The sequence below is a fragment of the Esox lucius genome, chromosome 19 (genome assembly GCF_011004845.1).
Source record: "Esox lucius isolate fEsoLuc1 chromosome 19, fEsoLuc1.pri, whole genome shotgun sequence".
NCBI lineage: Eukaryota > Metazoa > Chordata > Actinopteri > Esociformes > Esocidae > Esox > Esox lucius.
The window spans coordinates 29,723,595-29,838,113 of record NC_047587.1 but is presented as its reverse complement, the minus strand read 5'-3'; the positions used below and the strand labels follow the sequence as shown (position 1 = coordinate 29,838,113).

The following is a 114,519-nucleotide window of genomic DNA, read 5'->3' as shown; positions in this document are numbered from 1 at the left end:
CCCTTTAAATAGCCAAGATCATTTATTTGCTTATTTTTCTATTTTGTTATTCATATGACTGTATATTTATTATACTGTAAATTCCTTGCAATGTTTTAACACTTATTTTCTTAAGTGCAAAGCATGAGTCTAGATTTTGTACATATTATTATTATTAGGTGTGCTTGCTATTACCCAATAATTACACAACTTTGTTTTATACTATTAGATGTGCTTGCCATAATCTATTTATCTACTATGTACGCATCTATGTATGTAAGTATTTATATCTATCTATATCTATTTACAGTGTCTATATATGTATATCTGTCTATCAATCATCTATCATCTATCTGCATCATTAGTGCATTCACAAGAGAGCTGTCAATTACTAGTCATAATTCCAGGGTTTGCATTTGCATTTGGAGTCAGTATCTGGGCCAAAGAAGTATCAATTCAAGCAAGCAAGCAAGTTTATTTATATAGCACCATTCATACATCGTAGCAATTCAATTCCATCCATCCATCCATCCATCTTCTTCCGCTTATCCGGGGCCAGGTCACTGGGGCAGCAGTCTAAGAAGAGATGCCCAGACTTCCCTCTCCCTAGACACTTGGGCATCTGTTCCGGATGCCTCCTGGATGCCTTCCCGGGAGGAGACCCCGGGGAAGACCTAGGACACGCTGGAGGGACTATGTCTCCCGGCTGGCCTGGGAACGCCTCTGTGTCCCCCCGGAAGAGCTAGAGGAAGTGTCTAGGGAGAGGGAAGTCTAGGCAATTCAATTCAAAATACTCAAATGAAAACATCAAAAAAAATGAAAACATCATAATAAGAAAAAATACAATAAGAAAACATATAAAGATTAAAAATGGGATAGAAACATAGGAAGATATAAGTGCTAAACGCAGCTTCTCCATGTTTAGTTTGGACTCTGGGCTCTACAGGCTGACTTGTGTTCATAGATCTTAGAGCCCTGCTCGGTTTATATTCTTCAAACATATCAGAAATGTATTTGGGTCCTAAACCATTCAGAGATTTATAAACTAAAAGCACCACTTTGAGATCTATTCTGTAACAGACTGGAAGCCAATGCAAAGATTTAAAAACCGGAGTGATGTGCTCTGTTCTCTTGGTCCTGGGTAACATTCTAGCAGCAGCATGCTGAATGACCTGCAGGTGTTTTACAGTATTTTTCGGGAGTCCAGTTAAGAGGCCATTACAGTAGTCATCCCTACTAGAGATAAAAGCATGGATGAGCTTCTCTTGGCCTTTTTGGGACACCAAGCCTTTGATTCTGGCTATATATTTTAGATGATAGAATGCTGTTTTAGTGACCGCTTTGATATGAGTGTTAAATGTGAGGTCTGAGTCTATCAGAACACCAAGATTACGCACTTGATCCCTGGTTTTAAGGGCCAGAGAATCCAGCTCTTTACAAATATTTGTTCTTTTATTTTTGTTGCCAAAATCAATAATCTCAAATTTTGGTTCATCCAGGTTTTTATGTGCTCTATAGAGTGACACAGAGAGTCTGTTGAGCTGTTGTCATATGGTTCGAGAGCCATATATATTTGAGTATCATCGGCACAGCTGTGGTAGTTAATGTTGTTGTTCTGTAGAATTTGGCCCAGAGGTAGCATATAGAGATTGATCCGAGAACTGATCCCTGTGGAACTCTGCATGTCATAGCCTCCCTATCAGATTCATGATTACCAATGGTGACAAAGTAACTCCAGTCATCTAGATAAGATCTGAACCAATCAAGGACTGTCCCGGAGAGTCCTACCCAATTTTCCAGCCTATCTATAAGTGTTCTATGATCTGCAGTGTCAAATGCTGCACTGCGATCTAAAAGAGCCAGAACTGTTATTTTATCAGAATCAGTATTTAGGCGTATATCATTTAAAACTTTAATCAGGGCCGTTTCAGTACTGTGGTGAGGTCGGAAACCTGAAATTTTTCTAAGAGACTGCTTGAGGTCACACAATTGCTGAGTTGATTGAAGACAACCTTCTTAATGATCTTGGCTATAAAAGGGAGATTTGATACAGGTCTATAGTTGTTCATTTTAGATGCATCCAGTGTTCTATTTTTTAATAGGGGCTTAATGGCAGCTGTTTTTAGAGACGTTGGGAAAATGCCTGATTGCAGAGAGCTTTTAACTATTTGCTGTAGGTTCATTGTTATAGAGTTAAAAAAAAAAAACATCTGATGGCAGTGTGTTGATGATTCCTGACAAATGTTGCTGTCTGGCCCTGCGTAACTCATTGTTGAAGCTACCAAGGCATTGTTTATAGATGTCATAGTGAATTTGAAGTTTAGTTTTCCTCCACTTACATTCCGCTTTCCTACATTCTCTTTCAGGGCACTTACCATCATGGTGGTTCTCCATGGTGTTTTCTGTTTGCTCATAGTTTTCTTTACCTTTACCGGTGCAACACGATCCATGACATTCAATATTTTAGCATAAAAATTATCCAGGAGTACATCAACTGACTCAGCACTTATTGTTGGAGAGATAGCTATGGCTTCCATAAACTGAAAATATCAAGACTTTTAGAGATGTATGTACACTCTTTCACATGTTGAATGAGATCAAAAGTGTCAAGTAGTGCAAAAGGTTATTTGGCATTATTGTCCATACTACTGTCTACATGGATGTTAAAATCCCCTGTAATAATAAACATGTTATAATCAACTGATATAACAGAGAGTATTTCAGCAAAATCATCAATAAAATGTGCAGAATATCGTGGAGGTCTGTAAATAGTTAAAAACAACATTTGGGGGAGTACCCTTCAAGTCACTCAGTTTAACATAGTGCAGACTGCAGATAGATTCAACTAATCAGAGACATATCTAAAACATTAGTAGTCTTAGAAGGAACATTCCAGAGGCAGCTGGGAGCGCCAGCCGCATCCATACACACCTGCCTCTTGCGATTTGCAAGCAAATAGGCTACAAAGGAGCTGGCTAGAGATGCCTGGGGTTAAAAGGATCAAATTAAAAGTAATAACGGCTGTTTTGTGAATACTCCACAGACTGTGTGGTCAATAAACTAAGACAACTCTGACACCAGAATCCATCCTTCCTCTGTCCTGCCACACATGGTAGACCACGGGAAGACGTCTACAATGGCCAAATCCAAAACCATAATGACAAACAGAACAATAAGAAATCCGTCCGAAAGGTCAGGAACAATCTCAAAGAGGCAGGGAGTGGATGTGTCATCTACTATCATTTACAGAAAGCTTCAGCTACTACTACAAACGCTGGACTGCAAAGTGCAAAAACACTGGTTAGCCACAAAAATAGGATGCCCTAGAATACCAAAAGAGCCTAAAGAGTTCTGGAAATAGTTATCGTGGACAAATGACACAAATATCAGTATGGACCAGACCGAAGAGGAAAGTGTGAAGAATAACAAAGAACTGGCATACTTATCTGTGAAACATGATGGAGGAGTGTTATGTTATGGGCATTATGGAGGGGTGTTATGTTTTGGGCATGCATGACTGCCAGTGGAACAGGCTTATTTATCTTTGCTGATGATGTAATTGCTGAATGCGGCATTAGGTTGAAGTGGTTAGGGTTAGGGTACGTTGTAGAGTACAGAAACATCTTACCTGCTCAGACACAACCAGATGCCTCAAAACATGTACAACATGGACAACACTTCACCTTGCTGCAGCACGACTATCCCAAACATACTTCTAGAGCAACCATGGAGTTTTTCCAAGGCCAAGAAGTGGAATGTTCTCAATTGACCAAGTCAATCACCTGAACTGAATTCAACTGAGCATGCGCTTAATTTGCTGCATAGAAGACTGAAAACAAAAATGCCCCAAAACATACATACTGCTGCAGTACAGGCTTGGCAGAGCATCACCAGGGAAGATGCAAACTTCAGGCAGGGCTGCCAGACAGACAAAGAACAACAGAACTATTGTCACTGTCCAAATACTAATGGTCTGTGCAGTATGTATGTATGTATGTATGTAGGTGTGTATATAAGATTAGATTAAATTCAACTTTATTGTCATTTGAACAGTACAAGTAGAATACAACGAAATGCAGTTAGCATCTAACCAGAAATGCAAATACATTTTACAAGTATACAGGGCAGACATTTTACAAGTATTTCCAAGTATATGTATGTTACCAGTGCAATGTGTAGATGAGCAATACAACATTTGCAATAAGGCAATAGAGGGCAGAAATTAAGTATTAGGTATAGTGTATGTTACAACTGGGATAATTGTTCAGGTACAAATGACAATTTCAAAATGGCATTCAAGATGTGCAAACGAGGCAAATTAATGTGTGATGTATTAAGGTAGCATTTGCACCCGAGATGCAGCGATAGCAGCAATGAGGCCCCGAGGTTCAGTTGGAACAGACAACATACCTAACGTTGAAACTGAGAAATTGTATTGTTTCTGGAAAAATACATGCCCATTTAGAATTGGACAGGGGCATGTTTACCACTGCATCACCTCTTCTTTTAACATCACTCTGTAAGCATTTAGAAACTGAGGAGACCTATTGCTGTAGTTTTGTAAGTCAAATGCATTCTCATTCTTGCTTGATATAGGATTTCAGCTGCCCAACAAATGTGGTTTGGCCTTTTCTTGCTGAAATAAGCAAGGCCTTCCCAGAAAAGACATCACCTGGATGGCAGCATATATTGCTCCAAAACCTGTTTATATTGTCCAGCATTAATGATGCCTTTACAGATGTGCAAGTCACCCGTGCCATGTGCATTAAGGCACCTTTAAAACATCACGGATGCTGGCTTTTGAACTGCGGGCTGATAAAAAGCCAATTTTGATTTGTCAGACCACAAGACAGTTTTCCACTTTGCAAATGAGCTTGGGCCCAGAGAAGGTGGCCGCTTTGCCGGATCTTGTTTATGGTTGGTTGTGACGGTGTGGTGACGGAGAGCCACATCATCTCCCGCTTTCCCCGGTTAACTTTTCATTCACGAACACTTGTCTCTGATTATCACCCACACCTGGTCCCAATCCGGTCGTTAGTATGTGTTTCTCCTATGCTCCCCTCATTTGTCGGTCATTGTTGCTTGTCTACGTTTGTTCATGTGTGTGGTGAGAGTTCCGTTTTGGTTCATCAATTTTGTTTTGTATGTTTTCGGTGCTCAGTGTTATTTTTCATTAAAAAACACATCATGGACTGCCACTCTGCCTGCGTCTGGTTCCTTCCTCTCCACCCCTACGCCAACTGTGACAGAATGACCGACCTTAAAAAAGTGAACCAGTAGGCTATGAAGGAGCCTGAGCCCATGCACTGATGTCCACTACAAAATCGTGTCTGTTTTTAATGCAATGCCGCCTGAGGGCCCGAAAAGTATGGCCATCCACTATTGGTGTTCAGCTTTGACCCTTGCGTACATACACTGAACAAAATTATAAACGCAACACTTTTGTTTTGCCCCCCTTTATCATGAGCTGAACTCAAAGATATAAGACTTTCTCTATGTACACAAAAGGCTCTCAAATATTGTTCACAAATCTGTCTAAATCTATGTTAGTGAGCACTTCTCCTTTACCGAGATAATCCATCCACCTCACAGGTGTGGAATATCAAGATGCTGATTAGACAGCATGATTATTGCACAGGTGTGCCATAGGCTGGCCACAATAAAAGGCCACTTTAAAATGTGCAGTTCCATTACACAACACAATGCCACAGATGTTGCAAGTTTTGAGGGAGCGTGCATTGGGATGCTGACAGCAGGAATGTCCACCAGAGCTGTTGCCCGTGAATTGAATGTTAATTTCTCTACCATAAGCCGTCTCCAAAGGTGTTTCAGAGAATTTGGCAGTACATCCAACTAGCCTCACAACCGCAGACCACATGTAACCACACCAGCCCAGGACCTCCACATCCAGCATCTTCACCTCCAAGATCGTCTGGATCTTGCCACCCGGACAGCTGCTGCAACAATTGGTTTGCATAACCAAAGAATTTCTGCACAAACTGTCAGAAACCGTCACAGGGAAGCTCATCGGCATGCTCATCGTCTTCATCGGGATCTCGACCTGACTGTAGTTCATCGTTGTAACCGACTTGGCGTCTGGCACTTTGGAGAAATCCCAGTTTTCACTGAACAGGGCAGATGGCAGACAGCGTGTATGGGGTCGTGTGGGTGAGCGGTTTGGTGATGTCACGGTTGTGGATCAAGTGGCCCATGGTGGCGGTGGGGTTATGGTATGGGCAGGCGTGTGTTATGGACAAGGAACACAGGTGCATTTTATTGATGACATTTTGAATGCACAGAGATACTGTGACGAGATCCAGTGGCCCATTGTTGTGCCATTCATCCACGACCATCACCTCATATTGCAGCATGATAATCCACGCCCCCATGTTGCAAGGATCTGTACACAATTCCTGGAAGCTGAAAACATCCCAATTCTTGCAAGGCCAGCATACTCACCGGACATGTCACCCATTGAGCATGTTTGGGATGCTCTGGATCAGCATATACAACAGCGTGTTCCAGGTCCTGCCAATAATTAGCAACTTCACACAGCCATTGCAGAGGAGTGGACCAACATTCCACAGGCCACAATCAACAACCTGATCAAGTCTATGCGAAGGAGATGTGTTGCACTGCGTGAGGCAAATGGAGGTCACACCAGATACTGACTGGTTTTTGGACCCCCCAGACTTTTAGAGTGGCCTTATATTGTGGCCAGCCTAAAGCACACCTGTGCAATAATCATGCTTTCTAATCAGCATCTTGATATGCCACACCTGTGAGGTGGATGGATTATCTCGGCAAAGGAGAAGTGCTCACTAACACAGATTTGTGAACAATATTTGAGAGAAATAGGCCTTTTGTGTACATAGAGAAAGTCTTATATCTTTGAGTTCAGCTCATGATAAATGGGGGCAAAAACAAGTGTTGCGTTTATAATTTTGTTCAGTGTAGATTTCTCTGGATTCTCTGAATCTTTTAATGATATTACGTAGCGTAGATGATGAGATCCCCAAACTCTTTGCAATTTAACATTGACACACATTATTCTTTTTTTTTAATTAAATTGTTTAATTGTTTTTGCCCACAAGACGCATGGATCAACCTAATTAGTTGTGAGATGTTCCACCTGGTTTATTTTTTAGCATTACACAACTATTCCAGTCTTTTGTTGTACCTGTCCCAGCTATTTTGAATACATTTTGAAACATGTTACTGGCATCAAATTTAAAGTGGGCACATATTTTTCAAGAAACAATAATATTTCTCAGGTTCAACATTTGACATGTTGTCTTTGTACAATTTTCTATTGAGCTTAGGGTTTAAATGATTTGCTGATCATTGCATTGTTTTTCTTTACATTTTACACAGCTTCACAACTTTTTTGGAAACTGGGTTGTATGTCATATGTAGTATCTATATCTATCTATTGATCTACTGTATCTGTGTATTTGTTTCTGTCTATGTGTTTGTTTCTATGGCTCTATTTGAATTTCTGTCTAAACACTTGCAATATCTCCATGTTTTCTACCTATATGGTTAACTCTATTTATTCCGCTTAGATTTTTATTAATTTATAATTATCATTCTATATTGTTGTTATTACTATACATTTCTATTTTTGTATTTCAGTAATTATTTCTATTAACATCTCAATTATTCTACATGTGTACATTTTTATCTATCTAATCATTGATAAAGATTCATTACTATATAGATAACTATTAATAGTCATATACATTTAGAAGAATATACAAATTCAGATTCCTTAGCGGTACACAGCTCCGAAAACATTAAGAGACCACTGCCCTTTTTCTTTCCTTTACAAAAAAGTCTAAAAGGAAGGTTTTGAGTGAGGATCAGAAGGGTTAAAATGAAGAGACCACTGCCCTTTTTCTTTCCTTTTCAAAAAAGTCTAAAAGGAAGGTTTTGAGTGAGGATCAGAAGGGTTAAAATTAAGAGACCACTGCACTTTTTCTTTCCTTTTCAAAAAGGTCTAAAAGGAAGGTTTTGAGTGAGGATCAGAAGGGTTAAAATGAAGAGACCACTGCACTTTTTCTTTCCTTTTCAAAAAGGTCTAAAAGGAAGGTTTTGAGTGAGGATCAGAAGGGTTAAAATTAAGAGACCACTGCAAATTGAACGCTTCTGTTCCTCACTCCAAACTTTCCTTTTCAACCTTTTTGGAAATGAAAGAAAAAGGTGCAGTGGTCTCTTAATTTTGTATATACATTTGTATATGTACATGCAGACAGACAAAAATATATTGATAAATTCAGTACATTTTAGTAGAGTTGGAATAAACAAATCATAGATATAGGTAACATTTCATACATAGATATAGATATATTCAAATTCAGGGAGGTAAATATAAATACAGAGATATACATAGGGGTTCAAGGTCAGTGAGTTTGCATAATTAGCTTTCTTTAACTCACAAATGGTATCACTTCAACAAATGAAGCTAGATACACCAAACCAAATCATTATCCAATCTAGGCAACATTTAGGCAATCTCAATTTATTTATTTTTTTAAAGGGCCCATACATATTTCACTATTAGAATCCATCTGTTGTTTATGAAGCATGTGACAAATAAACATTTGTCATGCAGATTTTCTATGGGAACCATAAGGATCAAGAAAAGACATAAGATCACTTCTGTCAGCACATGTATTTTCAATTAATCTAAAAATAGTGTTGTAAGATTGAAAATTAAATAAATCTATATCAGCTTAATGTTTTTCCAGTGTGTACATCCATGTTGTGATATATCCCTACCCAAAGAATAAAGGCTCTCTGGCTGCATGCAGTTCATACATACATAATTGACCAGTATTGACATCACGATACACACTGGATGCTACAGGCCAGGCCGGTGTACTGTATGTCATGCATGATTACATAGTAGAGATTGAAGCAGTCATTTTTCATATTTTATGAAGAATGGGTGGGCATTCTACACCACTCACCTTCACTGCTAAGCTAAAGAATGTACAGCAGTATCAGGAAATGTTTGAGGCACACATCTTATCTTTGAATTTGGTTTTGGATGTGCAATTAGATAGAAATACTGAAACAGGGGCAATTTATTCTGGTTTCCATTTCATTACCATGTTATTTTCCCTTTGTTCTGTAATGTGCTGTGAAAATTGGTTCTGGTAGTTGTGCTTACTGCAGTATTGCAGAAACAACAAACGATCAGATTCATTGTTCTTGGGTAGATCACTTGAATACAATATTATGTGGAAAGCAAAACATACATTGTTGTTTTTAATTGGTCCTTTATTTAGGCATTCAAATAAAGCTCATTTCACAGATGAAAACAACAGTAACTGTTTTTTAATTGCTATGACAACAGTGCCCTCTATGATGTCCCAATAAGTACTACAGGTCAAACAGATAAGATACACATATGCCATCTTTATTTGTCAATCATGGGTACGTACTCTATCCAAGAGGTTACATATAAAAAATTAAGGGAACACTTAAATCACACATTGGGTCTCAACGAACAAAATACATTAAAGATCACACTGAAATTAAAAGGAAACAAGTGAAATTACAGGCTGTTTCAACTTGCATGAATTTCATCACAGCAATTCATAATGTGTCTCAGTCGTGCGTATGGCCCCCACGTGCCTGTATGCACTCCTGACAACGTCTGGGCATTTTCCTGATGAGACTGCGGATGGTGTCCTGGGAGATCTCCTCCCAGACCTGGAGCAGGGCATCAGTGAGCTCCTGGACAGTTTGTGGTGATACTTGGTGGCTTCGGATGCACCGATACATAACGTCCCAGAGGTTCTCACTTGGATTAAGATCTGCGGAATGTGAGGGCCAGTCAATGGAAACCCAGGGCCCAATGCACCAGCGTTAGGTCTGACGAGGGGTCTGAGGATTTTATCCCGGTACCTATCAGCAGTCAGGGTATCATTGGCTAACACGTGAATCTCTGTGTGACCTTCCAAGGATATCCATCCCCAGACCATCACTGACCCGCTACCAAACCGGTCATGCTGGATGATGTTGCAGGCAGCATAACATTCACTACGACTTCTCCAGACACTTTCACGTCCTCACACAAAGGAGCAGATATCGGTCCTCCTGCTGGGTTGATGCCCTTCTTCAGCCCTGTCCAGCTCTCCTTGTATAACCACCCCCCTTAAGGTTAAGAGAAGAGCACTTTTCTGTGGCCTCCACCTGCAAAACCATTCCCTTTCTGGAAGGTGTCTTGTTGTTGCCTCTCCAGTGCACCTGTTGTCACTTTCATTTGCACCAAAATAGGTGACATTGATTCACAATTGCTTATGCTTACTAACTGGACAGATTGATATTCCTGATTATGTGTTCCCTTAATTGTTTTGAGCAGTGTATTATGGACCACTCTGGCGCGCCACTACTGCAAATATTGTTCTTTGTTTATTTAGCTACATTGACACTTTGCTAGGAGCTTGTTGGAATTTGTGGTGAAAAGCACATTATCATGGATGAGGGTTATATTATTTGTAAAACAAATATAACTTCATGATTTTTAACACGGGTAATATCAACGTAAATGTCTTCAATTTAGTAACTGAACAGCTCAACTACAGCCTATTATACTGATTGGATAACACACAATCTATCTGTTTTACTTGAAATGGCAACTATGATCAAGCTAGCTGAAGCATGCACACAAGCTAGCTCAAATTTACTTATTATGATATGCAACCAAAAGTAAATACTCACGAGATGATCCGGTGAGTCTTAAAGAAATTGCATGCCAAGCAATATCCTTCCTTGGTAGGGCACACTGAATATTTTCTGTGGTACATATCAGCTAATTTCAGACGATTGACTAGGGGAGGACTGACGATTGACTAGGGGAGGACTGACGATTGACTAGGGGAGGACTGACGATTGACTAGGGGAGGACTGACGATTGACTAGGGGAGGACTGACGATTGACTAGGGGAGGACTGACGATTGACCAGGGGAGGACTGACGATTGACTAGGGGAGGACTGACGATTGACCAGGGGAGGACTGACGATTGACAAGGGGAGGACTGACGATTGACAAGGGGAGGACTGACGATTGACAAGGGGAGGACTGACGATTGACTAGGGGAGGACTGACGATTGACAAGGGGAGGACTGACGATTGACAAGGGGAGGACTGACGATTGACAAGGGGAGGACTGACGATTGACAAGGGGAGGACTGACGATTGACAAGGGGAGGACTGACGATTGACTAGGGGAGGACTGACGATTGACAAGGGGAGGACTGACGATTGACTAGGGGAGGACTGACGATTGACCAGGGGAGGACTGACGATTGACTAGGGGAGGACTGACGATTGACCAGGGGAGGACTGACGATTGACAAGGGGAGGACTGACGATTGACTAGGGGAGGACTGACGATTGACAAGGGGAGGACTGAAGATTGACAAGGGGAGGACTGACGATTGACTAGGGGAGGACTGACGATTGACAAGGGGAGGACTGACGATTGACTAGGGGAGGACTGACGATTGACAAGGGGAGGACTGACGATTGACAAGGGGAGGACTGACGATTGACCAGGGGAGGGCTGACGATTGACCAGGGGAGGACTAAAGCTTAAACGGGGTGATGTTTGACAAGGCGAGAGCGGATACTTGACCAAGGGAGGGGTGACGTTTGACCGGGGGAGGGGTGATGACTGAGTAGTCATCACCCCTCATCACTTGTGTCCTCCCAGTTGTTTCCACTGTCCTAAAACATTACAGATTGAGGCAACTAAAATCAAAATTAGGTTTTGCTCGATGTAACAAGGGGGCAACATGTATTGTCTATTCAGCAGTTGGATGCATAAATGTAATGTTATGTATTTTTCACAGACTTAAGTGACGTCACCTGGTAAGTGATTGAGTGCAAGAGGCTGCAAGAGCTCTAAATCCTATAAATAGTAATGGGACAGCACTTTGCTACTTTGTTATGTTACATTGACGACGCTGAAACATGTGGCACACTTGTGGGTTTGGGACTTTTTATTTAAAATGTTTTACCTTTTTCACGGCCAAGGCACTTATAGACCGACTACTTGATTTATGTTGTATGTCTTGCAGGCTCTTGCCCTACAAAGTGGACAAGAGGTAATTATCAATAACAATCTATATTTGTCAATAATCAATGTACTATTATTGTTAAAAACAGCATTGTTAAGCAAAAACTAAAATAAATAGTTGAATATACTGGGTGTGTAATAAGGTGATTACATTCCTCTGATTTCCATCTGATGTGTTAATGTACCGTTCTTCTCTTATAAAGTGGGTTTGCCGGTATTTTTCTCTCGTATCCGGACTTCCCCGGTAACCCTGTGTGTCACTTCAAAACCCAATGAAGTGTGGGCAATTTCCTCAGGCAAAGTCTGCAAAAAATGCTGACTTACGAAAAGGGTGCACAAAGGCCTCAAAATGTTTGCCAATGAGCCCTTTCGCACTTGACGATTTGACAGTGGGACAGCCCTAAACCCTCACAGACTTACCGAGAATGAGTCTGTGAGTGTGGACATTGAGATTGGGCTTGTAGGTCTGATCGAGGCTTGATCGAGGCTTTACGCTAACGCTGAACGATTCACCAAGAAGTATCATGGGTATATCCAGTGATGCCAACTTTCGCGAGACAAAAAAGCAACCGCAGCTTCAAAAACAAGCCCAATATTGTTATATTATGCTTGTTTTCTCTTATAAACTGTAATAATAGATTCTGCTTTGCAGTATCTGCACAGTGCTTTGTGTCATCACCGACCACTTGATGTACACAGTCTTTGTTGTACTTTTTGCCATACTTAGACCACTTTGTTGGCGGCATCGTTTGTGGAAATGTATCTAGTGCTATGTCATCTAATGTCTTCAATGATTACTCATCACTGCTGTACTAAGTGTCTATAATATTCAATACTTAATTACATAGAGTTCATACTCCCCATCCTACTCTTTCAAAAATGAATACTTGTTTACATTGTTATGTATATTATTGCCATACTTGCCATATACCATACCATACCATCTTCTTCCGCTTATCCAGGGCCGGGTCGCGGGGGCAGCAGTCTAAGCAGGGATGCCCAGACTTCCCTCTCCCCAGACACTTCCTCCAGCTCTTCCGGGGGGACACCGAGGCGTTCCCAGGCCAGCCGGGAGACATAGTCCCTCCAGCGTGTCCTAGGTCTTCCCCGGGGTCTCCTCCCGGTGGGACGGGACCGGAACACCTTCCCAGGAAGGCGTTCCGGAGGCATCCGAAAAAGATGCCCAAGCCACCTCAGCTGACCCCTCTCGATGTGGAGGAGCAGCGGCTCTACTCTGAGCTCCTCCCGGGTGACCGAGCTTCTCACCCTATCTCTAAGGGATCGCCCGGCCACCCTGCGGAGAAAGCTCATTTCGGCCGCCTGTATCCGGGATCTTGTCCTTTCGGTCATGACCCAAAGCTCATGACCATAGGTGAGAGTAGGAACGTAGATTGACTGGTAAATCGAGAGCTTCGCCTTGCGGCTCAGCTCTTTCTTCACCACGACAGACAGATACATCGACTGCATTACTGCAGAAGCTGCACCGATCCGTCTGTCAATCTCCCGTTCCATCCTTCCCTCACTCGTGAACAAGACCCCTAGATACTTAAACTCCTCCACTTGAGGCAGGCACTCTCCACCAACCTGAAGTGGGCAAGCCACCCTTTTCCGACTGAGGACCATGGCCTCGGATTTGGAGGTACTGATTTTCATCCCCACCGCTTCACACTCGGCTGCAAACCGTCCCAGTGCATGCTGAAGGTCCTGGTTAGAAGGGGCCAACACGACAACATCATCTGCAAAGAGCAGAGACGAAATTGTGTGGTCCCCAAACCTGACACCCTCCGGCCCCTGGCTGCGCCTAGAAATTCTGTCCATAAAAATTACGAACAGAACCGGTCGAATGCCTTCTCCAAATCCACAAAACACATGTGGATTGGTTGGGCAAACTCCCATGAACCCTCCAACACCCTGTAGAGGGTATAGAGCTGGTCCAGTGTTCCACGGCCCGGACGAAAACCACACTGTTCCTCCTGAATCCGAGGTTCTACTATCGGCCGTATTCTCCTCTCCAGAACCCTGGCATAGACTTTCCCGGGGAGGCTGAGAAGTGTGATCCCCCTATAGTTGGAACACACCCTCCGGTCCCCCTTCTTAAAAAGAGGGACCACCACCCCGGTCTGCCATCCCAGAGGCACTGTCCCCGACCGCCACGCGATGTTGCACAGGCGTGTCAACCAAGACAGCCCCACAACATCCAGAGACTTGAGGTACTCAGGGCGGATCTCATCCACCCCCGGTGCCTTGACACCGAGGAGTTTCTTGACCACCTCGGTGACTTCAGCCCGGGTGATGGACGAGTCCACCTCTGATACCTCATCCTCTGCTTCCTCAATGGAAGAAGTGACAGCGGGATTGAGGAGATCCTCGAAGTACTCCTTCCACCGCCCGACGACATCCTCAGTTGAGGTCAACAGCTGCCCACCTCTACTGTAAACAGCGTTGGTAGGGCACTGTTTCCCTCTCCTGAGGCGCCGGATGGTTTGCCAGAATCTCTTCGAGGCCAGCCGATAGTCCTTCTCCATGGCCTCACCGAACTCCTCCCAGGCCCGAGTTTTTGCCTCCACAACCACCCGGGCTGCAGCCCGCTTGGCCTGTCGGTACCCGTCAGCTGCGTCAGGAGTCCCACAAGCCAACCAGGCCTGATAGGATTCCTTCTTCAGCTTGACGGCATCCCTTACTTCCGGTGTCCACCACCGGGTTCGGGGATTGCCGCCTCGACAGGCACCGGAGACTTTGCGGCCACAGCTCCGAGCGGCCGCTTCGACAATGGCGGTGGAGAACATGGTCCACTCGGACTCAATATCTCCAGCCTCCCTCGGGATCCAGTCGAAGCTCTGCCGGAGGTGGGAGTTGAAGATCTCTCTGACAGGAGACTCGGCCAGACGTTCCCAGCAGACCCTTACAGTACGCTTGGGCCTGCCGAGTCTGTCCAGCTTCTTCCCCCGCCATCGGATCCAACTCACCACCAGGTGGTGATCAGTTGACAGCTCCGCCCCTCTCTTCAACCGAGTGTCCAAGACATACGACCGCAGGTCAGATGAGACGACAACAAAGTCGATCATCGACCTGCGGCCTAGGGTGTCCTGGTGCCACGTGCACTGATGGACACCCTTATGCTTGAACATGGTGTTCGTTATGGACAAACTGTGACTAGCACAGAAGTCCAATAACTGAACACCACTCGGGTTCAGATCAGGGGGGCCGTTCCTCCCAATCACGCCCCTCCAGGTGTCACTGTCGTTGCCCACGTGGGCGTTGAAGTCCCCCAGTAGAACAATAGAGTCCCCAGTCGGAGCACTTTCCAGCACCCCTCCCAGAGACTCCAAGAAGGTCGGGTACTCTGCACTGCCGTTCGGCCCGTAGGCACAAACAACAGTGAGAGACCTATCCCTGACCCGTAGGCGCAGGGAAACGACCCTCTCGTTCACCGGGGTAAACTCCAACACATGGCGGCAGAGCTGGGGAGCTATAAGCAAACCCACACCAGCCCGCCGCCTCTCACCATGGGCAACTCCAGAGTGGTGAAGAGTCCATCCTCTCTCAAGGAGTGTGGTTCCAGAGCCCAAGCCGTGCGTAGAGGTGATCCCGACTACCTCTAATCGGAACCTCTCAACCTCACGCACTAACTCAGGCTCCTTCCCCGCCAGCGAGGTGACATTCCACGTCCCTAGAGCTAGTTTCCGTGTCCAGAGATCGGGTTGTCTAGGCCCCTGCCTTCGACTGCCGCCCGATCCTCTTCGCACCGGCCCCTTATGGTCCCTCCTGTGGGTGGTGAGCCCACGGGAGGGCGGCCCCACGTCGCCCGTTCGGGCTGAGCCCGGCCGGGCCCCATGGGGGAAGGCCCGGCCACCAGGCGCTCGCATACGAGCCCCAACACCGGGCCTGGCTCCAGGGTGGGGCCCCGGCTGCGCCATACCGGGCGACGTCACGGTACACATAATTTGCCATATATATAATTTCAATACCACTACCAATTGCTGCTAGTTTGCAGTACTCTCTCTAAACTGCTGCTAGTGTACAGTGTTATGTATATTATTGCTTTCTCTTCTTGCTATACATTTGCTGTGTATATATTATCTTCTTAATTCTCGCTATGTAGTTGTAGTGTGCTATGTCACCATTCATAAGCGTATTGCACTCATATGTATCTATAATATTCAATAATTCTATCAAATTCCTGCTAGTGTACATTGTTACAGTATATATATATATATATATAACTGCCATACTTGCCATATCCATAATGTTCTATAATTATTTGCTATATTTTTACAGTACACCCTTTTGAACTGTTGCTAATGTACAGTGTTATGTATAGTGCTGCTTTATTTTTTGTCTGGCTATATTTTTGATTATATATTCTTCTTAACTATTAATATGTAGTTGTAGGGTGCCATGTCACAATAATTTAATTGTTCAAGATGACGCTGTGTTTTTTGGTGCATTTGACAAATACATGTTGAAACTTGAAACATCGTTTGGAATTCTAACTTGATTTTTCGCCAATGGGAGGGAGGAGGGTGTGTGATAGAACCATGTGGGGATTTGTAGTAGAGCGAATTACACTACAGCACTAATATTATTGTGAGGCTGTGAGCAGTGTCAATCAATACATTTAGGGAAAATAGCGACCATAAATGTAAAATTGTTCAATTTTCCTAAAAATCTAACCATATTTTTTAAAACAAGCCCAAAAACCGCAACCCGGTGACCTGTGATTATTTCAAGCGACCTAAAAAAATAAGCACAAAGTCGCGTATAAGCGGGTTTTCGTAGTACAGTCATAAATTGCTTAGTAGAAATTGCATATGAAAATACATCACCTTTCAAAATGTCCTTCTTTTTTAAAGAATGGCTATTTTTTGTCCATTAAAATAACATTACATTGATTAGAAATACAGTGTAGACATTGTTAATGTTGCAAATGACTATTGTAGCTGGAAACGGCAGATTTTTTATGGAATATCTACATAGGCATACAGAGTCAAATAATCAGCAACCATCAGTCCTGTGCACAGTCCCATCAACTGTCCAGGTGGCTGGACTCAGACAGTGAAGAAGCCAGTCGTGGAGGTTAGAACAGTTTTTCTATATTAACTTAAACACCAGAACTCATAATGAAAAATCTTCTAAATGCATACGAAAAAAGTGTCCATGAATACATCTTGTGTAAAACAATGTCGCAATTTGACTATGTAGCCCAATGAGAATAGGCTGACAGGCAAAGAGAGAGATGAATGCTAAAAAGATCCTGTCCAGACTTAACTGCAATGCATAGCAAATGCACAGTATATACACTAGTCTATCTGATATTTTGTTTTTGTTTATATGGGCAGTAAGTGTTAGCTCATAAAATGACTATAATGAATAACATAAGGAATGGATATAAATATAAAAATAAATAAAATGTAAAGTAAAAATAGAAGGAAGGAAATCCAATGACGTGCTTGCACTGAATCTGGCAGAGTCATCTGGCACCAAAGAACAATCAATCAATCAAATTTATTTATAAAGCCCTTTTTACAACAGCAGTTGTCACAAAGTGCTTTACAGAGACACCCGGCCTTAAACCCCAAGGAGCAAACAACAGTAGTGTTGAATTTCAGTGGCTAGGAAAAACTCCCTTCAACCTAGAGAAAGAAGTCCATTCTTGCAGAAAGGCAACACTCTTTATTTAAATTATTGAATTATCAAAGAGCAGTTATGACCGTTTAAAGTGTACAGGGAGAACTACAAACCTGTTTCAGAGTTGCTAACCAGCATCTTAATTACCCGTTACTGTGGTTGGTTGGGAAGGGATGTTACACTGAATGTGGATTTGGTTGTCTCTATCAACTCCATTACAACCATGTTAGCAGACATTGCCGCTGCCAGTGATTGCGTAAATTGCCAGTAAAGTCCAAATGTCATACAAATATTTTGGGAAAATGTGGTGTAGAAAGAGAGACACTCACCATCTTTGTCACATGTATGCACTCACACAAACACACTATTTGAAAAACTGTATTGCTTAATTTCCTGTTCCACTAGTAGCAAATGTTGTTGCAACCAAACCCATACTGTGTGATGACCAACCCCATGATAGGGCTGGTTGTTATCAGTGGACAGATGATGTTAACAACTCATGTTGGACACAAAGGGTCCCCATTTCATTTCAACTGAGACCTTGGGCTTTCTATTAATGTTAAAAATACCCCTGGAAGACTGACTGGTGCTTCAAAATGAAAACAAGAATAGCACACATCCCAACCTATCCAGTCTCCCTCACCGTATTAACACATGATTGAAAGCTACAAGTCGTGTTTATAATTTATTTAACAATACTCTGTAAGCATTTGGGAACTGAGGAGACCAATTGCTGTAGTTTTGAAAGTGAAATGTATTCCCATGCTTGCTTGATATAGGATTTCAGCTGCTCAACAATTTGGGTTCTCCTTTGTCGTATAATTTGTTTCATAATACGCCAAATTTTTTCAGTGGGTTACAGGTCTCTTTTACAACAGAGCCATGCTGTTTAAATATGTGCCGCGCCCGCAAGGTCCCCCTGCTCAAGAAAGCACATGTACAGGCCTCTCTGAAGTTTGCCAATGAACATCTGAATGTCAAACATGGAGGTGGAAACATTTTGCTTTGGGGGTGTTTTTCTGCTAAGGGAACAGGACAACTTCACCACATCAAAAAGGATGAAGGACAGGACGATGTACCGTAAATCTTGGGTGAGAATCTCCTTCCCTCAGCCAGGGCATTGAAAATGGGTCGTGGATGGGTATTCCAGCATTGCAATGACCCAAAACACACGGCCAAGGCAACAAAGGAGTGGCTTTGTATATGTTGTTCAGCATTAATGGTACCTTCACAGATGTGCAAGTCACCCATGCCATGTGCACGAATGCACCCCCATACAATCATGGATGCCAGAATTTGAACTGTGCGTTGATAAGAAGCCGGATGGTCTCTCTCCTCATTAGACTGGAGGATGCGGTGTCCATGATTCCAGGATTCCCTTTGTCAGACCACAGGATAGTTTTCCACATCTTAAATGACTTTGGACCCAGAGATAGCGGCGGCAATTCTAGGTCTTGTTTAAATATGGTTTCTTCTTTTCATGAGTTATAATTTGCATTTGTGGATGCAGTGACGTACTGTGATCACAGATAATGGTTTTCAGAAAGGTTCCTGAACCCATGCATAGATGACCGATACAGAATCGTGTCGGTTTTTAATACACTGCCTCCTGAGGGCCCGAAGATCATGGCCATCCAGTACTGGTTTTCGGCCTTGTCCCTTGCAAACAGAGATTTTTTATGACTTTTAATGAAATGATGTACCATAGATGATGAGATCCCCAAACTCTTTGCAATTTTATGTTGAGAAACCTTTTCCTTAAATTGTTGCACTACTTGCGTGCGCAGCCTTTCAGAGTGGTGAACCCCTCCCCATCTTTACTTCTGAAAGGCTCATCCTCTCTGGGATGCTTTCTTTATACCCAATCATGCTACTGACCAACTTGCCAATTAACCTAATTAGTTGTGAGATGTTTTTTATTAGCATTACACAGCTTTTCCAGTCTTTTGTTGCCCCTGTCCCAGCTTTTTTGAAGCGTGTTGCCAGCATGAAATTCAAAGTGGGCATATATCTTTCAAGAAACTATAACATTTCTCAGTTTCAACATTTGATATGTTGCATTTGTACTATTTCCTATTGAATATAGGTTTTTGCACATCATTGCATTCTGTTTTTCTTTACATTTCAAACAGTTTCCCAACTGTTTTGGAAATGGAGTTGTATGACAAGATGTAATCAAACCCAAAATGACTGCCGCAGTAACAAAGAATCGACTTGGTGCTTGTGTCGTAAAGGGTCAGTGGTCATCCATGTACAGTCTATCCATCCACCCTGTCAGGCAGCCTACAGTAGCAGTATCCCCACAGCACCACCGCTGACATTCCCCCTATGCACCTTCTGGTGCAGCCCTGGACAAATGTGTTTCAAAGCAGCCCAGCGTGACAGAAACCCGAGCAGCTTCTCCTCGCGCCCAGCCTCTTATTTATCTAACCTCCGGATTGTTCATTGAAGAACCAAGCGAAAGAGAGAAAAGACACAGCAGTGCATTCTCAGCCTAGAAAAACACCAAAGTTCTTTAAAGCACAGCCACACGTAATGGCCATGAAACCAGAATGGACTCCAGGGACCCTGCTCTCATTTTTGGAGGGATAGAAAATAGGGTGGAAAAGCAGGAATGAGGAAGAGTTTCGAAAAATTGTCACTTAGGACAGGATCAAGAAGACTCATGCAAATTACCCTCATATGAAAGATTCAGGCTTACCAGTCCCTTCACTTGAACTTTAATTCATGATGTATAACATATTGCTGCAGCTTTCAAACAGACTCCCAAGGCCACTTTTACCCTACCCACTGAGAACCCTACCAACACGGATTACCCTACCCACTGAGAACCCTACAGTACAAACACCCTTTACCCTACCCACTGAGGACCCTACAGTACAAACACCCTTTACCCTACCCACTGAGAACCCTACCAACACCAGTTACCCTACCCACTGAGAACCCTAGTAACACTGATTATCCTACCCACTGAGAACCCTAGTAACACTGATTATCCTACCCACTGAGAACCCTACAGTACAAACACCATTTACCCTACCCACTGAGAACCCTAGTAACACTGATTATCCTACCCACTGAGAACCCTTCCAGCACGGAATTCCCATCCACTGAGAACCCTACCAACACCAAATATCCAACCCTCTGAGAACCCTACCAACATTCAATAACCTACCCACTGAGAACCCTAATCACATTGATGACCATATACACTGAGAACCATATCAAAACTGATTACCTTACCCACTGAGAACCCTAACAATACTCAGTACCCTACCCACTGAGAACCCTACCAACACTCATTACCCTACCCACTGAGAACCCTACCAACACTCATTACCCTACCCGCTCTGTTCCCTCCTCTCTCTGAGTACCCTACCCACTCAGTTCCCTCCTCTCTCTGAGTACCCTACCCACTCATTTCCCTCCTCTCTCTGAGTACCCTACCCACTCATTTCCCTCCTCTCTCTGAGTACCCTACCCACTCAGTTCCCTCCTCTCTCTGAGTACCCTACCCACTCAGTTCCCTCCTCTCTCTGAGTACCCTACCCACTCATTTCTCTCCTCTCTCTGAGTACCCTACCCACTCAGTTCCCTCCTCTCTCTGAGTACCCTACCCACTCATTTCTCTCCTCTCTCTGAGTACCATACCCACTGATTATCCTAACATTTTAACTTACATATAATATGCATCACTGCTAAACAATTAAGGATGCATGATCCAAGTCAAGCAAGGTGTTTTTGGGTGTATGAACAGATTACAGGAGAACAAAATAACTCACAAAAGCCACACACCATATACATGTACTTGTAGAATATCATTATTATGGCTATGTCTTGTTGCACTCCTGCTGTGTTGGAAATTACTCTACATTGGGAGGGATGTTCCTAGGATCAGATATCTTTTTGAGGAGGGACCAGATGGAGGGGCCGGTGGTCCTGGAAAGTGGCCTCAGTTGCCTGTTTCCTTACAGTCCGACACAATTCCTGAGGAAATCAATTCTGGGAATGTATTCTCAGCAGGACCACAAACACTTGATCCACAACTACTGGGATGGATGAACTGTGTCTCATCGTGTACAAGAGGATTTAAGTGAATGTCAGTGTGTGTGTGTGTGTGTGTGTGTGTGTGTGTGTGTGTGTCTGTTGGGAACAAAATCCATGCAAGGAAAAAAAGGAAGGGGGCAGTGATCAAGGGTTGAGTTAGGTTTAGGAGATAAAACTAATGTAAGGTTTTTGGGATAGGGTAGTTAAGGGTTAGAGGTTACACTTAAAGTAAGGTTTTTGGGATAGGGTAGTTAAGGGTTAGAGGTTACACTTAAAGTAAGGTTTTTGGGATAGGGTAGTTTAAGGTTTAGGGGTTACACTTAAAGTAAGGTTTTTGGGATAGGGTAGTTACGGGTTAGGGGGTTACACTTAAAGTAAGGTTTTTGGGATAGGGTAGTTTAAGGGTTAGGGGTTACACTTAAAGTAAGGTTTTTGGGATAGGGTAGTTTAAGGGTTAGGGGTTACACTTAAAGTAAGGTTTTTGGGATAGGGTAGTTTAAGGGTTAGAGGTTACACTTAAAGTAAGGTTTTTGGGATAGGGTAGTTTAAGGGTTAGAGGTTACACTTAAAGTAAGGTTTTTGGGATAGGGTAGTTTAAGGGTTAGAGGTTACACTTAAAGTAAGGTTTTTGGGATAGGGTAGTTTAAGGGTTAGGAGTTACACTTAAAGTAAGGTTTTTGGGATAGGGTAGTTTAAGGGTTAGATATTACACTTAAAGTAAGGTTTTTGGGATAGGGTAGTTAAGGGTTAGGGGTTACATACATAACACATGTATTTTGAGAATCACCACAATGATAGTAAAATGTAAAATGTTTCCAGACTGTTTCCAGATAAGCTCAGTTGTTTACACTAACTATTACTTAATAAACAGCTCTTTTAGATAAAACTAGTTTACTTAGAGCTGATTTTAACATTTACATTTAGTCCCAAACGTAGACCAATTTAAAATGTCTTTGTACTTTCAACTGGAAATTATTATTTGGGTGTCTTAACAAGTCATGAATTTGATCACTATCTCCAAAAAAAACCCGTACATTTTAATTTAGCAGAGAATCTTATCAAGTGCAACTTACACTGGTGAGGTATAACAACTTCATACATTTTTTTTTTACTTGCCAAGATGGCAATTAGCCTAATAACCCTGGAATTTACAAGTTCCGTGCTTTTACCACGATGAGCTACAACAGAATTATTTTGTGGCAAGGCCAAACTGGCATTCTGAATTCATACATACTATATCTGTGACCTCACGTCGCAGATTCAAACCAACGTTGCAGCAGTACAATATACTCTTGCGTGCAGTTTCGACTGCTGCACCACTGATCCGAAGTCGCAATTTACATTTCCCTTCAAACAGCCACTAGAGGTCGACCTTATCAAGATTTACATTTGCAGCATTGTTACCTAATACAATGTTTTATTTTTTCTTGAACCCTAATGCTTTACTGTTAAAAACATAGCTGCAAAACGTATGAATATGAAAATGACATGTTGACAATTTAATATACAGTTGCTTTGTAACTTGTAATGTATCCACGAAAAAAAAACAGCGACCATAGACTATACAGAAATAGCCAACAAACCCCATTTATTTCGGGGAAAACAATATGAATACATATATCTTAGAGAAGTGAATGAGTGACAGCTAGTTGCAACGCTGAAATAAGACAATCGAACATATTTCCAACTAAAAACTTGGTCTCCGGAGAGACAGTGTAGCCCGCCCTCTAAGGCATGCTTCGTGGACTGAGTCAGAAAGAAGAATAGAGTTTTTGGCGTGAGCAGTAAGTGGGCGCTCTGCGAGGTATCTAGTAGTAGGCCTACTGTATTTAGTACTAGCGGTCATTCATTACACAGACGAAGGGCGCTATAAAGATTAGGTGTATTATTCTGGACTTCTCTCTGCAGATCAATGAGTATACATGGCACGAAATATTTGCGTATTGTGTCCTGATAATTTGTGTTAGACCGGAGGGGGGAATGCTTCGGAAAGAAGAACGCACGCACTAAACACCCAAAAGTTCGAGGTAAGAGTCGTTTTGGGAAAATCACGAGCTGAGAAAAAAGTAGGGTTGACTTTGTCAACTGCGAGTTAACTGCTTAACTGTAGACAGTGTTGAAACAAATTGGTATATTTTCTTTTTACAAAATACAGTGTCGGATTAGAAATTGCACATATTAGCCGGTTGATGTAGCGTCTACGGATCTAGCCCGTGATTTTAACAATGTAACACATGTCGTGATAATGATACTGAGGTGGACTAGAATCCAAAGAATCAAAGCTATCCTGAAAATAATATTGCTGCAGAACCCATCCCATGTATAACCCCCTCCTGAATTCAAACATAAATCCTGTCTTTCGATCAAAAAAACATGGGGCATTGCACGCGAGGATTGAGCAACTAAAACGTTCACATTTGTGAATTCTCTGAACAGAATGTTCAAATTTATGTCATGCACTGTTGGTAACACGCATATTTGCCCGCTGTAATTACATGTTGTCGGATTGTTAATGTCATTGCGTGTGCCTGTTATACACGCAACTCGCTAGTTAAGATATAAAGCACACATCCTCATGAATCAGCTGTGATGTTAATGTAAAACGGATTACCAAGCCATTCCATTACTGCTGTGATAATACAACTGCTTGCACAGAAAACAAAGTAAAAGTCCCTAGTTGTAATCTTCAACATATTATAGTTATTAATTCAAAGCTATAGAACAATATTTAACAGTTTGCTTGTATACAACTTTTCACTTAGAGCTTTAATATTCTGAAGCTTATAGTGCAGTTATAATTTTCTAAATCATTTTTATCATTTTTGAAAGCCAATTAGATCATTAGAAAAACCTTTTGCAATCATGTTAGCACAGCTGAAAACTGTTGTGCTAATTAAAGAAGCAGTAAAACTGGCCTTCTTTAGATGAGTTGAATATCTGCAGCATCAGCAATTGTGGGTTTGATTACAATCTCAAAAGGGCCAGAAACAAAGATCTTTATTCTGAAACACATTATTCTATTCTTGTTCTGAGTAATGAAGGCTATATTCCTTTTGAAAAACTGCTAAAAAACTGAAGGTCTCATACAACGCTGTGTACTACTCCCTTCAAAGAACAGGGCAAAATGGCTCTAACCAGAATAGAAAGAGGAGTGGGAGTCCCCGATGCTCCATAATTCTGTTTTGCAATGCCATGCCCTTTGGACAGCACTTGATTGCAGCTAATTTCCTCCAACAGGACAATGACCCAAAGCACAGCTACAAAATATGGAGGAACTATTTAGGGAAGCAGTCAGCTGGTATTCTGTCTATAATGGAGTGGTCAGCACAGTCACTGGATCTCAACCCTATTGAGCTGTTGTGGGAGCAGCTTGACCGTATGGTACATAAGAAGTGCCCATCAAGCCAATTCAAACTTGTGGGAGGTGCTTCAGGAAGCATGGGGTGAAATCTCTTAACAAATTGACCACTAGATTGCCACAGGTTTGCAAGGCTGTAATTGCTGCAAATGGAGAATTATTTGACGAAAGCTACTTTAAAGGACACAATTATTATTTCAATTGTCAGTGACTTTATTTCCTATTCATTTTTTCTATATTTCCTGCTTGTTTCATGGAAAACAAGGACATTTCTAAGTGACCCCAAACATTTGAATGGCAGTGTGTATATATATAAATATATACATAGCTATGAACTTTGCTAGACTAAGCCTTTTCTGAAAGGTCAAACATTTTAGTGTCAGATTTGAGTGAGAAAAAAGATATAGAATACCACTTTTGCAACAAACTATCAAAATGAAGACCAGAATGTTTCCCTAATCCCAAAACATGGTTTTGGTTTTACCTGAAAGGGGATTTTTTTTTTGTGTGATTGTTAGACTGACTATGGCATTGAATAACCAATCATCACAAAACTTTTACGAGACTTCCCACTGTTGAAATGCATAAATGCTCTAGTCCATTGCCGTAAAATAGGGGTGCAACTGTGTGCCTAAACCGGTTTGAGGGGCACAGTTTGCCACCGTTTCGGTACATTGCAAAATGTATTGTCAACAGTTACAGAAGATCTGTTTTTTTGTCTTTTGCGAAAGTCACTAATCCTGGAAGAATGTATATTGGCTCATGAGACCACCATTTACAATAAAGTGCAATATGTAAACATGGCACCAACATTGTCTTAGAGTAATATAGTGTGGTACTCTCTGTTTGCTGAAATTAATAGAAGAGGTGCTGAAATCATCTATCCTAAAACATAGATTATCCGTGCATATCCGTGGCTATACACACACACACATTGCTATTTCTTAAGCCTGATTAAACTGATGCTAAGGGGTGTTTGAATGGTTTGGAGAGACTTAGTTGTGTTGTTTATTTGTGATTCTGTGTTGCTCTGGGAATAGTGATACTGGGGTGATGTTCGTGAAAATGTGTCAACATGTAAGAGGTGTTAAAAACTGAGCAAGGTATCTTAGTCATAGTGACAACATACAATTAACGTTTCATCAACACCGCTCTGACCATCACAGTTGTAGTCTACTGGAATGCCAAAGTGCTGCCAAACTGGAAATTAAAATATGCTGGAGGATTCTACAATGTTGGTTTATCAATACCACCACCATGGCAAATGAACAGTTGGAAAAGTGCTAACAATTATTATAATTTCAATAATGGCGTATGTTTTTGTATGTTTTTCACCCCACCTAAATACGATTTATTCAAGAGGCATTCAACAGAGCCATTTATTTTGAAAACGGTTTTCAGGTCCATCAGCAAACCTTAAAGGACCCCTTACCATATAGTGTGGTTACAAATAGATGTACCGATACAGCACCAATGTAAATGTTTTAGGAATATGCAACACTGACTTAACATTAATATAATTTGTGTCTAAAGGTACTTCACCCAGTACCAGGACATTTTGTCTTAAACCCGGTTGCATCTGCCAGAAGTCTTACATCAATATCAAATCACATTTTCACATAGGATTGCATAATTCTTCCTGAAAAATAATTTGCTTATGTTTATATGGACCATTTTTGTGCAGAATGTTTTTTTTATCCCATTCTTGCCAGCATGTAAATTTTATATAGCCATAGCTGTATAGGATTTTAAAATGGAGGAGGAGTTTATCATGGTCTTCGGGTTAATGTAATAATCCAGCTTGATTATTATATTATAAATTAGCACTGTAGCTTTTTCCATACGTTTGGTGTTGAATATTAAGTAGTTATGTTTTCAGGAAGCAAGCATCATAAAAATACAGGCTAACATTATGGTCATTGAGTTGTGCCGCTGCATGGATCATAAGCTAATAGGGACTTGAAGCCTCAGCATTAGCTTAGTTGTGTTAGCTACTTGTACTCTGTAGTGTGGGCTGTAATTTTGTTAATGTATTTCACCATTTCACATTGGCTATTAAGTTTACTTAACTAACCAGCTGTGCAAACAGACAGTCGGTCAAACATGTTTTTATGGAGCTACAGTCTAACTTTAGCTTGTAAGCATAGGTTTTTTTGTTGTTCTGGGCTTGTATTATTACACAGTTTGATGTTAGCTAATAACTTGAACCTGAGCAATGATTATTGAATTCTCACATTCCAGGAACATTTCTAGCTGGAAGTACATCATCTCTGTGAAACTTTGTGTTTCCTCGACCCAGATGAGTGTCTTGCATCAACAATTTAAAGTCCCAGCATGTAAGAGTGTAGGGCGTGAAAATGCCTACTCAGCAATTTGGTAATGTTTATACTTTTCAGAAATCATCACATGGTTTGTTCACTAAAACCAAATTTGTTGCCGACTTGCCTTTTAGATACTTTTTAAATTTCAAATTCACAACTTTTAATATGAGCGTGGTATAACAGTACAGTTTTGAAGAGCCTAATTGTGTTGAGCACTTTCACATAAAATTAGACAGAAACTGAGAAATCTTCCAATACTTGTGTACTGTTTCCACTACTTTCACAAACAAATATTGTAAAGTCAAAGCAAGCCCCCGGAATGTGATTTTTCAAGTTAAAATCTAGTCGTCTTTGGTCTACATGTTTTTTATTAGCATTTTAAGCCATCTTTGTGTTTAGAAAAATATGTTTATACTAACCCAGCTGCTGTTACGGTAGCAATAGTTATTAACATACTGTACATTCCCTGAAGATACTACTATTTTGCCATAATTTTAGGCAGCCTACTGTGACTTCTCCAAGAGAGCTTGTGATTGGTAAAACATCCCAAGGCATGGGATCTAGCCTGCAGTACATCTTAATGGAGACTCATGGATTTCCTGTCTTTAGTGAATTATTGTTCTGGATCTTTCTTTACTGTAACCCCCCCTCTGATTATACACTGTAGCCTTCAGTTTGTTGTTGTTAAGACTAGAAGCAGTGGAATTCCCAACGTATGTTGGGTGTTGGGTCTCTGTTTCCCACTGTTGGCCAACATTACAGCAGACAAACACACACACACACAATTAGATTGGCATAAATGCAATGTTTTATGTTTTTCCTTCAGGGCTCTTTATCATTTGCAATAAAGTATTTTCCATGGCCTTTGCCAAATTCAGGTTAGCTATTATACAGTATCATGCCTGAAAGTGCTAATTCTATTATAATTTGCCTGGCATGTTTTTGTATGGGACTTAATCATTGTGGTCCATGAAGGCTGATGATGTACTTGGATAATAGATGCCTATAACCATTACTTGCTTTGAATTCTGAACATTGTGCGGCAAGGATCTTGAAAATGAAGTTGAAGTAATCACAAAAAATGAGTAAATCAGCCTAAATGTGTTTTGCAGCTCTGAGAATAGAACTGTCAAACAGGAGAAAGTGGTGGCTTACATTCCTTACAGTGGAATTCTCTGTCTAATGAAACTCCAGAGGGTCTGTCTGCCACTCACTGCCTGGGTTTGAGTTTCAACCCCTTATGAGAGTGGTTCCTCACTGACCACAAGGCCTACAAAGATTGACCTGAAAGTACTTACACATTTTACTGGGGTTACACATTGGGGTATAGGTAATTATTCTGTCTGACTTAAAATTCTGCAATATATCTGTTTCTTGCCTGTTAAATCACAAACCACTGATCAAAACATTACCTTTGCTTATTCAAGTGTGACTTTACGGATGTCAGTGTCAAAGGAATAGCATTCTGGCATCTCTTCAGCAACATTCTGCTCCGTAAATATGCTACATAGACGTTGAGTTTAGACATTCAACTCAAATTCATGGGAGGTCTTTGCATGTATTGGCCGATTGAAGAAAGCATTTACTGCCCAAGTTTCCTCCATTCTCAATGTGACATGACAAGACTAAAGACGCTCTATGTACATAATAGTGGGCCTCACGGGATCTTGTGACTAAACACCCATGACACACCAGCTGGGTACCCTGGTAGAGAGCGGAGCAGTGAAACAGGGAAGGGACATACCACACTTGTGAATCATCACTACCTCTGGGGATCTGTACGATTTTTTGTTCAGTTTTTCAATCATTGAACTTTCCGCTGCTCCTGTAGCTGCTGAAATGTCCCATAGATCCGCTGGGTGAATTGTCCAGCCTGTTAATCTGTTGTCTCGTTACTCCCTTTATATGCCTGTGGTTTTGCTTCTTTGTAAGCATGGTCACAATTCCAGTCATTCCTACATTTCTGGTTATGACACCAGTCTATTACTTGAGAAGTGGTTTTCCTGTGCCACACTGTCTCTGTGTTGTGAAGCATGTCTGTCTTACTGCTAACTCAAAACAGTGCCTGCACCCAAAATTAGTACCGGTGCCTATTTCAATCCAATTACTTCACTGAACATATCTATTCATATTACTGATTCAAAAGTGTCGATTTTATTAACCAGGTTAGTATTTTGTGTGTGTTTGTGTTGATGTTAGGTCATAATGTCACACATTTACCATCTGTTGTTGTGGCAGACACTGATTGTGAACCAAAGTTCTAGGCTTATGTGTGACTTTATTTTTTCATCAAATACAGATGCATTTCAGGATTTTTAGCACCACTAACTTTAATGACCTGTTTTATTAATTTGGTTTATACAGTGGATACAGTGGATTTTTGTGATGTAAAATAATGAGACAAAAATAAATCATGTCAGAACTTTTTCCACTTATAATGTGACCTATAATGTGAACAATTCAATTGAAAAACAAACTGAAATCTTCGAGGGGGAAAATGAAAAATAAAAATTGTACAATAACCTGGTTGCATAAGTGTGCACACCCTCTTATTACTGGGTATGTGGCTGTGTTTAACCAATCATATTCAAACTCATGTTGAATAGAAGTCATTACACACCTGCCATCATTTAAAGTGAGTCTGATTAATCACAAATAAAGTTCAGCTTTTCTAGTAGGATTTTCCTGACATTTTCTTAGTTGCATCTCAGAGCAAAAGCCATGGTCCGCAGAAAGCTTTCAAAGCATCAGAGGGATCTCATTGTTGAAAGATATCAGTCAGGAGAAGGGTACAAAATAATTTCCAAAGCATTAGAAACAGTGGGGAGAACAAGTATTTGATACACTGCCGATTTTGCAGATTTTCCTACTTACAAAGCATGTAGAGGTTTGTCATTTTTATCATAGGTACACTTCAATTGTGAGTGACGGAATCTAAAACAAAAATCCAGAAAATCACATTGTATGATTTTTAAATAATTAATTTGCATTTTATTGCATGACGTAAGTATTTGATCACCTACCAATCAGTAAGAATTCCGGCCCTTACAGACCTGTTAGTTTTTCTTTAAGAAGCCCTCCATTTCTCCACTCATTATTTGTAGTAACTGCACCTGTTTGAACTCGTTACCTATGTTAAAGTCACCTTTCCACACACTCCATCAAACAGACTCCAACCTCTCCACAATGGCCAAGACCAGAGAGCTGTGTAAGGACATCAGGGATAACATTTTAGACCTGCACAAGGCTGGGATGGGCTACAAGACAATAGGCAAGCAGCATGGTGAGAAGGCAACAACTGTTGGCGCAATTATTAGAAAATGGAAGAAGTTCAAGATGACGGTCAATCTCCCTCGGTCTGGGGCTCCATGCAAGATCTCACCTCGTGGGACATCAATGATCATGAGGAAGGTGAGATATCAGCTCAGAACTACACGGCAGGACCTGTTCAATGACCTGAAGAGAGCTGGGACCACAGTCTCAAAGAAAACCATTAGTAACACACTATGCCGTCATGGATTAAAATCCTGCAGCACACTCAAGGTCCCCCTGCTCAAGCCAGCGCATGTCCAGGCCCGTCTGAAGTTTGCCAATGACCATCTGGATGATCAAGAGGAGGAATGGGAGAAGGTCATGTGATCTGATGAGACAAAAATAGAGCTTTCTGGTATAAACTCCACTCGCCGTGTTTGGAGGAAGAAGAAGGATGAGTACAACCCCAAGAACACCATCCCAACCGTGAAGCATGGAGGTGGAAACATCCTTCTTTGGGGATGCTTTTCTGCAAAGGGGACAGGATGACTGCACCGTATTGAGGGGAGGATGGATGGGGCCATGTATCGCGAGATCTTGGCCAACAACCTCCTTCCCTCAGTAAGAGCATTGAAGATGGGTCATGGCTGGGTCTTTCAGCATGACAACGACCCGAAACACACAGCCAGGGCAACTAAGGAGTGGCTCCGTAAGAAGCATCTCAAGGTCCTGGAGTGGCCTAGCCAGTTTCCAGACCTGAACCCAATAGAAAATCTTTGGAGGAAGCTGAAAGTCTGTATTGCCCAGCGACTGCCCCGAAAGCTGAAGGATCTGGAGACGGTCTGTATGGAGGAGTGGGCCAAAATCCCTGCTGCAGTGTGTGCAAACCTGGTCAAGAACTACAGGAAACGTATGATCTCTGTAATTGCAAACAAAGGTTTATGTACCAAATATTAAGTTCTGTTTCTCTGATGTATCAAATACGTATGTCATGCAATAAAATGCTAAGTAATTACTTAAAAATCATACAATGTGATTTTCTGGATTTTTACAGTTGAAAAATGACAGACTTTTACATGCTTTTTAAGTAGGAAAACTTGCAAAATCGGCAGTGTATCAAATAGATTCTCTGTTCCAAACATTAGTTTCTATTATTCTTTGTACAGATGATTTTCTAGAAGTGCATTATAAGTGTGGTTCATTATGAGTTTGGCAGCCAATAATACACAACAACCGCAGTGGGCAGAGATGTAATTTCAAAATGTAGTTTTGATTTACATTTGATTTAGTTGCCCACTAATGGTAAATTGACATCGATTTAGGGGATTCTTTTCTGGAAATCAGGTGCAACCAGTGAACCTGTTTTTGCCCTGTTAGTTGCCTGTGGCCTGGCTGATTCCCCTTCCTCCCCTTTGTAACATCACAGCTTGTATCTCCCCCTCACCACCTTCTCCATATTTAGCCCTTTGTAATCAAAGTGTGTCCACACCAGCCTGGCACTTTCAGGCTCCTCTGGAGTCACCACCTGATCCAAACACTAACTTCTTTTCTTTGATAGCCTGTTTCATAGGGGACGTGGTAGTACATTCTGCATTCAGTAGGTGTATCTCAAATACTGTGTTTCTGTTTAAATTAATGGAAAGAGGATCTTTTACAGATCTTAGTGATGACTGTTTGGAAAATCGACTTATGTCAAGCAATCTGCCAGAGGCCAGAGATGCTGTCAAAGCATTGCCATGGACTTTGTTGACCTTTAGTAAACTCTGAGAAGAAAGGCTCTTCGTTATCCTTTCCAACTTGTCCTCCTTTGTGTGAGTGGAGCCCACATCTGCACTTTTAATGATGATGTGCTGGTGTCTGGACAGCTTCCTGTGAGCAGTGCAGCAGTGTGTTGCCTGGGCCTATGCAATCAAGATACACTACACTGCTGTAGATCCTTCTGGTTATCCTCTATCTGCACTTGTTTTGCATTGTTGTGGTAGCAGTGCTAGTGGTAGACGTCTGTAGCTAAGATGCTACGACTTTGTCCTCCTGTAATCATGGCAAACATAATATTTCTTCATGAGTCATGGACTGTGGCTATTTTGTTAACAGTTGCTTATCCCGTTTGTAGCCAGTGTGCAGTGAACATTAAGTGTGCTGTGTTATCTGGAAAAACGCTCATATTTCTACTTTTCTTAAAGGTGAGGTCAGTGAGGGAGGTAGGTTGTGTCAATAATCCTCTATGGCCACTTTGACCTCTGGCTATCCCCTGCTTCATCATTTCATGTTTCAAGAGGACATCAAAATTATTTCTCATCTTTTTCTTCCCCCACTATTTTTGAGTGTGGGGATGGGCTTGCCAAGATATTTCAGATTATTCGTCTCACAGGAAGTGGCTATGTGTTGATAATTACTTTTAATGAGCACTATTTCATGGTCCACTATACTTCATATCAGAAGTTTGGAGTTTGGAGTCATTTCCTTCTGGGAAGTCAAATGTTTCATTAAAGTGACCTTAAGATATCCCCTTAACAGCAGTGGAATTATTCACTAACTTGGGCTGTACGTTTATGTGTAAGCCTTTGCTAACTAGTATTCATTATCCTGATTCTTTTGTTAAAACAGTGGCACAGGATGGTAAAATAGGCCTTTTCAGAGACTGAATGAGTGTAGATTAGACAAACCACCAGCTGGTGATAAAAACATCCTATTCTCCACCTACACATCTGTTTAGATGTTAGACTGATATGTTAGACTGAACTTTACCTGGCATGCAGGTAATATATTCTCAGTTAGGACCTGGAATAGAACATTGCATATAAATAGGGTGAATCCCTCCCTCTCCCATGTCATAAAACCATGTCAGTCAGGTGGCCGGGCGGGTCTTACACCTGTATTATCAACTAAACACTCTTTTTCTGGACCAATGTTTTGTTTTTATCTCAGACTGATGACAGTTTATAAAAGTGGATACAGCTTGCATGTCTGTGCCTGTGTGTCTGTCGGTCTGTGTGCTAATGAGCTGCAGCTCTCTGTCTCCCTGCCAGAGAGAAGCCTATGGGGCAGCCTAGTTGCCTGGGCCTGATGGGGGCGGTGGGGGGGGGGTCTCATTGTGTTATCAGACGGGGTTTGTTTACAGACAAAAGATGACTAAGCCCGGTCTCTAAACCCTGGCCACTCACACTCCAGGTCGGCCCATTGTGCATATTTAGACGTTTTTAATTGGACTTCTAGTTGTTGTTCTGCAGGGTGGCGTTAAGGTGTTACTGTCTAGTTATGGACAACAGATCAGCTATGGCCCTCCTCCTATGAGAAACATTGATTATATCCATCCTGCTAGAGAGTAGCTGTTTGTGAGCTATTATGGGGCAGGATTTCATTCCTTTGTCGAAAGTGGTTCTGAAGTTCTGAGCTTATACCTGGCTTAGCCCTGACTAGCACTGACTAGGCCAGGCAAAACAGTATGCATACTTCTTATGTATACATTTGAGGTGTTAGATCTAGGATTTATGCAAATTCAGAGCTTTGTTTTTGTCACAAACACATATTCTGTTTTAGTTCAGTGCTTCTTCTCAATGGGCCAGTCAAGCTGCCTGGCTACAGTATGTTTGTGGGCTGTCTAGGCTAAATGTATCACTCTCCGTCAGGACAGGATTTTTCTCTGTTTGTCAGAGCAAAATGGTTGCTATGAGAAAGGCTTGAGTTAAAGCTTAGTCGTTTAATTTCGGGGGGGAAAATGTGTCTCTTCCTATGGCCCAGTGTCCAAACTTTTCTCATTGCCACACATTTTTTATTTCCTGCTGTGGATAAAGACTCCTGATGGTGGTTTGTCTTGTGCAGACTGCAGAGAAATGCTTTCCATAACTGCTAATTAAAAAAGCCTTGTTGCTTATATCTTTGGGCCCATTCAGACTACAAGAATTGTCATGATAACAGTTACATTTAAATAACATTTACATAATATTTAAATAACATTTTGGGTTCAGGTTCACACTTCATTTACCAAACGTTAAGTTGAAACATGCCCAGAGTATCGCTTTGCCCTGTCAAAATATTGTCTTTATTATATTCACTACAAGTGAATATAGTGACATGGATTCTAATCAATCCGAAGAATTTCGAAAATGACTGTAGTTTCATTTTTTCAGGCTGGTACCAAGCAACACGAGCTATCCCACCATCTAAATACATATTTATATGTTATTTGTCATTTGTCGTTATAATTCATGTTACCTATTTGTCATGTCACCTAGCTTTATTGGACACAGATCAAAACAAAGGTTTTGTAGAACAATATTTTGTAGACCAACTGGCTGAATTTCTTAAGTTCGACAATCATGGAAGTGGCATGCTAACAGTGTAGCTTAGCCAGCCTGTCCAACATAATCTTAAACCAAAGGGGATATGTTTGGGGATAACCAGGACAGCACACATAACTTTGAATATGTACCTTGGAAGGTGATATGAAGCAATTCACATGTTTACAATTCACATGTTTATAATATTTTAAATAACCAATGCAAATATTGTCTTGTTTATCTAAATAAAAGTATAGTAGTGTAAAAATTGCATTTGTTTGTTCATGATACATATCCTGATCTATTAAGCAAGGCAGCTTGTTCATTTCAACCAACCTCTGTTGCTCCTTTACCCTCCCTGAGCACTGTGGGCAAAATAGCTACATTTGGATTATTGTAACTGCAGTTTAAATTAAGAGCTGATCCTTGTCTTAACCCCCTACCCCCAAGCATCCCTTCTGTGCTCAAGAGCTCGTTCACATGAAAAGCTCTCAGCAAGCTCTTAGCAATCACTGTATTTGGGCAAGGCCATCGGCAGTGCCAAGCTGTTATCAGGCTCCTTTAGATGCTCTGTGTTTTTTTGAGTGTTCTCCATCCTTGGTATGCATTCCACCACAACTCTTCACTTCTTGAGAGCAGCCCCTCAGAAGCCAAACTTTTTAAAGAATAATCATGTTTACTTTTTTTTCTTCATTTTTTCACCGCTTCATTTCATTTAAAGTTTATCTAAATGTGTGTTACACCGAAGCTGAAGTTTAAAGAAGTTGACCATTTGTTTCCTTGTAGATCCCCTCCCCGCTGGCTAGTGGGCGGCCATTTGCTCCTGGAGTGACCTGTGGAGGAGGAGCATTTAGCAGCCCTCTGGTTAAACTTCAACTCCATTAAACCCCCATTCTCCAGTCCTCCTGACCTGAACATATGCCCCCCCCCCGCCACAGAACACACACAGTCACACTGAGCCTTGTTTACCGCTCCATGCTTTTACAACACTACAAACAGATTTAGACACAGCAAGTGTAGTGCTTTTTCTGCCCGACTCTTATCTCCGAGGTAACATGCTTTCCAGAGTTTCACCAGGCTATTGGTTTAAAGACTGATTTAGGAAAAGCAGTGAGATTGTAATTTTGTAGACATTAACTGTATTTGTGATCACTCTTTGCCTTTTTATACCACAATCCTATCCCAGCTGTAACCGTTCTGTTTCTTTGCCAGAAGTTCAGTTTTTTTTACCCCCATAAAGGCTTGAACTTCAATTGCAAATCTTTTGGATTGACTTGCAGCAGGGATCTCCTAAGCTGTTTTTGTTTGTCTGTCGACATGGAGACTTCAACAGCGAGACAGCTTATTGGTTGAGCTTCAGGGCAGGAAGCTAAAACCACAAGTGTGACTGAAGTGAAATTATTGCATTATATTCAACGTGTTAAAAATATATAAATTATGTTACCTGGTTCACTGTGGTGCCAATGGTATTAGATGGTGTCTGATTGCAGAACATGTAGAAGAGGTTGATTGGGAACTATCAGTATCTACTAGCATGTCAATGACTAGTAAACAATTCTAAAAGAACTGTACATTTTTAAGTGTATCATTGCAAAATGTCTGCAAATCTCAGTGCAGCCTTAACATTATCCTACCTGTTTAGCCATTATTTTCTTGAAATATTTTCTTTTGGGTTGAAATAAATACTTTAATATGCTAAATCAAAGTAGAGTTAACTGATGAATAGGGAGAGGAAGAATATTATTAGTATATACTATTTATTACTGATGCAAAGTAAACCATAAAATAAGCATCAAATGTGCAGACCCATTGCTAGACCATTGCTGGAACGGCACATTTGCTTCTTGCTAAATTTTTGCAGGCCATCTTTAACTCACAATGCAAAACTCTGTAGTATACTTTCCCTGGAATACGTATTGCCTCATAAGCTTGTAGCTAGTTGTTTTTATTATGAGCCTGGGAGGCGATTTGTTAACTGTTTCAGAAAATGGTTAATCGAGGGGGACTTAGGCTGTTTTTCGGGAATAAACGTGTTTTAGAAAGGAAATAAAGTTGAAAAGCAAGAGAGACTGGTGTTGTACAGAGAGGTTTCTTTATTTGATACAATTTACATTTCTTAGGGTTTAACACGTCCAGCCTTTTTTGTTGTTGATGTTGGTGTGCTCTCCTCCCTCCCCCCACTGCTGGAAAAAAAGTGGGGGAAACACTGCATGAGATATTTTAGTCCTTTATAAATTGCTACTCATTTATGTGAAAATGTGTTTTCCTTTTTTCATTTGGGGGTGTTTAGATACATGGCAAACAATATAATCAGTTAAAATTTAGTCTATAACACAATACCTGGAAAAAGTGATGGGATATGAATACTTTCCAAATACACTAAAGTTATTTAAACTCTGGACATTCACCTTGAAGAAACAACTCAGGACATTATTTGGGAAACATCTTTACATAATATTTTGGGTCCCAATTACAGGTCTTTAATTACCCCTCCTTTAGGGTAAAATTACTGAAAAGATATTACAGTAATTTGGCTTGTACACATTGATCTGTGGAAGTTGCAAGGGAGATGTTCAAAAGAGTTGGAAATCCCTTGTATTTACGTTTGGCTGCTTGAGTTGCTCTTTTAGTAATTGACGCTTGTCTGTAGCCTCCTGGAATCCATCCGGTCTGTGGTCAACAAGTGTGATGGATAAGTTAATTCATAAAAAAGGATATGCCAATTTTGGAAACCTGTCATAGGAAAGTAGTTAATTTGGAGAGTTTATTTTCCTAGTGATTGATGAAAGTTGCCATTACATAGGAGTTTGTTCACTCCGCATCACACCACATCACTCTGCATTAAAGCACATCACTCTGCATCACACCACATAACTCTGCATCACACCACATAACTCTGCATCACTCTGCATTATACCGCATCACACCACATTATAGCACATCACTCTGCATTATAGCACATCCCTCTGCATTATACCACATCACTCTGCATTATATCACATCACTCTGCATCACACCTCATCACTCTGCATTATAACACATCACTTTGCATTATAGCACATCACTCTGCATTATACCACATCACTCCGCATCACACCACATCACTCTGCATTATACCACATCACTCTGCATTATATCACATCACTCTGCATTATAGCACATCACTCCGTATTATACCACATGACTCCGCATTATACCACATCACTCCGCATTATACCACATCACTCCGCATTATACCACATCACTCCGCATTATACCACATCACTCCGCATCACACCACATCACTCTGCATTATACCACATCACTCTGCATTATACCACATCACTCTGCATCATACCACATCACTCTGCATCATACCACATCACTCTGCATCATACCACATCACTCTGCATCATACCACATCACTCTGCATCACACCACATCACTCTGCATTATACCACATCACTCTGCATTATACCACATCACTCTGCATTATACCACATCACTCTGCATTATACCACATCACTCTGCATCACACCACATCACTCTGCATCACACCACATCACTCTGCGTTATAGCACATCACTCTGCGTTATACCACATCACTCTGCATTGCACCACATCACTCTGCATCGCACCACATCACTCCGCATCACACCACATCACTCTGCATTATAGCACATCACTCTGCATTATACCACATCACTCTGCATTATAGCACATCACTCTGCATTATACCACATTACTCTGCATCACACCACATCACTCTGCATTATAGCACATCACTCTGCATTATAGCACATCACTCAGCATTATAGCACATCACTCTGCATTATACCACATCACTCCGCATCACACCACATCACTCCGCATCACACCACATCATCCTGCATTATACCACATCACTCTGCATCACTCTGCATTATAGCATATCACTCTGCATTATACCACATCACTCTGCATCACACCACATCACTCTGCATCACACCACATCACTCTGCATCACACCACATCACTCTGCGTTATAGCACATCACTCTGCATTGCACCACATCACTCTGCATCGCACTACATCACTCCGCATCACACCACATCACTCTGCATTATAGCACATCACTCTGCATTATAGCACATCACTCTGCATTATAGCACATCACTCTGCATTATACCACATTACTCTGCATCACACCACATCACTCTGCATTATAGCACATCACTCTGCATTATAGCACATCACTCAGCATTATAGCACATCACTCTGCATTATACCACATCACTCCGCATCACACCACATCACTCCGCATCACACCACATCATTCTGCATTATACCACATCACTCTGCATCACTCTGCATTATAGCATATCACTCTGCATTATACCACATCACTCTGCATCACACCACATCACTCTGCATCACACCACATCACTCTGCGTTATAGCACATCACTCTGCGTTATACCACATCACTCTGCATTGCACCACATCACTCTGCATCGCACCACATCACTCCGCATCACACCACATCACTCTGCATTATAGCACATCACTCTGCATTATAGCACATCACTCTGCATTATAGCACATCCCTCTGCATTATACCACATTACTCTGCATCACACCACATCACTCTGCATTATAGCACATCACTCTGCATCACTCTGCATTATAGCATATCACTCTGCATTATACCACATCACTCTGCATCACTCTGCATCACTCCGCATCACACTGCATCACTCCACATCACACCACATCACTCTGCATTATACCACATCACTCTGCATCGCACCACATCACTCTGCATCGCACCACATCACTCCGCATCGCACCACATCACACCACATCACTCCGCATCACACCACATCACTCCGCATCACACCACATCACTCCGCATTATAGCACATCACTCTGCATTATAGCACATCACTCTGCATTACACCACATCACTCTGCATTACACCACATCACTCTGCATTACACCACATCACTCCACATCACACCACATCACTCCGCATCACACCACATCACTCTGCATCACATCACTCTGCATCACACCACATCACTCTGCATCACACCACATCACACCGCATTACCGTTTGGACCTAGTTAGAGAGACAGATTTTCAATTAGTATATAGACTTTCAAATAGCTTATAGCTTTGTGCCTGTTGTGCCATGACGTTTGACATTCTAGAGGGCCTAACTGCCCACTGTACAAAGGCTTTTCAGTTTTTAACTGGGAAATCCTGAGGAGAGGGACACATGCTACATTCTGTTGCAGTCGTGTGTGTGTGTGTGTGTGTGTGTGTGTGTGTGTGTGTGTGTGTGTGTGTGTGTGTGTGTGTGTGTGTGTGTGTGTGTGTGTGTGTGTGAGAAACCTGAAAGGTATAAGAATTCACAAACACCCCAACCCATGGACACAGCACTGTGAAGGGGACATCTAAATGATTTGTGCCGGCCCTTGTGAATGAGACAGAGGCATGCACATATAACAGCAGGAGTCTTCAGCAAGGCTTCAGCCACGCTCTAATATTAAGGTACCATAGTAGCAATGCTTTTCTCATAATCACTAATTGTGTTGTATTGAAAGACAAATCCCTGTCATCCATTCGATGTTTTCTCTGCTAGGTTGTATTGTGCAGATGACTGAGGGTTAAAGCTAACTAAATGTAATGTAATGAATGGGTGAGCGTTAGCCAGCTGATCCGTAATCACCTAATCCTATTTCAGGCTTCATGTCACTCATGGTGCAGTCTCAGCATCATCCACGGTCACACAATTACCTCTCTCTGTAGTCATTGTGTAGCGGCTGACCAATAGGCTTGAACGACTGTACGTGAATACTGTCTCCCACTACTACCTCGCCTGTGATTGGTTTGCAGTTAGTGGTTAGCATGTTAGTTGGGTAGCAAAACCCTTAATTGTACTACAATTTCAATAAGAGAACAACACAGTTTATGTGCAGTTATTTCTCTACTAAAAGAGACCAGAGAGCTGACATTTCGTCCCCTAACAGAAAACAGAGAGCTGATGATTTCATGGAATTACTAAACAAACAGCTGTCTGGGTCTGGTTTCAGAGTTCTTCACACAATGTTGGATTGACCGTTCATGTTTGTTTTGGTGGAAATCTACTTCTGAAGGTTCCTAAACTGACAGACTTCTACCTGTGTTGTCGGCCTGAATTTGAACGCATGGCTAAATCAGTTTAAACTCTCTGACCTTCTACTTCCCTTCCCATCACATTGTGTCACAAAGTCTCTGTTTACTGATAACCCGTCCTGTCCACCACCACCACAGCCCATACAATTTCAGCTCCTGTGAAGGCACTGAGGCTGTGGTTGCAGAGAAATTCTGCTCCACACAAACTGACTAATACTGACAGACTACGACAAGCCAAGGATGTACTCGAACACAGAGCTAATATGTAAGTTGTGTTGCGGTTTTTCACACAGCACACATCATAACTATGTAGAGCCATTGTTGTCATCATCACCCATAAACACTTCCTGGCATTTTACTGAAATGAACAAGTCATTGGTTATTTTTTTTCAAGACTTAAGTTATATTTGGGATGAAAATGCAAAGCCAAAAATTACAACCGTGATTGTTATGTGGACAAAAACATTACTCGCAAAACTGTAGAAGCCTCGTTTTATTTGTGAACCGTCGGCCTCTTCTATGTTCTGTGGTCAGTTGTGCAATACGTTCAGCCCAGCAGTCAGCCAGCCATTTTCTCCCTTTGAACATTAGAGGTCATTATATAGGTCAATAACTGGTATTTTTCTGGATGTATGGAATAATCCCTCGGCAGTGCTCCGTCATGCACTGCAGGTTGCCCAGCCTGTTGTTGGGGATCAATCTGACGACCTACGGTGACCCCAAGGGTTCATATACCTCTTGCTTGACACATTTCACATTGTTTCCTGTTAATGTGGAAATCAAATTTGATATACTATACAATAATAGTGTCATAGGATGTAATTCACCTTTTATTCTAGCTATGCTTTAGAGTTTGTGTCTTCAAAGGACACTGTAATGGTATGTGTAACTTTACAGATGTATTCTGCATGGTAGAGATGGAGATAGATATTCTGAAAGACAGTCTTGCCAGCATTTTCTCTCCGATTTGAAAGCCAGGGGATGTGGTCGTGCCAAGTTAACATAGCCATAAAGTCCTAAACCCTGCATATTTGCTAAGATGTCTCTTCTTAATTAATCAGATTTGAAACATAACCCTAACCGTAACCACACTGACGAATGTATGCCTAAATACTAACTTTACAAGACCCAAAAAATGAATTTCTGTTTTTATGAATGCTTTGGCTATGTCAGATTTTGACTTGGTTCTGGTATTTAGTGGAAGTCATGGGATTTCCTCATGCTTTACAGATCAGTGTTAAAGTCCATCTGTGGAAGTCAGTCAGTCAGTAGTCAGTAAGATGCCTGTTGTGGCCATCTGTGTGTCTCTCCGTCGGTCTGTCTGTCTGTACCACTGTTCGTCCATCTGTCCATCTGTCCCCCTGTCTGCCTGTTCCACTGTTGGTCCATCTGTCTGTCTGTCCCCCTGTCTGCCTGTTCCACTGTTGGTCCATCTGTCTGTCTGTCCCCCTGTCTGTCTGTACCACAGTTAGTCCATCTGTCTGTCTGTCCCCCTGTCTGTCTGTACCACGGTTGGTCCATCTGTCTGTCTGTCCCCCTGTCTGTCTGTACCACTGTTCATCCATCTGTCCGTCTGTCTGTCTGTACAACTGTTGGTCCATCTGTCTGTCTGTCTGTACCACGGTTGGTCCATCTGTCAGTCTGTCCCCCTGTCTGTCTGTCCCCCAGTCTGTCTATCCCCCTGTTGGTCTGCAGGACTGGACTGTTAGGGCTTAGGTCATCACAATGACATAATTTGTTATAACTAGAGGCAGCTAATTATCCAGCCGTTCTTTCTGTGTCTCCAACAGTAGCCCATTACGGTGTAAAGAGTTAGAAACTGTCTCAGGAATAAGGAGCATGACCTGCCCAATGCTGGATGCCCCTCCACTCCTCCTGTCTAATTCATGATGCAAAGAGGAGCTCACTCTGAGTAGCCTGTAGTCCGTGCCCCCAATCTGGAACCTTGCTTCCTGTCCTGTCCTGTCCTCTCTCCCTCTGGAATAGTGGGCTTTTTGTGGGCTTTTGGAGCACACCAAATGTACAGGTCGAATTTCAGCGGTGCCATAGTGCTAGCCAAGTCACACAAACAACAGCCCCCCCTCCCTCCCCTCCATTTTTAATGCCTTTAGACGTAGATATGGTTTTTGAAAACCACAGCCGTACTGCTGATTCTGCAACCCGCTGCTGCTGTCGCTCTCCTGGCCCATCCTAGAGTGTTTTTCTTCTTAAGGGAACCACTTTTGTTTGTTTTAGCATTTATTTTCCTTCGTCATTGGCAATCTCCCTTCTGTACAGCCGCACACTGTTAAGTTCTTCGCAAAGCAATAGTTTTCTTGACAGACTATCCCTGCCTCTTCCTGCTGCTGACAGACTGAGGTGTTCCTTGCTGGAGGTAATCAATACGTTGCTGCTCAGCGTGTGTATGGAGAAGCTGATTATATATTTGCTTTAAGGTCCATGTTAAATCAACACCTGTTGAGTGAGTGGGAATCCTGCAGCAGCTAGCCATGCAGTCTGGTTTTCTTTCAGTGGGAAGGTTGGGGGCCATTTCACATTAATAAGAGATATCGGAACAGCATTTAAATAATATATAGATGAACATCTATTCAAATTTGCATCTGTAACAATCGCGCTGGCAGAGCTTGATAATAGGTGCAACCGATACGTGTGTAGCTCCTTTCCAAAATAAGATCTTCAATCAGCATTAGTCTCAGAATTAGTGTCCAGTTCCACTACATCAAAAAAGACTACAATTATTGGACTACAAAATTACTGTGATAAAATAGTGATAGTGTGACGTTTAGCAGCTACGCTGTCTAGATATGATGTTCTGTTGGCCAATGGGCAGCATTTAAGTTTGGCCTTCGTAAGGACAGAGACTGATAATTGCTTGTTTTTTTGGGGCAGTATTTTCATCATAAATCAAGCTAAGCAAGCTGTATGTGTCAGAAGAGGTAGCTTTAGCTAGCTAGCTAGTTACGTCATGTTAGTACCAAAGGACATCAATTTAGATTCTCACAGTTTTACAATATTGAAGATAAATGTATTGCTGACACAATAGTCTTGCCTCAATGGAACTATCATATTGTGAATAGACCAGTTGACTTGGGATTTGGGTAGAGTGGGGCTGAGGCCCGAACGACTGCCCTGGCTTATAGAGTGGGGGTTGGAAAGGGTTATGGTCTGGTGGTGTTAAGGGGAATTATAACCAGGAGTTGGACATCACAATGCGGGATTAGTGTGCTCCTCTATGTGAATGACCGACACCTACAAGACTGCAATTCCTAACCCCCCCCCCCCCCCCCCCCCACAAAAACGTTTTCAATTTTGTTGGTTTGTACTTGGTACACCATGTGCCTTGGGATTTAATAATCAGATTGGCGCTTTGAACCACCCCCTGCAGAATGTTACTTGAGGCTGATTAGGAAACAATAGTGGGGGGTGGATTAACATCTTAAATAGACAGAAGGGGTACCAGATCAAACAGAAGGGGTACCAGATCAAAATAGGAAGGCTTTTCCATTACTTTGCTTTCAGCTGCCTTCAAAAGGATGCTGTAATGGTTTCACACTTGGTTGGCAATACACAGTGAAATTGGAGAGCACATCACTGACACACACACACGCGCAGACAGTCTCAGACCTACTCTGTTATCTCAAAGCTGAGGTGAGTTGCGAGTCACAGTGTGGACTCATGCACTGATCAGATAAATAACTGGTGCAGGTTCGAAGCCAGTTCAAAGTACGTGAGGAAATAAACTCAGAAAGGAAGTAGCTTCTGCGTTTAGAAAAACAGGAAGTGGCCTCTGTTTAGAGGCACGATGCTACTGTTGCTTTAAAAGTCACCATTGCTCACTGCTGTGCAACATGCTGTGTCCAGTGGCCCCGCCCGCCCGCCTGTGCCGATATAGGGGTTTCTACTTGCCATGCAAAGTCATGTGTTTGGGATGAATGGCAGGGCTGGTGCCAGCCAGGCCTGTTAGGCTTCTCTGTTCACTCCTCAGTGGAGACACTTCCTGCTGCTGAAGAACAGAGCCACATCACACGGACCTACTGATATGGGATCATCCTCATTTTCATGGGGCGTGCATAGATAAAGCTGATGATCTTCCATGTTTTGATTTTAGAATTCAAGTTTATAATAAACCGATGCTGCACACTCAACTGCTCAAAGGAGTCCAGCTCCACCACATCTTCAGTCAGCACAGAAAATACTAAACTATTTAGACCTTAATCATCAACAACAAAAAGTCCAAACCACAGGAATGGTCTCTCTCCATCTGTGGGATTCTACACAGTCAAAAGAAAGCCGCTAAAATCCTTAGTTTAGCAGAAAGAGATAATCGGCTATGTTACTGTAAAGTGCTCAAAATGATAATAATTTGAACTGATTTCTATATTTGAAATGCCTTGTCTCGAAACAAGCACAGTGTTTCTGCAGCTAACATGCCACCTGACTCCGGTTATTGCTGATACAGGAAAGTGTGAGGCTCCGTAGCTCATGCTGTGCCCTGTTTTTGGCTTACTACATTAACACTGGTGTTCTCCCTTCTCCCCACAGTGTCCAGTGTCATGAAACTAAATCCACAGCAAGCTCCGCTTTATGTAAGTACACCACTTTCATCTTAACTCCTGCTTCTGTCTGTGCTGCATCTGGGAAACGGATTCAATACATCGCAGTGTATCACGGCTTTCAGACTGTTTTCGTTTGCTAATTTGACATTCTGTTTTGGTGACATGTTAACTACATAGTGTCGTTGCATGTTTCGATTAAAGCGACCCAAAAATAAAAGCAAGAAATGTGATAATATAGATGCTACCTAGGATGTGTGTGTACACAACGTCATGTTGAGGGAGGGATGGATGGAGTGAGAACACTGGGTGTGTTTTCACTGCTGTGACTACAGGCCAGTGGGGCAGGTTGTACGTCTGCTCTAGGTAATTGCATGTTAGTGCTGTGTTTGGGTTAGTGCATGTTTAATTAGATTTACCCAGGGCATGAGCTGCCCACGTGACACAAAGGTGGCCAGCCTCAAGACCAAACAGGGTTATTAGATTATGTGTCAAACGTGTTATAGTATGTTAAAACAAGCAGGCACTAGCTGTTGTTAAAGCTGGTAATAGGTACAATACCAGTCAAATGTTTTCACAGACTTACCCATTCACTTGACTTGAATGGGTGAGTGTCCAAATTCTGAGTGGTACTGTGTGTGGCTGGTCAGCCTGCCCTGTTTTGGACCTGGCTGTCTGGTCTGACTGACCTTTCATCCGGGTCTGTCTGTCTGTCCTGGTGGTGTGGACCTAACTCGTTGAGCTCGAACTCAACCCTGGACCTCGAAGCCAATTCCAAACTGTTTGGTCATCGCAAACCTCTGGTCAGGGACTGATTTAGACCCGGAACACCAAGTGGGTGCAGTCAATGATGAGGTAGTTTAGAAAACCAGCAGGCCTTGGACCTCGTTGGGTAAGAGTTGAGTACCCCTGTTCTTTAGTATCGGTCAAGTCTGAAGATGGTTTAGTGTTGTCAGTGTTGTAGGATGTCCGCAAGAACCCTCCCCCCTTGAAAAAAACATGTGGATTCATCCAGGCGAGGTGTTAAATGTGTCATGAACGTTTAGCCAACTCTGTAAAGTATCTTTTAAATCAATGGGTAATATTATCTGTCTGGCAATCTTAAATCTGTGTGTTACCATTGAGAGATCAGTGTGACCAATGAGAGATCAGTGTGACCAATGAGAGATCAGTGTGACCAATGAGAGATCAGTGTGACCAATGAGAGGCCTGTGTTACCAAAGAGAGGCCTGTGTGAAGAAAGGATCACTGTTGCCTATTGTTGGTGTGTATCATGGGTTTGCTGTAGAGGCCCGTGGCTGGGCGTGTAGGCGGGGCGTGGAATGGGACCCCGGCTCCCTGGTTACCATTCGGATCCCTGAGCAGAGCTCTCAGCACGGCTGTGGAGCGGTAGAGGGAAGAAGGAGAGCGGAGAAGAGGGGGTTGTTGTTGTGTGATGCGTGGCCCGGCAGTGTCGGATTTCAGGGAGCAGCCACACGAAGAAGGGGATCAGCTGGGCTCAGTGCACACTGGGCCTGAGCCCTCCTCCCCTCCGGACACTTCCCTCTGAGCATGCTCAGTACCCAAAGAGGAAGCGGTGCCTTCAGGCCCTAGGTTGACACTGCCCTCTGTGTAGCCAATGTAAAAATGACGGCCACATTGAATAGAATAGTGGCTGCGGATCTGTATTTTGTCAGACCTTCGAAGAATTAGTGACCTCCTATCATGTTTCATGCGTGCTGCTCTGATTTCACCGTCCTAAAAAGTCACATCCTATTTCTGAACATCAGAGATTAAACTAAGAAAGGAAAATAGTTCCTGCTATTTAAATGAACATTACAAAAACACACATGTACATCTATATGGTTTAAATACAAAGGCAGGCCTTTCGAAGTAGTGTTCTTTAACTCATGCAGCAATGACAAATAGCAGTAGACAGTCTAATCAGTAGGCTAAGGTTATTTCTAGCATCAGTACGTTTGATGGGGCTGGATTGTTATGATGTGATTGTTACTCCCACTCAAAAAGCAGTGATACAACTTTCCTTTAATCTGGTATGCAAGCATTATAATGTCAAAATACAGTGGAAACTTGCATATGGCTGAGCAATGACAAGTTATATTGCCGCTTTGCATTGAGTGTACACAAATAGGTCCATAATATGCACAAGCAACCATAAATGTCTTGCCTGGAAAGAGTGTTATTTGTATATTCTCCACCTCCGCTCCACGTTTCCTTCTTTAACCCTATTGGAGGGGAGTGTCAGAGGTGAGGGGCCTCTTGCTTTCTCCTCGATGAGAAAGAGACGAGGAGGGTCCGTCGGCCCAGGTGATGAACTCTGCCGTTTGCACCACCCTCTGAAGTGCCTTGTGATCGAAAGCAGTGTTGTTGTCAGGTGTTGGGGCAGTATGACTGTATGTGGATCGGATCATGACAAATCTTTTCAGCTTCCTGGTCTCTTACGTGCAGCCTCACGGCTCTGCGTGTGTGGAGCGTGTTTACGTCTCAGTGATGTGTGCTCCGAGGAACATGAAGCTTTGGACCTGCTCCACTTGCATTAAGACATGAAACTGGATTTCTTTTTTTCATTAATTTTCAACGGTATTGCCAATTTTGGCTTTGTGGCGGTAGCAGCTAGAGATGACCCAGACAGAGCCGGCTCCAGTCTTCATTCTCTGTGTCTGACAACCAGGCTATATCGAAGCAGCACTTAAGATGTGGTTTAGAAAAGAGACGCCGTCGGACGGTATTTTTGAGGGTGCTGATTCACCCCATTAACGGGGAGGAAAGAAAACTGAACCTGATAACTCTGAAGAAGTGATCCCAGCCCTGTTTTTCCTCTATCAGACATGAGCTATTCAAACTGTCATTATATAGATGTACATAAAAGACAGTCCTTAGCTCTCCTCAGACTTACAGTATGAATCAAATGAAAAAGCAAAAAATTTAATACAAATTCCTGTACATTTTCTGGAACATTAGACCATTATATTGTGTTGAATAACTTTTATTTTGTACTGAAATGGTCTCTTTAAAAACATAATCTTTGTGATGATAACAAAATATACGTTCCTGTTATTCATTCTCCCTGTAGCCACAACCCGCTGCTGGAATATGGATGTAGAAATCCCCACGAATAGTCAGTTGACATGATAAAAATAAAATAAAATAGAGACATCCTTCATGATTGCCAGGAATTGCTTTTTATCTATTTACAGTCTCATACGTCAGTTTGTGAATCATCTGTATCCAGGTTTGCATCCAGTAATGGGCTTCCTTCGTCTGCCCTCTGGCACAGCAAACAACGACATCTTAAAACATGGCAGGCACTGGTTTATTACATTTTTTTTAATTCCAATGGATTAGGGAATTTTGGGTTTGGTAACAAGTGTCTTGTTAGAAACTTATCAGACAGGCTTCTCTATGGGAATGCTCTTTCTGGGCCATACTGTATGTCAGTAACTGCAGTCTTGGTGGCAGATTGTCAGTGTAGCTTGAAGTAAGCTTCCAGACTGGAACTCTGGCTTCTTTGATTGACACCCATTCAAATGGAGACAATTTTGCCTTGTTAACATTTTTTCATTCCCATAAATAAATGCCATTATTGTTTTCACAATAGCTGGGAATGTTGTTTGAAATGTTGGTAATCAACCTACAGCGTTACCTTTGCAAGTTATGCGATCAGCATGCTAACCCTAATTAAGATAGCTAGAATAGTTAGCATATCTACAAAATCGCTAGCATTAACTGGTTGAAGTAACTGGTTGAAGTGTAATTGACTTGACTGGTGACTATGACATATCATGGATGGCATTTTGAGGGGAGCTTTAAGATCTTAATGTCTTGAAAATGCAGGCGTGGCTGCACTGCCTTCAGTAGGAACAGATTGCTTCTGTACCCCACTCTTGCACACGTAAATTCCGAACTTTACTTTCCCTTACGGACCAATTGATCTTTGATCAGTCTTCTGGTGCTCTTTGAGAGAGCACATTTTCCTCAACATTAATTTTGGCAAAAGTTTACACAATATGGAAATCACTGATCCCAGCCATGAAGGAAGCCAGGGAGCAAGGAAATCAACTGCTATGACAGGCTCATAGTTGGCCTTCCCCTTCTAAAAGCCTGGTAGGGAATAATGAACCAAATGAGAGGTCCTCTTCTTAATGCCAAATGTTTTCCTGCCTAGTTATTTACTTTTCAAAGCATCTCTAACAGACTGTGCAGAAAATATAAATAAATAAAAAATGTATATATGCAGTCATTTTATCACACCCATAATATCTAAATCATATGCTGAAATAAGACTTGGACAAACATCTGTGTCGGTAAAGAAATGGATTGCTGATGTGTTATTATTGCATTATCATTTGATATGTGATCATATTCTATGGTAATATAAAACTAATATAATACTACTATACATGTAGTATAATGTTAATGAATGTCTTATCATTTGAAATTATTGTATTTTCAGTTTTTAATGTGATATCGTTGTATTATCATTTCAAATGTAATGTAATTGTATTATCATTGTGATATCATTAAAATGTGATATTGTAATATAATCTGAAATGTGACATAATTGTATTATGATTATATTATCATTTGAAATATGATGTCATTTTATTATCATACACTCACCTAAAGGATTATTAGGAACACCTGTTCAATTTCTCATTAATGCAATTATCTAATCAACCAATCACATGGCAGTTGCTTCAATGCATTTAGGGGTGTGGTCCTGGTCAAGACAATCTCCTGAACTCCAAACTGAATGTCAGAATGGGAAAGAAAGGTGATTTAAGCAATTTTGAGCGTGGCATGGTTGTTGGTGCCAGATGGGCCGGTCTGAGTATTTCACAATCTGCTCAGTTACTGGGATTTTCACGCGCAACCATTTCTAGGGTTTACAATGAATGGTGTGAAAAGGGAAAAACATCCAGTATGCGGCAGTCCTGTGGGCGAAAATGCCTTGTTGATGCTAGAGGTCAGAGGAGAATGGGCCGACTGATTCAAGCTGATAGAAGAGCAACTTTGACTGAAATAACCACTCGTTACAACCGAGGTATGCAGCAAAGCATTTGTGAAGCCACAAAACGCACAACCTTGAGGCGGATGGGCTACAACAGCAGAAGACCCCACCGGGTACCACTCATCTCCACTACAAATAGGAAAAAGAGGCTACAATTTGCACAAGCTCACCAAAATTGGACAGTTGAAGACTGGAAGAATGTAGCCTGGTCTGATTAGTCTCGATTTCTGTTGAGACATTCAGATGGTAGAGTCAGAATTTGGCGTAAACAGAATGAGAACATGGATCCATCATGCCTTGTTACCACTGTGCAGGCTGCTGGTGGTGGTGTAATGGTGTGGGGGATGTTTTCTTGGCATACTTTAGGCCCCTTAGTGCCAATTGGGCATTGCTTAAATGCCACAGCCTACCTGAGCATTGTTTCTGACCATGTCCATCCCTTTATGATCACCATGTACTCATCCTCTGATGGCTACTTCCAGCAGGATAATGCACCATGTCACAAAGCTCGAATAATTTCAAATTGGTTTCTTGAACATGACAATGAGTTCACTGTACTGAAATGGCCCCCACAGTCACCAGATCTCAACCCAATAGAGCATCTTTGGGATGTGGTGGAACGGGATCTTCGTGCCCTGGAAGTGCATCACACAAATCTCCATCAACTGCAAGATGCTATCCTATCAATATGGGCCAACATTTCTAAAGAATGCTTTCAGCACCTTGTTGAATCAATGCCACGTAGAATTAAGGCAGTTCTGAAGGCGAAAGGGGGTCAAACACAGTATTAGTATGGTGTTCCTAATTATCCTTTAGGTGAGTGTATGTATTATGTTGTTCTGTCATCAGACTTTACTACTGTGGGATGGTCTATAAGTCGTTGGACCCAGGAAGAATAGCTGCTGCAGTTTAGTTGCTACTGGGGATCTTAATAAAGGGCACACATAAAATGTAAATACATGGTTGACAAACTTAAGGAGTTTTAACTACACTGGTTTATGAATGTTAAATGTTGTTACAGGTATCCACTATAGGAATATATTCATGTGTTGCTAATATGTTAATATGCTAATAGTAAGAACCTTTAAACTGGCTAGAAGTTAGAACTTTTCACTGTAGTTATGGTGTAACCATGACACTAACAGATCTGCACTTGCTTTTCTCTCAAGGGCATTCATAAACAATGGCACTGCAAAGCCTACAACCATTTTTTTTCTCTCTCTCACTCAAGTAGACCCGCCTAACAGAACACATTAGAAGTGAGGTGAAGCAAGAAGAGTTGACACGCTTTGAAACACATGGCTGGTTAGTTTCTGCTGCCCCACCCTGAGGGCTGCAGAAGCAGGAAGAACAGGGAGGAGCTACTGCAAATGGAGAAGTGAAGTCTGTTGGTTGTCCCGTCTCTCTCTGCCTTCTCAGGGTGTCTTGGGATGGTGGTCCCCTGGTGCTGGGTGGTGTGATCACAGGGTCAGGAATGTAACACAGCCTGGGCAAACCACAGCATTCGTGACAATGACTCATTCACATGTGCACCAGAGAGTGGCTGTTCTTGGGCTGGCTTGTGCAGTTGTCTGTTTTGAAAACCATTTCAGCACGGGATATCAAGCATTCAAATTCAAGAAGATCCTTATTAGTGTTGGAGAACTTATTTCTGACTGTAGAGGTGTTTGTGAAAACCAATTTGTCTGAGGCCTTGGTTAAGCGCCTTGTGGGTTTTTTAATCAGTTGTCTGGCTCTCTGCTAATTTCATTGAATTCTTGGAGCCAGACATGTAGGAACAGAGAACATTATCTGTGTCCTGTCTTTCTAGAAAACCTTGGAGTATGTTGTTGTGTTCATGCCCTTTGACCAGTGGAGTGCCCTTGAAGTTATACAGCTGTCTCTGAATGAAGCATACACACAGTTAAAATAGCTCGTTTATTCTACGCATCACCATTCTAATGTTTATGTTAAACTCACGTATTGTTAGTAATACCATTAGGGTTGAAATATTTCATGTTTAAACTAAATCAAATGGGCTGGAAATATCCTAAGATCCTGAAAACTAAAATTAATTGTTAACATTTTGAATTGACCCCAACACACATACACAGAGCCACCCTGTTTTTGGTCTGAGTGATGTCCGTCAGCCTGTCATTAGAAGTACACCTGGAGGATGTAGCAGGCAGTTGGGAGCTTTACTTGGGCTCCTCTGGGTTTATTTCCAGGCAGCAGTTAGGCATACGTCTGATGGAGATCTCTGGAACAACATCACAAACAGCCCAAGAATGCCTAACAACATACTTGACCTGAGGCAGTCAACTTAGGCCCTAAAATTACAGCAGTGGAATGGTTGGAACCTTATTGAAATGGTAGGAACCTTAGTAAAATTGGTTGGAATCCTAGTACAATTGGTTGGAACCCAGGTGGAATGGTTGGAACCGTAGTAAAAATGGTTGGAACCCCGGTGGAATGGTTTGAGCTTTAGTAAGAATGGTTGGAACCCGAGTGGAATGGTTGGAACCTTAGTAAAAATGGTTGGAACCTTATTAAAAATGTTTGGAACCCCAGTGGAATGGTTGGAACCATAGTAAAAATGGTTAGAACCCTAGTGGAATGGTTGGATGATCTTTTTCAAACTTCTGGTACTTGAAATTGAACTCATCTTGTTTACAAATAACTACATCTCCCAAACCTACAGGGTGGTCTGCTTTCTCATGACTTTGGTGGGTTATCTTTTTCATCTGGCTCTGTTTCTCTGCTCCAACACCTGTTGTCCATATTAGGTTTTAAGAGTCTTGTGGTGGCCCAAGGCCCAGTTTACCATTAGTATGCTTGCTCATGCTCTTGGACAGAAATTCTTTACACTGAGGCTAGTCACACTCTATCCTGTGATTGAATCTTGTCAGGCTATTCTGTTTGGTGTCTGGATGCTTGTGTCATTGTTAAAAAGAACTTGTGTTGCTTGGATGTGTTTCAGACTCTGACCCTCGCTACTTTTGATTGCTTGAAAGAAACGGGCGTCGTTTGTCCTCAGATGCTCTCAGATTGACTTCCTATGATTATGACAGGTCTGAAGCCTTTAGAAAACAAGCCATACTGACCGCTCAAACTTTTTAATACATTATTGTCACATAATATTTTATCATTTGATCCCAGTCTGAAACCTTTCTAACTCCCTGGTCACTATTACATAATGGAAAAAATCTTTGACAGTTTCATTGAAGATAACATTTATTTTATTCGGCTTCTTTCTCCCTCATCCTAACCAAATATAATGCGTTCCATTCAGCATCTCTGAAGGATAGCCTTTGTTCTTATGTCTACAATCTCCATGGTTCCAGCCAGCCGTCTGTCTAGAACCATAGGGCCTCAAGGCCACAGCCGCCAGTGTTGGACACACCAACGCGTGGAGTAGGGTTGTTGTCTCCGTCAATCAAAGATGAGCATGACACATGATATGCCAGGGGTAGGGAGGTTAGAAGGAGGGGTAGAAAGGTACGTCTCTTCTCTTTGAATTCCTCTGTGCCATTCATGTAGGAAGTGTCTGATACAACCTGAGCATGGAGATAACATTGCTCATCTGTGACCGTATAATTAGGGCTTTTCTCTCCGATGGTTTGTTGTCTCGGCCTGTTAAAGATACGTACAAGAGTCCAAGGCCATTATTGTTCTTCACAGGTACAGGACGTAGGATGACTGGGTGTGATCTTTCCTCTTCCAGTCCACTGTATGTTACTACCGTTTTATCTTATATAAAGAGGGAAACGTACATATTGACTTCTCTTCTAGCTACTTGTTATCCACCAGAGAGACCAGCTGCCTGCTTCTTATCAACCTTAGTAACTAGCTGACTGGTATTCATTAACCAGAGGGACCAGCTTACTGCTTCTTATCAACTCTAGTAACCAGCCGACTGATTTTCCTTAACCACAGAGACCAGCTGACTGCTTCTTATCAACCCTAGTAACCAGCTGACTGGTTTTCATTAGAGAGACCAGATGACTGCTTCTTATCAACCCTAGTAACTAGCTGACTGGTTTTCCTTAACCAGAGAGACCAACTGACTGCTTCTTATCATCCCTAGTGACCAGCTGACTGGTTTTCATTAGCCAGAGAGACCGGCTGACTGCTTCTTATCAACCCTAGTAACCAACTGACTGCGTGTCCTTAACCGACGAGAAAAGCTGACTTATTGTCATCAAATAAATAACTGCTTATGTCAACCAGAGAGTCAAGTTGACTGGTGGTTATCAACTAGAGAGACCAGTTGACTAGCATTCAGAGCTGACGGTTATGGCTTCAGCCCTCTGTCCAATATCAACAGTCCTGTCCACATACTTGGGACTTGTTGTGTGTAATCACCGACTATGCTATGATTCTTTTCATCCATGAAACGTGGGTTTTGGATGTTGAATTTTTTTTCTGCTTGACATTTCATGACTATCGATTTTGTGTTTCTTTCTATTTGTTTATGTCATCAGTGAAGGGAGTGTGACATTACTTTGTCAAATGCTGCCCCATGCATGTCTGTCTGAACAGCCGTTAACCCCCACTACGATAATGTGTGTCTGTGGAAACAACAGAGGGCAGTCAGCCTGATCTAGCAGTGCTGCGGTTTGGACAGGCCCACAGATAACCTATAAATAAAAGCAAATCCTGACAGGAAACATAGCCCTGCTCCAGCTTTATCTACTTCCTGTCAGGCTGATGCTCAGCTCACTTTGTGAGGCTGCTTGTCACATTGGACCGTAATGCTGTGTGACAAACTTGCTATATAAATCTGACGGTTCTGAAGGATCCACAGGTAGTGCAGCGTTTACACTGGGCCTATAAATATCTCAGACCTGTCTGAGGCCAGCACGTAGCCAGGCTTAACACAGAATGTAAGTCCCAATATACTAAGGCTGTCAATGGAAGCGTGTTGCTATTAGCTCGTTGTTTGTAAAACCAAAGATGTCTTTAAAGAAACCTACAGACAGACTTAGGCAATACAATGTCATTAAATAAGGCATGGTAATGGTGGTTTTATATGTACAATACAACAGAGTATTCCACCCTACATTTCTGCTAAATTAATAAAACTCTAGACTGTAAGTGGCCTTGTTTGTCTTTCTGTAATTGACATCTCTAGATTAACATCCTTGCTCTTTCTTCCATACTAGACAGCTGTAGAACAAAATCCTGTCTCTTCTTTCAGCAATAGACAGCTGTAGAATAAAACCCTGTCTCTTTCTTCAGTAATAGACAACTGTAGAATTAAAGCCTGGGTCTTCCATCAGTACTAGACTGCTGTTGAACAATACCTGTCCTCGTTATGTGTCAAACAGATCTGGTAGATGTGTTTGAGTTTGCCACACAGCTCCAAGCTACGTTGGACCTACACAAATCAACAAATGTGGATAGAATATGCGAGTTGAGTTCTGTTCACTTTTGTTCCAGGGTGATTGTCTTCTGACGGTGCAGCTGGGTGATGAAGAGCGTCTGGAGGATGAGGAGGATGTGGAGTTTTACCTGCTGTTTGCCGGCACCTCCCAGCGGCACCTGACCAGCACTTTGAGGATCAGCCATGTTACGCTGCAGGCCGTGTGCCCAGGTACGTCCCGCATCGCATCACCGGCCTTCAGGTCCCAGCATTCCGTTCAGCACCTAGAGTTGTGTCTTGTCTGTCACCACACGGGGTTTCTCAAGCTCCCGGTCCCAAACACCCCCAGTGAACCGTCAGCCGTGACACCATATCGTCCTAGGGGTCTAGATAACGACAGGGGCATTAGGACCATATGTTGAAGTGTTCCAGAACAAAACCAATGATTCGTACACTCACCAAAACACACAGCCGGAAGAGAGAACAGCCTTTAATGGCTGTAGAGGTTTGGGGACATTCAGCGTTCATTTGACGGACGTCAGACGACGAGTGAAACCTGACGAGACTAAACAGAGATTCAACTCCTGACAGACCTGCCCTGAGCTTGTGTGTCTGTGTGTTTGTCTTCTTTACCCTAGCTACGTGTATAAGTACATGTCCTCGGACGCCTTTCCATGTTAACTAAATAGCATTACTCAATCCCTAATCTATGAATTAGCTTTACCCTAGTTGTAAATACACCATGGCCAAATATAGCTGTGGTGTACTAGCCATGCCATCATCAGTTAGCCAGGCGATATGTGTGTGCTCATTCAAGTTAGGTATTTTCACCTCCGGTATTGTGATGATTTCATACGCGGCCAACTGTATACATTACGCCGGCTTTGAAGTGCTATGTAAGGTAGAACTAAATATGCGGCGGACTCTTTAAAGGATTCACTGTGTCCTTCTGAGTGATTTTATGACTACGCTATGCACATCGTGCGGCATTACCTCACGATGTAGCTATGGTACATTTCATCCTGTGGAAAGTGCGCAGTGACAGCAATCGTAATATCTTTGACTTACCGATGTAGACTGAACTTCAAGGCTCAGAGGGGTGGCTAACCAGGCCAGGGTTCAGGAGAGGGTCTCTGACCGGAGCGGGACAGTAGAGTGGTGGTGGGGGGGGGGGGTCCCAAATGGAACCCTATTTCCCATACAGTGCACTTCTCCAGGGGAAAGTAGTGCTCCTTTTAGAGAGTTAGGGTACAGTTTGGGACTCTGCCAGTCTGACAGAAACGCATGCCAATGTGTAACAGCAGTTCCTTGGCACATCCTGTGTAATCACTTCACCGTTGGAACACTTAAAGGCTTTTGGCCGCTGTATTAAGGCCTCCGAATGGACCTGGTCAAAAGCCTCTAGAGGCTCCGTCATTCAGGTGGACTGCTCTCTCCTCGCAGAGCTCCACCGCCGGAGGTCTCCGCTGTTGTTTTAGTCAATCTGACGGTTGCTAGGACATATTCATCAACAGGAATTACACTTCTAGTGGACAGAGAGGTGACTTTCAAGCAACAGGCTGTTTCTGGACTGTTGCCCCGTGCATGTGTGCGCACGCACCTCTTCATGGACTCTGTTACTGTATTTTACAGGGATATCCAACTAATGTTGTGTACTTCATAGTTACACTGAAATGGGAACATTCTGTTAGCAGCTGACAGGGGGAAATGTAGCACTGTTTAACACTCTAGATGAGGGCCATGTTGCTTTTTCACATATACTCTCCCAGCCATGGAACTAAGTCATTATGTGGTAGCATTGCTCAGTAATGATATCTGTCTCATTCTGGTTATTGGCAATTAACCATGTTTTTATCCACGGGTTGTTCATGTATAGGCCTAACCAGATGAGGTCTTGGAGATAAAAATATCAAATAAGCGTCAAACTGAAAGGTTGTTTTTGTAGTTCTCCCAGAATCAGTTGTCACCCTGGTCAACATGCAGCGTTCAGGCAAAATCATGGCCGACGTGTGGCACACCGATGATGACTACCCGGCTGTGATTTAGCTGTGTGTGTGTGTGTATGTGTGTGTGTGTGTGTGTGTGTGTGTGTGCTTGGACGTCAGCAAAGCAATGAATAGGGGGTTTTGGGTCTTCTGGCTGTTTGTGTGCTGTCCCCTCAGTCTCGTGACTCTTGTGTCATGAGTAACATGAGCTCAGATAAACACACATCTGCCCTTCTGCTGTGAAGTCAGTGCATGTCCAGGGGAGGCAGTGGGCCTGGTAACCAACATTACAGTATATTCTGGAACATGGCCATGATTGAAATACTGTGACATTGTTAATCGGTTTTAATGGTCATTTTGCCTCTTGTCGACAATCAAATGGTGTTCAGTAATAAAAATCAAGGCTGTCTGTTAGTCCTCTTCTATAACACTCCTCTATCTGGGTTGTAAAATGGTCTGTTTGAAATTTCCACTGAGATGCATGTTTGTTCTCTCTGAACGAAGTCCGCCGATTGCAGGCCAAGTTATTTGGGCAAGTAGTGTGTCAGTTACATATCGGCAGATGACAGACTTAAATGCCTAATGTTTCCTTTTCGTTCCTGTTTAAAAAAAAATAAAAATAATTACTGACAAATAGTTCAGTGTTTGGACAATGTTTGCGTCGTAGCAACCAAAGACAAGCCACAGAAACCCAGAGTCGACAGCTCAGCCGACAGCGGATGTTAAACCAGTTTACTCAGTTTTTCTCATCTGAGCCGTGTAGGCCTGACCACACTAAACCCTCAGCGCAGAGACAGTTAAGTATGTTTTCATGAGGCGTGAGTGCAGTTGACATGACCGAGCCTTTGCCTTCCCTCCACAGCCCATGACCGCTGCGAGTCGGTGCAGGTCACCCTGTGCTCAGCGCGGCCCGGTGGCTCTGTGGACTCGGTGGCCGAGGAGCGCTTCAACTTTGTCCAGGATCTGGCCTTGGACATGGCCCAGTTCCTGGTGAGCGCAGCGGGCCAGGCCGAGGGCCTGGAGGGGGCGCTGCTGCTGGACGAGTGCCAGATCCCGCTGCAGGAGTGTGAGCGGCTGGACGAGAGCCTATCCTTGGCCCTCAGACACCTGGCCCTGCCCCGGGGGTGGAGCGTCCTGGGCACCAACGGGGCCACGTCGCCCGAAACCAGTGACCAGGCCAACAGCTTAGGTGAGTAGGGTTTGGCTTCTATGCTCGCTTCATCTGATATCTTAAAGAAATTTAAGGGGCCTCTACATGATCAGCGGTCAGCGACTTGATCTCCACTAGTTAAGGCAAGTCCTGACATCAGCACGTAGTTGAAGTCAGGATTCAAAATTTGTTCAGGAAACGTGACGACTAGCTAGCAAGCCAGATACAGTGCTACACTCTATGGCACCGGTGCAGTGTAGTGTAGCATTGTACCTGGCTAGCTAGCTGGTCGTTGTGTTTCCTGACAAAATGTACGACAGCTTACAAGAAGAAGAAGAAAGCCCTAGCCTCACTCATCAGTGTTGAATTGTAAAGTTCTGGAAAAAACACAATTAGTTTCTATTCTCGCTGTTACAACAACACAATCTAACTGGAATGCCATTGGTTGGGTGAAAACTGTTGCCCCCGTAGCAAGTAAATGGCTCAGGCAGAGCCAAGTGTTTTTGATGCTGGTCAAATAGAGGAGTCTTTACAATGTGAATGGCACAGATCCCGTTGCAGGAGGCTTCTGCACCTGCTCATTGGTTCATGCCCCAGTACTGCCGTGTTCGGTTCACGCCTCAGCAAGGTCATTAAGTAGGCTGAGGGAACATTCCTTCTACGCTGAGAGAGGATTCGTTTCGCTGAGTGAACAGTGGAGTGTGCCCACCAGGTGGTTCATTAATGATACTCCAGCCCCGCCCTTATCCGGGCATTGACCTGGGCTCCAGCCAACGCTGTGTCCGGAGGAAAAGGTAGTCCCGCCCACGGACTATCATGGGTCATTTAATTTGGGTTTCAGGCTCTGACATGTGCCTGCTCAGCCCAACTACAGTGATTCAGTTAATTGGCACTCAGAGGGTCCTGACAGTGAGTAGAGGGAGAATCAAGAGAGGTGTACTCTTAAGAGGAGAGAAAGAGCTCTAGACCCCCCCTTCCTTGGAATGTATCCAGTTCTTCCCTCATGATGTTTTTGGCCTGGCTCTCTGATTGTGTTTAGAACCACTTTATTTCCCTTTCGGTGTTTCCCTATTTCTGTATTTTCTGCTCTTTTTGGATTATCATAATAAAGTCTGGAACGCAATGTCAGATATGCTAAAAACAAACATTCCCACCCAATTAGGATGGGGCATTGAGCCACAGTGTGTATAAGATCCATTAGCAGGGTTGGGCCTAGGTTTGGAGTACAAAGGGGATATCAGGGATAAGTGTCGCAGCATTGGTCACGGCTGACTGATGCTTCTTTCATTTGGAGCCAATCAGCCTGTTTTTGTCAATATGTTTGGTGTGCGATCTTCCCGCTGTCTCCCTGGAATTAACCACAGTGGCAAGAAGCCTGGGTTCAATGTAAAGGAAAGGTCACGAACCTAGTCGGGTTTGTGACCCCAATACTGACCACGTTCAGTCATAACACCTGTTTTACACAATTTCCTTTGGCCTGTGAGTTTTCAAGTAGATTTTATGGATCTTCTACCGGTACTTGTTTTAAATCAGTACTTATTTTTGCACCTAATCCATGAATGACCTGCTGTTGAGTACCCAGTCCCTCACACCCCTGACGCTGGCTTTTTTAACTACAAGAGACGTGGAGAGGCAGCCTTTATATAAATGTATAAATAAAGACTATTGAATTTGCTTGAATTCATTACTCCTATCAGTGGGTTTGTTGACATGCTAAACCGAAAAGATACATACAAAAAGTAATATATGTAGGTGTGCAGATATATTATATGGGACAATATACATTTTTGATTTATTAATTCAAAAAATACATTTGGTGTACATTTATTTATTGTCTTCTTTCAAAGCCACATGAAAATATAATGATTACAGTTTATTAGTTGATGTATATTATTTTTTTGAATTTTTGACAGATTTCAATGTTATGTTATTAGTTGGGGGTAGGAGAGAAAATAGTCTGACCCCTAAACATGAGCTGCACAAGAGTAGAATTAAATAACATATGTTATATCACTACTCTGCTATTACTATTATAGCATTACACTGCTATTACTATTATAGCATTACACTGCTATTACTATTATAGCATTACACTATTATTACTATTATAGCATTACACTATTATTACTATTATAGCATTACACTGCTATTACTAATATAGCATTACACTATTATTATTATTATAGCATTACACTGCTATTACTATTATAGCATTACACTATTATTATTATTATAGCATTACACTGCTTAACACTGCTTTTACAACATTTTGTTGTTATAGCATGGCGTCAAGAAGTCCATAATGTCAAAGGGAAATTTTAAATCTACAAATTGTTCTAAATTAATTACAATTAGAAAACTGAATAAAACTGATTTCGTAAGTATCTTGCTATGACACACCTTGATTAAGCTGTGCTGCAACTAGTACATTAGAAGTAAAGTCATGAGTTGAATGGAGCCCACCTGTGTGCCAGTTTAATTACACCAGCTTCTGGGAGGTCCCACATTGGGTTAATACAATTCTTAACATAATGTTTGCATTGTTTACATCACAAAATGTTTACATCACAGAGAGGCAACACACTAAGTTAAAAAAAACATGGTCCCAAAACCAAAGCGTGCCTTTATATGTCAGAGGACAGGATATCCACACATATGAAATGAACACGTCCATGTAGACCTATATGGGTTTCTAATCTCCAAAAGTAGGCCAGGGTTGTTTTGGGAAAGTATGTCTATTTAAAGAGGGGTCTGTTATTTGTTTGTCAGTGATGTTGTTTTCATCTAAGAAGTTCACAAATTCGTTAAAGACCAACTTCACTTGAGGAATGCTAGTTTTTAGTTAGCTTTGCAACTGTATCAAAAGTACATTTTGGATTGTTTTTGTTCTCCTCAGTTAGCTTGGAAAACTAGGATGATCGAGCAGATGTGTGAGTGCTTTTCAATATTGCATTGTGCTGTCCTTCAAGGCTAGTCAAAATACTAAATACGCTGCAAAACTAAATCATACCTTATGATCGTGGTAATGCATATGTCCCGAAACACTGAGTCAATCATGGCTCTAAAGTCCTTTATTGTGAATATTGAACTCAATAAGATAAGAATGTTGGGAACTCATTGAGGAACGCTGTATAAAGCCCAGGGGGCCTGTAAATAGTAGCTATGAAAAGTAATTGAGTAGGCTGCATATAGCTTTCATGAAAAAACCCACAAAAGACAGAAACCCAGTCATTTGTGTGTAGATGAATAATGCTGTAACACTCAAATGAACAGAAGGTTTTTAACTCGCTTAGGTTATAGTAAGGCGTTGTGTCAGTATATGGATGGAGTCGGTCCTGGTTCACTGCTGTGATGGGGAGTCGATGTCCTATCTGTATTGGTAGCGTGTGCCCCTGTCGGAAACAGATAAGCAGTACACAAAATCTCTAAAGCTAGAAGTCAGAGTGCCGCTTTTCCAGCAGCCTCTTCTATCCTGTCAGCCTCGCTTTCGACTGTTTTATCTTTCCCTCTCAGGGCTAGCTATATCCATATAAAACCTCTTGGGATCTGTAGCATCTTAATGACGTTTGCCCCTTTTTTTTTTCAGGGATTGAGTGTGTGCCAGTTCGGGGGTTTGACTGGGACCATTGCACAGCAACAATGTACGGCGAACTAGAAACACCTGTCAGTTAGAACGGTTTATTGCCTCAATTGGTTCTGGGTCAGGCATGTGTGTTAAGATGAAAGCGCAGCCATCCTTTTTGTGAGTCAGCCTATTTCTCTCGGCTTTGCGTCTCCTCCAGTTCCATTGTCACCTGGGGCCTTCCCTGATCATTTTTCATTCCGACTCTCTGATCTTTGAAAAAGAGTATGCTGCAGTCAGGTTAGGAAAATGAAATTCCTCTGGCCAATCTGTCGGTAGAGCGGGCCAGCTGTGTGATGCCTTCTCCTGGCCTGGTATTTCCTGAGGCTGGTCCTGGGTACCTGGGCGAGAGTCGTTGAGCCCTGGAACTGGTGCTAGCAACGGGCCTTAAGCCCAGAGGCTCTCCCTCTACTGGTTCTGCTGGCACTGCACGGCGCCTGCTCCAGGCCACAGCCAACAATTCAGTGAAATAAAGCCCAGAGGGGCATTAATGTCAGGGAAAATGCAGTAAAACGTCTAAAGGCATATTTTATCCCATGTCACGTCAACTGGCAGTGTTCTAAATGCCAGTAGAGGATCTGCTAGCATTCCAGAGCATCGCCCAGCGGTTATTAGACTGAGGGTTTGTGGGAGAGAAGCAGCCATGAGAATCTAGGGGGCTGGTGGAAAATCTGATTAGTTAGGGCCTCTCCACTACTCTTGTAGGTGGTTGAACACGCTCAGGGTCCTACCGTCGAATTTGTCTGACGCAGGAAATTATAGCCTATGCTCCAATTGTGTCCTGAGTGTTCTGCCAATCTCATGTACTGTTGGGAGTGGGGTTGATGTTATTTTTCACCTTGACATCTCCCAAATAGGTTGTCAGCCTGCTGACCAATGAACAGTGGAAATGTTTGTCAATTAGCGCAGGTCGATATCATTCCTGGGAGTTTTCCAATGTAAATCAACCCTGCTCCAGACTCATTTTGCAGATCCAATTTCAGTTTTCTCCTATGACTACAGTAAAACTCAGAAGAAAATATCAGAAGACCTCACAGCGTTAAGTACAGTAAGCGGACTACACAGCTAACTTAATTTTAGATGTGGCCATCCAATTGGTACCTTTTGTATAGCTGAAATGGTTAGAATGTTGTCACTGAGTGCGGTCGCATGTGTTGCAAAGCAGAGGATCACTGCTTCCCCCTCTTGTGTTGTGGTCTGACTGTGAAAGGAGCAGAATATTCAGCAGCAGCTTGCTGGAATCGTTGTCAGACACCTGAGCAGTTTCTTTCCTGTTCCGCACCTAGGAAGGCTGTGTTTTCTGTGCCTTGGTGCATTAATACATCTTTCACAGCATAATTCTCACCTTGGCTGTGCTTACATTGATAGATATTGGGTTGTTGTATTATGTTTTTAAACTCAGCAAGTAAATAAAACCAAATATCTAGCCCAAATTTGAGTCATTCCTATAATTATGCTCTCAGTAGCCCTCATTTAAAATGTAGGTTTATTGAGTTTTGTGTAAAAAATGATAGAGATCCAACACAGGATTCTTATTGTAATGGAACTGTTGTATGAGCAACAGACTAGCACAGCTACTGTTATTCAAAACTGCAGAAGTAAACAGAAGCGGTCATAACTCTGATGTAACCGGATAGAAAAAATAGGATCCAGTTTGTCCGTGTAGGGTAATTGGAGGAAAATAAACATGTATTATGTTACTCAGCTGATGTCCTATAGGTAAGGCCTGTGATGTAATCAGTGATTTACTGAGAAAGAAGGCTGCATTTATTACATTTTTTGTTGTACTAAGTATTTTAGGCCTCATTGAGAATACAGGTTTGGCTGCTACATAATTCTTAACGGTCTGATGCTTCTGATTCCAAGGGTCTGACAGTGTGACACAACAGACTGCACGTGTTTTTCTTTTACTTCAAATGAAACTCCTGACAGCAAGAAAATGACACTAAACAATAACAACACCCTCTGCTTCATAAGAAGACTTCTGGTGTCATGCCCCGTTTTAAACATAGTTCAGTCATCACCCTCACCCCTGGTTGTACCTAATCACCATCTTCTCACTACTGGATTATGTTTCTAGTAGGACTCCTTTCTGTGCGACACCTTTTCTTTTGGTTTGTGGAACCCCCAGTGGACTGCTGAAAGCAGGGCAGTCTTTTTTCCCAGCCTCTCATTAGCCACAGCAGAACAATCCGCCCACTGTGTACTCATACTGCATAGATGGTCTAGTTGACCGCCAGGCCCTCCGACGCCATCGCATCACAGCATTGTGGTGCATGGCAGATCATCTCCTACAATAGCATTCAGCAGCGGGCAGCTAACAGAGAGTCCCCATAATACTTAATTACCCATGCGAATACGGGACTGAAGCTGAGTGGGTAGTTAAGACAGACCTCCGTGTACAGACCAGTGCCGCCAGGCCTGGTGACTCAGAGGATAAGCAGTTTGGTTCATAGGACAGGTGAGAGAGTAGGACAGGGCGGGATTATATGACAGGCTGAACAGCGGGTCGCACAGGTTAAGAGGGCAGGACTGCCGAGGGCCAATCAGTTCAGGCTGATAGCAAAAGTGGGAAGTGGGAGGGACTCATTCCTTGTTTGACCTGCAGACGCACAGAGAGATTTACATATGAACACACTGTGCAGCAAAACAGGTTACTGATCAAACTGTCCTGGCGAGAAGTAAATGGATAGCACAGCTTCTGTAGTTGGGAGCAGAACCGCTGGTGTGTTGTTTTTGGAAACCTGCTGGTAGGACACTGCTCTTGTGTGTTGCCTTCTGGTTAGAGGACTACCGTCACAGATCCCGTCATAACACCCCCCCCCACCCCCCCCGCGTGTCCCCATCAGCAGAGCCCGGTCCACAGGAGACCCTCCTGCACTTTGCGGCTCGTCGAGGGCTGCGGAAGGTCGCTCTGTTCCTGCTCCAGCAGCCGGGAGGCAGAGAGGCTCTCAGGCTGCCCAACAAGCAGGGCTTCACACCGGTCAGCTTTGCGGAGACGAGGGGTCACGACCAGCTACAGAAGCTCTTCTCTGAGTAAGTACTCAATTGGATCAAACACTTTATCCGACACACCGGGTCCAAACTCCATTTTAATATCCTTTACTACAGCGGTAATAACGTTCATGTATGGGCCAGTTGTGAATAGCAGAACTTGTTTATCACAAACAATGTGATCGAAAGGTAGTCGGCTGTTTTCAGTGTGGTTAGTGAATGTAATGCGAAACGCTCCTTGTATTATGAATGTCCTCTTAACGTCGTGGCATGTTCAGCCGGCTCATTGTCCTGCCTTTTTGAAACCCAGTTGCCCTCCTTGTGTCTCTACAAAAGACTATGCATTGTGATTCCTTAAGACATATGTAACTAGCTATTTGAATCCAAACCAAGGAGGGACCGTATGTTCCATGGGAAGGAGAAAAGTGCGGTAACCGAGGGGCTGGTCGTATTGAACGTGTTTGGAGTGTTGGGGGAACATAGAGATAAGCAGACAGACCAAGGACACACTTTGACGCTTGGCTAAGGACCGCTACTGCAATCCCCTGACTGTCTTATGTTGTTTGTGAATTGCCTCAGTCGTGCTCCGGCACCATTTTGCCTTCAAAGCGATGTGACTTTGGCCCCTCCTCCGTACGACTCGGAGGCTACGTCCCTTAAAACGGAAATGTCAGCATTTTTGCAGAACTTTGTGTAGCAGAACCTCCCCCAATATATTACTGAACCAGTTTGTTTACATATACTGTCAGGGTCTGGTGATCTGTTCAACAGCTGAGCGCATATTAATGACCTCATTACTGGGTTCTGTTAAAGGTCCCCTACCATCTCCTCCCATGACCGGGAGTTTCAGATGCCCCCTCGTCCCAGAAAACACATGTACTGGACCTCCATGGACCACTACTGACCAGGCATAGGGAAACTACCAGACCCCACTTGTAGTACCCCTGTGATCTGTCTCTCTCTCTCTGTGTCCGCATTGCACAAGCTTGGGTCACCGGATCCTGGGTCCTTTGGGTCACCAGATCCTGGGTCCTTTGGGTCACCAGATCCTGGGTCCTTTGGGTCACCGGATCCTGGGTCTTTTGGGTCAGCTTTGCCCTTGTTTGGTGAAACCTGATCGCCGTAATGGAGAGAGACCAGGCTGTTGTTTAGCCTTGATGGGGAGGCTGTTTTTTTTTGACCGGTGGGATGACTGTTGTTTGGTGTCGATGGGAGGCTGTTGTGTGATGTTGTTTCGGGAGGTTATTGTGCTGCCAAATGAGTCCTGAGCTAAGTTAAGCTGGGAGTAGACCAGTTGAGTCACCTGGCCTCTTGTGTTAAACGCTCTGAGACAGGATTAGTTCAGGTCAGGAAGAGCCTGCTGTTTCTGTTGGCACTGGAGGCGAACAGGTAGGTTGAATGTCTGACTCCCAACTCACTGGAGAAGGCACAGTTTCACCCTCTGCGCCTGGGAATGAGTTGGTTCGGTTATACAAGTCATCTATTTGTGGGTTAATAAAGCTTAAACATTTATAGTGCAGTCATCCAGATGGCCACTGGCCACTGTGTGTTGTTAAGGACATTAGAGAGGCCTGATTCTGGATCATTCCTGTGAACTGGTCCCACAAAGTGCCTCTGTTCTGTTCTTTCCCCGCGCTGCGTCTTTCAGTCTCCAGTGAGTGATGTCATCGGGTTGCCATGGACGCCATTCAGCCCTTTATTGCCCTAAACCATCAACGAGTGTCAAGGGGCAGGTGACAACAGCCCCTAATCACATCCCTCCTGTAGGCCTGCTGCGTTCAAACACCATCCCAGAAACCAGGTTTGCAGTGTTGGGACTATAACGTTGGTCCGTTATGCCTGACCGGCTCAGTCAAGCGCAGACACTGTATTTGAAAAGAATGCTAACAGTGTTTTAAACCAGTTGTAATCTCCTGTCCCCATGCTGCATAACACTCGGCCCATCCATCTGCTGAAAGACTCCCTCACGCCCAATGTTGACAAAGCACTGTTTAGAGGCAAATGTCTTGGTTTTGTGTCTAGCCCCGGAGTCAGTCGGAGTCAATCAATCAATCAAATGTATTTATGAAGCCCTTTTTACAACAGCAGTTGTCACAAAGTGCTTTACAGAGACACCCGGCCTTAAACCCCAAGGAGCAAACAACAGTAGTGTTGGAGTCAGTTTCACTCATTGTGAGAGGGCAGAAAAGATGACTGTACCCAGGCTGAGAGGCACACACCCACAGCCAGCTAAACAGTGCAACTCACAGCTATAGTCCACTCCCTGTGTTCGCCCATTGCAAGACATTCAGACTAGAACAAGGAAATGTTATTTATGCATGGCCCTGTTCTCATTTCTTTGTTTTTTTGTTCCTCTTGGAAACCACATTAAACTGGTTTCACACGGGGCATGGGACAATTAATTAAATAGCAGATCAACAAACAAGCGCAATGAAGCTGAACCAGTTTGGCGACGAGGTGGCCTGTGGATCGGTAAGAGTTTGTTTGTACACCGTGTCTTTTGTGCCCTGGGAATGAACCCGCGCTTCCCACTAGGTGACGTATAGGCGTGGTTAGTGGTTCTCGTGCTGAGTCAGTGCTCTGTCATATGGCTACCTCAGCTTTGACACGGTGTGTTCTGTTTGTCTTGGGCAGGTTTGAGACCTCGCCAGAGACCCGGATACAGGCGGAGGAGAGGCGGTACTACCCCGGAGGCAGAGCGCTGCAGCACCACCCCAGACTGAACACCTACACCCTGACTGTGGACACGGTTGCAGGGAAACGTCCGCCCAGCCTCAAGGGAGAGGTGGAGGAGCTACAGAAACTGATACAGCGGTACACAGACCGCGGGGTGAGCTGTTACTCTGCTTTAAACGGCTCAGCTGATGCATTCTGCTGCTTTGACATTGTACTGTGCAATCTCTGAACCCAGAACAGATCTTGTGTTTGCCAGGCAACTGGGTAACGTGCGCCTAAAGGAAAAACATGGGCTATTGTCACTTATCAGCATGCTATCAGTTTATTTGGGCTGAATGTTTTGTGTACTAAGTCTTATCTTCACAGGAAGTGAATATACTGTGTGTGTGTGTGTGTGTGTGTGATATGTAATTTATGGGACAGTTTTTCAACAATGTTTCTGTCTGTACTGCAGGGAGATGTTGTGTTCCAGAAGTTGTCGGCAGACGAGCTGAACACCCCCACAGTAGGATCCAGCGACCTCAGCAACCTGTCAGCACACACTGCTTCACGCCCCCCCCACTGCCATGCCTGCCTCCCGGGAGGGGCGGGGCCTTTTCCGAACGGCCAGCAAGAGGAAGGGGAGGCGTGCTCTGCTCAGACGGCTGTAGAGGACTGTGGGAAGGCGTCTGATAAAAGAAGCGAAGCCGCAGCCCAGCAGCCGAGGGAGGGCGAGGCTTTAGCTTTCAGCGCACCATCCTGTGGAAATCAGCCGGAGGAAGCTGATAGAGAGAGGACAGGCTTAATCACCGCCAGGCAGGGCGGCAAGGCAGGTCGCCGTAAAAGAAACAAAGCGGAGAGAGAGAAGAGGAGGGCAGAGACGTTCGCCGCTGCCCTGGCTTCATCGGCCATGGGCCAGACACAGTCCCAGGAGAGCCAGGAACACCCGGAAGACGGGCAGGAAGACAGGCAGGAACCCCAGCGGGCCGGGGAGAGGACTGCTAACAGCGGTGACATGGGGGCTCAGGAAACCGCACACAGGCAGGGAGAGCCTGAGATCATCCAGGAGACCCCTGTGGAAAACGGCAAGTTGGGGTACGCCGAGGCGGCCACTGAATGTGCCCTTCAGACGACGACGGGAGCCAAGAGCTGCCACGGGGCGCACGCTACGGAGTCACAGGACTCGGAACAAAGACAGGAAACTGCTGCAGCCGTGACAAGTTATTCTGAGGAGCACGAGTGGGGCTTTAGCTGCCGCCAGACCCCTGGGGCCGAGGAGGAGGGAGGCGGGGACGGGGGCGGTGCTGACGACACTGAGACAGAGGCAGGAAACCCCAGCCAACCGACCAACGGATTCAGCCCTGAGTCAACCAGCAGCAGGAGCGGAGGCGCCCAGACAACCGACGCAAGCCGAAGCCCCAGCATGGCGGAGGGAGACAGCGAGAGCGGATGTTTCCGACAACCTGATAGAGTTCCGTCACCACAACCGAGTGAGCCGGTCCCGGGCTCGGAGCCGCAGGACACAGCGGAGATAGCGGCACCACCACAAAGTAGGCCGGACCCGGACGGCGCCCGAGACCGGGGAGGGCAGGAACGCGACGAACAGACGTCCGCCGACATTTCCTTGGCCGAGGAGGAGAAGGAGCTCGTCCAGGCAGTTGATCCGTCTGAAGAGAGCGCTGTGGGAGGACAGGAGACGCCCAGGATAAATAAGCTCTCCGTTCAGTGGGCGTCGCTGGAGGAGACAGACTCCCTGGCTCACAGGGAAGAGATAGCAGCCACGGCAATAGCAGTAGTGGCCATAGCCATCGCAGCTGCTGTCGCAAATGTAGAACAATGCAACGCCACGCTGGAGGAGAGCCAGGCCTTGGAGACTGCCAGGAGCCAGCCTCTGACCGGACCCCAAGACACTGCGCCAATGGCTGGGGTCACAGTCTCTGAGGCCACCCTCGCCACCTCAGACGAAGGTCCAACCTTCACTCCCGAGGATTCGGAGAACCCCTCAAAGGGAGAGGCAGAGCCTAACCTCAGACAACACGAGGAGAACGGCGACCAGGCTAGTGAGAGGCCTGAAAGTGGACCGGGATTGGAGGCCGGTCCGGCAGGACTGAGTACACCCCAGGGAGACTCCCAGTCTGACACACTGTTTCATCATGAAAGGGCCGCAGACACACTTGGCGATGAGGTCATCACTTCCCCCTGTCCCTCCCCAGAGTGGTCTTCAGAGCTGACACAACAGGAGATTTTTCCTTCAGACATAGGAGTGACCCTTGGAACCCAGACACACCCAGACGGTGGTTGGTCGCGGAGTCCAGAGACGACTTCCCTGTCAGACCTAGACAGTGGAACATGCCTGGGTGATGAGCAGCACAGCTCCTCAGTGGAAGTAGACAGTGGAGAGTCCCTGGCCATACAGCCCTCAGACACACTGGATATGCTGGATGCAGGGAACGAGGGAACGATGGATACTGAAGGAGACAGTACAAAAGATTTGAGGCCAGCTCTTGACGAGTGTCCGACAGGTAAGGTCCTACAGCTGCTTACAGCCGGATTACGCATGGATTTCTGAGGCGTTTATTCATTTATTTTTGCCGTGCTCTCTATTGTTACATAACTCAAGATGAACAGGAAGACACTGTGGCCGTGTGGGATGATTGTTAACAAGAGCTGAGATTTATAAAAATGTAGTGTTACGATTACGAGACTGACCTGGGTTTTTTGCTTTCATGGAGCCTATTTTCGCATGACCCCGCTGCTAAATCCAGGCCTGGTGCCCTTGTTTTTGTTTTGTTTTGCATGTCTCTGAAACGCTGTTGAAGTGCACAGCCTGTCGTATGACTGAGCATGTGACCGTTAGCTCAGCTGTGCTTCTCTTGCCGAAAGGAGAGGGGCTCTCATTTGCCCTGACATTCTGTGGAGGTTGATGCGCAAAATATTAACCTGGAACTTTCAGATCCAGACGTTCTCTGTTTGCCTGACTATTGTTGGCCGCAACGAGCTTGATCTTCCAAGAGAACCTGACAGGAGACCTGGGCCTGTTGATTCCCAGGTGCCAGTGTGTCTGTAAAGTCTGAAGCCTTGCTATCAGTGGTCTAGATTAGAGTGCTGTGTGAATGGGGAAGTCGGTGTATTTATGTATCCAAGCAGCATTGATATCATCAGACCTAGACAGTAGGCTCTGAAAATAGCTGCAGCCTGAAAAGGTTTCTGTTACGCTCTGGGGCCTAGTGGGTCTGAAAGCACATGGCTACGCCCTGGGCCTGTTCCCGTCAGGACAGGAATATGAAGCAGAACAGCTCCCCTACATCTGCACTGATATGGTATAATTAACAGGACTGTGTTGACCGCATCATTGTCCACTAATAGAAATGACTGGGTTTCCCCTCCCCAGCTACTTCCTCACTTCCTGCATGACAACAGGTTTGTTGTTGCTACCCAAATGGTTGCCAAGGCATTGAAACTGTATACATATTATGTAACATACACTGTATGTTCTGTTATCATGGGTGGATATTTCCTACTTGATACAGGTTTAACAATATTTGAGAGGGTTTGTCGTTTTTCTTTTTGTCAGGCTCCATATTCTTCTTCCTGTGTCTCATATGGTTTCTTTCCTCAGCCCAAGACACAGACTGCAGAGCTCATGAACAGGAGGAGGAGGAGATGAAACCCCTCTCAGACATGGCAGACGAGACGCTGGTGAGTTCACATGTTTATGAATTTACAGTCACAGACCAAAAGCTGCCGGTACTTTTAATGATACATAAACAAACCTATACTCTGACTACAGTCCCCACAAATCAGCTAAAGTCACATGTGGTCTGATTAATGTACCCTTTTTCATGACTGGGACATCATATGATTCTGGGAACTGACGACCACATCCCTGTACCATGCCAAGCAGTCCCACCTGACCCCGCTAAGTAAACCAGTCGCTCACGTTGTTTGCCTTTGCTTCTGGTCAAGCCTGTACGGACATGACGCTCTTCTGGGCTTGACAAACTGGCCGTTCTAAAGGTCGGATGGGCTGAATTGGGAAAGCTATGGCCGTACAGTTCACTCTGAGTGTGTGTCTCTGTTTCTGTGCTCTACCCCCGAGAAAAAGTAGCGATGACCTCACCTCTTGTCTCCTGAGGGGAGTGATATGAGGGTGAGAAACGAGCCGTAAAGAGGGAGGCAGAGATAACATAGTCCCTCTGACAGCAGCGGAGTGGAGGGAGGGAGAACGGAGGGAGGAAGTGTCTGATTAGCAGCAGGATACGTCCACACCAGCAGGCCACCTCTCTCTGCCCTCCTCACAGCTCCAGAAACACATCTTCCAATAGAAAGCCATATTGTTTCCTAACCTTTTCATTTCCTGTTTCTGACCGCCTGGTTTCTGGAGCGTAGATTTCTATGATGTTAGGGTGCAACTGGGGACAGAGCTTGCTGATGCAGGCAGCCATTGTCTGTGGTTTTCTAGACCATTACACGCTGGTAACCTGAGCATTCAAAAATCAATTATTTTCTATCATTTTTGTCAGTGTGAATGGGCTACAAAAACAGCGTGTCTTTGCGGATCTCTCCCGGAGGTTCTAGTGGGGCTAATGATTTCAATGCCAGTGCCTAGGTCCAGACTCCTTGTTTAAGCACATGCATCGTTTGTCTATAAATTACATGAATATGGGATCGAAAAACCGAGAGGAGTTTCTGGAAAAATACAACTTTGTGTATTATTAACATGATATCAATATTTCATTTTTTTAATATCATGGTTATTGTCAGTGCTGGTATATCGCAACACACTCAGGGACTCTTTGTGCCCTGTCCATGGGGCCATTGTCATCCTGGAAGAGACCCAATATCCAGTAATGACCCAAAGTTATTTAGGTCTTTTCCTATTGCCATCTTGATCCAAAATCAAGGTCATCTGGTCCTGCTCAGCATTTTATAATGCCATAGAACATGATAGGTTGTTCATTGCTTATTTGTATCATGCAGTACACCTGTGTGGAAGCATCTGTACTGTTCCTCTACCCATTTCTTCCAGTTTTCCCTTAAATGTATCAACCATCTGTATCAGAAATCTGCAGTATTTGAATGTCAGTTTTTGACACTTTAACATCCATAATTAGTTCTCTAAAGCAGTAACTACGTTCCTTCAACATGGCAATCCTTGTTTCAGAAACGAACAGGCTTCGGCTTTGTTCGGTCATGTTTATTTTATGTAACATCCTTCAAAATCAAATCATCTTAATTTCTTTGACAATACTCTTTGTAAAAAGTATTTTTGGGTCTACACCTCCCCCAATAGCTACTACAGGCATGAAACGCTTCATTGTAGTATTGTCTGTCCATTCTTTACGACACCACAGTTGTGATTTGTTTGCAAATGTCACGGCCGTAATGCTGCAACCTCCCATCTGTGATGTTCTTGTGCTGTTTCCTTGTGAGGGTTGGTAACGACAGGGGCCCTGGGGCCCGTGTGACTGACCTGACGTCATGTTCCAGCCACAAACAGCCGGGCGCTACTGCCGCCATCTCATCTCTGTCGCAGTGTGCTCGTCATTTGCGTTGTTCATTTTAAACTCTGCAGGCACCGTTTTCCTACTATGATGATCTTGTTTCCTGAAGAAGGTACCCCCTACTGTCAGTCTGTGATTAGATCGTCATCTCACCCCCCCCCCCCCCCCCCCCCCCCCGTAAATCTGGCTATGCTGCGCTGCTCTCATGTTTATCTCGGGAGTGGCGTGAAGAGATGTAGACTGGGCCGTTATCGCAGCGCTCTCAAGCAGGCCTCAATCTGCACTACATTGTTAAACTTGGAGAGGAATTACACTGTGACGACTGGGGCACTCATTCTTTTAAGAAGTTCACCAGATACAACAGCAGCCAGCCAGAAGCCTGTGGCGTGGAAAACTGGACCGTCTCAGAGGAAGAGAATGTTAGAAATGTGTTTGAGGAGAGTTTCACAGTTATACAACTTGGTGTTATTTGCCACCCTGACTGTAGACTGTGGGCCAAGAGAACATTTATTCTGTGGTTGTTAAAACTGCCATTAGAAACACAATTACAAATTTCTGCTATCTTTAGCCACCTCTGCCTAATAGTCATTGGATGTTAGGTGGACATGTGTATGTGTTTTTTTGATTATAATTTTTTATGGCTAAACAACCTTTAAGGAACATTGTAAATATAATATTAATTAGAGCTAGTACATCTTTGTATTGGAGACTAAACAATGGATTATTTATTCTGCCTCATAGCCTCCATTGTTTTCAGGGTGGTGAATAATAAAACACAAACTTGAGACATCATGATGACTATGAGACAGCTGAGTGCAGTGCAGGAGTCATTCATGTCTTCTTATTAGCAGCTGTTTAGTCTCCACGCGGAGGCCTCCTCTGCTCCACTCAGCCCTGTCTGGCCTGGAGCTAATGTCTTCCAGGGCTCTCCAAGTAAGAGTCAAAGCAGATGCCGTGTCTCAGATTTCTTCCTCCAGCAGTGTTCCGCTCAGTCCCGTTGATAAAATCCTACCGTCGCTTTCCGCCTCACTGATTATGACAACATGTCCAACCTGTGGCAGGATGAAGGAACTGGCTAGAGTCATTTGCTGATAGTAGTCGATGGAAAGCAATGGGACGTCAGCTGAAGCATGTTGCACCCACTGAGAGAGAACGGCACTGGAAACATATAAACGCAACCTCGAAAGTGTCGTTACCGTTTTACGATAATACCCCCCGCTAACGTTCCCTACGCACATTTGTGTGCATATGTTTTGTTTACAAGCCCGTTAGTGAGCATTTCTGTTTTCCCAAGAGAATCAATCCATCTGACAGGTGTGGCCTTCAAGAAGCTATTTAAACAGCATGATCATTACACAGGTGCAGCTTGTGGGGACCATCAAATGTCATATAAAAACGAGCAATATTGTCACACAACACGTCTTTCAGGTTCAGAGGGAGTGTGCGGTTGACATGCTGTCTGCGGGAACATCCGCTGGAGCTTTTGCCAGAGAATTTAAGGTTAATTTCTCTGCCATAAGCCGCCTCCAGTGTTTAGATGTTTAGAGAATTTGGCAGCACATCCAGCCGACCTTCCAACCGCAGTCCATATGTAAACTCCCCACCCCAGGACCTTCACCTCCGGCTCCCTAACCGGAGTAACCGTGCGCAGGCTGTCAGAAACCATCTCATTCGTGTGCTCCAAGTCCTTGCCAGGGTTTTGTAGAAACAGGACTATAGTAGCCAGAATAATTAGTTCAGTTGTTCTCAGCGTTATCTGCTCAAGGTCTCACACACCAATTTGTCCTCCATTTGTCTATTTGGTTTCCGGGACCGGGCTTTCCTCCGCTTGCTGCCTAGCACAGCGTACAGCAACGTCATCCAAAGAATATGACAGACTTAAGTTGATTAAATCTTCGGCAGTTAAGGATGGAAATGGAAGGCCTCTGCAACAATTATGTGAATAATTCAGTGGATGCTTTGTGCAAAAAGCTGATGACTAAAGTGTCTAGGAATTTTCTAAAATGACTTGTCCGTGGGGCCGGGTGGAAATGGTGCCGTCGGCTCCTGCGTCAGTTTAGCTGCAGTACCTATGACAAACTGTAGTCGCAGTCGTATGTGAGATTCCATTCCAGACGTTGGGTGAGTTGCAGACTAGTAATCATTGTAGAACAGAGTCGCGAGTACGGACTGAATGGAAGATTTGCTGAGAGCAGCTAGGAGAGGAGGAGGTCCTGAAAAAGACAAACCAGATTGTTGTGCTGTTGCCAGACCAAGCTTGAGTGCTGCTCCTCCAGTCCTGGCTGTGTGTCCTTAGGCACCCCCTAGTGTTGTGTTCTGGTATAACCCCATCCAGATGTCTTCTTGGGCAGATTTCCACAGAAATTTAGATGGTTAACAAGAAAAAGCAAACCAGATTATACAAATGTTCTTGTCAGCTAAGGTTTGTTTCAGAATATTGCCCATCGTAATCTTGCAATCTAGTCAGGGATTGCGACTAGAATGGCCTATGACTTTTTAGTTTTTGAAAGTTACTCAGCCAAGACTGAGGAGACTTCTACATCTGGCACTGTTTCCTGCTGCAGTAGAACAGGCTGTCTTTGGCTCAGCTTGTCCAGAGACAGCTCAGGGCTTCCTTCATAACAGTGAAGATGTTTTCTTGCTATTGTTAGGTTTGCGGGCCCGCAGGGGAGGCCAGTGGTCTTCAGTTAAGATCGACAGAGCTGGACAAGCACACCCACAACCAGTTCATAAGTCACTCAAGCAGACCAGGGTGGGTCTGGCTGTCGTAATGTGTGAGGAGGGGAATGTCCTTCGATTCACTAACTGTCCCCATAGCAATCCCCCCCCCCCCCCCACTCTCTCTGTCTAGTTTCTCTTCCCGTTAATCCCTAGTTGTACACCAGAAGATGAGGAAACACTCAACCTTGGACTCGGTTTCTCGTCTCTCTTTCTCTCTCTCTCTCTCTCTCTATATATATATATATATATATATATATAATCTCCCTTCCTCACTTTCTCCGATATTGCTGTTGACCATAGTCATACTAGGCCAGCATAGTTCCATGGGTGCTGTGTGTTTTGTGAAGAACCGGGTCCTCAGTTTGTTTGCATGGGGGTCTTACAAAGGCCCCTTCACAGTGCTCCCCACCCCCACCTCCCTCACCCCACCCTGACCCACTGCCTTTTATGTCCATTGATCCCTCTCTCAGTGGAGTAGCTGCACCCCCACTTTATTTACTGGGAAACTAGCACACAGCACGGAAAATGACATGCCCATTGACATCTCACACAAGCATGCATTATGTTGCGTTCGTAGATTTCGGAAGTGAAGTCTCTGCGCTGCAAAAACCTTCTCAATTATTTAGTTTTCTTCCCCAGTAGGCGCGTGTTGAGAGGTTGTTGTGGTGGGAACAGTGTGGAAGGCGGTCCTTCGTTAGTGGTGGCACAAGAGGCAGGAGGAAATATGGAAGTATTTACTTTTAGGAAGGTCATGTGGTGTGGGGCACTCAGACCAGTCCCCGTCGAAACAGGAAGCTTTGCCTCTGAGGGAAATGTATGTGAGTGTGTTCCAATTGGTTAATTATTCCCCTCTCTTCCACCAATTCAAAAAAAAAAAAGGGAAAAAAGTACTTTAATGTAGTAAATGACCACAATCAATAATGTTTGTAAGTGGCTCTGGATAAGAGTGTCAGATAAATGAGTCCAATGTTAATGTGTACGTGTTATATTTCAGGCTGTGTACATGGTCCCTACTGTATCTACCGCGTTTTTATGACTTGCCCTGTCTTTGTTTGCTCTCAAGTGTTACCTCCTAGAATTACTGTTATGCTGAACCAAGGTGAATTGGTTGGACGTTTCACACCATTTACACAGTGGGGGAGGCAGAAAGGAAGCTGAAACACATGTTGATCTCATTTCCCTCCTTCCTCATGATAGGTTTAACCAATGAGAAGTGTACATTCAGAAAAGCCCCCTAAACAATGTTAGCACATCATGTGTTTGGGCCTTTTATTTTTCTCTTTTAATGTTGAGTGTTGTATGTCCTGGGGTCTAGTATGAATTGGGGCATGTTTCTCTTTCTGCGTGTCATGTGGACAGTTTAAAATGGTTGCCATGGTTCTGTCTGTTTGTCCGTTCCGTTGATGACTGTCTGCAGATGTGGAGTTTTTTTCTTGCTCTATGGTGTTTCACACAAAGGGCAGTTCTCCTTTGCTCTGAGATTTTTGTTTCCTGACAAGGTTGGGGTATTTTTTCTTCATGATTAACACACATTCACTGTTTCTTTTTAAATTGCTACTTGTGCTTTAACATCATTAAATAAAATAGTTGCTAATGTCTCTTAAGTTACAGTTTTTCCTGGATACGGCTAACCTCTCCTCCTCTCTGCCCAGGAGTCACAGTGTGGGGGAGTCTCAGGAGTCACAGTGTGGGGGAGTCTCAGGAGTCACAGTGTGTAGGAATCCCAGGAGTCACAGTGTGTAGGAATCCCAGGAGTCACAGTGTGTAGGAATCCCAGGAGTCACAGTGTGTAGGAATCCCAGGAGTCACAGTGTGTAGGAATCCCAGGAGTCACAGTGTGTAGGAATCCCAGGAGTCACAGTGTGTAGGAGTCTCAGCAGTCATAGTGTGTAGGAATCCCAGGAGTCACAGTGTGTAGGAATCCCAGGAGTCACAGTGTGTAGGAGTCTCAGGAGTCACAGTGTGTAGGAATCCCAGGAGTCACAGTGTGTAGGAATCCCAGGAGTCACAGTGTGTTGGAGTCTCAGGAGTCACAGTGTGTAGGAATCCCAGGCGTCACAGTGTGTAGGAATCCCAGGCGTCATGTGTTTTAGAATTGCTGTCAGTAGGAGAGCATCCCACTCCTGGAGTCAGCCTGGCAGCATGGCAGACGGGCATCAAAAGAAGTTATCATGGTTGGCTGTTTTATCAGGCTGGTTCCACAGATGCTCTCCCACCCTCCGCTCAGCATCACAGTGGAATAGGAAGTAGAGGGAGAGATGATTAGCAGGGGGAAAAACAGAACAGCAAATGGAAAGAGATAAATAGAGGAATAACGAAGTATGAGTGAAAGAGAGAGGGAAAGAGGGAGAGGCTCACCGTCTGACGGAATGAAAGGGAGGGAGGAGTGTGTGTGTGTGAGAGGGAGAGGGAGGGACAGGCTGAGGGGCTGGATCTCAACAGATGTGGGAAGAGCTGCTCATTTTCCCCAAACTTACCAAAGACTCCACAAGCTGGGCTTCATGTTGGAATCTAGAGCCTTTCTGTTAGTAACCACTACTTTTCACTGCCTGAAAAGATGTACGAGCGACACAAGCGGAGGTATAGTCTGCGTGGAAAGGGGGAGAGAGCAGTGGATGTCGTTTTGATAAAGGTATGGCCGGACGGAGGATCTTTTCCTTTTCCAGACGAGATTCAGTACAAAGATAATTGAATGCCTTTTTTTCTCTCTTGTCCCCGCGTGATTCCACGTTGGAGGGTATATCCACGGTTCTAGAAGACGGGCGCATTTATTCTGGCAGGAGATGCTTTTAGGCTCTGAGTGTTTGTATCTGTCCGGATGTGTCTTAAAGTTGAGTTGCTGCACTGTGTGTGCCCGGAAGATGTGGACTTATTTGGCTGTTAGTCGTCTCACTGACTGCCTGGAGGAGTGTGCTCTCAGGGTGGAGTTGGTTTTTGGATGGAGAATGGAGGCCTGCAGGCCAGATCCTAGGAATATTCATTCTCTTTCTCTCACTCCTGTCTCTGTCTCCCCCTCGAATGAATCGTTTTCTCCCCGTGTTTGTTTTGGGTGACACTTTGTCTGTGCCGCGTGTGAGTCAATGAATACAATGATTGGAATTTGTATGTGATGCGAAGCGTATTCTGTTGTCTTTGTGTCGGGATTGAATGTATTGTATGTCAACTTTGTAAATTCCCCAGCCTGTTTTCTGTCTGAGAGGTGTCTATCAGTACCAGCGCCATATGCCTTAGTATGTGTAATGTACTCTTGGCAAATGAACGTGACTGCGATTCTAATTCATGTATCCTCTGTATCTTACATATATAATAAAAGTTTGGACACTTACTCATTGAAGAGTATTTCTTTAGTTTTACTATTTTCCTCATATTTTCCACTGAAATAACACTTGGAATCATGTAGCAACCAAAAAGATGTTAAACGGATCAAAATGCATTTCATATTGTAGATTCTTCAAAGTACTGAACTCGTTTGCCTTGATGACACCTTTGCACACTCTTTGCATTCTCTCAACCAGCTTCAAGAGGTAGTCACCTGGAAGGGTTTTCCAATTAAATTAATTGTTTTCCTATTAACACAGGGCTCTTAGCTCATACAACAGGCCTACTTGAATTTGTTTTATTATGAAACACAATGACATGGCGAGGCTGTCAGTATGAGGCGAGGGAGGTGTATCAGTGCCTAGGCAATACTCCCGTCAGACCACTCGGTTCTGTTAACAGCATCTTTAGATCATCAGCGCCACTTTGAGCACTTCTCTACTTCAGCTGGGTGGGACTGGGAACAGTGCTGGAATTCCAGTGGAATGTGTTGTGCGGGCTCTGGGCTGGTGAATATGTATTTAGTGGTGAGGAAGGGCACTGTATCTGTATGTGAGAAAGGCCAGGCCACAGCAGCAGAGTCTGTCGGAGCGCTTGGACAGAATAGAGTGGCCTGCGGATTAGAGGTGTGGATGATAAGGGGCCTGGCTGCGTCTCTGGGGCCCGGCGTCAGGCTCTATCTTTGGGCTAAGACCTGGGACCTCACCCCTTTTCTCTGCATCTCCGGGTATCAGAACCAAGTCCTTGGCCTGTCTTCACAGGGATCTGACCAAACTGGTTTTGGATTTCGCCAATACACAGAAGAATAGAGGGCCAGCTACTCAGAAGATACTTATTCCATAAAGATGTCATCATGCACTGGGTTAGAACAATACGGCCCATGTGTAGAATGCATTCATTTCATTACCATTGCCCCAAATTGGAGATTGATTGCGCTGGTGGTCAGATCAAAACGTTCTCGTTGGTGCTGTCAGGCTGTGGAAACTCTCCTGTGAAGTCCTTGGTGTGGTCATGTGTGTGGTGATGGGCGAGGAGAGCTAGGTGAACAGAGACCGGGGGAAAGGTACGTTTCTGCTGTCCCGAGTTGAGGTCACATCCTTCTGTGGTCTCTGAGATACCAAAGCTTTCCTTCAGGGTCATCTTTGACCTATACGCATCGTAAGAAAACATGTGTGGATTTATTTCTAAACGGGACATACACAGTATATTCAGGCGCTCCTCGAGCAGGGCCTTTCTCCATGTTTTCCCACAATGTTCTGCTGGCTGCCATTTCAGCTCGTCCTGTGGGTATTGAATCCCGTGGCAGTGGGCTTTTCATATGTTTTGAAATGTCAACACCTGGTATGCCCAGTCGGGGCGTGGCTCAGTTGGAGTCGGTGGGTTTTAGGAACCGGTCTGTTGAAGTCTTAGGAACCAGCCTTCTCATGGCTCTATACTGAGATAAGAATGTTGGTGACCTCTGTGCCTTATTGATGCACCCTTCTGGTGCTTGGGAGGAGCGCTGTCCAAGCCAAGTCTATTGCACTGGATTGTGGAGGCTGTCTCCTTGGTATAAGACAGGAAAGGGTTTCCCTACCGGGTTCACGCTCACTCTGCTGGGCATGTGGCGGCATCTTGGCAGCGTTTAATGAGTTGACTGTGGGAAATATCTGTCCTGTGGTGTGCCTGGCATTAACTCACATGTTTGTCAGATTTCATTGCCTCAGTCAGGCCCGGTTCTAGCCATAAGCGACATAAGCGGTCACTTAGGGCCTCTGACTGCTAGGGAGCCCCCGGGCTATAGGGGAAAGGGGGCCCCCAAATAAAATTCTGCTTAGGGCCCCCAAAAGGATTGAACCAGCACTGGCCTGGTATCTTGGCTCCTAGCCTAGCCCACAGTCTGCTGTTGGCTAGGAGAGGAGAGGATGAATAGCTGATCGCTGTATTCCTCGTCGGGGTCTCAATAGGCCGTCGGGTTCAGTGTCCATTAGGCCAGATTTTGCAGCCAGAATGTATGTTCCCGTAGTGTGTCATACAGAATGATCAACTGAAATGGAATATACGCTTACTGCTGTAATAACTGTTCCCTAAAGGAGGGATTTAGGCACAATCCACGGTTCGCCTGCGCTGTCTAGACATGATGAGCAAATCCTGAACCAGAGAATCAGGGCAGAGCCGTGAGCATTTTACCTGGAAGGCAAGGCTTCCGACGGTCTCAAGCTCTGGTTGTCCTTGAAAGGTTTGATTGTTGAGTGTGTCCGGGTGTGGACCCCCATAGGGTCGTACCTCATTCCTTCCTTCAGGGAACAATTATTACAGTCGTAATGGTGCACTTTTGTCTGAACGCTAAGTACTGCAACAAAGCAATTAGCTCCGACTGGAGTGCCCAAGTCTTTCGCTGTGGAAACAGAAGCCATTGGCTTTTGGTTTTATTTTAATTAGACAGGGACAATTCTAAACAATCAAGCCTCCTCACTCATCCTCCTGTAACCGTTTTCATCTGAATGTCCCAGGAGAGCGTTGTGACCTGACACGGTCATGCACTCAACCTACATTTCATCAGTGCACATTTCAATATACAATCGGATAGAATAACAACAATCGTCTGTTAACCATTACTGGGTAGGAACGTAAATGTGTCAGAACCCCATGTGTTTCCTACACTATGTTGTGTACATTAGGAACCGTGTGCATGCCTCGCCTTCTGCATTGTATGTTGTGTGCATGTATGTGTGTGTGTGTGTGCGCGTGCGTGTGTTTGCGTGTGCTATGCGTCCTGGGCTTTAGGAGGATAAGAGTGCAGTGTTCCCCCATTGCCTTCAGGGCACACAGAGGCAGCTCAGTGCTGCACTAGGCTGTAGGCAGACCCATCAATGAGGCCTTGTGCATTGTCCACTAGCCCCTTTAAGATTGTACAGAGCCCTGGTATAGGAGCCCACAGCACACACACACACATGCACGCACACCCCACTAGTGGGGGAAAGACAATTATTAACTGCAGGCCTGGGGAAATCCACATTCTCACTACAGTGGAGAGAAATGTACAAAGACTTTGTTCTTACTCCCACAATCCTTCTCCACCTCTTTTTCTCTCTCTGTTCCCTCTTGTACATACACATAGCAAAATGCACACAGGCTTTGTTGAGATTCTTCTAACTATGGTGGACTTTCAAAACTCTTGTCTGTTGCATGACTTTGACGTCAAGTAAGGCGTGTGTAGTAAGGAAAGGACAGTGCACTTGTTCGTCTTCCACTGGGAAGCAGTGGAAGGACTTCATAATTTAATTGCTAAGTCATAAATCAAAGTAGCCAATGGATCCTTTGTTCATGGTTTCTTAATAGTTTCAATATATTGTTTGTGTCAATCTTTGGCTTCAATCCACGACTTTCAGTCTGTCAGTCGCTTTTTGTCTCTCACTATCTGTCTGTCTATGTCTGCCTGCCTGCTGAATAGTTTAGTCCAGACAGATAATTTCCTCTTTAACAGAAAGACTAGACCTTTTTGACCTTTCTTTTCTCAGTGGTTAAGACCAAATACTATACTCATGAAAATTGAATTTGAATGTTCATACTTAGTTTGCCTGTAACCCACAAGTCTCTTGATGGCTGTGGCCCGGGGTGCGCGTGCGTGTGTGTGAGTGTGTGAGTGTGTGCATGTGTGTGTGTGTGTGTGTGTGTGTGTGTGTGTGTGTGTGTGTGTGCGTGTGCATGTGGTTGAGTTCAGAGATTCAGGTCTTCAGAAGCAGATTCAGGCTACATGTCACATGCGATTTGAATGACTGTAGATCAGGTTGCGTGACCTGCCAAGCCAGAGTCTGCTTGACACATTAACATCAGCATTGATTACTGCACAACGCCGGATCAGAATGAGATCCAGCTATGCAGCCAGCCGTTTGTCAGTGACCTTTGGCCGGTCTCATAGTGTGTGTTTGATGTGGACTGGACAGGCGATCAGGGGCCCAGGGGTCTGTCACAAACAGGGTCTCAGTCATTGGTTCAGGCTGGTGGAGAGTGAAGCACTAACCAGAGCTGTTTGTTTACCTCGGTATCCCAGTGAGGCGAGGTCCCCGATGAGGTCACCTGCAGGTGATACGGGGAGGGAAAGGTCTGATGTGGTCAAACTTATATCCTGACGTGGGTCATTTGCCGGTGCTGAAAAGGCGAGCCTGGGTCTTGTCTGTATCACCGAGGAGGTTGGGGGAGGGGGTGATAAACTCGGTGTGCGGTGGCCGGCGACTCTAGGTCACGTGTCCATAGAGTCCCCCTGGCTGGGGCGTGGGGCCGGCAGCTGCGTGTGGACCAACCAGGTCCGGCCAAACAGGCGACGCCCACATGGTCTCCCAACACTCAGAGTCCTGTGTCTCTGAGCCGGGTTGGAACAATAGACCCTGTAATGAGAAGACGCCCCTGTATGAACAAGCGCGCGCGCGCACACCCTCTCATGCGTGGCTTCATTTGCATGTACACTACTGTAAACACACTAACAGGCACGCACGCACACACACACGCACACACACAGGCGTGGGAGGATTGGCTCAGTGGCGGGATCACATGCTGAGTGGCTGCCAGTGGGTGTGAAGTCTGGGCTGATGATGGATGAGGAGGGGTCTGAGGTGGAGTTGTATGAAGCTCCTCTCTGTCCTCTTTTCCATGGTTCTCAGTGAACTCCTCCCCGGGGAAGTGTAAATATTTCACCTTGTTGTTACCGCTAACATCTTGTTTTAGCGGTAAAATCTTGAATTTGTTTTGAGTAAGATCACCCCTCGTCACTCGCATGAATCTCTGGGTTGGTTTTTCCTCCGAGTTCTTTACCAACATGCGCTTACCCAGACCGACTCGAGTTTTCAAGCCTTTCACGTCCCGGCGCCACACGGGAATTGAACCCGCCAACCTGGCGTTACGCGCCCGTGTGCTCTGCTGACAGAGCTGCGCGGCCGGGGGCCTGGTGGATGTCCTTCCACTCCTGCCGTGTCCTCGCCGCCATTTGAACAGTGAACACGGATCAGCCTGGTAGACCCAGGGCCTCTGACTGCAAGCAGCTGTCAGCTCAGTGTCAATCAGGCCCGGTGTTTACATGTGGCCGCGGTTCCTCTCAGACTTCCAGGCCAAATTCCCAGCAGCTGCAGCATGTGAGTGCCGGGCTGCTCCAGACACAGCGAGACTGCCTGGAGCTGCCCCGGGCCCAGGGGATAGGCCAGATGTGTGCCTGGCGAATCAGATCGAGGCCTAGTCCCACCGTTTGTGGTCTTTCGGTCACGTGATGAGATTCTCTCCACATCCAGGAATGCATTTCTTCTCCCTCTATGCAAGGCTGTGTTCTGTTGCCGGAGAAAATGGGGTCTTCTGAGGCGGAGGCCTTCGATATCTAATGTCCTGAAAAGGAATAGTACCAAAACTCTGTCCAGCGGCTTAAAGGCACCCGACAGCCAAGACTGTAGAGTTGAGAATGCTGGGAATTTGTCTCTGATTCTTGGGTTTTGGAAATTTGGAAATTACTTGTACAGTAGTGTTTATTTTATATAAAAAGAATGACCCCCCCCACATTGCTAAAAACATCTGTTGTATTTGTTCAGTTTCATTAATCCAGAATGTCTTTCCTTTGTCCAGATCCACACAGAGAAGGAGACATTCTACCCGGTCCAGCCCTGCTCAGAGCCCACAATACAGGAAACATCCACCATCCCAGAATGCACAGGTGAAAACAAACCGTCCTAATATGATGACGTGCGTAACACGTACTCTCACGTACAGAGTGAGGATACCTTTGTTTTTTGTCTTTGCTTATGCATTTTCATGTATGTGCTTCCATTGAGCATTTCCAGGCATGACACATGACAGTGATTAGTCTATCTCTGCCAGGAAAGGAGCAGAAGATAAGGAAGTTGTCAGGGGTTCTCAAGTCCTTGTTTAGATCACAAAGGAGCACCTGCCAGTTTGTAATTTGATTTCTGGAGGGTCTCAATTGGAAAGGCCAGGCTGTAACTTGATTGCAGAGTATTTTGATTTAGACAAGAAAGCAGAGCTCTGTGAGAGGAGAGGGAGAAGCTTAACCCCGTAAGGTCATGGATACTCTGTGAGAGGACAGGGAGAAGCTTAACCCCGTAAGGTCATGGATACTCTGTGAGAGGACAGGGAGAAGCTTAACCCTGTAAGGTCATGGATACTCTGTGAGAGGACAGGGAGAAGCTTAACCCCGTAAGGTCATGGATACTCTGTGAGAGGAGAGGGAGAAGCTTAACCCCGTAAGGTCATGGATACTCTGTGAGAGGACAGGGAGAAGCTTAACCCCGTAAGGTCATGGATACTCTGTGAGAGGACAGGGAGAAGCTTAACCCCGTAAGGTCATGGATACTCTGTGAGAGGAGGGGGATACAGATGAGATGGGGATGGATGGTAGGATGGATGGTAGGATGGATGGATGGAAGGCCCTGTTTTCTATGAATATCCATCACAGATTCACCATGTGTCTGTACACGGTACTGTCTGGAGCCAATTCTTTTACCTCATGAACTATTATTACTGCTTATAGTCACAGAGTGTTTTATTCACAGACCTGTTGGCAGGGTTGTAGAACACACAGCTCACGTAGCGAACCTCAGGTTTGATTGTCTGACGATAGCATGTTGGATTTACGCTACTGTTCACATCTCTGTGCGGATCTGTTCATACATTTCACAGCAGGGTTCCTGAATCTCTGCATTTTGTGCTTCTGATGTACTCTTCCTTTGACATAAAGCCGGTCTCAGTCTCACCGTTACACCGTTACATGTTGCTATGCAGTGACATAACAGTGACAAAACAACAACCCACTCGTACAGTATGTTCATATAAAAAGAACATCCTGCGCCAGTAGATTGCAGCAAGCAACTCTTTCTCTGCAGCACGTTTTTCTTCATAATCATGTGCCTACCCTGGCCCAGACCCTGAAGATATTTCTCACTGTTGCTTTTCTCCGTCTTCAAATGGAAAAATCAAATTCTATTTTAAAATTTTAAAGCAATGTCTGACTTTCTCTACTCGTTCTCTACTATCTTTCCCACTCCTTGTATTTATCTCTCGGACTTGCCCTCTCTTTCTTTCGCTTCCTCTCTCTCCCAGAATGCCCAGAGACCCCATGCTCCGACAGTGTTGGAGGGTCAGTGTGTGGAGGCCTGCCAGACTCAGTCAGTGATGCCGACAGTCTGATCAGTGCAGAGCTGGGAGAGGACAGCGTCTTCAGAAAGGTGAGATCAGCTTTATAGGCACAACAGTGCCAAAGGAGAACAGTCTATTTCGAGTCGCTCATCCTACAGAACAAACTGTTCCTTTATGTGCCATGTTTTCAGTGATGTAGTTCCATGTAATTCCCAGCTAGTTTTCCTTAATGTGAGTCGATCCCTTCAGACCTCAGCCGACTGGTCAGCTTCCCCCTCCGTGTGACATCAGCAGGTTCCCATGAGCACTCTGTCATGGGCCAGCAGAGACTCATCATGACCTCATTCCCCTCGCCTGCTCTGTACCTCCCTCCCTCCCTCAACCATAACCCTTCTTTCATATGTACAAAGCAGAGGGAAGCTGGGACAAAATGGCCCCGCAAAAGCCCTAGGTTTCCCTCTCCCAATTTGAGATTTCTCAACCTTTATGTTTCTCTTCATCACCCCCTCACACACAGCTATAACTACAGCACACTATTAAAGTCATTGTTTTCATGATTGGCTATATTTATCTGTTTATTTATAGCTTCATAACAGTTGAGTTAGTCAATACAGTCCAATTTGGGACAGCTCAACAAATGATGTGTTTTCTTAAGCAGCTACTCAGGTCTTCTCGGCCCCTCCTTCCGTCTTGAGGTCTGACGTTACGCAACTGGTTTTGTAACTTCGGGTGACCTCAGAACTTTGAACAGACACTGCCAGGCAGTGACCAAAAAAGGGGCTGAGTTACATGACTCAATTAGACGACTCTTTTAATAGCAGAAGTGCATGAATTCACTATGGTCTTACCCTGGACGCCTTGTTTGGTAGCCTTCCCCGGTTACATCAGTCACTTTTTACATTCTTTTTTTGGATTGCCATTAGTATTGCCATTTTTGTATTCCCACTTTTAGCTCCAAGGTGCCAGAGATTTGACAAAACAAACACATTGCGCTGAAATATGCAAAAAACGCTTTTCCGACATCTTTGTTCACCCTTTTCACATTTCTCAAAGGCCCCTTTTGAAGTCCATTTCGAATTCGATTTTCTTTCTTGCTGCTTTCCAGTCCGTGTGTTTGTGTGTGCGCGTGACAGCGTCTCGGGCGGCGTAGGTGTGTGTTTGTGTAGAGAGCGTTCACTGGTTGACTGCTGCTCAGCTGCGTGATCTCAGACAGGCTGAGTCATTTGTTCTGGAAGCTGATTTTCCATGGCCTGCTCCACATAAAGAGGCCTCCATAGTTATTAAGCTGGGAACCACTGCGGCCTTCCGTTAGCTCACTGCCCGCCCGGCCGCCCAATGCTGGCACTGCAGCACAATGGGAAAACTAATCATACAGTTCTAATGGAAAGCATCATCGGCCGCCTGCCTCCCTAAAGAGAGAGTGTGTGTTTCTGCTGTTATGTAACTTTTATGGAGCTCTCTACTAGCGACATGTGTGCCTCAAGGCCTTTCCCACCGCCACTCTGAAGCCTGCAGTAATCTCTGACTAACCGGCTCTGACCAGTCGTTATCACATTTAGCCTCACAGGCCTCGTACATGTGACGCAACATCCTGGCACACTGCAAGACAAGACTGTTACCAGTCGAAAATATATCGTTTTGAATGTTCTGGCGTTGTGATTACAAAATGTCTTGAGTGCGGTTTAATGTTCAGTTCCGACTTAAATATGAGGATTTAGTGTTTTGCAGGTAGAAGTCCCCTTTAGACTGCAGCCCTTAACACAATGCATTTGGTTATGGTTGACTGTGACTTCAAGGGTTAACAGGGTCTGTCTCTGGCTTCTTTTTCCCCAGGGAGAGGAGGCTGTGACTGGGCAAAGGGACAGCACTGGCAGCGTATCGGTGTCCTTCTCCTCCATAGATGACATGGCCAGCATGAGTCCCTTGAGCGCCAGCCCTGAGAGCAGCGTGGGTCCCATCAGTGTCTCCTCCCAGAGCAGCGTGGGTCCCATCAGCATCTCCTCTCAGAGCAGCGTGGGTCCCCTCAGTGTCTCCTCCCAGAGCAGCGTGGGTCCCCTCAGTGCTTCCACCCAGAGCAGTGTGGGTCCCCTCAGTGTCTCCTCCCAGAGCAGCGTGGGTCCCCTCAGTGCTTCCTCCCAGAGCAGCGTGGGTCCCCTCAGTGCTTCCTCCCAGAGCAGCGTGGGTCCCCTCAGTGCTTCCTCCCAGAGCAGCATGGGTCCCAGGGCCAGCTGGAGCGCTGGAGATGCCTGGCAGGTGGCAGGGCTGGGAGGAGAGGAGGAGGAGAAGAAAGACAAGCTGACAGAGGTGCCTGTGTGCCCCGCCATGCTGCGCTCCACCATTCGCTCGCTCTCACCGTTCCGCAGGCACAGCTGGGGACCGGGGAAGAACCCTGCCGGAGAGACGGATATGAACCAACGCAGGTGAGGCCTCTGAACCCTATAGACTGACCCCACACACACACACACACACACACAGTGACCTTTCACCCCATGCATGATATTCCCTAGATTAAGGAAGGATAGCCTTTGATGGATGGTCAAAGATTATCCTATTTGCAGTCTCTGAACTCTTAGCGAGGATCTAAAATGTGCACATAAAAGTCCCTACAACTTTTTTTGGCAGGTCCCCAATAGTTGAAATGTGATTTCCGGTTTAGGGGTTAGGAAAAATCTAACAATTGGGCATGATGATAGAATTGGGGTTAGTTTTGGGTTTAGGCATTACCAGTTAGTTAGGGCTAGGTTAAGTGTAGGCATTAAGGTTAGGCTCAAGTCTCAGGTCTTAACAATGGTAGAAAGACCAGTGTGTATGTATGTGTGCATTTTGTATGCGTGTTTGATCCACTGTTATCCCTTGGGGGGGGGTGGGGGTGGCTGTGTACAGTGCAGTCATTCAGGCTCCTCTGTGGAAGTGGACTTTGTGGGAAACGTATGTTCCAGGTCAAAGGTTGAACACTGAAATTTGACATCTCTAAAATGCTTTGCAAGAAGTACTGCACCATGCTCCTTTTGACCTCATGATTCATTCAGTCTCAAAGAAACATTTACAGTACTGCTCCTGTAGTCTGAATCGAATAGGCTTTTTTTTTTTCATGATTCACATTGATTCACTTAGTCATTATCACCCATTTTATTCCATACTGTACATCTGTACATCTGTCTGTCTGTCCTTCTTGTCCTGTCCTCTGATCATCTCTCCAACCGTGTCTTCTCAGCTCATTACCATGTCAAGGGGAAGGGAAGCCTCCAAAGCCGACGTTTCATAGGAGAAGGTACCACACAGTCATTTGTCAGTGTTTCCATTCTCTCCCCGGTGGGCCACTGCCAAGCTGGTTTTTAATTACGGGAGGAAAATGTCAAACATACTTTTACCTCTGTTGAGCACTCCCTATGTTCCTCATGCCATATGCTATGGAAAGGGCCTTCCTGAAACAGGATGTGAATACTGTTAAGGTCTGGCCAGAGAAAGTGGAAACTCGGCTGTATAGTACTGTGTCAAAACCACTCCAGTGGTAGAAAGAAACGCCTTCACCATTAACCTACCACTTAAACCTTTGACCATCACACCTCACCCTAAAAATAACCTGCCCCTTTTCCCCTGTGCTTCTCTACCTGTCTGTACCCCACCCATCTCTCCCACCCCCTGCCAGTATGAGCTGGTGTCCCTCCAACATCCCCCCTCCCCACCTGGAACAGATTGATAGCAGAAGGTATGCCATCACCTTATGTGCATTAATAGGCTTAAAAATACTAAGGGAAACCATCTGAAATGAAGGGAGGAAGGAGCCTCTGCATGTTCTGTGTTCTGCGGATGTCCATCTCTGACGTTGGGTCTCGGGCTTGGTGTGTCTCCCGGATTGGGCGTGTCTCTCACTTGGGGTCTCTGGCTTGGTGTGTCTCTCACTTGGGGTCTCTGGCTTGGTGTGTCTCTCACTTGGGGTCTCTGGCTTGGTGTGTCTCTAGCGTGGGGGTCTCTAGCTTGGCTTGTCTCCTGCTTGTTTTGTCTCTAAGTTTATCTCTGTGCATATCTGTCTGTGGCTTGATGTGTCACTTGCTAACTTTGTCACCTCGTTAGTCAGAAGACCTCAGAGTTGCAAAGTCACTTCTGCCTGCCTCTGTCTTTCTTAGAACTAGAACAAAGAGAGGAAGTAGCAGTCATCTTTGGAACAATAGTATAATACTGCTAATGTTGACTTCTGCAAGGCTTAAAATGACCAATATAAAAATCTTCATCAGTGAGCCTGACAGGTGAGTTCTAGTGATCCTTCTTGGCTAGACATACAACTGCAGGGAGATTCTCAGGCAGTGCAAAGCAGGGAACCAGGTCACAGTGCCTTAAATAGCAAATGTTGATATCTTTTTTATGTATACATAAATGGCATACAGTCTCATGAAAATTCTTTGTCTGCTGTTATTTAACCTGAATGACAGTTGTTCTGTTGTCTTGAACATGCTACTCGTTTTTTTGTTTTTCAAACAGCTAACCCCTGAAAGTTGCTTACCTGACAATGTGAGCTTAGCGAAGTATTTGTTGTTTTAGAAATGTTCCCTTTGTTTTTGTGTCCAGGTTTAGAGTACAAGTCTCTGCCTGTTTGGTGTCTCTATCTCCCCTTTGGCTACACATGCCTTCTCTCCCTCTATCTCTGATCATCTCCAATCTGCCATACTGCAGGGATCTAGTTCACGTTGTGTTTAAGTGCATGTATTTACTTGTGCACTCCAGTTATTTCCCTTCGGATTTGCTAAAAGCGCTACAGTGCTCTTATCGTCTCATGTGCATGCAGATCTGCTGGGTGTGATTCTCTGATCTTTCTGGGTGTTTCTATCTGACGTGAACTTTTGACTTCAGCTATCAGGCCGAAACGACGGTGTGCTCACGGTCACTCACGCAGCGCTGTTCTTGTTGTCGTGGCCTCAGTTACAGTCTGGAGGGGCTGGCCGGAGACGAGGACTCCGAGAAGGCTTCTGTCGGTGTGGGGAGTGTGGTGCGCGTGACACGCCTGGACAGCGAGGAACGGGGCTCGCTTCTGTCCCTGACCGAAGAGCAGGAGTCGGAGCTGGGCGACTGCAGCAGCCTAGACAGCCAGGTAAAAACACACCAGCTGCAATTAATTGCTGAGGTTATTTGCACGTAGTTGGTTGATCCAGTTACAGCTCACCGCCCTGTATCTCTCCTCTGTTACAGAAATCAGGAAGAGCTCTACCTGTGAGACATTCTGCTATGACTCACCAGGCGCTCACCAAATCAGTGTCCATGTTGGCCATCAGTAACAGAGACCTGGATGGTGAGGCTTTAACTCTCACTTTGTAAATCACCTGTTACTTATCTTTCTCTGTCTGGGTGTGTGGTGATGATACAAGAGGCCAGGAGTAATGCTCAAGTCTTCCCTCATCGTAGTTACTAACGCTCAAGTCTTCCCTCATCTTCTGTTTCCAACCTGGTACTACAGGTCTGTTTTCCTTGCGTCGCTCTGCAGTGTATTTCGAGACACATTTTTCAGGAAAAGCGTCCAATGAGGTGGTTTTTTTCACTCAAATCCTGTATCCCCTCAGCTCCTGACTGCTTCCATCTCACTTCTGGTTGAGATTACTCTTCTTATCCTAGGTTGTTCTTGTACTCCAGGTTCCCTGTCCCTTTTCATAGGGTTTCACTCAATCTCTTTGAGGGGAATGAGGTCAAGTCTGTCTAGGGGGTTTACTCAGAGTCCCTGAGTGACTCTGAAGGGTGGAGGGGAATGCGGTTTCCCCCGGTTGTGCTCATTTAACGCGTTATTTGATGTCTTTTCTGCCCTTAAACTGGATAGCCAGAGGCCGGACTCGACCAAAGAGACGCATCTCCTTCTCCTTCAACATCTCACCGACCTTCCCCAAATCTAGAACATTATTTTCTATTGGTTCTTCCTCGAGTGATGATGAGGAGGTAGTGAGTAAGTACTGTACCACAGTTCCCAGAATGCCCTGTGTGGCCCCTAGCACCTGGCTGCTTCCTTTGTAGTGTCTCTGTCACTAAATGGACGTCACCTCCCTTTAAATACACTCCTAATCTCTGTTTGGTCCCACGATTAATACATTCCCATAATTCAGGGAATTATACATAACTTCCTTGTCAGGTAAATATATGTGTTTGCTAAAACATGTAGATACAGATTTAAAAAAAAAATATATATATATTATCCACATTTAGTGATAATCCACACATAGACCATCTAATCTACAGATATTTAAACTGATAATAGATTATGCCCTGCATACATTCTTTATGAATATGAAATTCTTCAACAACGTATTTAATGATGTTAAAGTGCTGAAAGAACGATGACTACTCTGTCAATTTTTAAATGGGGTGAGTCAACGAAGAACTTATGTCTGTTGAATGATTATGATCTAAAAAGATCTATTTCATGGATACCAGTGTGTAGTTCTGAAAACTCTGGCTGCCATCAAAATAACTATCCTTAACGGTTTAGTTTTATTTCAAGTGTTTAATTTCAGTCAAATATATTATTTAAAAATCCTGCCAAGATGATAAAAGTTGATAGGCAGCCAAGGACAATATTCAAACTTGTCTACAAAATACAGAGCTTTGTGTTTCTGGACGACATGGACATGGCTGAGACTAGCAATGGCAGGAAAAACCATGAGATCTTTTAGAATAATAGCTGGAGCAAAGTGAGAAGCCCTCTGTAGTTAGGCATCTGGATTCATCATCATCTTTATCCAGCCTGCCCTTAACGACTATCTTCTGGTGACGCTTGTAAACCCAGAATCTGTTTCCCACTGTGGTATCTGAGACCCAATAAGAAACTTTCTGTTAGCACAGATGCCCCAGGTCCAGAGTAGCTTTTTTCCTATTGTATTTGACATGGCTTCCAGGCCTGTTCTATTTCTCCCCTGAGTTCTCCACAAATCTCTTCCCCCTTTCTTTCCATTGGTTCCATTTATTCCCTGCTCAGCTCTCACTCTTTGAAATCCACATAAACACATTTCAAAGTGGCCTTTTTGGGCATCACAGCTGCTAAAAAGGATAGAGTTTCCTTTAGAGCATTTCACTGCTGCTTTCACGCTCCTCTGAGCCTCATAACAACGGCTTGTATATTATTTCGGGGAGCACGAAAGAAAGTAAATCCCTGTTCGGGCCTTTACTGGGGGACACCGTTTCAAAGGGGCTTTTCACTGCAGCAGAGTGTCGGATCTATGGCTTAGACGTAAGACGTTTTGCATGGCAGTTTTTGGAAAATGACTTTTGTGTTTATCACGTGTGGTGTGTCTTATTTGGCTTCGCTGTAGGACTGTGTCTAAGGCAGAGCTTCTATCTGGCCCCTCGACTATCTTCATGTCACCGGCCAGCCTTGACTGCTGTTGTTCATTAGGCTGCCTTATCACATTCCTCTATGTATGTGTTTGTCGGGTCTTGTTGTTAATTGGCTCTACCCAATGTGCAACTCCACATTTAACCTGTCTTAGCAGGTACTGGCTGGTTCTGTCGGATGTTGGCGCAAAGTTTTATGGGTTTTCACCTTCGCTTGGAAACGTCTTGTACTAATTCCGTATTATGTAATGTCAACTTGTACTGAACCACAATACTGATAAAACTAGAAGTCGTGTTGTATGCTAGCTACTGTGAGACTATGACTTTCCCCTGAATAATTCCAGTCTGTTATATAAATGTTTTCTAAGTTCTCCTATTCAACAAGCATATCTCACCCTCTCTGTTCCATTGGTCCAACTCATCCCTTCCTGTCCGTTTTCCCTGTAGGAATGGGATCCTTCTCCAGCACCTCTGGATCGTTGGAGTACAGGTACAACACAAGGCTGTCTGCCATCCTTTCATACAGGGCTCTGACAAGTCTTTCCGCTAAATGTTTGCTTCTTACGACAGTGTCTGAGACTATTCTGAGCCTGTGGTTCTCCTTCTCTCCTTATTCCAGCATCTCAGAGGAGGACCCTGGGCCGCTGCGGAGCGACACGGAGGGGAGACAAGGCACCAAGGTCAGCCGCACTTTCAGTTACCTCAAGAGCAAGATGAGCACTAAGAAGAACAAGGTGAGTCTGCCCATTGAGCCTCCGGTCGTCCTCCATCCCTTCTCTCTCCTCCTCCTTCTAGCAGAGTACCGGGAATCGCTCATATTTTCCGCTGGAAGCGTAACGTTGAGCTAACTGAGTTGAGCTAACTGAGTCCCAGTGGTCACATGACCTTTTGACATTGGCCCTCTCACTATCAACACTATGTGTTACATCACCTGTTCTTTTTACAATACTCTGTAAGCGTTATTTAGGTGCACAATGTGGCTGAAATAAGCCACCAACTGGATGACAGCATATGTTGCTCCAAAACCTGTATATGTTGTTCAGCATTAATGGTGCCTTCCCATACCATCACGGATGTCCCTTGCGTAGAGCAATTTTTCCGGATTCTCTGAATCATTTAATGATGATAGATTCATAGATTATGAGATCCCCAAAATCTTTGTAATTTTACGTTGAGAAACGGTTTTCTTAAAATGTTACACTATTTGCCTGTGCAGTGTTTCACAGAGGGGTGAACCCCTCCCATCTTTACTTCTGAAAGACTCATCCTCGCTGGGATGCTCTTTTTATTGTCAGTCATGTTACTAACCTGTTTCCAATTCATCTAATTAGTTGTGAGATGTTCCACCAGCTTTTTTTTGCATTACACATCTTTTCCAGTCTTTTGTTGCCCCTGTCTCAGCTTTTTTGAAATGTGTTGCTGGCATCAAATTCAAAGTGGGCATATATTTTTCAAGAAATAATAACATTTCTCAGTTTTAACATTTTATGTTGTCTTTTCTATTGAATATAAGGTTTCAATGATTTTCACATCACTGCATTCTGTTTTCCTTTACATTTTACACAGCGTCCCAAACAGGGTTGTGTATTCGATGTACCTTCAGAGTAGTTATTAATGCAGCGTTATTAATTATTAATTGCGCACATTGCAAATCTTAAAATCAGTTTACAGAACCCCTTTTTCGATCGATTCCAGTATGTCCTAATCAGAATAGGGCGGGTGTGAACAGCAACTATCTGCTAGGTGACAGGGCATCCGGCTGAGAGTTGCAAGAAGCAGTGTGAGGCGCCTGGTCTGCACGCAGTAGGGAAGTGAAACAGGAAGCAGAGGCATGCTGTGGTCTGTCTCAAACAGACGTCTGCATGGCATCATGGCTGCTATGAAAACAAACCACACTCCTCAGCTTAATAACATCATGCTTCCTGATAACAGCAAAGGAAATAGCAGTAATAGCCAGACTCGGGATCAACACAGTTCTCGTCTCATTTAATTTCCCTCACGATTGTATCCGAAACAATGTGTATTATTTTTATTATTTTTTACTTGTAATTACATTGAAGAATGTGGTCATGATAATTAAAAGATGCATATTTAACACAGGCAGGCTCCGTGGATTAGCCACTGTTGGCACAACTCTTAACTTCCACTTTGAGAGTGTGTGTGTTCTGAATGTCATCGTACGCTACATGCAGTTTTGTGAGAGTGTGAGCTAGATGAGTCAGGAAGCTGCAATGTACCAGAGACTACAGACTACAGCAGAACCGAAGCGCAGCTGCCACCCCCTCCTCCCATCCTACACGTTAGTTCACTTCCTTCAGCTTGTAGCTGGGCGTCGTGGGAACGAGGTTGTAGATGCATGTTGTGTAAGAGCAGGGGGCACAGTCAGACAGACACACAGCCAGACACAGATGAGTGGACGGGCAAATTGACTGACAGACAGACAGGGTGGAAGGACAGACAGGTTGGAGGGACAGGCAGACAGGTTGGAGGGACAGGCGGACAGGTTGGAGGGACAGGCGGACAGGGTAAAGAGACAGACGGACAGGGTAAAGAGACAGACGGACAGGGTAAAGAGACAGACGGACAGGGTAAAGAGACATGTTGTGTAGACGATTCCAGCTGCAAAGTGGTTCTCTGAAGCTGAGGACTGAGAAAAGACAGGATGAGGTAAGAAGGCTTGGTCATTTCGGGGCTTCTGGGAAACGGCACATGAGAAATGGCTATTACTGTAATGTCAATGGTCTCAATCTTTGTAACTCACTCTAATACAACTTCTGTACTTGGTATTTGTTTATCACATCTGCAAGTTTATATCTAGGAATTTGGTGTGGAATTATGTGGAGTCTGGACTCCCTTCATTGGTCGCCTGTGTCTCCTTCAGATGAGAAGTGAATCGTCTTCGCTGTCATTGTTTTGAATTGACTCACAGCTAACTGCTCAGACAGGAACAGGCTCTATAACATTTCTAACCACACATCCTTCCCCGTGTGGAGATCCCTGCCTTAGCACCCTATCTAGTTTGATTCAGAATCCTGGGATATTTCATGTTTCCTGTACCGATCATGAATGACTGTCCATCTGCACGGTAGACCTGAGTGTTACATGTGTTGCATCTCTGGTTACAGTGTTGCAGTGAACTTTGGTCCGAATTATGTTTATTTTTTGTGAACTGGGTAGAAAATACCTAAATATTGTGAATGTATATATATATATATATTTTTTTAGCAGTCAAAGGCTTGTGGTTTCGACTCAAGTGGTCAGTGATGACTGAATACCTCTTCCTCTGGGTCACATGTCCATGGGCACTGACTAATTAGCGTCTGAGCGTGTCATCAGTATCGGGGGGACTTTGATCACTCAGCCAAGGGCAGCGTTGCACTGTGCTGCACGGCTCTGCGGGTGTTTTCATTTCTCTTTAATCTTCTGCAGGAGAAAGACAAAGAGAAGGGTCAGGGGAAGGACAAAGACCCCAAGGAGAAAGACCGAAAGCCCCTGAACGGCCATCTCTTCAGCTCCGTGAACCTAGCCCCATCCACAACGTGCCACCAATGCAGCAAACCCATCAACACTAAAGAGGCCTTCCTCTGCACCAGTAAGGCCCCTCCTACTCCTCTTTCTTCTCATTTGCCTCTTTCTTCTCCTATGCCTCTTCAGTGTTTCCCCTACTATTTTGTTCCAAAAGTGGGGGGAAACAGTTTGCACGCCGACACGCTGACATCAATGACATAAAAGGCTCAATGGGTTGAATGCTACAAATGTGTTTTTAATGTATTGCAAAAACGTCCTCCCTGTACACCAGTCTTTTGCTTGTCAACTTCATTTTCTTTACGTTATTTGACAGTACTTGCTTAACATCATTCCCTAACAATAACCTAAGTACTCCCCCCAAATTAACCATTCTCTAAAACTGTTCATGAATCGCCTTCCCGACTAATAAAAGCAACTAGCTACTAACATTATATGTGGAACTTTACAAACTCTCCTGAGTATTTCGTACAAGACATTCACTGCAGCACTGAATAGTCTTTTCCACTAATAGTATCCCTTTTACATCCCTTTTATGTAATGTTGTTGGTTTTATAACACAATCCCTCTGCAAAACTAATGACCACCAGCGGATGAACAACAATAATAACGTCTAAACTTTTTATTTTAGATATGTTCTCCATATTAAAAATATCTTAAGCTCTAACTTTCTCAATGTGCTCCAGCTTATAATATTCTTTACCTTATGTAAAGTATTATTGAAAAAAGGAATTTCGTTTTTTTTAATGTTTTTCCTTTGAAAATGTATACAGCACAAACTATATATACACTGCACACTTTAATTATGAAGGCAAAATCCGAAAATTGGAAGTCTTATTGTTGCTGCCGAATGGAAATAACATTTCACCAAGTTTTTTTATTTTGAAGGCAAAGTACGAAAACCAGATGTCTTATTGTTGCTGCTCTAATCTCTAATGTTCCCTGCATGACGCTAATTTATTGTAGCCGATTATAGCCAGGAACGTCACTAGAAATTCGTGGATGGGGGTCGAAGCCTCATTTTGGTGGTTATTGGGGGTATTTTTAGAATTGCAACGGGTGTAAAATCTATCAAAATAAGGTTATTTTTTGGTCAAGTTTGGCTAATAGGATACCTGTCTCATATTTTGTGTTAGACACTAATCTAATATTACTTAGATTCTATCCAAATAAAGAATTAAAGTCCACTCTGTCCTCATCCATCCAACACCAACAAATGGCACGAAAACAGTTGTACTATGTAGCCAAAACACTTTTGTCAACTATACTTTATAGCAGTGTTTATCCAGATCATTGAATAACCGGATCTCCCATCCTCTGAACAGAATACATGGAAATATGCTAAAGCCCCTCTAAAATAGGCCTAGCGACGTCCCTGATTATAGCTATTGAGTTGCGGCAGCTAGCTAACTACCTGTGGTTTTCGCTCAGATGATGGCTACCGTCTTTCTACCAATGTGACAGCCACTTACTGACAGTTCAACACAAATGTGTGCAGTACACAGACTGTTACGTTTCTCCGACCTCACTCGCTACTAGATACTCTGAACTTCGGGTGCAGGACGTTGTCGGAATACAGAAAATATTACAAAAAAATAACATTAAATGTTTTTGTTTTGCAAAGCCTTTGCACAGTCTGTTTTCAATTGCATTAAATATTTACAATGTGCGTTGGACCAAAATGTGCGTTCTACCAAAACTATTCAGTATCTTTTTTTCATAAAAATATACTGTTTTTCTGTGGAGCACTGCTCTGATTACAGTAAGAGGGAAAAAGTGGCCTCTTTCTTGTTCTCCTCTTTATTCTCCTCTGCTTTTTCCTTATTCTTCTACTCTTTCTCCTCCCCCATGCTTGTTTCTTATTCTTCTACTTATCTTCTACTCTATCTTATTCTTCTCCTCTTCTACTCTTTCTTATTCTTGTACTCTTCTCCTACTCGTCTTTCTTCTTCTTCTCCTCTTTATTCTCCCACTCCCCTCGTTCTTATTTTTCTCCTCTGTATTTCTCCTCTGTATTCCCTTTATCTGTCAACTAGCCCACGTCGTGTTGATTAGTTAATTATGTTGTCTAAAAAGTCACAGTGGTTAGTTAGTGGATGTCACAGCAGAGGTGTTACTTAGTCATGCTGAAACCAAATCCAACGCGTGTGAAAACCCTGTGAGCAGTCTCAGCAGTGGTGATCACAGCCACTTGGCCACTCTCTTGGTTACCCTGCCGCTACACTGTAAGACACGGGAGTCACTGTAACTTCGGGTCAAACGTGTAAAGGTCAAAGACCCCCGAATAATGCAGAGCTGCTAGCTCTGTAATGGCTACCAGTGGGGATCCTCCCTCGTCAGAGGTGTACAGAGCGGTGTTTCCCAATCCTGGTCCTGGGGACCCAAAGGGGTGCACATTTTTGTTTTTGCCCTAGCACTCACACACCTGATTCAAATGATGTCCTACCATATACACACTTGATTGACACAATCAACCTATCATCAAGTCTTTCATTTGAATCAGGTGTGTGTGTGTGTGTGTGCTTAGGCAAAAACAAAAACGTGCACCCCTTTGCGGTCCCCAGGACCAGGATTGGGAAACACTCCATTAGAGTGAATACGGCCCGACAGATCCATGTAAGACATCGTCTCTACTGCACCAATGTAAGAAGGCTCTTCATTGACTATAGGTCGATGTCAGTCGTGGAGTGCCCTTTGAGGTTGTCACTATGACCCCAGGCACACTCAGTAGCATCTGTTTTAATGATCTGTGTCGCATCATTTGTTCCTCAACAGAAGTGCCTGTAACTTGCCGATGATTAGTTGAATATTCCCACCCACCTCTGCAGTATGCAATTAGAACCAGCGTGTAAAAGTTTGGTTCTTTCTGTTGTCGGTCTGTCTGAGCCGTGATGGACTGGGTTAATGCCAGGCAGACCACTCCGTCATCTCTGTCTTTCACTGGGTTTCATCACCCTGCATCACTCACCACACAGCTGGAACACATTTCTCTCTGTCTCTCTCTGTCTCCCTCTCTCCCCCCTTTCTGTGAAAATGAACATCCTTTCACTGCTCTTTCTCCCCCTTCACCCTCTCTCTCTCTCCCAGACTGGCAAAGGCTGTGTAGTACGCCCTAACTGGGTTTTGGCCAAGGCTGTGTAGTACGCCCTAACTGGGTTTTGGCTAAGGCTGTGTAGTACGCCCTAACTGTGTTTTGGCAAATGCTGTGTAGTACGCCCTAACTGGGTTTTGGCTAAGGCTGTGTAGTACACCCTAACTGTGTTTTGGCTAAGGCTGTGTAGTACGCCCTAACTGTGTTTTGGCAAAGGCTGTGTAGTACACCCTAACTGTGTTTTGGCAAAGGCTGTGTAGTACACCCTAACTGTGTTTCGGTGGCTCCTTTCTCAAAAGTCTGTCAGCTTTTGTCACAGTATCACAGCATTGTGTCCCAACAAAGGCTTTAAGGGGCAATGGCTTGCAAACAATGTGCAACAAGCCATTAGTTTTGATAGTTAAAATTTAGAGGAATGGCTTTATCAGCGATTCTGATCTATATTTCTATCTGGAAGTAAGTTGCAGCTCTGTGTGTGTGTGTGGGGGGGGGGGCAGCCAGCAAGCTCTGACGGAAATATAAACAAAGACTTTTAACAGAGAACTGCCTCCCCCGTTTGTACTTTAAGACAGACAATCAAAACAACTCCCACAAGCTGGCGGTGAAAATAAATATCAGGGACACACCCTGTTGCACTGTCCCTTCTCTGGCTGGTTAACAGCTCCAGCTGGGAGAGCAACTGAAGTGGGGTTGTGTCGGTGTGTCCTGGGCGGGCCCTCCCTTCTGACAGGAGAGGAGTGGGTAGGACTGGCCCCTTTTATACCTCAGCCTCTTTACTGTCTTCATGGGCGGGTTTGTCTTATGCTCCTTTTATCTCGTGAGATCACATGTTTTATAGTGGCTGGTTTGAGTTCTCCCTACATGCACCTGGGTGTGTCTGCTAACAGTGTTGATTCAACAAGGCTTTGTAGTTGTTCAGAGGTCAGACTTCTAACAGGCTGGGTGGAGGTAAGGACATAAGGAAGAGAAAGCGAGAAACCCATTTTTCTTAACGTTAATGCGACTTCTCTTATTAATAATTGTATCACTGCTTATAATCGGCTAGAGTTTGGATGAACCCATTCAGTCATTGTGTTGGTTTCCTGTTTGTTTCTATAGTTCAGGGTGGTTAAAGGGAGCGTTGCTGTTTTGATATGCTTTACTAGCTAGCAGATCTTTTTCTTTTCCTTGCGGTTTCTGCTGTTCAGCTGTGTGACCTTGCTGCATTAAAATGATATTATTTACAGTAGCAATGGTGTCATGTGATGGAGGAGGGGGGTGGCTTTGTTTTCAGACAACTGAACTAGAGATTTGATTTCATACTGGCACCTCAACCGTCCTACCAATGTTAGAATTACTGTATTATCTTCTGACTGTCATTTTCTGCAGTTTTAATTGTCTTGTGAGGTCTTGTGAGGTGAACTTAGTTTTTTCTCTCTCTTGATTTCAGACTGCAATGCACAGGTACATAAAGGCTGCAGAGAGAGTCTTCCTTTATGTGTCAAGGTCAGAATGAAGGTGAGCTCTGGTGTCTGTCTGTCATCTTCCTGTCAGCTGTCTGTCTCTCAATTTTCTGTCAGTGGTCTTTCAACTGTCTGTCATTGTCAAGTGTCTGTCGGTTGTTGTCAACTCTGTCTGCCATGTGTTTGTTAACTGTCTGTTTAGCTGTTTGTCAACCCTCAGTCAATTGGTCTGTCTGTCAACTCTCTGTCAGCTGTCCATCTGTTTTTCAACTGTCTGCCTGTCAACTGTCTTCAATGCTTAGTGGACAAACACAGCATTGGTAGCAACACCGGTTGATGTGTCTGTCAGCAGTCATCAGTCTGTGTGTGTGTGAAGTTACAGGCTTGTTAAGGGCACTGGTGTGTTGTAATAGCATACCATATTCTGAAAGCTTTTCCCTTTGTGTTGTTCAGCAGCAGAAGCAACAAACGGTGACAGATTCTGCGTCCGTGGCTGGAGTCCTGTTGAGAAGTAAATGATACGTTAATTCACCCTGTTCAGATGGGTCTTTGTCTATTCCAGCACAGCTGTGGTCTGGTGCTGTGTATATATGATATGTTTATAGACTGTATTGATTTGACCATGGACATGCACAGTATCTGTAGTGTCTCTAGACATTTACAGAACCTCATACTAACCGTCTGTTGTTTGCGTATCAGCTACGGCGTCGACATCATCGCGGGAGCGTCCATGGTCGACCATCTCGTCCCATGACGACCAGGGCATGGCTACGGCCGTGGTGCCTCGCAGAAACGCCAGCGTCCGCTCGTTTAACAGCAACCTTTCCAAGAGCATCTCCATCAGCAACATTGCAGGGTGAGACAGACCCCCGTTCAAGCACCATCTGAAAACGGGCCTCGACACGCTCGGCTCGCCCAGCCCGTTCTCACGCCACACTGATTGACAACACGGCATCTGTGTTCTTGCGAACGGTGCAACTCAAAAAATGGAGTATTGAGACTGTCCTGTTATCGCTCCTTCACTAAGTCTGCTTCTCTCTCGTCTGTCTGTCTGCCTATCTGCCGGTCTGATGGCCTCTGTCCACGCAGACCGTTGATGGACGAGATGCCGCTGGGCCTGAAATACCTATCCCAGTCCACCGACTCCCTGCACAAGACCTCCAAGGTCAACGAGTCCACAGAGTCTCTCACGGATGAAGGTGGGTTAGCAGGACCGAGACAACGCTACAGAGCCTGTATCTGACCCTCTCTGTCATCGCCGGGTCAAGGGAAACTAAAACGTGTGTGTGTGTGTGTTATGTGTTGCCATAGGGACTGAGATGATGGACAGTCAGCTAATGGGGGAGTTTGAGGCGGAGTCTAAGGATCTGGAGGCGGACTCCTGGACCTTCACTGTGGATAAGAAGTATGTGAAGGGCCTGAAGAAGGAGGTGGTCAAGAGGCAGGACGTCATCTATGGTAGGAGGGCCTCTCTCTCTCTGAAACCACTTCTGCCATCACATTACAATCACTCACTTTCACTTTGTTTATGATTCAATTTTTTTCCAAAAGCGGCGACATCCTTTTTCCCTTATGTATTTTCACAGAAAGTGTATAAAACAATTTTTATGTAATAATCTGTCGATTCATATTGCAATTAATTGGATACCAAAGATCTATTCCAGGAATTATAAAGTGTTTTATTCATTATATATATATATATATATATATATATATATATATATATATATATATATATATAAATAAATATATATATATAAATACATGAATCTAATTTATATTATTATTGTTTTTACAAATGACGTTAGTTCAACTTTCAGATGTCTAAGACTTACACAGTACTGTAGATTAAATGGGTGTTTATTGATATCTTGCACAATGTTTTCTTTAAATCAACTTAATAGTAGTGAGTTTCTATGACACTCATGTAATGATCAATCCCATTAATAATGTAGGAAATGCTCACGATGCTCAACTGTAAAGCAACTTCACATGCATAAGTGGCCCACTGTTTTTATTGTGCTATGCCGAACATTACTGTAATGCAAAACTGAGCAATGCGTTGAAGGAGAAAGGTGTTTCACTACACGCAGGCTATGGCTTGATCCCAAACTAATGTGGAGCTCTTTCAAAAGCAGACACTTGTTTTAGACGAAGTCGGTGCTTAGTGTTCATCATTCAATGTTTCGCATGTTCTATTATCGACATAAGCAATTTTTATTGTTTCGTTTTTGCAGCTCAAAAATACTTTTTCAGGGTTAAATGGGAAATCTATTTAGATACCATAGAGATAGATAAAGATCTCTCAACTGTTTGTCTCCCACCACCCCATCTCCAGAGCTGGTCCAGACAGAGATGCACCACGTGCGGACCCTGAAGATCATGTCTGAGGTGTACAGTAAGGGCCTGCAGAAGGAGGTTCAGCTGGAGACCCAGACGGTGGACAGGGTGTTCCCCATGCTGGACTACCTCCTGGACCTCCACACACACTTCTTCGCACACCTGCTGGAGCGCAAGAGGGAGTCCTCAATCGAGGGCCGGGATGATGGCAGCTTCCTCATCCGCAAGATAGGAGACGTCCTCGTCTCGCAGGTTGGTAGGGGGAGACTCAGTTTAGGGGACGTTGTGGAAAATGTTCAAAATGTTTTGATTAGAATGCCAGTCAGTTTGTTGGTAGAAATCTTCAGTTTCTTGTCTTTAGTTTTCGGGGCCCAATGCCGAGCGCATGAAGAAAGTCTACGGGAAATTCTGCAGCCGCCACAATGAGGCCGTCAACTTTTATAAGGAGCTTCACACCAAAGACAAACGCTTCCAAGCCTTCATCAAGGTGACTAACTATCAGTTGTTCAGCATGCCGCTTTATATAAACAATATAAATCAGTGTGTAGACGGTCGCTCTCTCCACCAGGTGGTGCCATCTCACCTTTTCATTTGTTGCCTCCATTGACCCACTGTAAATACTTTGAGTTTCTCTGTTGTGTTTGTGCCTCAGAAAAAGATGAGTAGCACGATTGTCCGAAGACTAGGCATTCCAGAGTGCATCTTATTGGTGACACAGCGAATAACCAAGTACCCGGTGCTACTCCAGAGGATACTGCAGCACACCAAAGGTAAGACTGTCCACCTAAATACCTCAGACGAGCACACAGCGTCATGTCACACAGTGTTATTGTGCTGGATATGTTGACACTGGGTGAGGCAGACACCGGGTTTCTGAGACTTTCTTGGATTCTTAATAAAGTGTCTGTTTGTTGATTCAACAAACAAATTCCCAATTATTCGTAAACGTAGGACTCTTTGAATTGAATTCGTGGGTATATATCGGGGGGGGGGTGCATCACGTCGGGATGCGACACCCTGTGCGTCACGTCGAGAGTGACACGCTAACGTTGACTTGTGCAGAGAACGAGGAGGACCACGAGGATATAACCAAGGCCCTGAAGCTGGTGAAGGAGATCCTCAACGCGGTGGACAGCAAGGTGAACGAGCACGACAAGAAGAGGCGGCTGAAAGAGGTGTACAGTCGCACGGACAGCAAGTCCATTCAGAGGATGAAGAGCGGCCAGATGTTTGCGCGGGAGGACCTGTTGAGAGGCAGGAGGTTGCTGCACGATGGACCGCTGCAGCTCAAGAACTCTGCGGGCAGGCTTAAGGGTATACATCTCTCTGCCCTTCTCCCTCTCTGACTTCCCCTTTCCTCATCAGTCTTACTCCCCGCTCTGCGTTTATCTCCTTGTCCTGCTCTAATTTCTTGTCCGTCTTTCTCTCAACGCTTTCTCCACTGATCCGGACTCATTGTGATTTCCCCCCACAGATGTCCAGGCCATGTTGCTGTCGGACGTTTTTGTGTTCCTCCAGGAGAAAGACCAGAAATATGTGTTTGCCTCGCTGGTATGTTAAATGCATTTCCCTGATGTTGTTTCCCACGTCCCACTCTGTACTGTGGAGAAGAGTTCAGTCTTAGCCTGGTGTCAAGGTTTTCCCAGCTTAGTTGTGAGGCACTAACGTTCGTCATGGTTCCACTCTTGGTCTAATCTTGTTGTCCGGCGGTTTTTTCCCCATTCAGTGGAGTTTTCATTTGCTTCATAGACAAAAACACCCACTGTTCTATACATCCTTCCATATGAACCTGTTCTACAGTATACATCCTTCCATATGAACCTGTTCTACAGTATACATCCTTCCATATGAACCTGTTCTATACATCCTTCCATATGAACCTGTTCTATACATCCTTCCATATGGACCTGTTCTATACATCCTTCCATATGGACCTGTTCTATACATCCTTCCATATGAACCTGTTCTATACATCCTTCCATATGAACCTGTTCTATACATCCTTCCATATGAACCTGTTCTATACATCCTTCCATATGAGCCTGTTCTATACATCCTTCCATATGAACCTGTTCTATACATCCTTCCATATGAACCTGTTCTATACATCCTTCCATATGAACCTGTTCTATACATCCTTCCATATGAACCTGTTCTATACATCCTTCCACCACCTCCCTGTCTCACCCCATTCCTCCCGTTATTCTCTCTCGACCCTCAGGACCAGCGATCCACAGTGATCTCCCTACAGAAGTTGATTGTGCGGGAGGTGGCTAACGAGGAGCGGGGTCTGTTCCTGATCACAGCAGGCATAGAGAAGCCAGAGATGGTGGAGGTGCTGGCCAGCACAAAGGAGGAGCGCAACATCTGGATGCAGCTCATACAGGATGCCATGCACTCCATGTGAGTCACATGGGAACTACAATATCTATCTCTGTTTCTATAGGAACACACCTCGTTCATCCACAGACAGTGTAGAGGAGCCTGTTGGCTGTACACAACACATGTTCACAGTTTGATGGTTGGTTGTGTGTTACCAGAGAGAAGGATGACGATGAGGGAATCCCCAGTGAGACTGAGGAAGACAAGAGACTGTTGGAGACGAAAGCACGGGAGATGAGAGGTAAAATCACAGAAATGCCTATGACTGGAAAAGTCTATGACTGTTAATAACCGCTGCATCTATGACTGGTAATATCTCCTGCATCCATGACGGGTAATAACACCTGCGTCTATGAAGGGTAATAACCACTGCGTCTACGACCAAAGAAAACCACTGCATCAATTACTTGTAATAACCATTGTGTAAATGAAGGGTAATAACCACTGCATCTACGACCAGGGATAACCGCTGCGTCTATGACTTGTAATAACCACTGCATCTATGAAGGGTAATAACCACTGCATTTACGACCATTGACAACCTCTGCGTCTATGAATTGTAATAACCACTGCATCTATGAAGGGTAATAACCGCTGCTTTTACAACCGGTGATAACCACTGCGCCTAGGACCGGTGATAACCGCTGTGTCTGTGACGAGTAATAACCCCTGTGTCTATGAATTGTCAAACCACTGCGTCCATGAAGGGTAATAACACTTGCATCTATGAAGGGTAGTAACCTCTTCGTCTACGACCAATGATTACCACTGCATCAATGACTTGTAATAACCATTGCATAAATGAAAGGTAATAACCACTGCATCTAAGACCGGTAATAACCGCTGCGTCTATGAATTGTAAAAATCACTGCGTCTAGGAAGGGTAATAACCGCTGCATCTACAACCATTGACAACCGCTGCTTCTATGAATTGTATTAACCACTGCGTCTATGATGGGTAATAAACGCTGCATCTACGACTGGTGATAACTATTGTGTCCATCCGTTTCTCACAGAGCTGCTGAGGAAGAAGGACGAGCAGATCGTGTCTTTGTTGGAGGAGAAGGTGAAGGTGTTCCGGGACATGTGTGAGGGGCGCAGTGGCTTGGCAGAGGATCCCAGTTCAGCCCAGTCTATCAGAACAAGGATGCTGTTCAGAGCCACCCCCGACGACGTCACAAAGGGAGAGCCCATCATGAAGGATGCCCTGAAGGAAGGTGAGTGGGTGGCCGTGCCTGGTCCAGAGACCAAACACAGCACAGATCAGTGGTCACCTACTGAATTACCTAGGCAGGTCGCCAATCATGTACCCCCGAACACTTAGTGACCAAGCACATAACAGAATACTGCAGTAAAGCCATTGTTGACTGAAGCCATGGGTGTATATATCAGCATCTTCCCTCTGTAGACAGGGAAGGAATCAGTGCATAAGGGTAATAGAATTCTTCTGTGCAGAAATCAAACAAATGGATTGCTTTAACACTGCAGCTTGAGTAATGGACATGATATTGATCTTTTTCTCCTGGTTGCCTTAGTAACCCCATTCATGTTGGTCTGTCATGCTCACTTCAGCTGCCTTGAGCATTGTGTGTATTTGTTATTGAGACTGTAATCTCAGTTACATCTTTCATAATTGGGACCATGTGTGTTAAGAGAAAAGATAACTGTAACGAAGTTTATCTCCGATTACAAACAAGCATGACTGTAGTCAAAATGGTGACATGTCCTGGGCGCCAGGACTAATGTAGCTCGTCATCCTGTGTATCCAATTGTGCCATGACTGATCTAGGGTCATTTATGTTTACATTACTTTATTATTATCATACAAAATGATATTTGTTTGCCTGTTTGTTTTTGTGTACATGTCATCATGGCCTGTGTGTACCATAATAACTTCTTTATTAATTTAGAAATTATTAGTCAAATAAATGCAACATGACTGTGAATCAATGTCATGTTACTGTAAGGATACAACACCAGCCGACTGCAGGGCTGATTGTCACGCATGTGTGTGTGTGTGTGTGTGTTGTTTCAGTGGAGACACTCAACGTGCTGGTGAATGGCAGCGTGGCCGGCGCCGTGGGGCAACAGGTGTCCCAGGATGCATCAGGGGGCAGCGTGGGGCCAGTGTGTCTGCCTCGCCGTGCCGAGACCTTCGGAGGCTTCGACAGCCACCAGATGAACATCTCCAAAAGTAGGGACACGCTCTCCTCAGAAATCCTGTCTGTCCAACTGAAAGCTTACTGTCATTATCTGATGCCAGTGAGCTGAAGGTCTCCTTACTGTCATTCCAGACGGAGAGAAAGAAGATGGCGACGACGCTGTAGACCTTCGGAGGACTGAATCAGACAGCGGGTTGAAGAAGGTCAGTATATTAACTGTACAGCTCACAAATGTGTGTGTGTGTGTGATTGTTGTATCACAGTGAACATCCTGCGTGAACTTGTAGATCCCCAGGTCAATCTTTTAAACCCTTACATCCCTCACCATCAGCAGGGATTTACACATGGCCGTTTCTAAGCAGGACCGCTGCTGCCAATCACCACGACTGGCTTCAACAGACAGACATTAGCCAGGCCCTGGGGCCCTGGCTGAGCTAAGGAAGTCCGTATTATTAAGGCCCCTTTAAGCTCCGTAGTGCCTCCTAGGGCCCAGACTCGCTGTGTGGGAGTGGTCCCCGTGCTTTTAACGCCTATAATCTCCCCGCACTCCTCCCAGGCCTCCCAGGAGGCGTACAGGATGTAACTGCTCCTCTGCAGGTCTAACATGGCCCCCAGCCTCGGGTTTCTCTGTACTGAACTGCAGCTGTGTCTCTCTCCTTCCACAGGGGGGCAACAACAACCTGCTGCTGCTGCTGAAGAGGAACAGCGAGGTTGGTCCGCCCCACCCCACCGCGCTCCCCTTCCAGCACTCCCTCTTAGAAACACATCGAATAAACAACTGGGGAATTAGGTCTATCGATCATACCGTCGGACTCTCCGGCCGGCAGAGTGACTACCCACACATAGGCCTTTGCCTCCACGGAACCACGCCGCGGGTCAAAATGATTCATCGTCCGTCTTTTTGTCCCCCAGCAGGTCCTCCACAGTGTCACGCACCTCCACGACCTCCTTAACACGCTGCAGGTGCGGACGCTCTCCACCCCGTCACGGGGCCGTTTAAAATTCACAGAGAAATACCGCCCCAGTGTCAAACCGCCGTCCCGTGTTTCTGAGCTGTGTGTTTTTCGCCCTCCTCCTGCAGGCGGTGGTGGTGCAGCAGGACACGTTCATCGAGGACCAACGCCACGCCCTGGCCGACCGCACAGCCTCCCGCCACTCCTCCACCTCCTCCCTGTCGTCGTCGTCGTCGCGGCCCAACTCCCTGATCGAGCAGGAGAAGCAGCGCAGCCTGGAGAAACAGAGGCAGGAGGTGGCCAACCTGCAGCGCCAGCAGGCGGCTCACGCCGAGGAGAGGAGGAGGAGGGAGAGGGAGTGGGAGGTGAGGGAGTCGGGGCTGAGCGACCGCGAGGCGCAGGTAAAGGAGCAGGAGGACGAGACGGCGAGGAAGCGCCGGCTGTTGGAGGAGGAGAGACAGGAGCTACAGAGGAGGAAGGAGGAGTACCAGCGGGACTTGGAGAGGTTGCGGGACGCCCAGAGGAAGCTGGACCGAGACAGGGAGGCGCTCCGCAGGGATGCTGAGAATGTGGAGCAGATGAAGAAGGCGGAGGTAAGCTGGACTGGCGGAAGCGGTTCTCACACTGGGCTGTTGTTCTCTGGTCTCTGTCTGTTAGCTTACGTCAATGATATCCCCCTGTTATGTAGCCATCACTCATAAAGGTGACCTTAAAATGACCCATTAACGTCTGCTCACCATATCCTCCACTTGGGCTCAAGCCTGAGCTTCTAATGCTAACAGTAGTTCAACCTTCACTCCTAGATACAATGGAAGACTGTTTCGCTAAGTAGCTTAACTCTCTAATTGTGCAATCTGATCTTTAGGCGGAGCAGGCACGCAGAACCCAGCGGACCCCCTCCACCACCTCAGACGACTCCATCAAGTTCCAGAGCTCCACCTCTCTGGATAAAGACCTTGCGGGAGGAGAGGCCGAGCTCTCCTCGTCCCCCGCCACCAAAGAACCCTTCTTGAGGATGGGCTCGAAGAGGAAAGGGAAGAACCTGAACCCATTTTCGTCCTCCAACTCCAAGGCCCAGAGCAGCACCGAGGCCCAGAACCAAATCCCCCACCGCCTGATGCAGCTGGCCAAGTCCAAGAAGAAGAAGAAGGGGAAGGGGCAGCCATCCCAGCCAGGTACGCACCAATCACATCGCCCGTGTGGAACACAGAAGCCCCTCCCACTGACCAGTCACAGAAGGTGTGGTTACTGATGTCTCCATCCGTCTTCTCCACAGATCCCGAGCCTCAGGCCGATGGAGAGATCTTCTTCTGCTGATCCCTTAGTCCTCCTCTATCCCATCATGTCCCGCCATCACAGCAGTGGCTGGATCAGCCGACTCCCAGACCCTGTGGTGGGGCCGCCAGAACACCTGATCTATACCCACGGACCTGGAGGGTTGACCTCGGCCACAGACAGGAAGCATAACTAGAGCACTTCCTGGGACCTTGTTAGGGAACCATGCAGACACTTCCTACCTAGTTGCCACTCTGAAGTGGCCAGGTGTGACTTTTGGATGAAGGTAATTAGGGTTTTGAATAAGGAGTGAAGCTGCGAAGTCGCTTGCGGCGTGGATTGGATTGGTATGCATATGTTGGTTGCCTTGGCTTTCACAGTGTTCGCGCCTCAGTGAATTACAACGTGGCTAGAGGACATTTTATCGTTTCATGAAGTATACAGTAGCTAATGTCGGTTTTCTATGTGAAGGGGATATTTAACAGAGCAGGTGCCGTGGGGACAATTGTAGAATGTTCCAGAATCCAAAATTCAAGTGTATCCCAACAGGCAGTGTGACAAAAAAGAGCATCCACTCTATTTAACACTTTCAGCTGGGTGTGGAAAGCTTGCACAATGGTGTTTCTTGTCATATCGGTCAAGGTGTTGCCTGACAATTGGCCCCATAATGCCTCATAACCGCCTGTACAGAATGAGAGCCCAGTTCCCTCCATCCGCTCTACAACTCAGACGTTCTGGAGAAAGGACGAGGTTAGAAGAGACATGACTAACCGCTGAGTCAGAGAGCAGGATGAATGAGTCTGGGAGAAACGGAAGACAAGCAAAGCCAAAGAAAGAGAAAGGAGAGCTTGTAACAGGGAAGAGAAGAGAAAGAAGAGAGAGAGAGAGAGAGAGAGAGAGAGGGAGGGAGGGTGAGCCAGATGAGTGACTAAGAGAGAAAGAGTGTCTGCATGAGGGAGCCAAAGGTAGGAAATGGTTCAATTGCTTTTGTCCCCTTTGCTATTGAATGCAATGAGGAATGCTGTTTGATATTACGTTTCCAGCAGAGTGAATGGACAGAAGAATCCCTTCTGGTACTTGTTGTTTTCCTCCACTGCACACCTGTAAACCATTTTATTTGTCAGTCACTGCAATGCAGTACTGGCCCACACGGTTTGAAGGCGATGAGCACTTTAGATAATGTTCACTCTGTTACAGGTGGAAAGACTTCCTGCTATACAGTGAGTGACAATCATTAAATTGACCCGGAGTCGAATCTAAGGAATATATACTGTATTTTTTCAAGAATAAATAGAAATTCAGCTCTTCTCTCTGCAGTAATATTTTAATGCTGATATTGAAATAGATTAGTCTAGCCCTGACCAACCATTCCATTTGTTAATCTCATCGGAACGCCGGTTTATCTGCCTGCAGGACAGGCTGTTCTTTTATTAGTCGAACCAAACCATTACTGCAGACACAACCCAACCACCCCCTGGTCCATACACTCTGCTTTAGTATTGATGGACTACGGTGCCATAAGCTCTCCTGTGCCTCTCAAATGGTCCGGAATAATTAATGTCCCCGGGTTTTATTAATTGATTCTTTTTCATCCATTTCATCGTGTCCGTTCCCCCGGTCTCTGGTTTTGATTCATACAAACCAGAGCTGCGTACAGCCTTATATTTCAGAGTCACGTCCTTTCGGTTTTCTGCTGATGAGCTGAATTTTAAGCGATAGCTCGACAAAGCAATCACCTCTACTGACTCTGTAGAACTGAGAGACGGTCCGAATCACTTACTCATGACTGTTCTGCTGCTGCTGTTCCCCCTTGACTCATCTGGTTTTCACCCTCAAGTGGAGCGGTGGCGATTGCCATGGTTTGAATCACTATTCACGGGATATCTCCCAATCATATACCAAGTTATGCGTAGTCTTCCGCAATGTGACTTCACAAAAGAGTGAAAAAGGCAGAAAGTATTATGGCATTTTAACTGATTTGGTTTTGTTCACTCACTGACTTGCCTTAATAGATGTGTTCCACTTTTGACAGGTTTGAACATGCCTAGACCCCTTTATCACTTAATATTCCTCAGGGAATATCTACCAATCATCCCCCTTCAACCAGAACCTGCTTGGCCGTCTGCAGTACAGAAGTTGGGCAGTGCTATAGCAGCTCGGACATTTTGTTGTGTGTAACGTGATGCATTGTGGCAAATGCAAATTGGGGGCAGACCATTATGCTCAAATTGAAATGCACTAGAATATTAACCAGCATCTGTGAGGCGTTGGAGTGTCTTCTACAGTTATACTGTATACAAGTGCTTATAAAGTACTATGTTGTTTTGTACTGAAAAGGTACATTTTTTATTTTTTTGCTGAATTTCATGTATAAAGAAAAAAGGGCAATGCAACAATTATGTAAATATGTGTCATGTACAAATGGAACATTTAAAGTATTGATTGTGGATTTTGGGATCGATATAAGCTTTTTATAATGAGGCTTTATTTATCAGTATCCTCCCTGTTTTGGAGGTATAAAATGTAAATTCATTTTTCCCTTAATAAATAACTATTGTTCGTCAACTGAGATTTGTGTCTGGGTCTATTTTCCTCCATTGTGTTTGTGTGTCAAGAGCTTGAATGGAATGGCTTTCATGTTTCCCTGGATGATTATGACCGGTCCATCAGACTGCCCAGATGTGGGCCAGAACTGACTGATGCCAGCTGCTCAGAAGGTATGTTTGTTTGACCACCAGTTGCTACTTTCTGTCTCTCTTTCTCTCTCTGACGGTGTGTTGTCTAGTTTGACATGCTACCTTGCAAAACTGCCCTTCCTCTTTGCAGGAGGCGTCATCTGTCTTTGAGCTCCTCCATGAACGAGATAGCACGCTATTTTCCTGCTCACTGCCATCTCTTCAGCCTCTGAGTGGCTTCAGAAAGGATTATGTGGGAGAGTATGTGTGCAAAATCCACTTCTGGATATGACAAGCCCTG

At 44.4% G+C, this 114,519-nt stretch overlaps 1 protein-coding gene across 7 annotated transcripts; it reads left to right on the top strand.

Moving 5' to 3' along the window:
* Window positions 1-23,518: 23,518 nt before the first annotated feature.
* Window positions 23,519-114,114, top strand: akap13 (A-kinase anchoring protein 13). Of its 7 annotated transcripts, none has more exons than XM_029115278.2 (39): window positions 23,519-23,774; window positions 45,638-45,681; window positions 56,081-56,234; window positions 58,851-59,177; window positions 65,613-65,796; window positions 68,389-68,584; window positions 68,885-70,931; window positions 72,029-72,108; window positions 85,539-85,626; window positions 87,030-87,154; window positions 88,899-89,485; window positions 90,280-90,336; window positions 90,715-90,774; window positions 91,983-92,151; window positions 92,250-92,349; window positions 92,869-92,991; window positions 94,821-94,863; window positions 94,993-95,107; window positions 97,803-97,965; window positions 102,419-102,486; window positions 102,885-102,942; window positions 103,131-103,287; window positions 103,521-103,630; window positions 103,743-103,889; window positions 104,770-105,023; window positions 105,133-105,258; window positions 105,424-105,541; window positions 105,834-106,085; window positions 106,246-106,322; window positions 106,993-107,174; window positions 107,312-107,394; window positions 108,170-108,370; window positions 109,189-109,347; window positions 109,448-109,518; window positions 109,981-110,025; window positions 110,228-110,278; window positions 110,397-110,861; window positions 111,134-111,443; window positions 111,545-114,114. In XM_029115278.2, exons 2-39 carry the CDS (start codon window positions 45,649-45,651, stop codon window positions 111,583-111,585), a joined length of 7,626 nt encoding a protein of 2,541 aa, XP_028971111.2. In that variant the 5' UTR covers window positions 23,519-23,774; window positions 45,638-45,648; the 3' UTR covers window positions 111,586-114,114. The 7 variants fall into 7 exon arrangements, with proteins under 7 accessions (XP_028971111.2, XP_028971113.2, XP_028971112.2 ...); XM_029115280.2 differs by having other exon boundaries at window positions 65,610-65,796; window positions 102,888-102,942; XM_029115279.2 differs by having other exon boundaries at window positions 65,610-65,796; window positions 110,231-110,278.
* Window positions 114,115-114,519: the final 405 nt, after the last annotated feature.

Bases quoted from the DNA above. Each gene is read 5' to 3' on its own strand.
- akap13 (XM_029115277.2), top strand. From the start codon at position 45,649: ATGAAACTAAATCCACAGCAAGCTCCGCTTTAT. The intron at 90,775-91,982 runs GTATGCCATCAC...TCGTGGCCTCAG, and splicing joins GAACAGATTGATAGCAGAAG to TTACAGTCTGGAGGGGCTGG. The intron at 102,943-103,130 runs GTAAATGATACG...TTTGCGTATCAG, and splicing joins GGCTGGAGTCCTGTTGAGAA to CTACGGCGTCGACATCATCG.